General features: G+C 39.3%; 3 protein-coding genes across 3 annotated transcripts; 2 read left to right on the top strand and 1 right to left on the bottom strand.

Moving 5' to 3' along the window:
• The first annotated feature begins 20,971 nt into the window (after window positions 1–20,971).
• On the top strand, window positions 20,972–39,034 carry EDEM2 (ER degradation enhancing alpha-mannosidase like protein 2). The gene is made up of 11 exons (XM_060772371.2): window positions 20,972–21,157; window positions 22,051–22,161; window positions 23,089–23,128; window positions 23,710–23,815; window positions 25,312–25,437; window positions 28,903–29,114; window positions 32,268–32,409; window positions 33,044–33,168; window positions 34,239–34,383; window positions 37,586–37,707; window positions 38,488–39,034. Exons 1-11 carry the CDS (start codon window positions 21,063–21,065, stop codon window positions 38,986–38,988), a joined length of 1,725 nt encoding a protein of 574 aa, XP_060628354.2. The 5' UTR covers window positions 20,972–21,062; the 3' UTR covers window positions 38,989–39,034.
• A 9,133-nt stretch (window positions 39,035–48,167) lies between these two features.
• Window positions 48,168–79,262, top strand: TRPC4AP (transient receptor potential cation channel subfamily C member 4 associated protein). Its single transcript, XM_060772365.2, has 19 exons — window positions 48,168–48,400; window positions 55,673–55,801; window positions 57,951–58,067; window positions 60,658–60,715; window positions 61,494–61,549; window positions 62,954–63,082; window positions 64,218–64,419; window positions 65,362–65,550; window positions 66,258–66,400; window positions 67,307–67,438; window positions 69,097–69,155; window positions 69,880–69,981; window positions 70,863–70,946; window positions 71,531–71,621; window positions 72,480–72,620; window positions 72,715–72,823; window positions 74,274–74,386; window positions 74,572–74,778; window positions 76,626–79,262. Exons 1-19 carry the CDS (start codon window positions 48,224–48,226, stop codon window positions 76,761–76,763), a joined length of 2,376 nt encoding a protein of 791 aa, XP_060628348.2. The 5' UTR covers window positions 48,168–48,223; the 3' UTR covers window positions 76,764–79,262.
• A 942-nt stretch (window positions 79,263–80,204) lies between these two features.
• On the bottom strand, window positions 80,205–135,746 carry MYH7B (myosin heavy chain 7B). Its single transcript, XM_060772364.2, has 43 exons — window positions 135,677–135,746; window positions 133,910–134,077; window positions 131,561–131,664; window positions 127,788–127,931; window positions 126,836–126,992; window positions 125,566–125,593; window positions 122,837–122,933; window positions 122,067–122,090; window positions 117,768–117,860; window positions 116,194–116,257; window positions 115,768–115,866; window positions 111,276–111,379; window positions 110,178–110,316; window positions 109,330–109,448; window positions 107,612–107,761; window positions 107,182–107,352; window positions 106,600–106,779; window positions 106,373–106,505; window positions 105,058–105,131; window positions 103,216–103,303; window positions 102,371–102,488; window positions 101,362–101,485; window positions 99,676–99,812; window positions 98,676–98,931; window positions 97,066–97,308; window positions 96,425–96,601; window positions 95,611–95,756; window positions 94,771–94,861; window positions 93,419–93,808; window positions 91,941–92,067; window positions 90,589–90,707; window positions 89,217–89,413; window positions 88,078–88,427; window positions 87,551–87,675; window positions 86,421–86,536; window positions 86,046–86,238; window positions 85,008–85,211; window positions 83,356–83,481; window positions 82,205–82,375; window positions 81,427–81,531; window positions 81,021–81,116; window positions 80,506–80,643; window positions 80,205–80,329 (listed from the first exon to the last, which is right to left on the bottom strand). Exons 2-43 carry the CDS (start codon window positions 134,013–134,015, stop codon window positions 80,318–80,320), a joined length of 5,835 nt encoding a protein of 1,944 aa, XP_060628347.2. The 5' UTR covers window positions 134,016–134,077; window positions 135,677–135,746; the 3' UTR covers window positions 80,205–80,317.
• Window positions 135,747–144,179: the final 8,433 nt, after the last annotated feature.

Raw genomic sequence — 144,179 nt, 5'->3', positions numbered from 1 at the left:
AAACCAAATTTATTCCCCATTTTTCCTGTGAATCATGAAAAATAGTTATTACTGTATATTAGATTGCAAGTCAGCTGCTATAGGAAACAACCCAAATTCCTGGATCTGAATTTCTACTGCCCATACCCAGAATAAAAAGTTATTTTCATTGCTTTCTACAGGAGCCTCTTCTACATTGCCCTTATATCCCAGGATCTGATCCCAGATTATCTGCTTATCCCAGATTATATGGTAGTGGAGACTTACATAATCTAGTTCAAAGCAGATAACCTGGGATTAAATCATGGGATGCAAGGATGGTGTAGGAGCCAGAGTTACAACCACAGCATACAGAAGTTCAGACTACCTCTCTTGAATTGGATGGATGATAAATAGTGGACAACCCTCCCATCTCGGATTCCTAACCAAATTCCAATGGAATGGTTCAAATGCTGTCTGGGACAAAATCAGGAGGATTTTAAAAGGGGCAAGTTCAAAAAATTCTAGTTAAACTGTGAGCTGATTAAAACTCAACACTTATTATTGTAGTTCATCATTAGTATCTTGGTGCTTAATTACAATGCAGTGTTCTACTCCAGATGATGCAATTTAATTAAGCTCTAAGCTGAGCAAACTAAATAAAATTTAATTAATGTGACTCCTAAAGGTCTCTTGTTATGTCTCCTAAATGTACAACATATTGCAGGTGCAAGTGCCATTTCCCTTGGGAGACCTCATTGAGTTATTTTCCCTTCTTTGGTATTTCACAAGATAAAACACAAATGTGCACACCCGCCCCTATTAGCAGCAGAAGGGTGTTTCAGTATGCACATCATGGAAGAACAACAGCGCTGACTCTGTATGTACAAACTGTGTCAAAGCAGTCAAACTGACAGCTTTGTTTAGTAGCAATCCATTAATTGACAACTGGATTTACGTGGCTTCCGAAACCACCGAGGGCTCATTTGCCTTATCACTAACAAAGCAAATGTCTCCAGTCTGAACAAAATGCTCAGATGAGCCACTTTAAGCTAAACAACCTCAAATGAGCTGTGACATATTTAGGAAGAACTCATTGAACACAATTTTATAATAAGGGAGATTGCTTTCATGCGCTGCTAGATTTGTTATGCAAGCAGCTGAAAAATCAAACACAGAGAAGGCGGCATTTGCCAGAGTGCTCCTTCTGTTGTTCACAGTAGCCTTCTTGCACTACATTTCTGGGAATCCACAGCAATATTGTTCACTTAATAATAAAAAAACCCTCTTCCCTGCTCCCAGTTTTTGCTTGTAGTTATAACTGTGCAGTGGACAAAAGCAGTAGCCTTTGAAACCATTTAGGGAGATGAAGGCCATTATATGGCACTTAGCCACTAGTTTTCAATAATTATCTCTGCTTGTACTTTCTGCATGGCAATTCCCCCTTGGTCACATGGATTCTCCTCTTTGTCACATACATACACATACACACAGATATATACACATATACTCAGGAGACATTTCATGCATCTGATGAAGTAGACTGCTAAAATAAATTTAGTTAGTCTTCAACTATGCGATTAAGTGCGATTTTCCTGCTTCTTGGCAGGGAGTTGGACTGGATGGCCCATGAGTTCTCTTCCAACCCTATGATTCTATGATCAACACATCACAGAGGGCTGTGCAAACACTTTAACTATTTCCCAAATAATTATATGACAAGGCTGTTTCAGACTGATTTGTACCATCTGCAAAGTATTTCAGTTGGCTCAGTTTGTTTCCAGAGCAGAACAGCACATTCTTCAGTACTTCGGGCCAAGTTCAATTCTGGATATCCAAAACACACGGGAAAACTTGGGCATCATATCTCTCTTATATGGACATATAAAAAAGATACCAAGGTGGTATGATACTGCAGAGGAGAGGGGCTGTGTTGTGTTTATTGACATCTCTAATGTGCAATCTGGAGCATGAATCACACTTTCACACTAGCATACGCCAATACTAGTGTTTGCAGAGCCATTTAAATTATGTAGTCCATCTCCTCAAGTGTCCGTTCATTTTGTGTTAGTGGCACATTGTGAAAGAACTGTGCTGAGGGATAGACAGTTGTTAGTCTTGATGAGTCTTTACCTTTAATTTTCTTTTGTCTTTTTGGATAGCCTAACTTAATTCTCTGTAAGTCTTGTTAATTTCCTTTTATTCACTCTCACTCCTCCCCAATTTTCTCAGAGGGTGGTGGTTGTACTTACCTAGGAAGGTAGGAAATCCAAGTCATCACAAAAAGGTAGAGGATTATTTGGGACCATTTCCTGAGCTGAGACTAGATTGTAAGATTGCCATCTGCTTTCAATTTAGCTATAGGCGGCAAATGTTAGCAATAATCAGGTCCAACACATTAACTGACAGCACCACATAGTCTTGTTTAGGACTGAGGCAGAAAAATAATGTCAAAACACTCAAGCAACAAGAGTAAAGCCCATAGGGCAGGTCTCAGGCCTCTTTCACACAACTGTATAAAATCCACATCGAACTTGATTATATGGCAGTGTGAACTCAGATAATCCAGGTCAAAGCAAATATTGTGGATGATCTACCTTGATATTCCAGGTTATATGGCTGTGTGGATGGGTCCTCTGTCTCCCTGCCCCTTGTAAGGCTTGCACGGGCAATTCTGGATTACATGGTATAGTCTGGGGCCATGGGAGAGTAGCTTCCAATACCAGCCAAGATCATCAAATATTTTAAAGAACATCACAGGACCTCTTGAATTGCTGGCAATTCAGCATGACCCCAGTATCTGCAGGGGACATGAACACATACCATGGATACCTAAAACAGTGGGTAATAGTGAGCCCTATATTTTAACTATATTTGACATACCATAGAACCCACACCAGAGGACCTAGAGAGACCCACAAACATTTCTGGGAAGGTAAGACAAGCTCTGATCTCAAATCTATTTTAAAAAGATGGTCTTACTATAATAAGCACGGTTTTATCACCCTCCTACTTCCTTTTGTTATTTCCTTGTATCTCCTCAACTAGTTTCCTGATGGAATAAAGCAAAAAAGTATTCTTTCTTTAAGTATACTATCATCATTACCATTATCACAAATCTTATTTAAACATTAACAGACTTAGCTGGCTAGAGCTCTAGAGAGGCAGTCAGTGCCAGGATAAAGCAGTATGAAAGTAATTGCCAGGACTAAGAAGTGTGCAGCAACTTCTGGGTGTAAAAATAGCTCAACTGGATCCCACAAAGGATCAGTTTAGTCCAGCATTTTGCTTCCAAAAATGGGGACTCCATTTTATCCACAAAAAGGGCATAATGAAAACTTCATGATTCCTCCGTCTCCCCAGGGTAATCCCAATTTCTGCATTGCTGGAGAGTGGAGGGGAAACAAGCCAAGATGCAGCTACCCCTTTTCCTGTAGCAGGATGCATTACAATGATATTTCTCTACTCATCCTTCCTCCCATGCTCTGCGACAACATGTAAATGGCCATGGGGTGATGAGGACTTTACTGCTTAAAAATAGGGATGGATTTTGGTCATTGTTAGGTCAGAAGAGACTTCTGACCTTTGCAATGAAAATAAATTGAACTGCAAATAATTCAGAATTATGAGTCATCGACAGGATGACAGCCCATGGCTCCTTAGCACTAAAGAAAGACCTTTCTATTTGCCCAGACCTCCTAACATGTCACCTAAGCTGGACTTTTTAAAAGTTCACAATTATGTATGTTTTTATTCTTTTGACAAGTTCTATAGTTTTCTGCTGCTTGTCGGATTTATTTGACATTGCGTTCAGTGTTCTTCCTAATGTTTGTATTTTATGATGCTTTTCTTTAAATGTACTTTATTTTATGGATTGTTTATGCTTGTATGTTTTGTGGACATTCTGTCCCATATGTAAGCTGCCCCGAGTCCCTTTGGGGAGATGGTGGTGTGGCATAAGAATAAAGTGATTACTATTATTAAAGAAAATATATAGCTAATAAACAAGTAAACATGTAAATACCTTATAGGCATAAAAAGAGCTCAGCTGGATCCTCACAAAGCATCGGTTTATTTCAGCATTTTGTTTCCAAAAGTGATGACTCTAGGAAACTCACAAGAAGGGCAAGATGGATATTTCCACTTCCGGTAATTCTTGTCTATTGTCTCTGAACTACCATGTGTAAACTTATGCCAATGAAAGTGTCGGACTGAACCACAAAGCCACTATGATTTGGACCCAGGAACACATGCAACTATCTGAAGAAGATCTGAAATGCTTGCTTCTTCTTGGTTAACCACATTTTAGTCATGGAAACAATTAAAGTTTCATAAAACAACATGTGAAGTTGTCACCCATGGGAAAATGGCTAAAAATTAACCACAAATAAATGTGATGCCTGCCAGAAATGACTGCTAGCCATTTTCAGGTCTCATGGAAGATAAAACCTACTAAAACAACTGACTCATAAACATCAAACAATAAACAGAAATGATAGCAGAAAAAAAATGAAGTAACAGCAAGGATTGATTGACTGAGTGATTGCCCATTTAGGAGCTTATCACAGGCAGATCACAATTACAGCAGGACATATCACATGGTAAGGGATGTATCACAAAGCATTGCTCCTCTCCTGCTGCTCTCCTGGTGGGAGATTGACTGGGTGTGATAAATCCTATCCTAGTTATCTTCCCATAATTGTGATCCACCCGCCTTGTGTGATAAGGTCATTAGATTCATCAATAACTAGCGTTCTCCAGGCAATATCCATTCCATTTTTAAAAACATGCTCAAAGCCATAGTTTTTTTGATATAGCCATGAGAATATAATCTGAAAACATACATCTCTCTACTTAAAGCAGATTTAATTGTACATAATCGGAGACTAATAAGGACTATCTTATTCTAGACAAACCTCTTTTTTTCTATTGACATGAGGCATGAAGTATCTCTAAGGTAAAGGTAAAGGTTTTCCCCTGACATTAAGTATTTTCATTTCCCCTTTCCAATATTTTATAATTAATAATCTAGCTGCTGTTAATAGCATGTCTATTACATTTTTCCCTCTTTTCTTTCCCATCCTCTTTTTTAATTAAAAGTGATATTTCTACTGGATTCCTCCTAATTTTTATATCCATCATATTTTCTATTTCCATTATAACCAATTCCCAAAAATCTTTTACATATTTGCATCCCACCACATATGCATGTAGGTTCCAATTTCTTGGCACTCTCACCAACATTTTTCATTATTGTTCTTATTTATAATGTTTAACCTTCTCGGTGTTAAATACCATTTCCAAGTTAATTTATAATAATTTTCTTTTATTCTAATTGACATTTTTTAATTGTATTGCTTTCCATATCTTCCCATTCTTTTTCAGTTATCTTTGTTCCTACTTCCTCCTCCCATAATTCTCTTAATGTTAGTATTTTCTTTTTTCCTGTGTCTTTAATTCGTATTTTATATATTTTATTTGTTCCTTTTAATTGCTCACTATTTTCTCTTTTTAATCCTTTTATTATCAATTCCTCAAATTGTGCAATTTGTTTTCCAGTTTTATTTCAGATCCACCAATTATTATTCCATTTTTCTAATTAAATCCAATGGAGCCAAGAAATGTTTATTCCTCTCAATTCTTCTCTCATTTTTACCTTTTCCATTTTTTGTTCTATTCAATTTCCTACCCTTTTTAGTTCCCTTTTTTCTAATTATTTATCTAAAGTTCCATTTAGTACCTTTGAGAAATCTTTTTTCATTATTATTGGTGTTAGGACCGAATTCTTATTAATTAGTTGTCCTTTATGCTTGTTCCATATTTCCATTATATTTCTTAATGATATATTTCCAATCTATTTTATCTCTTTCTTTGAAATTTCTTAAAGAATATGTTGTCCTTTTTCCACTCAATTGCCTTATTCCCTGCTTCCATCCATTGCAAACTTTCTCCATCCATAATATTTTCTACTACATATCTTAATTGCTTTGCCTCATAATATTTTTGTATATTCGGTAAGCCTAATCCTCCTTCTTTTGGGGACTTGTACCAAAGTTGTTTGTTTAATCTGTTCTTTTTTCCATTGTTACAATATTTGTTTATCATTTGTTGCCATTTATTTATTTCCTTTTCTGAAATCTTTAATGGAATCATTCTGAACAAGAAATTTATTTTAGGTAAGACTTTCATTTTTACTAAGGCTATTCTGCTGAACCATGATAATTGTAAATTATTATATTCCTTTAACTTCCCTTCTATGTCTTTTCTTAATTCTTCTAGGTTTTTTTCTTTCTGTAGCTTTTTAGATCTTTGGTTATGGTTATTCTTAGATATTTTATATTGTCTTTTACACATATTTTCCTATCTTTTATGTCAATTAGCTTCTTTAAAGCTAACAGCGACAACAATATATTGGGGTACCTAATTCTACATTTTAGCTATGCCTTGAACCTGTTTAGAGGTCTCCAGTTCTGAAGTCTAGATTGGTGATCATCACAGACAGAATTTTTTATTCTTTCTGTGAAGACCCCATGGTTGTAAAATACTCTTTCCAATAGCATTTGTTTTCCATCTTCTGTTTTACCTTTAAAGCACTAAATCAAAAATATTTTATTCTCTTGATCCTTTGATCAATATTGACATGGAAATTGTGTTGTTCTTCGCTCCTCATACAACCAGAATTCATATTTATTTATTTTTAAAAATCACTAGGCGAAATAATATCTGGCCTATGTGTTGTGAGAACAATTTCCTTTCTTGGATCAATATATATATTGCAAATTTCCTCTTTTAAATCAATGTGTGTGAGAGAGAGCCTGTAGCTGAACTTACTTTTTGACTGAATAACTGCTGTTTTTGTTCATGTGTCACTAGAAGAAAGTTGGGAGCATTATGATCTGTCTTTGGGAAGGGTCAGACATATCAACACCAGTGCCTGACACTGCACTTAACCAGTCCTTAAGAAAAGAATAAGCAATTGACACAGGATAAATCCCCCCTTATAAACCTTGAAGACACACATCCCTGTATCAGCAGCCCTGGCTGACATATCAGCTCAGACAAGCATTTAAGAAAATTCATTCGTGCTGTTTTTACAGCAATCTTCATGTCACAAAATCAACAATTATTTAGTAGCCCAGTGATTTTCCTACAAGATAACATTTTATTTCTTTGGACAGATTACTATTCCAAGTAAAATATATGAAACAATAGTATAACAGGAAAACATGCTATTTACAACTGTCAGATATACGGGTAGGGTATAACATCAAAACAAACAAGGTACTCTCCTATTGTCTTAATATGGCAGACTTCATATAGTCAATCAGGACAATTTCTGAAGGGAAAAAACACCATGCTGACCCAACAAACTCAAATTCAGACCACACTATATTCAAGTCAATTTTGATTTGCTCACTAGCCCCCAAAACTGTGCAATTTAAATACAGCATTTTTGCATTCTCTTGACAAAATAATCTCATACAATTCATTGATTTAAGTTAACATACACCAACAAAAGCAAAGCTGGCACAAAGAAAAGTTATGTCACAAAACTTCCTTACTTATTTTAACCATCTTTCAGAGATGTTCAAAGGTGTGGTGCGCTTTACCTGGTGTTTCCGAGCCTATCTCAGTGAAGTGGAATCTCGCTATGAAAAGAAAATGCAGCATTCTCGTGAGCTCTTTTTATCTCAGTGTTCAGCTTCATCACAACATCTGAAGATCTGAAACCTTACTTATCTGAGAACCATTACAACTGCAAAATGTAAACTGAAAAACTGAAAATTAAAACTAAAAAATTCATATTTCTATACATTTCTCAGGTCTGTGAATCAGAAATAATACTGAAACAATAATACATCCTTTGTATTAAAACTCTTATGATGCACAAGTTGTTTTACTCATTTTCTGAAATCTGTCTTGATCTTTACCACACACTGAATTCTATATAGCAATTCAGACTTAATTCAGATATGTGCCAGCTATAAGAGGTTAGAAATAGGCATCATCGTTGTTGTTGTTGTTGATGATGATGATGATGATGATGTCAGAAATGCCCTTTACTGCCAGTTGAGTTATGAGGCCCATCACTGTCATATAATCCAGTTTCTGAATCCAGATTATCTGCTTTAGTGTAGACTCATATAATCCAGTTCAATGCAGATAATCTGCATTCAGAAACTGGATTATATGGTAGGGTAGATTGAGCCTTAGATTCCTCTGAGTAAGTGATGTGCCAGCAGAACTACTCTGCCAACTAAAATCTGCCAACAGAAGAGCTCAAATAAATAGACAGAGAAAAGAGCAGGATGGAGGAATGAATCCAAGTTACACTAGATCCAAACTTTTTCATTTCAGGGTGTAGTCACAACACTGGCAAAAAGTTGAGCCAAGGTGAAAATAGCCCTAGGTCAGTGGTGTACAACCTGTGGCCTCCAGATATTTTGGACTTTATCTGGCTACAACTTTTGGGAGTTGGAATCCCAAATACCTGCAGGACCATAAATTGTGCGCCTGTCAATACCTTTAAACTGGACTTAATATTAGTTTAGTTTATCTAGAATTGGTTCATCTGCTCTTTTGTCAACTCGGCCAGTTAAGATTAAACTCTAGGGTTCAGCATGTTTTTGGAGATATATTGCTTACCATTGCAGTAAAGTTACTTATATGTTGATGTCTTGCTGGGGTTTTTTCCAAAAGAAAGAGGCAGCATTTTCATGGATTCATCAACAATGACCATCTAAAGCAGTGGTTCTCAACCTGTGGGTCCCCAGATGTTTTGGCCTTCAACTCACAGAAATCCTAACAGCTGGTAAACTGGCTGGGATTTCTGGGAGTTGTAGGCCAAAACACCTGGGGACCCACAGGTTGAGAACCACTGATCTAAAGATAGCTACCAAAGTGTATTGCAATACAGCTTAAGAGAAATAAAGTGCATCAAGCAAAGTCAGGAAAGTCCAAGCTAAAGTTCTAAATGCACATCAGCAAGGCTAAAATGAAAACCACATTGCTCAGCAAAACTGGCTCTACAGGATACAAACTTCAAAGCACATTGTAGACATCCACACACAGTGTAAAATTTGGAATATGGCAGGGGGATTCCCCCCCCCCCCCCGCAAACTCAGGGGCATAGTTGGGCAGCAGGGGTTACTGACTCTTTGGGATGGACAACTGACACTGCTAAAGGTCACTTTTATTCTTTCTTTCATGTCTCTGGAGCCTCATAAGCATCTCTCCCAGAAATGGAGAAAACCCACATTTTCTGGCAGCTGTCAGGTTGCAGATACTGCAGATTCTGGAACTAGTTTGACGCTACCCTCCATGGTTAATGTAATCAACTTCTTGGCCTCAAACCTGTTCCAGATATTTCAGTTTCATCATCTATGCAGCAAAACAGATTTCTCCCAACTCGGTTCCAAACCAATCTAAGTCGTCAGTGTGAATGTGTCCCATGTGGGGCTTTAATGGTAATAACCAACAATGTTAACATCACATGAAAATGGCATACACATTTTGGCAAAAGAACTACTGCCCATGTACACACCTTTCTCCAATCCTCTTCATACATGTTCCATAAATTATCGTTTTTATTATTTTTTATCATCATCATCACCACCACCATATGTTGTAAGACAAATGATGACTCATACAGCAGTTGAAACATTTTGGTTAACGTTTATGCTTGAAGGTAAAAAGAATAGTTTGAATGACACCCCTTCGCAAAATCTAATTTAAAAATCTACAGTCTCCGCCCCTTTATCATGTTAAGGCTGCATGTGTCTTGAACTCCAGACACTTTCCTCCTCCTCTCTCCTTTTTCGTTGTTCTCAAAACCTTGCCTCAGACCTTTGAGCTGACATAATAAAAACATAACACTGAGGTGTGTACTGCTATTTTTATTACTTCCTTTTATATTTTGCAAGGGTCACACAGTTGCATACATGGATCTATATCCTCAACAACAATCCTTTGAAGTAGGTTAGACGGAACAACTGAATAGTTCAAGAACAAGCACCACGGCTGAACAGAGTATTCAACACAGTTAATTTCCAGATCTTATTTCTTTGCTGAATTCTTGCCATTTGTGTGTGTGTGTGTGTGTGTGTGTGTGTTAAGAGCAGTTTTCTCCAAAAGCTGCCTGATCTTACAGTGCAACATTGGGACACCTTGTCATTTCTGTAGAAAGAGCTGTGTAATGTTCTTTCCCCGCCTTTAATCTATGGTGACATAATTTCAAAACTGCTTTTTTTTTTCAACTGTCTGCCTTGGCATTTGGCTGTATTTCTTTTCCTTTCATTACGTTAGTAAGGTGCTAAGCAAATAAAATCAATTCTGAAGTTATAAAAAGCAATTGAAAAATGTCTAGTCTTTTATAGCAAAAATCGTGGCGGCAGCCCACAATGCTTTGGGGAAAAAATCAATCATCATTCCACCCTTCTACCTGTGCTACTAAAATTAAGGATTTATGTTAGACTAGTAGAAGAAATTATTTTTAGAGAACCACCTTGCTAGATTTTTTTTTTTGCTGTTCATAAAACCCCTGTTTATGGTTTCCTCCTATAACAAGCAATCTCCTCTGTTCCGACATGAATTATAGATATTAATGGATAATAGTGATTTACATAAACTTTCCATCTTAATGGGCCCCAAAATTGCAAGCAGGGCAACAAAACCACTTATGGCAAATCATGTATAGTAAACAAGCCATCATTGACTTTAAAATATCATGAAACAAAAGGCCAGTAACATAATAATTGCATATTATCTTCACCACTATCACTACCATTGCTCAAAGAAATTTGTATTACTGTATCAGCAAGGCCTGAAAAGAAGAATGCCTAAACTGGGTAGGAAAATGGTTCGGAAAGTACCCAAGAGCCAGGTGGCCTAAATATTTTAGAGAAGTCTCTTGGAAAGTGGAAAGCAGCAGCTTCAGCATTTAGTTTCATATATATTACATTAAGACCTATAGTGGTATCTTGTTGGGAGCTAAATCATAAACAACAATGGACACAATTCAACCAAGCTCAATCACTTTTAAGGCTATGAATATGTCCTCAATTACCTTGCTAAACATGCACAGAATCAAACTACACATCCCATTGGTTTCAATAGGAGAGTTAAGCATGTGCACTAAATTTTTCCCAATAAAAAGTTGGATTTCAGTTGTGTATGTCTGTATCTGTAAAGAAAAGGGAGAAGAAGGAGAGAAGAAATAGACAGGATATTAATGTGGACTAGGTAAATATAGTAATGTAAGCTGATCATGTGTCCAAAAATATTTGCTTGATTCTGACATCTGTAGAATACATATTCATGCATGGTTAAAGCAGTAAGATGTTTTGACTACTGAATGATGAATGGTGAATGCTTCTCTTTTCACTCTTGGAACATGAGTTCTGTGGCAACAAGAGCACAGAAATCCAACCATGCACTTTAATTCAAAGGTACATATGCATTTACAAATATCATTTTTTTCTACTGCAAACATAATACATTGCAATACATCTAGCCAAAAAAGGGAATGACCACTGGGTCCTTCTATATTGCATACCACAAGCAAACATTTTCTATGTTACATTGCCAATATTCATCTGGAGTAGTTAGCTTTTATTTTCTAAAGAAAAGATGTAGTAATATCCAATACACTCAAAATATCAAGCAAATGTAATTTTATGTCTATAGAGATTTTATATATTGGGACTGGGGCAATTTTCCATGGATTGATTTGCACATGACAATCTAATTTATTATTCCAATCAATTGGAACTTTATTGACATCCAATTCAATGCTTTCTAACAAAATTTTGTTTGCCTCAGTTTCTCTGAAGATGATGTTAGCGATCAGCACTCTCAGCTGACAGGACATATACTGATACCAAAAAGTGTTACAATTGTAGATATTATCAAAAGGTGCCATAGGGTAAATGGCGTATACAGCCTGTAAGTCTGAAAATGGCAAAACACTTGATCATGTCCTATCAATAAATCTTGCATGTAGTTCCCACAATTGGACTAATATTTTTTTCAACAAAAAATATTGCCTCATATTTTTTCAAACTGTAATTGAGAAGAGACCATACACCAAGCATGTCCACTAACCCTAATACAAAGATTTTTAGAATCCCTGAATTAGACATGCCAATCAGGAGACACTACCCTATTAAGCATTTATTTTTTGAGAAGCTAATATTATATTATTATCAAAATATTACATTATTTTCAAAATGATTATTATGTAGAGGCCAGTATTTCCAAAACCTTTTTTTGCTAATAATGGCACCCACTTCTATTACAGGATAGCAGGCAAATTTGACCATTTTTGCAGGGTGAGGGATAGGTCCCAAAAAGTAGTCTTGACCTTGTGCCTCATTTTGCCTAATGAAAAGGTTGCCTCTTCTCTGAAACTACAGTCCATAGCATCAAATGCATGGAGTGTTGTTTTTGTTCTGTGTGAGCATATCTGTGCATACCTTCAAGACACCTGTCGTCTTACAGTAACCCAAAGGTGGCTCTATCATGGGGTTTTCTGCGTTTGAGAGTATGTGACTCACTCGAGGGAATCCAATGGATTCCCATGACTGAGCAATGACACTATTCTTGTTTTCCAGAATCAGAGTCCAACACTCAAACCACTAAACCACACTTGCTCTTATGTAAGGAATATTTAAAGGTAGTTTCTAGTTCCTTCCTCTGAGACACAGAGACACATTGACAGTCTCTCACGGTTCAGGTCCTGTTTACCTTCGTGACCATATTTCTCTCTATGAACTGATGCAAGTGCTAAGATCTTCCAGGGAGGCCTTCTCTCACTCCCACCTCCATCACAAGCACAGTTGGTGGGGACGAGAGAGAGGGCCTCCCCGGAAGATCTTAGCATTTGCATCGGTTCATTTATTGTTTTATTTAGCTGTTTGTTACATGTTTTTAACAGTATACTTTGTAACCTTGTTTATATTGGGCTTGGTCCCCATGTAAACCGTCCTGAGTCCTTTTGGGGAGATAGAGGCAGGATATAAGAATAAAGCTGTTGTTGTTGTTATGTATGAACCAGGGCTTACCTTGTTTAGCTTTCAAGAACAAGCAGGATCCAGTGTCAGTAAGGTTTTGCTTTGACTTTTGTTTTTGCTAGCAGATTATTATTATTATTATTATAACAGACCTGCTTGAATTGGAGATATAATCAGCAAGGAGAAAAGGAAGTGAAATATAAAAATGGCAAACACTGATTATTACTTTAATTGTGGTAATTAACAAACAGAAGCTGAGTGATAGCACTGACATCCTAGCAGATCCTTTGAAAATTTAGGGGAAGGGGCATGCACAATTTACACCTTTCTGAGTCCTATTACAGTCAACCCCTCTCTCACAACAGTATAGATATAGCTTGTAACCTAAGGCTTTAATATTACTCTGTGGTTTATATCCACAAATAATCATTCTAAAATTTAAAAAAGCAATTAGTCTTAACAGTGCTGCAATATTCCTTTTTTTCTCCCCTTCCCTTCTTTCTTTTTGCAGTGCAAGACACTAACACAGATACTTCATTGAAACCTAAGACATGAAATGGTTGTTCCATTTATTGTTATGATAACTCAAGAAAGATAAAGGAAGCTCAAACAAAATATTTTCTAGTCTAGTTAAAGTAAAATATTTAATTTGATCCCTGATGAAAATCATATTGTATTTTCTTCATTGCAATGCCTGGATTTTGCCCTCAATTTACTCTGCATTTTCCCCTGTGACAATATGCCATCTGTGATGCTCTCATAAATATGTAAGTAGGCAAATAAGTTGGCAAATTTGTAAGAGGCCAAGAACTTAAAATGTTGTTGGTACTGTTACATGCAATGCAGGTTTTACTGGGATCTACTTACTAGCCTAAGGTCGTCTTTATGGTTTGTTCTCACTGTTCAAGGTTTAGTACACACAATACTGGTTCGCTCAGATCAATGCTGATATAAATTATATCAAGGCTGAAACGTAGTGCTAAAAACAATAGAACTGTTGATTTACTTACTCTTCATAATATTAAAATGTTACAAAAGTTTTAAATAAATAAATAAATAAAATGTGCACAATTGGCTTGATTTGCCTGTCAAATATATTTGCATGATATGCAAACTAGACATCTCCATTTGGGAAACTGAACTATGGCAACCCTACCAGTAATTGGTAGCGGTTCTCCAAGATTTCAGACAAGGTTTTCTTCTATATCAGCCAGGCAACTCCAGAGATTGGATTCAGGACCTTCTCTGTTCTCAACCAGAAACTTCAGCACCTTCATTTAGAAAAACTATAGTTTTCTTTTTGTTTTTGCATCTCTTAAAACGTTGGAAGCAGGGAACATTGTTGGTGGGGAGAGATAAGGCCTTCTCAGTGGTGGCCCCTCGCCTCTGGAACTCCTGTCCTTCAGAAAGAAGCTAAAATCCTGGTTTAAATCCAGTTTCTGCAGAATTCTAGGGTTTGTAGTTTAATGAGGCCCAGGACCTGTCTCACTGAGCAGTTTAAAGCCCCCTCCCTAAACTGCAAGCCCAAGAATTCTGCAGGAGGCAGAAACTGAATTTAAAGTGGATCAATGCACTAGTGTTCCACATTTTATATAAAAACAGTGCCAGGGGTCAATTCCCACAGTGATCCCAGTTCTTCAGACTCCTGGAGCTCAAAGGAACAGAATGGTGCCGATCCCCTCCACTTCTCTACCCCACCACATCTCCTAAAGCACCATTTTCACACATCAGGAGAGCGCTCTGAAAGGACCTGCATTGTTGGCAGGCCCCTCAGGTTAGTTTTTGAGGGGAACTGGGGGGGCTGGAGGAGAGGCATGACCACAACCACCCCACCCCACCACCACTCCCCATGAAATCCCAGGGTTGTAGGAGGGTGTGGGGACAAAATCCCAGGAGGAACTGGATTAAAAGAACCCAATTCCTCCTGGGATTTCAGGCAGTGTAGAAGAGCTCTGAGACATGGTAGTTAAAATGATGTCGAACTGTATTAATTCTACAGTGAAGATGCAACCTTAGTTATACCTCCATTATTGCAAAGAGGAATTGGTTTCAAATAACTAGTAGTTTCCCCCAAAATAACTGTTATACTTCAGGATTTTTAGTTGACCTCAGGGACCTTGTATGGATCCTCATCCTGCCTTTGATTCTACAAAAACATTTTATATTTTATATCAAGAGAGCACAAATCTTTTTTCTCATATTAGCATGTATTATCTACCAGCTAGAATGCTATATAGATTTCATATATTTCTTTGCCTCATTAAATCCTTGCCTATATTATTTCCTTTTCAAAAATCTTATTAAATATATCTTCTCTAATGTTCCTGCTCAGTATACCATGCTCATGATACAGCAGCTGGAAAGAACAATTCTTCCCGCTGGAAGATATCTGGTCCTCCTATTTTGCTTTCTGGTCACATACTTGATGTGTTTCAAAAATACTTTAGTCAACTTTTAGAATTCAATAACTGACTTTGATAGAGAAATTACTGTTCCAGCGTATGGCAAATGACAATGGTCTAGAACATTGTTAAATTTAAGTCTTGAAAATGAACTTTAATAAAATGTGCTCCAATAATGTACTGTGACAGCTTTTAGAGAAATCAGCTTCAATACTCTGATTCTCCCAGGAATGCAGTGAGATATACTCAAGCAGCCTTGAGCCATGGAATAAGCAAGCAGACAGCTTTATGATAAATGGTCCTAGAAACCTAAATTACAACTGCACCAAATGAACAATATGTCCAAATTATTTGGTGGCTTTTTTTGTTGCAGAGACAGCTGGCAGGAATATAGCTGGCTGTCATTTTAGTCGACAAACCTACAGTGACATCTAGTGGGCCAACAACCTTCAAGAAACCAGGCCTTGGCTCTGAGGTTGCTGCGGGCTAAATGTCTCTTGTCTAAACAACAGAGTAGATACATCAAGGAACAGCAAAATGTCATCAGGTTGCCTGCCAGAAATGGAACATGTGAGAAAATCAATGCTCAAAAAGTAGTGCCACACATCAGTGGAATGAATGCAGAATGTGGTCCTGCTGTGACTTTCCTTTAAAGATGTGCAAAAAATATTGCACCAACCCAATATTTTTTGCACAAGAAAAAAGTGAATTTGTTTTTTCAATTCATAATGATGATGATCAAACATTGTTGTTATTATTTTTTACTTTCATGCATGGGGAGAAATCTCATGGGGTCAAATCGTTTTTTAGATGGGACATCTCAATGTGGCGTTTCTTGTCGAGATTGAGGAAATTTATACATATTCTGTACTTTTGCTTCTCAGTTCAGATTTTCCAGTAGAATACTGTTGTTATTTTGTAGCCGTTATTATTGTTTCACTATAGAATACCATGGAGCCCCCATATAAGATCCACAGCGAGTTAAACCTCTGAGTTGCTGAACTTGCTGACCAAAAGGTCAGCAGTGCAAATCCAGAGGGCCAGTGAGCTCCCACTGTTAGCCCCAGTTTCTGCCAACTTAGCCGTTCGAAAAGATGCAAATGTGAGTATATCAATCGGTACCACTCCCATGGGAAGGTAATGGCACTCCATGCAGTCATGCTGGCCACATGACCTAGGAGGCATCTAAGGACAAATGCCAGCTCTTCAGATTTGAAATGGAGATGAGAACCACCCCTCAGAGTCAGATACCACTACACTTAATGTCAAGGAGAAACCTTTACCTTTATCTTTTATAGAGTGCCAATGCTACAGGTCCACGTCAAGCAACTGATTGTCAACTAATTGTTAATTAATCCGTTTGTTAATCTTGTATTTACACAACTGGAGAGGGTGTTTTGGGATTTTCTCAGTTTAATGCCAAAATAGCTTGGCTGGCATGGAGACCTATCTACCTGGAATTGAGTAGAGACAGTCCTCAAGTTACGAACAAGATAGGTTTGTTCTTACGTTGAATTTCTTTGTAAGTCAAAACAGATACATTTTAAGCGTAAATTCAGCCAACAATATATATGTTTTAGCTTTGGGTAGCATAAGAAATGGTTAATATCCCTACTGTGCTCGTTTGGTATCTGTACCCCTGTTCAGAAGATTTCCCCTCATTTTTTTTCCCTGTGAGAATTAGATTTTGAAAAAATTGTCTTGTGGTGGAGACAAGAATTGGTGAGAAAACTTCAGTGGAGACACCTTTTCCTGATGATAACTCCTTCAGGAGTGAATTTCCCTTCCAAGGGGCAGATACCTCTCACTTCCTGTTGTTTTGCCCCATTCCTGTTTGTAAGTCAGATGCTTGTAACTTAGAGACTGCCTGTGGCAGGTTTGCTGCTCTGCCTCAAGCAACAAAATGTCTTGGATCCAGACTTGTACATAGTGCTTTATACTAAGGTTGCTTAAACCTTTCCCACTCATAATCTCTTTCCACCTGAGAATTTTTTATGCAGCTCTGGGTATATATACATATATAAAATAGGTATAAAATCAAACATTTACTGATAATAAATCAGCATTTGCAAGGCTTGCTAAGCAGGCTGATTTTCCTTTTTATGAAGTGCAACCAAAGCATCTTCTGCAGAATCCATTGTAAACATTGCACAACAGATCTGTGTAAATGTCTAAAACAGTTATTTTTAGAAAACTTTTACTGTTGCCAAATTTTGGGGGAACTCAACATTGAGCTAAAAGGTATCCTGTTTGGGGACAGGACCCACAGTTTAAGTATTAGTGCATTATACAATTCCATTTGTGAATCCTCCCTCAATTATATAGTATTGAGTCATGGCAGAAAAGGTGGTGTCAAATTGTATTAATTTTACAGTGTAGGCCAGGCATGGTCAAACTTTGGCCCTCCAGGTGTTTTGGATTTCAACTGGCTGTTAGGAATTGTGGGAGTTGAAGTCAAAAACACCTGGAGGGCTGAAGTTTGACCATGCCTGGTGTAGACACACCACTGGTCACAGAAGGATGGTGTAAACAGCACCAGCATTTCATTTCCCTCCAAATGCAACTGACTACAACTCCCACAATGCCTCAGGGTACCTGAGAATGATGGGAATTGTGGTCTGGCCTCTCTCAAAGAAAAGCTGGAGTAGGCAAATGCTTCCTAACCCAACCATTTACAATGGTCACCTTCCGCACCTAGCTTGCGTCTACACAGTGAAATAAATACAGTTTCACCCTACTTTAGTTGCCATGGCTCAGTCCTATGGAATCCTGGGAATTGTAGTTTGGTGAGGAACCGATACTCTTTGGTAGAGAAGGCTAAAGCAGGCCTATCTCAAAGGAAAGCTAGAGCAGGCAAGTGTTTCCTAAACCAACCATTTGCAATGGACACCTTCTGCACCTAGCTTGCATCTCATGAAGTCTGACTTGACCATGGTGGTCCACGCCTTAGTTACCTCGAGACTGGACTATTACAATGACTCTACGTGGGGCTTCCCTTGAAGATGACCCGGAAACTCCAACTGGTCCAACGTATGGCAGGCAGACTACTAACTGGGGCGAATTACAGGGAGCAATCAACCCATCCCCGTTTAAGGAGCTCCATTGGCTGCCGTCTATTTTCCGGTCCAAATTCAAGGTGCAGGTCATCACCTATAAAGCCCTGAACAGTTTGGGACCTGCCTATCTTTGTGACCGCATCTCCTACCATAAACCTACACAATCTCTTCGATCTTCTGGAGAAGCCTTCCTTTTGCCCCTTCCCCTATCACAGGCACGGCTTGTGGGAACGCGGAAGAGAGCCTTCTCCGCTGTGGCCCCCAGCTTTGGAACTTGCTACCAGTTGAGATTCGGCAAGCCTCCACCTTAGCAGCTTTTAAGTAATATCTGAAAACTTGGCTTTTCCTTCGGAGAGTGACCATCTAACCCATTTTGTTAGTTTTTCATCTACAGTTGTCCACATGATGCACTTTCCCCTACCCTTAATGAAGACCAAACCCCACTGCTCCTCCTTCTCGGACTCTTCCCTTAGAAATACACTTTTTCTATTTCCTATCTCACCCAGGGTTTTAACGTTTTTATCATTTTATCTTGCACATTTATCCCCCCCCCTTCATGTTTGATTTTATTATGTTATTTTGTACTGTCTGTTTTATTTTGTTACATTATGTATTTTGTTGTGTTTAATTTTCGCTGTATCTTATTTTGTTGTATTATTTTTGGGCATGGTCTCACGTTAGCCACCCCGAGTTCCCTTTGGGAAGATGGTGGCAGGGTATAAATAAAGTTTATTGTTATTATTATTATTATTTTACTGACACAAAAGCACAGTATGTCACAGCAAACGAGATCTATATGCTGGATTTCGTATCACAAAATCACAAGTTGAACATTTCCCAAGCGTCTAGGACTGTGGGATGTATTTTCAAATGATGCGCGCAGATCCAAGTAAGGTGGCCTTTTGCAGTTGACAGATCATGATTTTGTCGATGTTTATTGTTTCCAAATGCCTGCTGATATCTTTTGGCATGGCACCCAGAGTGCCAATGACCACTGGGACCACCTGCACTGGTTTATGCCAGAGCCTTTGCAGTTCGATTTTGAGGTCCTGATTACAGCTGAATTTTTCCTGATGTTTTTCCTCAATACGACTGTCACCCGGTATGGCAACATCAATAATACAAACTTTTTTTTCTTTTCCATAATTGTGATGTCTGGTATATTGTGTTCCAAAACTTTGTCAGTCTGGATTCGAAAGTCCCACAGTATTTTTACATGTTCATTTTCCACTACTTTTGCGGGTTTATGATCTCACCTTGTGACATAAGTTCCAGTGAATCATCTGGGCCACAGAGTTGTGTCTTTGTTTGTAGTCCGTTTGTGCGACTTTCTTGCAGCAGCTGAGGATATGGTCCATGGTTTCATCAGCTTCCTTGCAAAGTCTACATTTTGGGTCATCAGCTGATTTTTCAATACTGGCCTTAATTGCATTTGTTCTGATGGCGGCAGAAATATACAAGGCCAGAAAACCGCACAATTATTATTATTATTATTATTATTATTATTATTATTATTATACAAAAGTTTGCCCCAGGTGCAGTCAGGCCATTGTATGCTAATCAAGGTGGTCAGTTGAAACATTCACACCTAGCTCAAGCAGAGAAGAGTCCTTTGTCTCACCCTGGTCATGCCACAGATATATAAATCCTTTTGCCTAGTTTCAACAGACCTCACTACCTCTGAGGATGCTTGCCAAAGTGCAGGCGAAACGTCAGGAGAGAATGCCTCTAGCCCATGGCCATACAGCCCGAAAAAAACCTACAACAACCCATTATTATTATTGTCATAATCTACACCAGGGGTCCTCAAACTTTTTTAACAGAGGGCCAGATCACAGTCCCTCAAACTGTTGGAGGGCCAGATTATAAATGCAAAAAACCCACACAAAAAACCAAAAACATGAATGAATTCCTATGCACACTGCACATATCTTATTTGTAGTGCAAAAAACACTTTAAAACAAAACAATAATTCAAATGAAGAACAATTTTAACAAATATAAAGTTATTATTATTTCAATGGGGAGGGCGGGCTTGCTTTTGGCTGATGAAATAGGATTGTTGTTGTTGTGTGCTTTTCCCTGAGCAAGGGCCAGGTAAATTACCCTGGAGGGCCGTATGCGGCCCCAGGGCCTTAGTTTGAGGACTCCTGATCTACACAATGGAATAAATACAGTTTGACCCCACTTTAGTTGCCATGGTTCGGTGCTGTGGAATCCTGGGAGTTGTAGTTTGGTGAGGAACCAATACTCTTTGTAGAGAAGGCTAAAGACCTTATAAAACTGTAGCTGAGCCATGACTGGTGTCAAACTGGACTGGCGTAGTTGCACACCTGGAGTCGCAGCGCCCTCTAGCGGCAGACCCATGCCAAAGCGCCGACTTGCACTGGCCAAGCAATGGAAGCCCTGCCCACAACTTTTGAGGCCCCGCCCATAGCTGTGCGCAATCGCATTGGAGCGGGTCGAGAGCGCCGCACCAATCCGCGCGCTTCGCGTCAGCCCTCGGGTGGGCGGGGGCGGTGCCGGCGGCCCTGATTGGAGCGTGGAGGACGAAGGGGGCGGAACCCGGAAGAGAAGCTCCCGGTGGGTGCATGGCTGGGCGGCCGTGGAAGCTTCCTCCTCGGCGGCGCCTTTTAGATGCGGCGCTCACTCCACCCGCTGGGCTGGGTCTGGCTGTGGGTGCTGCACCTGCCCCTGGCCACGGGGAAGGCCGTCGACGTCGCCCACTACAGGTGAGCTGGGTGTGGGCGTCTACACTGTAAAACGAATGCGGTTTGACAGCCCTTGAACTGCCCTGGCTCAGTGCTGTCGTATCCTGGGAGCTGTAATTTCCCAAGGTCTTGAGACAGCTCCCAGGATTCCATAGCATTGAGCCAAGGCAGCTAAAGTGGTGTCAAACTGCATTAAATCTGCAGTGTAGATGCACCCATGCCCAGGAGAGGAGGGAGATGGCACCAGTAGTCCTTCTCCCAGAAGGAAATGGGAGGCTGCAGACAGAAGATCGGTCAAATGTTTGTTGACAGGAGAATTCATTGACTTGCATATACCAGGCATGGGCAAACTTGGGCCCTCCGGGTGTTTTGGACTTCAACTCCCACAATTCCTAACAGCCGGCTCTCAGTGAGGATGAAATGAAATTATGGTTATTATGCTTTATGCTTCTGGCAGAGATTTTCAATAGACAGATGCCACAGCAGTGGAGAGGTTTTCAATAGACAGAGGTTTTCAATCGACAGATGCCACAGCAGTGGAGCCTTGGGAATTACTCTCCAGAGGATCTTGAGATAGGTCTCATCCCAAGATGACACTCAGCAATTCCGCATCTTAAAAACATACAAAAATGCTGCAGTTGTGCTGCTGTGAGGAATGTCCGTTCAAAATTAAATCTGTTGCATGGGTGCTGCTTGAAAACTAGGTTTAAGTCACCTAATTTAACTATTTTTTGTTTGGTTGCATGCTGCAAGTTGCTTCTGAGCAAACCACAGACCAGCTACTACAATGCGGCCTGAGCCTTGCCACATGCACAATGGAGGACCTTCTCACAGTGACTTCAGAGGACCTCATTTGTTTTACACAAATTGCTTTTCAGCAGTGCTTCTGACATAATCCTCTTTTTCCCCTTTAGAGAACGAGTCAAGTCCATGTTTTATCATGCTTATGATAACTACCTAGAAAATGCCTTCCCGTATGATGAACTGCGTCCATTGACATGTGACGGGCAGGACACTTGGGGAAGGTACTCGCTCTTACTCTCTTTGCTCACAGAATTTTAAGCCATTACCCTTTTCTTATAGAACTGTGTTGTACCAGATTACACTTTTCTTATAGAACTTTGTAATCTGGTACAACACATTGAGCTTGTTGCCAACATAAAATAGTTGAGAGAAAATAAATCAGTCTATACAAACCTGACAACACAGGTTAATTTTCCCTTATCAATAAATCTAAAATATTCCAAAACCCAAAACTACCTGCTCTCTTCCAGACACATTAGCCTTCCTCCCAGTCAGTGAGCAACCTCGTTAACTGCAACTTGTACCCAACCCAGAGTAAATGAATATGAATCATTGGTGGGGGATTTTCTCTTCCTTCCCGCTTTTTTCCTTAAAGAGTGGAAAGTATACTGACAGCCCAGGGAGCATCTGGAATGCCTCCTTTTTGTAGGGCATTGTGTTAGAAACGTCTCCCGCCTGCTTTGCCCTCTTCTTTCCTCCCATTGGGTTTCTGGCCATGGTGAGCTGGGGACTCTTTGGGCATCAGAGAACTCAGCTGGAGCCCCCGATGGCACAATGGGTTAAACCCTTGTGTTGGCAGGACTGCGGACCGAAAGGTCAGCAGTTTGAATACGGGGAGCGAGATGAGCTTCCTTCTGTCAGCTCCAGCTTCTCATGCAGTGACCTGAGAGAAGCCTCCCGATGGTTGGTAAAACATCTGCGCGTCCCTGGGCAACTTCCTTGCAGATGGCCAATTCTCTCAAACCAGAAGCGACTTGCCATTTCTCAAGTTGCTCTGATGCATATAACTCATCAACTTTGTTCCTAATGTCCTAGAAGCAGGAAGCCCTTGGGTTCAGTGTCAGAGTGTGCATTTATCCATGCCACTGTTGTTGATGTAACCTTTCCCTCCACAAGACACTGCTTTATTGTCATTTGTTCTTTTTCAGTTTTTCTCTTACACTGATCGATGCACTGGATACCCTGTTAGTAAGTAAGAACCATACTTTCAGTATCAGCTTCTTTTTTCTTAAGTTTCTTGTGTGTTGCCTATTTGTCAAGTATGCCCTTTGCAGATAAAGAATGAGTTCTGTTTCTCATCCTTGCCATTTCAGTTTCTCCATTTGTTGAGAGATTATGCAAAATTTCTATGTTATGTTTTTGAACATGTTCTGCATTAGAATTAGAAGTATAATCATCTCTTTAACATTTTGGTACTTTTTATTTGCTACTCTCCATTATTTTGTATTATTTTGCCGTGTCTGTACCTATTTAAAGGCATTGAATGTTTACCTTTTTATGTGTAAGTTTCCCCGAGTCCTTCTGGGGAGAGAGGGTGGTCTAGAAATATATTATTATTATTATTATTATTATTATTATTATTATTATTAGTGCATTGTCAGGCAGGGAAAATAGTTTCCAATTCAAGCAAGTATGTAGGTTAGCATCTTTGTCATTTGGGTTTTTTTGAGGGGGGTTGTATTTTAGAATGGATCTTTTGTCTTATTGTAGATATATGCTGTATTATAAACAATCCGTTGTGAATTCAGTTTTTAAAATTTTATGTCTAGATTTTGGGTAACATATCTGAGTTCCAGAGAGTTGTCAGTGTGCTGCAAGAAGGCGTGAACTTCGATATCGATGTAAATGCTTCTGTCTTTGAAACCAATATCAGAGGTGAGCCTAACTCTTTAAAATGGAGGTGGGGAACATTAGCTTAAACCCTTCTATTTGTCATAGCCTAGATCAGTAATTCTCAACCTGTGGGTCCCTAGATGTTTTGGCCTTCAACTCCCTGAAATCCTAACAGCTGGTAAACTAGCTGGATTTTTTTGGAGTTGTAGGCCAAAACACCTGGGGACTCAGTTGAGAACCACTGGCCTGGTTGATAATGAGTGGTAACAGAAATATCTAATATCATCAATACCTAAAAGGCTACATGTTCCTCATACATGTATTTTGGGGGCTACATCTATGACATGAATTTCCTTGCTTTGCAGGATGCAGTTACAACCATGTTTTGCCTTAAACCAAGTATATTTTGCTATCTGAGGCATTTCTGTTCTTCTTGAAATTTAGAGAAACATAAGAGGGAAGCCATAACTTTACAGTGGCCAGAGCCATAAATATGAACAAATCTGTCAGAAAGAACAAGACAAACTGGATTCACTGTACAAAGCGGACCAGTCTGTCCCATCTAGTTCTAACTGGATATTAAACAAAACTACACTCACATTCAAGAAGGAAGGAATTGCTATTGCCATATAAGCCTGTCTTTTAAAGAGATCATCCCTGTATATAACTCATAAGCATACCTCTCCTTGTTCCAATGAGGTCTTGGTGTGCTCCTCTATTTTCCCTGGCAAACACATCTGGGATCAGTTTCTGCTACAGCTAGTGCTGACTGAGAATTAGAGTTATGAAACCAGCATTTCCACCTCCTAATTGTCACTGGTTTGTCTAGTTGGATTTCAGGCAGAGTCTACGTGCTATATGAAGGCAGAAGCCTTGATAGGACTGCAGTGTTAGTGAATGATAGTCATAAATAATAGAATTCCTTAAAGAGGAGAAGAGCTTGTTATTCTATTATGTGAGGGGGATAACATGGAAAATCCTTCTGTTGTAACTACAGAATTAGAGCCTCTGTATAAATAAAGCTAATGGAATTTCCTTGCTGAGCTGTAATATACCTCAATACCATATGCAAGGATGAAACTTCTTGTCTTCATGCCCAGCTTATATGCTCCCTGAATGCTTCTAGCTGGCAGAAACACGGAGCTGGCAGTAGATGAACTATAGGTCAGATCCAACAGAGCTGCCCTTGCGTTCTTGGGATTATGTGATCTGTTTGTTCTTTGGTTTGAGAGTTTTCTGGAATTTATTGTTAAGCCACTGGTTCTTCTTTCTCCATCATAGTGGCTTAGTTTGCATGCCAAGATGGCCAATCATTAGGGATGACCGTACTAGGTTAAGGAAGACTGCTGCTTTAATTAAATCTTTAATAGCTTAAATAATATATTTCTTACAGTGACTAAGGGCAACATTGGAAATTTATTTTGTATCTCTGGAGAAGCTAAATAGAATGACTGGCTCTGAAAAGAAAGTGATCGGTCATGTTTGCACACTTGACAGTCTTACTGTGATTCTAAGTTAGTGTTGTCTGCCTCTTGCAGTGGTTGGTGGTCTCCTGTCTGCTCATTTGTTATCTAAGAAAGCTGGTGTTGAAGTGGAAGCAGGATGGCCATGCTCTGGGCCCCTGTTGAGGATGGCAGAGGACGCAGCCCGAAAACTTTTACCAGGTGACTGTTCTTAAAAAGACTGAGAATTAATCTCCCCCTGCCTTCTGTAGTACTTCAATTTTGACTGGCTTAATTTCTTGATGGTGTATTAATGGAATCATAAACAGAGGAAGTGTATATCATGGCTAGAATTATTCTAAATGAAGAAATTAATGTGGACTTCAGAGTCTACCATTTGTAAAAGTGTATACAAAAGAAACAAAAAATAGTTAAAAGAATGGCAGTGTATTGAGTAAGATTATGGCTTTCGTGTGCATCTAGAGATGAACTGATATCAACGAATGGCGTGTATAAGAGAACCACCATAGTGTACTACTTTGAGCATTGGACTGCGAGTCTGGAGACCAAAGTTCAAATTCTGCTATGAAAATGTACTGGCTGACATTAGGCAAGTCATAAACTCCCAGCCTTAGAAGAAAGTAACAGTCCTCTAAACAAATCTATTCTCTGTCCCAAAAAAAGTGATATGTTTGCTTCAGGGTCACCTTAAGTCAGAAACAGCTTGAAAACACCCAACAACAAATGCAGTATATAATTTAACCAAGAACAAAAAAGACACTACTCTTGATGTGTGAGATAGATAGATATATGCAAAATGTCCTTAACTTCACTTGTTTCCAAGTATGAAAGTTGTGTCAGTTGGTTGCATGATTTAATGGGAAACTGGAAGCAAAAGGTGAAATATATCTAAAAATAAAGAACTGGCAGGAAAAGGTAGCCCTACTGGGCCATTAAAGACATTATCACACATGGCTGGTAGCATAGGTTTGAAGCTCCCCAGCCATGAACGGAATCTCTTATGATTCCACAACATTATTCTATATTCCCACCTCATACCACTCTTTCAACCCATGCTGAAGGAGTGCTTTTCAAAAAAACAGGGATCTCTGTGTTGTCGAAGGCAAAAAACAGGTTTCTGTTTTTAGGCAGCTGAAAGTGCTTAAAAACCATTTTCGAAGTTTATTCAGTTGATGTGATAATCCAAAAATGTTTTAGCAGTGAGTTTAGGGACTGTGATAAATCATTTGGGCTTGCTGGGAGAGTCACTTTGAACAGTTTCATTTCCCCCTGACCACAATGCAAATCATTTTACTTGCAGAAAGAGGAGCTCAGGCTGCAGAACCACAATTGTCCCCTTTTGCCCCATTTGCTTCCTTTAAAAACACACACACAATAATTTTACAATAGAGGCAGTGCCCGAGTTACAAACATCTGACTTACAAATGACTCATAGTTAAGAACGGAGGTGACATAACAGGAAGGGAGAGAAATCTACCCCTAAAAAAGGAAATTTGCTCCTGGAAGAGTCATCATGGGGGGAAAGGGGTCTCCACTGAAGCTTTCTCACCAGTCCTTGTTTTCACAACAAGCCAAATTTTTCAAAATGTTGTCTGTGCGCATTTAGAAGAAGATCTACAAGCCACTTTAAACACCTTCGCAGAAGCATATGAGAAGCTCGGCCTGTCACTGAACATTGAGAAAACCAAGGTGCTGTTCCAGCAGTCGCCAGCCAATCCCTCTCCAATGCCAGTAATACAGCTTAATGGTGTCACATTAGAAAATGTGGACCATTTCCGCTACCTTGGCAGCCACCTCTCCACCAAAGTCAACATCGACGCCGAAATACAACACCGCCTGAGCTCTGCAAGTGCAGCATTTTCCAGAATGAAGCAGAGAGTGTTTGAGGACCGGGACCTCCGTAGGGATACCAAGGTGCTTGTTTATAAAGCTATTGTCCTCCCAACCCTGCTATATGCCTGTGAGACGTGGACTGTCTACAGACGTCACATGCAGCTCCTGGAACGTTTCCATCAGCGCTGCCTCCGGAAAATCCTGCAAATCTCCTGGGAAGACAAGCGGACAAACGTCAGTGTGCTGGAAGAAGCAAAGACCACCAGCATTGAAGCGATGGTCCTCCAACATCAACTCCGCTGGGCCGGCCACGTTGTCCGGATGCCTGACCACCGTCTCCCAAAGCAGTTGTTCTACTCCGAACTTAAGAACGGAAAACGGAACGTTGGTGGACAGGAAAAGAGATTTAAAGATGGGCTCAAAGCCAACCTTAAAAACTCTGGCATAGACACTGAGAACTGGGAAGCCCTGGCCCTTGAGTGCTCCAGCTGGAGGACAGCTGTGACCAGCAGTGCTGCAGAATTTGAGGAGGCACGAGTGGAGGGTGAAAGAGAGAAACGTGCCAGGAGGAAGGCGCGTCAAGCCAACCCCGACCGGGACCGCCTTCCACCTGGAAACCAATGCCCTCACTGCAGAAGAAGATGCAGAGCAAGAATAGGGCTCCACAGCCACATACGGACCCACAAGGAAATCCATAATGGAAGACCATCTTACTCGTCCAACGAGGGATCGCCTAAGTAAGTAAGAAGTGTCTGAACAGGGGCAAAACAAATACCACAGGGGCGTTAACCCTTCCCTATAATTTCCAAAACTAAAAAAATACATATTTTGGCTAAAGTTAAACTTTTTTAAAAAATTACCTGTTCTGACTTACAGACAAATTCAACTTAAGAACAAACCTACAGAACCTATCTTGTTAATAACCTGCGGACTGCCTATTTGCTGTTTTGGACTATAATTTCCAGCATCTTCCAACCATATGCAGCTGGCTAACAAGGCTGGAAATTCTGAAAACTATAATCCAATGTTTTTTTTCCATTCATGCCACTGAGAGCACTAAATATTTATGTGCCCAGTTAGTAGTGACATATTGAACATTTAGAACCTATGCTGCATCCTTTCTAATAAAGAGGCAATGGACCTGGAATTCTTAAATAAGGAACTGGCACTAAAAGAATATATAGAAATAATTTATTGACTATTATAGGTTGTGTCACTGTTGTTCTGGGAAAAAGCAAAGTACCCATTATCCAAAAAATGCAGAAATTATTGTGACATTGTTTATTAGGTGCATCTATATATTATTAATAAAGAGTCAACATGTTTTGAAAGCATTAAAATACATCAAGTTAAAATGCATATCTATAATATACAGCTCTGATAAATTCACAAAGCAGTGGTTTTGAGCCTTTATTGGTCTGTTCTGCAATTTCAAGAACTTCTGTGCAACCAGGAAGGAAAGAAACATCCTCATTTTAATTAGTTTGAAGGTTGAGGTTCTCAAGATGTCTTTTTTGTGCCAGAAAACAATTTGCTGTGTTATGTGCCAAACCTGTGAATGTATGGAATACACGCTGTTTTAATAGTAGTTCATATGTATAGAACCAGAGTTTATGTTTTAATTTTAAACCACTTAATAGCAGAACTGTTATCACCCAATAATTCCCCCATAGGATGTGAAGATGGCCTTAGTGATACCTATTGAAAAAAACAAACTGATACACTAAAAAATAGAATAATTTGAGGGACACAAAACCAGCCTCAGGGGCTGCATGCAGCCCAAGGATCATCATTTTCATTTGCCCACCCCTATTATATATCTTTCTTTTGAAGCCTTCCAGACACCAACCGGAATGCCCTATGGGACAGTGAATTTACTACATGGAGTAAACCCTGGAGAGACACCAATTACTTGTACTGCTGGTATCGGTACATTTATACTGGAATTTGCTACACTCAGTCATCTCACAGGTGACCCAGTATTTGAAGATGTTGCCAGAAAGGCTCTTAAGACCCTTTGGAAAAATCGGTCAGACATCGGCCTGGTGAGTGGAAAAGCTCCCGTCACACTTTGTTGTTATTAATTGTCATCAAGTTGACTTTGACTTATGGTGACCCCATGAATGAAAGACCTCCAGACCACCCTTTCAGCAACATCTCTGCTGAGATCTGGCAGATTCAAGCCATGGCTTCCTTGAGCTTATCCATCTGTAATACAGTCTTGCACTTTACCTGCTGCCTTCTATCTTACCACACATTATTGTACCTTCTAGTGTCTTCTCATGGTACGTTCAAACTACAACAGTCTTGGATTAGGTTTTTTGGCTTGATTTGCTCTAGGAACTATTAACTTGGCTTTTCGCAGTCTACGATATCCATAGAAGTCTTTGCCAGGAACACATTTCTTTACTTCCTCTCAGTTTTCTTCATTGTGCAGCTTTCTCAACCATTACATAGAAATTGGAAATATAAAGGCATGGAAAATCCTAACTTTAGTATTCAATTATATATCTTTAGGCTTCAGGATTCTTTAGTTCCTTCATAGATGCCCTTCCACCTTTTAGTCCTCTGATTTCTTCACTGACTGAGCCAAAGTATGGACAATCTTGAAATATTTCAGTGCCTTCACTGTCTGCTTTCAAGTAATGTAAATAGTCATTATTTTTGTTTTCTTAATGTTCAGTTCTAAATTTGTCTTTGCACTTTCTTGCTTTGCTTCTTTTAGTAATGTTTATGTCTTTGTGATTTTCTGCTAATAGTATAGTATCATCTGCATATCTTAAATTATTGTTTCTTCTTCCAGTTTTCCTGCCTTCTTCCTCTAAGTCTAATTCTGCTTTACATCTGGTATTATGTTGAATGTATAACTTAAATAGATAGAGTGATAAAATGCAGTCTTGCCTTACTCCTTGCCAGTTGGAAAACATTCAATTTCTCCACATTTTGTCCTGGCAGTAACCTCTTGTCCTGAGTACAGGTTATGCACCAGGACAATCAAATCTTGTAGCACACCCATTTCTTTCATCCATACTTTTGCTCTACTCCATAAAGTATTTTTCCCCCTGAAATCCTTTGGTGTGCTCCATTAGGCATTGTATGCTCACAATATGAACCCTACTGCCTCTTCTTTTCCTGAACCCAGCTTGGACATCTGGCATTTCGTATTCCATATATGATAAACATTTTTGCTATATTATTTTGAGCATCACTTTTTTCCATGGGAAAATAATGCAGTGGTCCTGTGGGTGCTGCAGTCCTTAGTGTCCACTTTCTTGGACACTATATTGAGAGTGGGCTATTTTTTTCTGTATTTATTGATAAGTTTTATATAGAACTAGAGTAGTCTGTGGCTTTGCAGCTTCAAGCAACTCTTTTCATATGCCGTCTGTTCTTGATGATTTAGTTCTTCACTTTCTAAAATTGTGGGTGCTCTTTGGGTGGCACATCATTGAATGAATCTGTCATTCTTCTGTCTCATTTATATAGTTCTTCGGTGTATTGTTTTCATTTTAAAAAAATTCTACTCAGTTATGTAATATAACCCTTTGCTGATTGCAGTGCATCCCCACTCTTGATTTAAATTTCCCTTTGTTTTCTCAGATCTTGTAGAAGAGGTCTCTTGTCCTTCCTTTCTGTTGGCATGTTCTATTTCTCTGAATTGATTATTATAGTAGTTCTCCTTCTCCCTGTGTACAAGCAGCTGAACAGTTGCATTCAGGGTTCTGGTTTTGTTTCTGCCACCTTTTACTTTTGCTTCTAATCTATTCTTTATTGCTTGAATAGTTTCCTACATGATCCATGGAGACTTCTCTTTTGTTTTCTCTCCAGTGTCCTTTTGTCTTCCTCCCTGAAAATGTCCCTGGGTTCCTATATACAGTAGCCTTTCTAGTTACTTGAAGAGTGTATTTGCAGTGAACAAACTGTTGGCCTCATAGAATTCCTTCTGTCAGTCTCCTGCTTCATATCTTGATCCTAGGCCAAATTTTCATATGATCTTTGTTTTTTGCCGTATCTCCTCCCTTTTGCATTCCAGTGGCCTATTAGCAATAAATTCTGTTTTGCTGTGTGATCAATTTCCTCCTGTATTACATCACTTAACTTTTGGTTTCTTCTTCTTCTGCCTCTGTAGCTGGAGCATAAACTTGATTACGGTTATATCGATGGAGTTTCCCTGAGGACCTAGTGATATTATTCAGTCTAATTTTGTATTATATCTTTTGAGTGCTTTGGCTACATCTCTCATCATTATTAATGCTGCCCTATTTTCTTCAAAGCCTTTAACTTCCAGAATAAAACACTGTAATTTTCTGACTCAAAATGTCCCATTCTTATTCATTATAGCTTGCTCCCCCAATATACTGCAATGTTTATATTCTCTATTTCTTATTTACTATGTCTAGCTTCCCCAGTTCATGTTTCTCACACTCCACGTTCCTGTAATACATGTTGTGCAACTTGTGACTTTAATTGCAAAAAAACATCAACAGCTTAAACATCTTTTCAACTTGAGTCTAGTTGCATCATTAACCGCAGCACTATCATAGTTGTCCTCTGTCTTCTATACCCTGGTAGCTTGTTGAGCTCACATGTTTAGTTATCATTTTATAGTTCAGTCTCTATTGAAAATTGTACCTGTGGGACAGAATACGGGTAAAATGCACTCACTGAGATTTATTTCATTTTTTAAAAAATGTAATTCTTTTTTATTTTACAAGATTTCTGGACAGTGTGCCACTATAAAACACAATATGAAGGACAAAATACATTCCTTCATGTAATATAACTGCAAGGTAGCAAAATCATAAAACTTCAAGCAGGAGTAGTAAACCAACATAAAATGTCTGGATAGGCAGATATTAGATGTCTTTGTGTTTGCGTTTAGGAACCATTAATTTTCTGCCTTAGGGATAACTGGCCCCATGCTTACAAAAATCTTTCCTTTTTTTAGTGAAGATACAAACCTTAATGGTGTGTACGGCACAAAATTTATACCCGAAGTGTAAGACGGTTACACAAGATGTTCAGCTATTGATGTTAAAGGTTTTTTGTGGCCATAACGTAATGTTGTACTTATTTACATCCCCCAATTGTACACATCTCTTATAAATAAGCTAATTGGAATCTGTTTGATATGGTTATAGAAATGTACATTTATACTAGTTACAAATGAGTCTTAAAGGCATGATTTTTTTTTCCAGGTGGGAAATCATGTTGATGTAGTAACTGCCAAATGGGTAGCCCAAGATGCTGGGATTGGAGCAGGAGTAGATTCTTATTTTGAATATCTTGTTAAAGGAGCCATCTTATTACAAGATGAAGAACTCATGTCCATGTTTTTAGGTGAGACGCACATAAATCCTTATCTAAGAAACTTACTAAGTATGATGTGAATGGATGTAGGAACCTACTTATAGGGCTGCATTTAAAACAACATCTTTGGATCAGCATGAGAGCTCACTCTTCATTCTCCTATGATTTCTTGGATTGAGTGCCTGAGAACTAGAAATGTTCCTTGCAGTCCATAACTTTTATTGTTGTTTGCTTCTCAGTCGTCTTTCTCTTTAAATTTACAACCATATAGGCATTTTGAGTAGTTGATGCCAACACACATATATAGGGGGTAAGAAGTCTTATGTGTCCCAGCCTTTTGCAAGAAATCATGGATCTGGTTTTGCTAAGAAACATTTCTGAGAGGCAAGTAGTCACTGACAGCCCATTCTTGCTTGCCTATCCATCAGCTTTAATGAGACTTTTGCATTTTTCCCTGTGTTGCAGACAAATTTCATGCCTTTAAAATTGTTATCTTCATGTTGCCCTCATGATTTGTTCAAGCATAATAGAGATTTGGTTGATACGTTTTCCAAAAGGATGACCCCTTGAAGTATTTGCAGGTGGAAGGCATTATACTTTGCTCTAAATTGTTATGTTTCTCATCCGATCTGTTTTACTGGCTTTGGCTTGCTTTTTTCTATAGACTATAACAAAGCTTTAAAGAATTATACAAAATTTGATGATTGGTACCTCTGGGTTCAAATGTACAAAGGGACTGTCTCAATGCCAGTTTTTCAGTCCCTGGAAGCCTACTGGCCTGGATTACAGGTAAGGACTACTCTTGGATCATAGTGTTTCAATTGGGGATCAGTACTGTAGAAAATCAAAATAGGCACTGGACAAAGTAGAACGTCCAGTGAGAACAATGTGGATCCAATATTCAGCCTCTATTGGATAATGCTGTATTGTGAGCTGGAGCAGGTTGACCCACCAAACCTATTCATCTGACACAGTCTGGTTGCACCTCTCCTGGACTGTCCACAGGGAGGCTTTGAGAATATTTTTCTTACCTCTAGCCAAGAAGCAAGTTTATTCTGTGCTTCTCTTATCTTCTTAGGCACAGCAAGGCATTTCCCTCACTTCAAGGTGTGGGGCTTCCATAAGCCAGATGTTTCCTTCACCCTCCTCATAAATAAAAAGCTTAAAGAAGATATTGGTATAGAGGAGGAGGACTAGTACAACTTTCTATATCTACACCTGGATATTTGACACCTACCTCCACCTGTTGGATGCTGGAAACCATTTTAGCTTTAATGCCTTTAAGTCTAATGTGTTATGTTTAAGTTTTTCAGTTTTATATTGAGATTACCTTATCACTGTTTTGATTTGTCACTTGTTTGTCTTCAGCAGTGAATGTTTGCCACTTGGTTATTTTTGTTGGAAACCACCCTGAGTCCCCTTGGGGAGATAGGGCAGGTTATAAGTATATTTTTTATTATTATTATTATTATTATTATTATTATTATTATTATTATTGGAGGAAAGTTAGTGTTGTCAAAGGCAGTTTGTCAAGAATGGTTGTACAAATACAAAATCTAGGAAGCAAATCTTGCTGGCCAATCTGTAAGCTGCTCAGAGTCCCCCTTGGGGACTCAGGGAAATAAATAAATATTGACTGTGTGAGCTGCTACTCCCATTGAACATCTGGGAAAGTTATTGTTGTATTGAAATGAAAGGATTGATTTCTTTAAAAGAAATAGTTATTGAAATGAAAATCTAAAGCCATCCTATCCTGTTATAATTCTTTGTTCTCCTGTCACTTAGAAGAGAAAATTTGATGTGAAGTTTGGTGTGGTTAATTCCTTATTACCTCATTGGTTCTCTTCCCCATCCCACAGAGCCTTATTGGAGACATAGATAGTGCGATGCGGACATTGCTCAATTATTACACCGTTTGGAAGCAGTTTGGTGGGCTGCCTGAGTTCTACAATATCCCTCAGGGTTATACAGTAGAAAAGCGTGAAGGATACCCACTGAGACCTGGTAAGTCTGTAAACAACCATCTTTGTAATAGGTTTCTAACCTTCTGTCTAATAGTTTGACATGGTTTTAGACACAGTCCTTTAGACAGGCTCCAGAGATTCAAGGACCATTATTACAGGTCCAGCAGTCTCTGGCAGCCACACTAGCCTTTCCATATAAAATCAGTAGTGATAAAGAAGTCATTTTCAATTTGCAAATTAAAAAGATATTAGGAGCGCGGATTTTCTGCTCAAACAAGAGCCCCTTTCACACTCCTCGATTCTAGCATTGTGATTCTATTTTAACTACCATGGTTGCATCCTGTGAATTTCTGGGCCATGGTAGTTTATGGAGGCATTAAAATTCCTCCATAAGAATGCTAAATTCCCTTCCCTAAACTGTAGATCCCAGGATGGAATTATGGTGGTTAAAGTAGAATTGTAGTAGCAACATAGTACTGTGGAATTGTAGAATAATGATACTAGGGTTGGATAGGTTCACTCGGAAATGACTGAAATTGGGGGGGGGGGGGGGGGGACATACGAATTTGGACATCCGGAGCAGTTTTGAACCATGCAGGAAAGGGGTGGGGGGTGGATTTGAACCACTTACCTTTTTTTAAATATTGTATAATGTTCAGATATCTTTCAAGATTATTTTAATTTTCACAACCATTAAGCAACTTTGGTAAAGGCAAGGGAATTTTTAAAATCTCATTCTTTCCGCCAGTGCTGCAAGAATGGCATGGCTAATCACAGCCATCGTAACTGTAGTTTGTGAAGGCCAGGCCCCCAATGGTAGGGATTACAAAAGGTCCTTCTGTTAAACTACATTTCCCACAATGCACACCTGCTTATTAGCCAAAATTGCTGAAGGACCCAAAAATAGCTGTAGCAGTCTTTGTCTAATTATAAAATAAAGTGATTGAATCTACAAAGTAGTCTAAAGAAGGCAGCAAAGCAATAAGCAACTTATGCAAAGCCAAGAGAACATAAACTGCTTAAAAAACCAATCCTTTTACTTTGGCCTGATTGCCATGAACAAGGCACTAGGGTAGCCAGCCTGGGTCTGTACTATGATTTCTGTTCTCCACCTATTTAACATAGTTTGTGCCACACAAACAAAGTTTCTGGAGTAGAACAGCTACTTTCAAAGTAAAGACCACCAAATGAAACAGGAAATAACTTTCAAACCAGGAACAGGTTTTCTTTATTATTAAAATGTTTTTTTATAAAAACTTTGAGAATTTGCCAAAAAAATCCATGGATAAGTCAAAGGTTATGAAATTTGGTGAGCTAACAGTGGTTGTCTCTCTCCTGAGGAATCTGTACAAGGACCAAGTAGCAACAGTCAGAACTGACCACGGAACAACAGACTGGTTCAAGATTGGGAAAGGTGTACGGCAAGGCTGCATACTCTTACCCAACCTTTTTAACTTGTATGCAGAACACATCGTGCAATGTGTGGGGCTTGATGAATGCAAAGCTGGGGTAAAAATTGCTGGAAGAAACATTAACAACCTCAGATATGCAGATGACACCACTCTGATGGCCGAAAGCGAGGAGGAGCTGAGGAGCCTTCTAATCAAGGTGAAAGAAGAAAGCGCAAAAGCTGGGTTGCAGCTAAACATAAAAAAAACCCAAGATTATGGCAACAAGAATGATTGATAACTGGGAAATAGAGGGAGAAAATGTGGAGGCCGTGACAGACTTTGTATTTCTAGGTGCAAAGATTACTGCAGATGCAGACTGTGGCCAGGAAATCAGAAGACGCTTACTTCTTGGGAGGAGAGCAATATCCAGTCTCGATAAAATAGTGAAGAGTAGAGACATCACACTGGCAACAAAGATCCGCCTAGTCAAAGCCATGGTATTCCCTGTAGTAACCTACGGATGTGAGAGCTGGACCTTAGGGAAGGCTGAGCGAAGGAAGATCGATGCTTTTGAGCTGTGGTGCTGGAGGAAAGTGCTGAGAGTGCCTTGGACTGCGAGAAGATCCAACCAGTCCATCCTCCAGGAAATAAAGCCCGACTGCTCATTGGAGGGAAGGATACTAGAGACAAAATTGAAGTACTTTGGCCACATCATGAGGAGACAGCAAAGCCTAGAGAAGACAATTATGCTGGGGAAAGTGGAAGGCAAAAGGAAGAGGGGCCGACCAAGGACAAGATGGATGGATGGCATCCTTGAAGTGACTGGACTGACCTTGAAGGAGCTGGGGGTGGTGACGGCCGACAGGGAGCTCTGGCGTGGGATGGTCCATGAGGTCATGAAGAGTCGGAGACGACTGAACGAATGAACAACAACAACAGTGGTCCATATGTTCTACCACTGTAGCAAGCTTCATCAGGATTGGTCTAAAAATTAGGGAGGGAGAATCCTCTGAAGTTTCCCCAGTGCCAGTGCTATTTTTCTCTACTGCGCATGCATGTCCGTATTAACAAATCAATTTGGAAGTTTTGGAAAGTTTCAAATTCGGAAGTGACTTTAGAACTGAACCACCAGTGCCCCCTACATCCAAAACAAGTTTTGAATCTTTTTTTGGGGGGGGGGGTCAACCAAGCCTAAGTAATACTATAAAAATATAGTCTGAAAGGGCTCAGGATGTTGAATGCTCCTTGTGGTTTTGTTGGGGGTGTTTTTGTTTGGGGGGATGTCCTTATAGTCGCAAAAACAGCTGGGAGGTGCATGATTCTTCTCTATGGTGTTAGACCAATCTACTTCTGGGTTGTTGTAGGTTTTTCCAGGCTATATGGCCATGTGCTAGAGGCATTTTGCCTCTATAACATGGCCATATAACCCGGAAAAACCTACAACAACCCAGTGATTCCGGCCATGAAAGCCTTCAACAATACAATCTACTTCTGTTTCATATTTCTTGAAACTCCCTTGCTAATTGCAGGGTGAGGAAATCTCACATAGCTAAATGGTTGAGTAGATCTTGAATAGTATTTTTCTTTAGTGTTAACTCAGATTAGATTTTACACAAACTGTAATTAATTCAACACTTAAGATTGATATACTAGAAGATGATGGCATTGACAGTATAAGACAGAAACCGGTACCTTTGTATTTTATGTCAGGCAGCAGGAGACCTCTCTTCTAGAATCTCTTGTATCCCGAGTTTTGAAAGACTAATCAGGTACATTCTATGTGTTGCATACCTAACTATGCAAAAGAAAAAAGACAGCTAAGTATATTTTCCTTTGTTTTGGATTTTACAGAACTAATAGAGAGTGCCATGTATCTCTATCGTGCTACGGGAGATCCCACCCTTTTGGAGCTGGGCAGAGATGTTGTAGAGGCAATAGAAAAAATCTGCAAGGTTGAATGTGGCTTTGCAACAGTTAAGTGTTTCTCTTGAACTTTCTAGTAGTGAGTTGGCTTTCTCAAGCTTTGTCACCAGCAGAAAAAGAAAAAAGCCAAAGACATTTTGCCACCTGGGGCAAAAAACATAATGACACCTCCTTCATCTGTTCCTATGATCGAATCAGGTTTTGTGACACTCCATTTTCTCACAGATAAGAGTGGCAAGGAGACTTACTATTCACTGTTTTATATGATTGCTTCTTTCTACTTAATTCTAAGACCAGTCCTGCTCAGCAGATTATATAGGTTTGATTATACCAGAGCATTTCCTGTTGATGACACATTTTTTAAACATGCATCATTTTGTGACAGTAATTCGGGTTTTTTGGCAAACCAGAGGTTAAACCAACCCATTATAGGAGATATGAACACATACATAAATTGTAATAATGAAATGTATGAGGAGATAGTATATCTTATGAAAATTTTCCATTTATATTTTTTTAAAATATATTATATGCTTATTTCGCAAAAACTCAGAGGTTTCTCATTACATTTGTGTAACATACCTATGCACTGCAGACAACACACTAAGGTGTTGTGACACACAGTTTGGAAAGCTCTGGCCTAGGGCCTCCAAAAACCTTTATGCAGCCTTCCAATTGACCAAGTCGGCAGAATTGCACCAGAACCAGTCCCCTGGTTCTTGCTTTGATGTGATCCTCCAATACAGCTGACAGGTTATTTCTGAAATTGTTAACAGTCTAGCTTTGGCATGCAGTGTAACCACTCCTTCCTTTCCTTTCTTTTTTAAAAGATCAAAGACCTGCGAGATCACAGACTAGATAACCGCATGGAGTCCTTCTTCTTGGCAGAAACAGTAAAATACCTGTATCTCCTGTTTGACCCTGAGAACTTCATTCATAACAATGGGTCATCTTTTGACGTCATGCTGACTCCCTATGGGGAGTGTATTCTTGGCGCCGGTGGATACATTTTCAACACTGAAGCCCACCCAATAGATCCTGCCGCCCTGCACTGTTGCAGGAAACAAAAGGAGGAGCAATGGGAGGTGGAAGATTTAATGCAGGAGTTCTATTCTTTCAAAAGAAGCAAGAAGTTCAGTTTTCCAAGAACTTCAGATCAATGGGAAGAGGGGAGGCAAAAAGATTCTACTGATACTTCCTCAGAAAACTGCAAGGAACAAATATCCTCCAAACGAAAAGAAAAAAGGAGAACTCCACTGCTGAGCTGCCCCACTCAACCCTTCAGCTCAAAACTGGCTGTTCTAGGCCAAGTCTTCTTTGACAATACATGATTCAGAGTTGTTGAATTTAATAAACATCTATTTTGTTTGCACCTTTCTAATGCTGTTTCCTTGATAAATACTTAGGGGGCACTGTCATTCAAAGAAAGCAAGGTAGTTCTTGTTTTGATGAACATTCACAGTGGAAGGAAGAAATATTTGGCAAAAGAAAGATCAGCTACTATCCTTTGTTGCTGTCAGCGTCCACCAGTCCCCTCTGCACATCAGTTTCTTTCACTTCCCTCCCCCCACAACATTTTTAAACAAAGGATTCCCTCAGGCAGTAAGAAGCCGGACCTTGAAACTGCTAGGCCATTAAATGCTAATCCAGGTAGCCAATTGAAACATTCACATCTACCTCAAACAGATAAGAGTTCTTTCTCCCACCCTGGACTTTCCACAGATATATAAACCCCACTTACCTATTTTCCAACAGACCTCACAACCTCTGAGGATGCCTGCCATAGATGCAGGCAAAACATCAGGAAATAATGCTTCTGGAACATGGCCATACAGCCCAGAAAACTCACAATAACCCAGTGATTCTGGCCATGAAAGCCTTCAACAATACATTTTTGGAGATTTCCTGTGATGTTGAACTAAGTTGAACAAAAGAAAAAAAGAAATGTTTATTGGATATTAATAACCATGTTGGCCTCGTGGAATTAAAAATTTAGAGCCTTTTATTATTAAACTGCTATTAATATTGCAGGAAAACTATTCTTTGGACAGAGATGTTCTGAACAAAGATGAGGGGAAAATGTTACATATCCAGGCTGTGAATACCTGGATTCTCTGAAAGCTCATGTGGGAGCTATAGATTATTTTATTTTATTTATAAATCACTAAGTTCTATAATTAACAAGGATGTTGGCAGGAGAGATCTTTCAGAGAAGCCTAACATATATGAGTTGCTGGAGATGAAAGATTAGATTTGACTGTGTCCTACCTATTTAGAGAAAGTATTTGGCTCCATGCAGATATGACCGGTATTGATTTTTCCTTTCCTTTTGCTCTTGAAGGGACATCCAGCCCTTCAGGAATGCTTTTCTGAAGGATGCATGAGCAAGATGATCATAACACTTGCATCCCTACCTCTTTCTTCAAGTGGTGCTCTTCTAAGTGTTTGTCAGGATTAAATGTTGAGTGCCCAGTATCTCGAAGACAACTGAGAAATAGCTGGTTGACGTTTCAGCCCAGGCAGGAGGCTGCTCATGTTGAATACTACTATAATGAATTTACCTTACCTTTCTGTTAATTTAGAGTCGTGGCTTTTCTTGATATTATTAAACTTGACCAGGACTTTGAGAAAAGACTGAGCCTGGGCATTTATTTTGGGTTTCTTAGGTCTCTTCTGAGTAGGCTGAACTCAATAAAGCAGAATTTGCTATAATATTTCTAACTAGAAGGTAACACCAAATGCTCTGTGCTCTCAGAGTTTGCTTCCTATCTACAAAATGAAGATAATATCTTCCATCACTATTGTTAGTAGCCAAACTAGGCTAGACGTTAAAATACAGCTACCAAGAAACAACAGAGGGAGGAAAGAGAGCTTTAACCTTTTCCTTAATTTGTTGTGGCCCCAGTCTGGAGGACCATTTTTACCACCAGAAAGTGATCTACCTGCCAGATAAAGCCATTATGATTATCCCATCCCACCACCTCATTAGGGCATGCCATTGTCATTCTTAAAGCAATTTTAAAATATTAATGAGCTGACTCATCAGCTATCTAACATAGCATGAAACCACAAGCGATACATTAACATTCTTAAGGAAGCCTATATGACCCTATCTGATATGGGACATCAGCAGTTTGTTTATGTCCATTGCCAGGGATTAGTAACTGATTATTTGTATTGTGGACTGGCACTGCCCTATTTAATAACTGCCAGTAGATGGTCCTCTGCTTGTCTGTTTCCTCTCTTTGAAGAATTATCTCTTCTGTTTATATTTTAATGAGCAAGACCCTTAAGAAGGGCATTCATTATGATAAGTAATAGGTTTGCCTTAGGGTCATCATAGATTGGAAATAACTTGATGGCACAACGTTTAATGAGTCAAACTAGTGACCCATCAAGCTTAATATTGTCTATGTTGACTTTGTCTACTTTGACTCTCGGTGGCTATTTAGGCATACTTCTTTACTAGCCGTAACTAGAGATCCTTAGTATTGCCTGCCAGTTCCACAAAGAATTAATTGGGTTAGAATGAAGTCAAAAGAGGAAGCATTTGAAGTGGAAAATGCCAGGTGGAGCTTCTGATACATGTATACTTGATCCTGAAAAAAAACATGCTTACCTATAATTTCACAGTTGGCAATATCTAGGATTTTTGATGTCACCAAGGACAGCTTCCTAGACCAGCAAGAGCCAGTTCTGGGCAAAGTAGAAACCACAACTTTCATGTTATTGAAGTGAAGATAGGAGTGAAATGCGGTTTTTCTGTGAAAACTTTTTCATAAGGGTTAACTGACTTAGAACAGACAATGTAATTGAATGTATTATTAGTGATATGTAGCTGGTCTAAAACATTCCTAATAACCAATCCAGTAGAAGACAGAGAACAACTATCACATTTTGGAGTTCTATTTATCCCAGTTGATGTTGTTAAAATTAGTTGTTTCTTTGCCCAAAATATTTCTGATGCTGAAATAGAGAGAAATGCTGCCTCTTAAACAAGTAGGAAATTATGTTCATCAAGAAATGTGTTCAAACCCCTTTTCTATCTCTGCTGATATTCTAATTGATTCACTTTTTAAAATTCGTTCTTGCTTCCAAATTAAAAGTTCTATATACTTTTTAACCTTTTCCTATCCCTTTCTCTGTTGTCCCAAAACTGGCAGGATTCCTCCCCCCGCCCCCCCCCCCCATCTCCCTCGGTTTTCCTTTTTTTGTCTCAAGTTCTTAAATTGTGGCCCTATTGGCAAGGACTTGTCTTTCTATTTTGGTATCATGCCTACTGCATATTAGGCACTTTTTATAAATAATAAATGATGAAAAATGGGCTAACAGGAGGGCTAAATCCTGAAACAATTTCAGAGAGACTTTGTGAAACAGAAGATCCATGTTGGCAATTCTGTCCCTGCCTTTTCATTCCAATGAGACAGTTTGTCTGGAAGGAGCAGAGCAGTTCCTATTTTCTGACACTAATTGTAGAGAAGGGATTTGTGTTTAGTTTATTTTTCTTTCCACTACCCTATCCTTCTCACATCAACACAGAGAAACAGTGAAGTCTGCATCTACAGTGTGCTCTACAGAATTGCCAACATGGATCTTCTGTTTCACAAAGTCTCTCTGAAATTGTTTCAGGATGTCACCAAGAACTCCATGCAAAAAGGCTGAATTTTTACAGCATTTGAAAATGAAGCAGTCTGCAGAATTGGAAAGAGGAGTAGGATTCATCTGTTTTTGAAGCAGTGATGTTGACTGGATTCAAAGACCTCCCTTCGCACTCCCTTTCCCCCATTTCTCTCTGCAGTTTAGCCAAAGAAGATCTGATTCATTATGGCATAAACTATGAAATGTACTAAACCTCCCAAGCTGCAGTATATAGGTTGATGCCAGCTTTCTAGGTTTGTGAATGCTCTCCTTAAGCCGATCTAGAACTCTTTCTAGATCCATAGAGATGCGGAAGTCACACAAAGCTGCAAATTGATCTGTATCATTCCTTTCTAGAATTGGATAGCAGTTCTTATAATGATATGCTTCTGAATAAATAAAGCTAGGATTAAAGTATAATTAGTTGCATCTTAGTGGAGCATAAATATGACTCCTTTTGTAGACCCTGATCTGAACCTCTGGCCCTAGAGATGATACAGTGGATACATCCAACACGCTGAAACATACACAAGTCACATTATGTTTCATTTATACATTTTACCTCCATAAGAACACCAAATAAGAATCCATCTTGCCTGTTTTCTATCAATTGTTTTATTACCAAAAGGTTGGGAGGGGAGGAAATCCAATATATTCTATCATATAGCTTTTCACAAGCTTGAACTTCCTTTGGCCATTTTGTTCTAGGACCCTAACAAGGCACTGAGCAAGTGGCTAAGTTTCTTGAATGAGGCTATTTTCACCAGATATATTATTTCATAAATGTTAAATCCGCTCTAGATATATTGATATATTTAATGCGATGTTTTATTGATATGTTGACTGCAGCTAACACTGAGGAGAAATATACATGCATCACTAGTATGCACATTCCAAAATGTTCGGTGTGGCCAAGTGTGCATTTTGATTAAATTCCACAGTCTAATTCCCAGAGACAACTTTTTGACCAAATTCACAAATAATCAAACCCACAAATGTGAAATGCCAACTGTATACTGTAAGCTGGCTTAGTTCCTGTGTTGGGAGAAAGGTGGGATATAAATGAAATAATAAACAGAAGTCTATCTCAGTAATACTAGTACCAGAGAAGCTGCAAATCCAGTCATAATATAATGGCTAAAGCTTCAGTTCACTTCCCACCCTCAGGGCCTCCTGGCACGGCTTGATGCTTCATCTTATTGACGCTTGACTGTTTTCTTGGTTTCCAAGTATGTGAGCAATGAATAGGAACAGAGCCTTTTTTCAAGAGGATACTGAACAAATTGGGCCCAGAAGGAACCGAAAAGCAAACTGTGACAATGACAAGAGAGACAAATTATTGAGACAATTTCATCTTTTAAAACAAGATCCTGCATTGAATCCTATATATACTTTCCAAGGAATTGAGTAGGGGTGGACAAGATATAACCTTTAAGAGCCTGAGTTGTGAAGCAAAAAGGTCCTGCTCCAATTTTCATCTCATGAACTGATCATATTGCAATTTGCTTGGCCAGATAGTTCCAGCTTTCATCTGTTAATGATTGAAGGGTGTGAAATATCATTCCTCTTACTAACACTACAAAACTATGGCAGGGTCTCAAAAAGACATGAACAAAATACAGAGGAGAAAATTGTTCATTTTATCATCTGTGTTGTGTGCCTTGAAATCATTTTTGACTTATGGCAGCCCTAAGGCTATCACAGAGTTTTCTTAGCAAGATTGGTTGAAGGGGCGGGGGGGGGGGGGGGGGTTGCTATAGCCTTCCTCTAAAGCAGAGAGAATGTAACTTTTCCAAAGTCACCCATTGGGTTTCAATGGCTAGGCAAGGATTTAAAGTCATGGGCTGCATCTATACTGTGGATTTAGTACAGTTTGCGACCAGCTTCACTGGCATGGCTCAATGCAAGGAAGTATGGGAGCAGCAGTTTGATGAGGCACCAGCACTTTGGCAGAGAAGGCTTGTAAGACTATAGAGACCATAGCATTGAGTCATGGCAGTAAAACTGCATTAATTCTACAATGTATATGCACCCTTGGTCTCCAGCAGCTAATCCAACACCCAAACTACTGTATTATACCACATTGGCAGCCTTTCATTTGCCAGTTTGAGGTGAAGATTTCATACATATATTTCAGGACTTAGATTCTATGCAAATGAATATTTTATTGGACTTTGTTTTTCAAGCTGCCACGCACTAAAATTGCCATTCCTCTGTAAATTACCTAATTGTGTACATATTTAGGTTTGTTGGTATTTAATGGGATTTACTCTCAGATAGAAAAGTGCATACGATTGCCATTTAAGTACCTACTCTGCCTGCACTTCAGAGGTGACACAAGAGAGTAATAATACAGTTTAACTTTATTTACAAGGTCTTTATGAGAGGTTATTGAGATAATGGATGTGAAGTGCATCAAATATTCTAGAGTGCTATATGAATAATAAAAATGCTGTACTACGATATTTTTTTGTTAGGATTATTGCATTATATTAGATATCACATACACTCCTGCTGCTTAAGTTTCTGTTTTTGTGTTCCTCTATTGTTCTTGTTAGCAGCAGCAATATAGCCAATGTGGGAGTCGTGGAGCAGCACTGGACTGTGCATTTGCGCACTCCTCACAGCTCAAGGAAGGGTGCAACATGGTTAAAACATAGAGATAAAATATACTATCATTGAAATGCAAATATGGAAATAGATATAATAACATAGGGGTTAAAATTCAAAGTTTAAAACTGACTGGGTAGGTCTGCCAGAAGAGATAGGTCTTCAATTATGTTTGGGATTCTGTCAGCTTATTTAGCTGTTGGAGCTCTTCTGGCAGGTTGTTCCACAATCTTGGGATGGTCGATGAAAAGTTGCTGTGGTTATTGCCACTCAGGTTCTGGCTGGTTGGAGTGTCCCACAGAGAACCTAAGTGTCCTAAAGGGCGGATGGTACAGGAGAAGGCAATCCTGCAGGAAACTTGAACCCAAGCCATCTAGGGATTTAAAGGTCAAAACCATCACTTTGTACTTTGCCCAGAAACTAATAGGCAACCAGCGAAGTGACTTGAATATGGATGTTTTGAACCCAATGTAAAGCACATTGCAGAAGTTTAGCCTTGAGGATACCAGCGCATGCACTACCATATTTAGGCCTTTGATTCTAGGAAGGGGTGCAACTGATATATTAGCCAAAACTGATAATAATCGCACCTACCTAAGCTGATATTTAGAAATGGATCCAGGAGCAAGCACAAGCTGACTTTCAGGGGGAGAGTAACCTCACCCAGAACTGGTGGGTACACCTCCACCCCCAGGTTAGGACACTTAATAGTAAGCAAATACTTCTGTCTTATCTCAACTGAGTTTCAGTTTGTTTTCTTCATCCAGCCATTATGTCTTCCAGGCATTATACATGTCACACATTCTCTGCCCCAAAAGGAGGCAAAAATTCCTCTGAACAAATCTTGCCAAGAAAACCCCATGACAGGGTCACTATACATTGGAAACGACGTGAAGCCACACAACAGCAGTGACAGTACAAGTTGAGTATCCCTTATCTAAAATTATGAAATCGAAAACATTGGCAGTCTCTGAGCTACGAACATCCAACTTACAAACGACTCATAGTTAAGAGCAGTTGTGGGACAACAGGAAGTGAGAGGAATCTATCCCTAGAAAGGGAAATATACTCCTGAAGGAGTTATTGTGAGGAAAAGGTGTCTCCGCTGAAGCTTTCTTGCCAGTCCTTGTTTAAGCAGCTGAGGGGGAAAAGGAAGGGGCCTGAGGCTGTTAGAAATTGTGAGAGTTGAAGTGTAAAACACCTGAAGGGCCCAAGTTTGCCCAGAACTAGTCTAGACAGGAAGTGTCCTTTGTTTGATCTCAGTTTTGTGTGTTTTAGTATGTATTTTATAGAGATACATTTTAGTGTGTAACTTTTATGGGGGTACATTTTAGTGTGTGTGTTTGTAGTGTTTTTGCTGTGTTTATGTATTTTAATTGTTTTGTAACCCACCTTGAGACTTGAGGAGAGGTAAGAAATAAAATTATTGTTGTTATTATTATTATTATTATCATTATTATTATTATTACATATTGTTCTTTTAAAAACACAACAGTAGAAGGCGGCAGCACAAAATGATAACATTTGAAACCTATGTGGTAAGCCACCCTGAGTCCGTTTTGGGAGAGGAGGAAAGATATTATTATTATTATTATTATTATTATTATTATTATTATTTGAAACACAACAAGATGAGTCCACAGCAGACACTCTGCTGGCTGTTGAATTGGATCACACGTTGGGCACTTCCCAAGTGTCTAGGACTGTGTGATGTATTGGTGAATAATGTGTGCCGATCCCAGTAAGGTGGCCTTCTGCAGCTGGCAGATGGTAATTTTGTCAGCACCTATTGTGCACCCCGGTGGTGCAGGGGTTAAAGCACTGAGCTGCTGAGCTTGTTGATCGAAAGGTCACAGGTTCGATTCCGGGGAGCAACGTGAGCTTCCGCTGTCAGCCCTAGCTTCTGCCAACCTAGCAGTTCGAAAACATGCAAATATGAGTAGATCAATAGGTACCGCTCCAGCGGGAAGGTAACGGCGCTCCATGCAGTCATGCCGGCCACATGACCTTGGAGGTGTCTACGGACAACGCTGGCTCTTTGGCTTAGAAATGGAGATGAGCACCACACCCCAGAGTCAGACATGACTGGACATAATGTCAGGGGACTACCTTTACCTTTTATTGTGTTTAAGTGCAGGCCAAGTGCAGGCACTGCACCCAGTGTGCCGATCACCACTGGAACCACCTTGACAGGCATGTGCGAGAGACTTTGCAGTTCAATCTTTAAATCCTCATATCGTGTCAGCTTTTCCAGTTGTTTCTCTGCAATCTTGCTGTCACCGGGGATTGCGACACTGACTATTGTGAGGTCAGGAGTATTATGCTCCAAAACTCTGTCTGTCTGAATCCGGAAGTCCCAGAGGAGTTTAGCGGGTTCATTCTCTATAACTTTTTCCAGCTTGTGATCCCACCAGTTCTTTGTCACAAGCAGATGTTATTTGTGGCACAAGTTCCAATGAATCATCTGGGCAATGGTGTTATGCCTCTGCTTGTGGTCTGTCTGCACGATTTTCTTGCAGCAGCTGAGGATGTGATCTATTGTTTCATCTGATTCCTTGTAGAGTCTACACTTGGGATCTGTTGTCAACTTTTCAATTCTGGCTTTGATGGCATTGGTTCGAATGGCTTGTTCTTGGGCTGCCAGAATCAGGCTCTCCTCCTCCTCCTCCTTCTTATTATTATTGTTATTTGAAACACAACAAGATGAGTCCACAACAGACAAGATCACTCCGCTGGCTGTTGTATTGGATCACACGTTGGACACTTCTCGGCGAACAATGCATGCAGATCCCAGTAAGGTGGCCTTCTGCAGCTGGCAGATGGTAATTTTGTCAGTGCTGATTGTGTTTAAGTGCAAGCCAAGGTCTTTAGGCACTGCACTCAGTGTGCCGATCACCACTGGGACCACCTTGACTGGCTTGTGCCAGAGTCTTCGCAGTTTGATGTTTAAATCCTCATATTGGGATGCATCTAAACCAGGCTGGGCAAACTTGGGCCCTCCAGGTGTTTCGGACTTCAACTCAACAGCCTCAGGTCCTTTCCTTTGCCTGGTCTACACTGTAGAATTAATGCAATTTGAGGCCACTTTGACTGCCATGGTTCAATGCTATGGAATCTTGGGAGCTCTGCTTTACAAAGCCTTTCTCCCTCTCTGCCCAAGAGTGCCGCCAAGTGCGCATGCGTCCCCTTCCCAACCACTGAGCTGGCGTTGGGAGCATCGCGGCCGGTAGGGGGCGCTGTGGCGGGACCGAGAGGGAGGCGTTGCTACAAAGCGGAGGGGCGCTTCCTGTTTGCGTCTGGCCAGAGGCAGGAGCGGCAATGGCGGCGGTTGGAGGAGGAGGAGGAGCAGGAAAGGGGGCCCTCACAGCCATGGCGGCGGCTGGGCCTGCTCCTCCTGAACCGGGCCGGTGCGGGGCTCGGAGAGCGACGGCGAATATCCTGACTCAGCTCCGGCGGGCGCAGCTGAGCGGCCGGGGCCTGACGCGCGGGACGCAGGTATACCGGGCTGAAGGGAGGCTGGGCCTTGGCTTCTCTTGGGGACGTTAGGCCGCTGGGGAGGCGAAGGCAGCCGCCGTTGAGCCACGTGTCCCTTTCCAGCCCCCGTAGCCTCCCCTCTTCCCACTCCAGACGTGGCAGCCTCGGCGGGGTGGTTTCTCCCCCCATTCTTTTCTTGTGACAATAGGAACCTTCTCACGGCTTGCAATGAGCACCCTCCTCCCCGCCCCTTCTTTTCCTTTTTTTCTTCCCCTTTTTTAAAAACGAATGCAGTTTGACACCACTATAAATGCCAAGGTTCAATACTATGGAATCCTGGAGTTGTAGTTTTACCAGGGCTTTCGTTTTCTCTGCTAAAGAGGAATGGTGATTCTCTAAACTACAGATTCCAGCATTCTGTGGCATTGAGCCATGGTAATTAAAGTGGTGTCAGATTGTATTAATTCTGCATTTCAGAAACGCCCTCACCGCTCAGCAATTAATAATAATGAAGAAAACTGCATTTTTATCCCACCCCCTCAGGGCACCTTACAACAAAAATACAATATACATAGTAATAATCAGCAATCAAAGCAACACAAATCAACAAATCGTAGTACAAAAGCAACCATAAACATATTAAATTATAATTTCAAAACATCACAATAAGTACAGCTACTGGCCAGTGCTAACTGAGGGAGTTTGGGAGTTGGAGTCCAAAACACTTGAAGGGGCAAAGTTTGCCCATGCCTGATTTACACTATAGACTTAATGCAGTTTGATACCACTTGAACTGCCAAGGCTCAATGCGATGGAATCTTTAAGAGTTGAAGCTTGGTTGTGTACCAGCAGTCTTTGGCAGCTAAGGCTGAAAGTTTCAATTATTCAATAGCATTGAGCTGTGGCAGTTAAAGTAGTGAAAATGCACCCCCCCCCCCAATTCCTAAACTCTAGGTTGAACTATTTCATGGTCAGATTGGAACAAAAAAGTTCACTCCCACTATTATATAAACAATGCTGTTGCAACTGGAGAGAGCCTCTTAATAGAGATTGGGGCCATTTCTCTTTACACACCCAGTATGGCTGCTTTTTCAGCTTCTAGGAAAGTTTGGGTTGTCTGCTGGGGCCTTTTTTCTGCTTGTAATTTGACAACTCTCTGGAACAGGACAGTGTCTCAATAGTTCCTGAAGCTTGACTCCTCCTTCTCTAGTAGTTAGGTATCATGTACTTAGTAAAGGTGGCTTCTCTCAGTCTCATCACACAGACACAAATATCCATGCCAGGTTATATGTGACTAATTGTATGAATGTGATTGAAAGCTGCCGTGGAATCCTATTTTATATTCATGTGTTAACAGATCATAAGTCTGCAGCCGTGATAAATGCTTGGTGATTACTTTGACAGTTGCTTGTAGAGTACTGCTGCTATATTCAGTTTTTTACTATATATGGTCTGACCCTTAAATTTGTGGGGTTGTGATTAAAGTATATACAGTAGAGTCTCACTTATACAACCGTCACTCATCCAACATTCTATATTATCCAACGCAGTCTGCTTCCTGCCTGGATCCACAGCTGTTTTAATACATTGTGATGTTTTGGTGTTAAATTTGTAAATGCAGTAATTACTACATAATTGAACTGTTTTTTCTGTTGATTTGTTGCAAAACATGGTGTTTTGGTGCTTAATTTGTAAAATCATAATGTAATTTGATGCTTAATGGGCTTTTCCTTAATCCCTCCTTATTATCCAACATTTTTGCTTATCCAACATTCTGCAAGTCCATTATGTTGGCTAAGCGAGACTCTAATATAACAGTATTCATTATCAGTAGTTTCTTATCATTCCCATGTTCCTGATCTAGTGTCTGCCCAGTGCCCAAATCATCTCTTTAAATACTGAGGCGATGCAATGCTAATATTAAAGTAGAGCAGGTTTCTTATGATTAAAAAATATGTACAGCTTTTTATGAGCTTTTTATGAGACAGATTTAAATTGTGGAAGTTTGAGGTTCTGTTCCAAGTTGAAAATCTGGCTTTATTACCAGAGTAGTTTAACTCCAATTGATTTTTTTTCCAAAACTGTTCGGAAATAAAGTATATTATTATATGCTGGTTTTGTAATTTCTTATCAATACTAGAGAAGTGCTACTGTAACTGGTAGACCATTGATCAATGCTGGTTCATGGTACATTTTCAAGAAGAAAAGAGTTGCAGCCAATGGGCACAAATATGATACTGACACATTAGTGGGGAGATTGCTGGTATCCCACATTAGTCAAAGAGGATCTTTGGTTTTATATCTTATCTTCTAGTTCTTAATGTGACTACACTAGAAAAAAAAACAGTGTTGTCCTTTAGCAGTACTGAAGTTGTTTGAAACTGAAGAAGGAGAAAGGTGGGATATAACTCCAATAAATGAATAAATACTAAAACAGTAACTGTAGTCAACTTGAATGGTTTTTGAAGCTTCAAAATGGACTCCTTCCACTATATACATTTTCTCAGTTTTCTTGTATTCTTCTTGGCACAATGACCGGTGGCAAATGTGCTTGGGAACCTGTATTCGTAGTCTTTGCCAGTGCACATGCAAGCATTTATTTCTCTTAGTGGGGCTACAATCTTTTTAAAATGTGAACACAGATTTTCAGGATATTAAATCCCTGCAAAAAAAAAGATTCAAGAAAAGATTCAAGGTGACTTAATGTTACCTAGGCATATTTTAACACTCTATTGTACAGAAAACTACTTGTGGTAACTTATTGCATGGAATTAGAATGTGAGTGCAATTGCTTTGTTGCATGACATTGCTATAAAATCATTCAAACTCAGTATAGAAATAGCCCATAATTCCTATAATCGTTGACTGCTGGCTGTGTCATTTGCAGATGTGGTTTTTAAAGTCTTTTTTATAATTGCATTTTGTTGTTACAGTTTTTGAATAGGAAAGGCAAGTGGAAAAATTAGGGACTGAATTCTGAGTGCCTTTAATACTAGTTATTGTGCTAGTCAAGTGAAGAAAACAGTTGAAGATGAGGACTAGAGAATATTTTCAATTCCTCATAGACGCGCCCTGATTCAAGAGTCTCTAGAACATTCAGTTATGTAAAAGATTTTTCTTCAGTTGTTCAAAATCATAGAAGTTATTTTTGAACAGTTATTTTCAAATTGGAGTGTTAAAATCTACCAGAGCATTATGAATTTTAGCATTAAAACAAAATGGGAAGGGAACGGGGATCTAGCAACATCTTTGAACATGATATTTCAGCATTAGTTTTTCTGGACCTTTGTGCATTTCTTCAATCTATGAAAATCTTATGTTGAAATGTATCTCTTAGTCTTTCCTCTTTATGCTGTCTCCATAATAAGTTTGAGTTATGCAAGAGTTCTGGGGCAGTGTGAAGTACATACTTAAATTCAAAGATTACATATATTATGTTGTGTGAAGTTAGCTGGAGCCTCGCCCACTTTCCCCATTGCCTATCTGATTGTCTGGAAGGACAAAAATACTGTTCTATTTGTGCTGTTATCTCTACTAGGGCAGCAGTCTGCTGGGCATCAGTGTGGATTGGAAGAAGTCTTTGTCTCTCCAGCCCTCAATGGTCCTGCCTTTGAGACTGCTGTTTCTTTGCCATTGTTAGTGATAGCAAAACAGTACTCAGTGGTGATCTTTGTGGAGTGAGAAAGGCTTTCATCTCCATCTTCTCCCAGCAATATTTAGATCTTTAAAACCTTACCATTTCAAGATACATAGACAGAAGAGTGTTGTGTGCCCTTGTCATCATTTTATGTAGCTTTTGAAGCCAGAATGGTTGTCTAACATATTCTAAGCCTAGAATCTAAGGCATACTTGATGAGTTGGAGACACAATAAGACCTAGATTTGTGTTTTTAAAGATGAACTGGAGATATAAGTGTTCTCTTTTTAGAAGTTGGAAAAATTGTGTCATGTAATTATAGGCGTACGATCTGGCTACTGCCACTTATGGCATTTTAGGATAGTAAATACGTGCTAGAGTAGAGGCTTGGCATGATAATTCTACAAGGCTTTAAAATCTGCTTTGGCATGAATAAGGACATTTGGCACTCACAATTGTAATGACATATAAATAATAAGAGAAGCATTCTAGCGCTAAAAGTAAGCATCCATTAAGGTATGCAGACAAAAGTTATAATTTTCAGAAGAGTATGAACATGTTTTATTTTCTTGTTAAGAGCTTGAATAAATATCAGTGTCCCTCTTCTGAAAGCCATTACAATCTGCTTGGCACTGAAGAGCTGTTGTAATTAAGGTCACACGGTGTAGTCTGTCTCAGTATACAGAATCTTCTTTGTATTCAGATTTTGACATGAATGATAACTAAATTTTCAAATCTTGCTTTGTGTGAGAAACATTCTGTTCTTGTGAATGCATTGTTAGCCTCCTGTCAAGTATGTTTGCTGTGTATTTGCATCATCAAGGTGAAAAAAAAAACCTTATAATGTCAAAAATATTTCGAATGTTTATAATCCTTGTTAATAAGACAAGCTTTTTATACCTGAGTATTGCATATATCATGTTGGCTTGCTCTTCTCGTAAAAATGTTTTTGTGTTTATATATTTGTGCTCATTATGTTGCTATAGGAGTGGGAGTGTTTCACTTATAAGTATTTGTGGATTTGACTGTTTATGTATGAGAGTGGACTGTAGATAAGACACAGCTAAATTCTAAGCTAAAATGTTACATAGTAGTAAATTTTCTGTTAGTGTGAACTGTGCTCCCAAAAGTTTTTTATGTGGTGGTGGTGAAGAAAATATAACTCATTGGAAAACTGGAAATGCAGACAAGATTCAGAAATCTGTAGTTCCTTCACGTTTTTCTGAATTTTGTCTTTGTGAATCTTTTTCACTAAGTTTAGGGCTCATTGGAGAATCACCAGAAGCAGGAAGTGCCCATTAGCTCACCGGACTTACTGATGACAAAATGGTGGGGCTGCCAAAGCCAGTCTTCTTCCTCTCCCAGAGATAAGGCTGTTGGGGAGGCAGAGGAAATTCCAAAAAAATATTCTAAACGTTTGACCAAAATCATTTTTTCCCAAAACTGAAGCTCCCAAAAGGGTGTGTTTGTGTGTGTGTTGAAATAAAAAAAATCCATTTTTCTAAATTTGAAGCTCCAAAAAAGGGGTGCATGTTGGCATTGAGGTTGTTCTAGATTTAGTGCATTATAGTAGTTAAATGCATTTCAGTTAATTCATATGTCAAGTACAGTTGAAATAATTTTAAAATCCAGGTGTCTAGTAAAAAAAATCTAGCAGTATATTTCAGGAGATTTCAAGACAGTCCTGCATCTTATTGATAGTTCCAGCCAGACTACACTGATGTAATCAATGGAATTCCCATATATACCTCTTGATTAAGTGGATCTGTTCTAGCTTGGGTTAACCAGTAGGGTCAGACCAAAGTTCACAGTTGACTGAAATGACATTTAAAAAATCTTATCTTCTTACTGATGACCTTCAAATAACAGCCTTTTGAATTATATACGGATTTGTTTCTTATAGTGAAATGTGATTTCTCATTCAATTTTCAGTACTTTATTTTAACAATGGTTCTAAAAACTGCTGATACTGTATTAGAGTCTGGCATTCGAAGATATCAAGCAGGTGCTGCAGTTCCACAGAGACATAGGCTTGATCTAAACTGCTATAGAATGCTGTTTAACTGCTTTATGCTGGTCTGTACTGACCATAGCTCCAAACGTCTATGACAGTGTAGATTTAACATGTTGGCCCAAGAATAACTCAGTGGTAGTTTTGTCAGTTCCTTCCTCTGAAATATACTCTATAGCACCTGGCATTCATTGACAATCTCTTATTCAAGGGCTAACCAGAGTTTTGACCCTAATTAGCCTCCAAGTCCAGACAGGATCTGGTTAGAGTATTTTGCTACAGTATCCAAAATTCTACTATTTGAAAATTTTGTTGAAACCTATCTCTCATACTTAACTGTCCAAATTGAGATAAATAAAAGCTTTTTGATCTTTCTTGGGGAATACCAGGTATTTTTGATACTGATATTGACATTTTGCATGTGTTGGTCATCATACTATCATAGTTGAAAAGAAACATATCAGTCTATTGCTGTGATATCAGATGCTTGATTGATGGTGTCTCTGATCCAACTTTTGATCCAATTGTGTGTTTCTACTAGTAACAGGATGTGACATTTGCCGATTTCCCTCCCCTCCCCTCCCCAGAAAAGTCTGCATTGCCTTTCACTCTGTTACTGAGGGTCATCCCAACCTCCAGATCATTTCAAGACAGGCAATAAGGGGAAATAATTCTATCCCTTATCTTGTTCTACCAGTAGAAAAATCCTTTGAATGAGCCTCTGTTTCAGGATAGTCTTACATAGGTGCTTCCCAAGCTATCTGATATGAGGAAATGGCAGGGTTTTTTTCCCCTAATGTACCAGGGGTAGGTACCACATTTGTTACCCATTAGCTGAACCTATTTTTCTTTTCTGGAAATACAGTGCAACTCAACAGTTAATGGTTCAGGAACTGGAAGTGGTCTGTGGACCACCACTTTGTTTAGCACTGCTCTAAGTCAGTCTTATACTGTATATAGAACAGAAACAACAATCTGCCTTCAGTTTTAAAACATGTATTTTTATTTTAAAAATCAGGTGTTTCCTTGATTCTAAAATCAGTTGTAAGGCACACACTAACTTCAGTACCACTACCGACAAAAAAATGTGAGATTCATCCATGCTTCCTAAATGCACCCCCTTTTTAGCAATGTTTGAATTGAGAAAATACAGTAATTATTTTTGCCTATTCTCATTTTCATGAACGTTATAAGAATTATTATAAAGAAGAAATCTACAACTTTGCATGTCCAGGGAAAGCTGGTAGATCCATTCCTGTAGAGAGTGCAAATACCTTCGCAGTTGTATACTTGTGTCTCTTGCAGTTGTTCCAGATGCTGGACCATATTTCTCACATAAGATTTGCACTGAGAGGTTTCCTGTACAAATCAAAGCAACTGTGAGAAAAATGACCATAAAACCATTAGTAGAATGCGCATATGGCAACAGATCTGCCAGTTGCACCTGAGTATGCTGTATTTCATGCCTAGTATTTATTGACAGTGATTTTGGTTAAAAATTGAACAATATGTTCGCCAACATTTAGCATAATAGTGTATACATACAACCAGATAAAATAGCTTTCAGTTGAGAACATATTGACTATCATCAAGCATGGACAAGGTGTAACATCCTCTAAAAATGTATTTGCCCTCTTATCTTGTAGATTACAGAAGCATTATTAAAGGAAAGAGATAAACAAGCAAAATGGAATGGCATTCCTTTGCTTCTACAAAAGCTGTATGAAAATAGCCACCCCAATAGTGACTTTTCCCAGTGCCAAAGCATCTTAAAGGTAAGATTTCTGAATCATAAATAGACTGTTGTATGAAGGCTGATATATTGTTTTAAATTCATTTTCTTGAGATGTATTAAACCAGTGTCCTTATAAATTGCACATAATTCACTGATTCTGAAATGAATGAGATATCCAGTTCATTATTTTCACCTCATGGTTTCCATAATTCTGTTAGAATTAATCTGAGAAAGAAAAATGTCAGACATCCAAGCTAGGTTGAGGAACAAAAGAACTAGGCTTCATATTGCAAACATATGTCAGATAATGGGATCCGTGGAAGAATTTTAGAAGAGAATCAATTTGTTTATTACAAATTACAGCAAAGCCTTCCATGTGTAAATTATGAGAAACTATAGTATGCTCTAAAAAAATGGGAATTCCATAATATTTGATTGTCCTGGTACATAAACTACTTTGGACAAGAGGCCACTGTCAGGACACTAGATGGAATAACAGAATGGTTTCCCATTAGCAACAAGGTCAGACAAGATTGCATTTTATCACTCTATTTGTTTAATTGTTATACAGAACATGTGGAGAAACCAAAATTAGAAGGAGAGGAAGCAGGCATTAAAATTGTGAAACTGATCACTCATAATTTAAAGCATGTAGATGATGCCATATAACTGGCTGAAAATAGAAATAGAAAATATTTGGAATGACTATTGATGAAGACCGTGGAAAACCAGGGTTACAACTGAATATTAAAAAGAAGAAATAATGACCGCAGGTGCTTTGCGTAATTTAAAATGCGTAACAAAGAGATTGAAATAGTCAAAGAATTCCCGTACCTTAGGAAATCAAAGTGAAGACTTCAGTCAAGAAATCAGAAAACAGCTAAAAGTTGGGAAGGTGACCATGAAATAACTTGATGAGGTCCTCAAGTGTAAAAACCACAATTAATACCAAAGCCAGAACCATCCAGTTTGTAGTATTTTCAGTTGCTAAGTGTTGGCATGAAAGCTGGGTACTGAAGAAATCTGATGGGAAGAAAATCAACTCATTTGAAATCTGCTAGAGCAGAATTCAGTAGATATTATAGAATGCTAAAATGATCAATAAATGGGTTTTAGAACAAATCAAGGCAGAATTTTCACTAAAAAGAAAGATGAGATAGTAAAACCCATTAGAAAAAAAACAATAATGTTCATTTAAGTGTAGGAAATAGGGGGGAAGGAGAGAGGACCCCCCCCCAAATTAAAATGGATTGAATCAGTCAAAGAATCCATGATCCTGAATTTGCAAGACCTGAGCAAGGCATTTCATGACTGGGTCTCTTGGAGGTCCTACATTCATCAGGTTACCATAAGTCAAAGTTAGCTTGACAGCAAATAACAGTTTCAGTGGTTTTCTGGATCCCAAAACATTCTCTTTATGGAAGTCCCCTTGATCATTTTTGTTTCCATTTTAGTAATATAGACATGGATGTTTAAACAAGCATTCGGTTAATCCGTTGTAACGAATTGTGATGACTAAAGGATTGGTTATACACGGACGATGAATTTTGGATTACGATTCCAGTTATGAGATGCATAGGATTGTTATTGGTGGCCCAATAATTTGTACTGTATATGTGTTTTATGCTTTTAACTGAATATTGTTTTTTAAATGTTGTAAACCGCAATGAGTCGCCGATTTAGGCTGAGATATTAGCGGTATACAAGTGCATAAATAAATAAATAAATAAATAATATAAGTTGCTGTAGGGTCAGAATTGGATATTGGCACAGAGGTTACTCATTTGACATTTCCCCATAAGCTTGTATTATTTGGAAGTTTCACACGTCTAGCTTGACTGACAGCATATTTTGTTGGAACAAGACTCGGCCATTCTTAAATTAGCAGGCTGAAACCAACGGGAAATGTACATTTGTCATTACAAACTAGCTTATTGATATCAATATGGGTATACTCCTAAAATGACTAAGTTGTGATCCATTATTTGTACTTTTTATTTATGTTATCTTAAACTGATGCATTTACTCAATCTGCCTTTGTTGATGAAATAGACCATCTGGTGCTGCAAATTGGTGTTCTGAAAACGCTATAAGTATCATCCACTCAGTAACATTTGCCTGTAACTTGACTAATTATTTTGATATGAAATGTGGTTCAGCGTTGGAACTCTATTTTTATTTCCTACCAGGAGATTTCTCCCCTCCTTTCTATGGAAGCCATGGCATTTGTTACAGAAGAAAGAAAATCTGCTCAAGAATCCACTTTTCCAAATACATACACATTTGACTTATTTGGAGGAGTTGATGTAAGTGATTTGTGGGTTCTGCTTTGCCAACATCTTCCTCAGAAATAATCAGTGTGTGGGTTTTGCTCAAGATTGAAGTAAGCTCTTTCTTGGCTATTAGGAACGTAGTTCCCTCTAGATCAGTGGTTCTCAACCTGTGGGTCCCCAGATGTTTTGGCTTTCAACTCCCAGAAATACTAACAGCTGGTAAACTGGCTGGGATTTCTGGGAGTTGTAGGCCAAAACACCTGGGGACTCACAGATTGAGTGCTACTGCTCTAGATGAAGAGTGTTTATCTTTGGGAAAGAAAAATGTTGTCTCTCTTAGACATAGACTACTGGTAGCCCATGGTCTAAATGTGACCAGAAAAGCAGAAGAGAATGAAGGCCATCCTTACCAATGCAAGAGCATGTCTTTAAACTGAGCTAAAAATGCCGCTGCATTTTAAGCAGTATTCTTCATCAAGGTGTTATGCATTATATTATTTATAGCAAAGTACTTGGGGGGGGGATCTATAAAATACAGAAACGGCACACTTCTAATACACAATAAAGCAGAGGTGAGGGATCTGCGATCTGAAATAGTGTCCTAATTTGGTAAACTACCCAGATTTTGTTCTTAGTTGCTTTTATACTGAGTGGCAATTTCAGTTTATAAAGTAGCAACTTTTTTTTACTGTAACAGGAAAAAGGACAGCCCTATGTGGTAACTGAAGGGTATATTCAATTCTGTGCTTCACTGGATAGCTGTTGAACAAGATTACATACCAAACCATTACCAGTGGCCAATGTTGCTTTATATTTTGGTTTTGTGTCAGAAAGCATTGCATTTAACTATGCCAGCTGCTACAGTAAGGAGGAAATGATAACTCTGACAAACTGTCTTTGCCTCAACTGCTTTCTGAATAATGCTGTTTTCTACAAGAATTCTACATTTTTCAGTCCAGCTCCTCTTTAGTCTGGTATCAAATTTAAAGAATTAAAAGGTTGCATTTGCAATTTAAGGGAAGGTTAATTGAAAAAAGAACCAGCATGGAATAGCGGTTTGGATGTTAGACTAGAACTGTATGAATCACAGTATGAATCCCCACTTGGCCATAAAAACCATACTCTCTGAACGTAAGACAAAGGCAATGGCAAACTTACTTTGACTAAATCTTACGAAGAAACCCTTAGGATCGCCATAAGTTAGCAATAACTTGAAGGGATACAATAGCAACAACACAACACATCCAGAAAATGCACATCCAGATCTTTGTTTTCCTAAAAGGGATTGCTAGGTTATAGTTCTCTGCATTTTTTTTCAGGTGTGTTTGATGGGAAGAAGGCCTATTTGATGGTTGCTCTCAGACTTTGTAGCTCTTTTCTTTTAGAGGCTAGCTTAGTTCCTTTTTGCTGTCTTCTAACAGCAGTTGAAACTTTTTATATTCCAACACTATTTACTAAATGACCGCAGTGAGCTTTTTAATGTGTGTGTTTTTTATTTGTATCTTTTAATTTAGTGGATTTTAAACGTTTTTAATGTTATAGATTTTTTTCAATTTTGTGTATGTGTATCTGGTGTTTTTCTATCCATTTTATTGTATTTGCTCAAGAATTTTCTAAATTAAGGTCACATACGCTTAAGCTGCTGTATGTGAACATAGTCACTTCGTTCCTTCCTTTGTGCAAGTGATGAACCAAGCCAGGAAACTGATTGACCATAGCTTCCTGTGATCTCTTAAACTGGAACTTTGATGATAGAGAAACCATTATTATAGCGGAGGTGGACATAGTATGATACCCTTGATTTCTTGCCTTTATTTTCCATAATTACTATACTGGCTAGGGCTGATGGGCTTGGAAGACAGAAAACAGCCATAAGACCACTGTTGCCTTACATCTTGGCTTGCTTAGAAGACATTGCCCATAGTTCCCAACTTAGATATAATAAATGTTTATGTTGTGAATCAGTATGGGGTTGTCGTTTGAGTCCTGGACTAAGTCCCTTTGTAACCAGGTTTCAAATCCCACTTAACCATTGGATGGCTGTAGGCAGGTCACAATCTGTCAGCCTTGGAGAAAGGCAATAGGAAATCAACTCTGAACAAATCTTCCCAAGGAAACCATAGGATAGGATCACTAGTATTTGATATCAACTTGAAGACATATCAAGACATCAACTATATCCTTGCCAAAATAGCAAGTAGTAGTATACATTGTTAGACTGGTGTAGCCTTCATGGAATCGGATAAAATTAGTCCCTGACTTTACACAGTTGTTCACCTCACCCTGTGAACACTGACCACATACATAACAAGAAAACAAACATTTTGGCCTCCTTGTGCATACCTTATGAGTTCACAAGTTTAAGACTTGTGTACAGATTGCAGTTATGAGTAGGTTATGTTTGGACATATCCATTTTATGCACCTGCTCTTGAAATATGACTACTGTTATGAGGAGAAACAGCAGAGAGACACTGGCTGTTTTGTGTGGTATGGAAAAAAGGCACATTGTGTACTTAGTAGTTCGATTAATGCTGAAAGAAACCACTCAAAGTTACTATTTAAATAATAGTTACACCATTTTCTATTAAAATATCTAAAGTAATTTCATGTTTCATTCACAGCTACTAGTAGAAATACTTATGAGGCCAACTCTTATTACACAGAAGAAAAAACAGAAAAGTAAGTAAATGCATATCGTCCATAAAGCGATATTTTGATTCTTTTATTTCCCCTTGTATCTTGAAAGATGTATTCACTTATGTAGGATCATATGTTCTTAACTATGTGTAAATATTTCAGTGTTAGGTCAGAATTTCTATGATGCCTTGGGAGTGATAAATTTTAGATACAAGCCATGTTTTACTGAAGGTTTGAAGAATAAATCCAGTGACTGCATTTTATGTCAGGTGTGGACAGATTTGTACAAATGACTTATATGCAAAACCCTTTAGTGTAGTGGTTCTCACCCTGTGGGTCCCCAGATGTTTTGGCCTTCAACTCCCAGAAATCCTAACAGCTGGTAAACTGGCTGGGATTTCTGGAAGTTGTAGGCCAAAACACCTGGGGACCCACAGGTTGAGAACCACTTCTTTAGCGGAATACCTCATGCTTAGCTCTATAATTTTAATTTGAACAAAATTGGCTACCTTCTATAATAATGATTGACATATCTTTAGATGTTAGCCAGTAATGCTGAAAGGTAATGCAATCCTGCCTTACCACCTGTGTACTGCATATGGCTACCCACCCAGTATTCATTCTTTAACTGTGATAATATTAGGTTTTGCCAGCTGATCTACTTGTTGTTTTATGATTCTTGTATGTATTGACTGCTGTGTGCATGCTTGCATGCACAGACATCAATTAGAAAATATATATTTTTTAAAAAGTGTACAGATATAGATGCCAGTTTCAGGGAGTTTTAGGAAGCCCTAACTTGTGTTTCTATCTCTTTCAGTAAGTGATGACCTCATCAAGGATTGCTTAAGTATATTGTACAACACTTGCATATGTGTAAGTCATACACTATGAATCAAAAAGCACTTTCGCTTCATGTTACATGTAGATTTAGACTAGCAGTTCTCAATGTCTGCTCCGTGGAGCATACTGAGAGGCTCCTCAGTTTTCTCCTCTTTCTCTCTCCTCCTCCTTTCCCTCCCCTTTCCTGCTCTTCCCCCTGCCTCCCTTGCCTCCAAAAGCCTTTTTCCTTCACCTTCCTTGCTTCCAAAACCCTTTTTCCTTCCCACCGCTCAGAGGGTGCTGCTTGGGCTTTTCCTGAGTGGCAGAGGAGGATTGGACTGGATGGTCCCTGGGGTCTTCCACTGAAAAACTATACAATTTATGTTGGTTAAAATTGTTCTTCATTTTAAATATTGTATTATTTCATTCAATTTCCTTTTTTGTACTTTATAAACGAGATATGTGCAGTGTGCATTGGAATGTGTTCATGTTTTTTTCAATTACTTCATCCATCTGCCACGGGCCTGGCCTGTCTTGTCAAATTTCAAAAGGTTTGCCCATGCCAGATATATCTACATTGTATGTAATAGAAGATATAAACATTTCTTGGGACTCCATGAGAAACTTTTGCTTCAAAAATGACTCCGCGACTGAAAAAGTTTGAGAACCCCTTGCTTAGCTATTGAACCAATTGAGTAATGTGATACACATCAGTAATCCTGATATGAACCCTTCAGTAGCATTTCATTTAATTCAATTTATCTGTAAAATTATTACTAATTATTTTTATCCAAAGTTTTGGAGATATTTTAATAATGATTTTGTTGTTAATTGCTGAAATCCATGCTCAGTAATATGGTGCTGGTCTATGGCAATTTGATAGCTTATACCAGGGAGATCAAACATATATTAAACTATATATTTATAAAATACGTCTTTCATACATCCAGTGCTTTGTATGTTTATCATTTTAGTATTTTAGTTTGTCCTTTTAGTATTTAGTATTGCTGTGTGTTCTAATCCCATTAAAGATTCTCATTCAGACTTTTTATTGGCCTAAATTTAGCACTGACATTTTGATCCACTTTTAGTTCTGATCTGTAAATACAGTAACACCCCCATATGTGAGGATTTACAACCAGACTATGGTTACCTGAAACCATGGATATGAGTATACACTTATTAAATTACCCGACTTCTAGTCTGGGCATACAATAGATCAGCTGTCAAGAACCTAGGAATTTGTGAGGTTTTCTAGGGCAGCTGTATGGTAACATTTTGGAGAAGCATACCATATAACTGCCAGGAGGACCTAGTAAATATGTAGAGATATTTTTCCCAAAGTGTAGGAAAGTGAAATTAGAGGTATGGGTTCTGTGGTACAGGGGTCCTACTGTATTACGTAACAGCAAAAGTTGGTATATTTATATGTCATGTCTTCCTTTCTCATTTGTGCAGACGGAAGGAGTCACTAAACGATTGGCAGAAAGGAATGACTTTGTATTGTTTTTGTTTACATTAATGACAAACAAAAAGACTTTTCTGCAAACAGCTACTCTTATTGAAGACATTCTGGGAGTGAAAAAGGTTTGTTAATAAGCGTATATGACTGTAATTAATCTTGATAATGTGACTGTTTGAAAGGACGTGTAAAGAATTGTAGACATTTACCAGGCACATCAGATATTTTTATCAAGATTTGCTTGATAATTCTCCACATTCACGGTTGATAAATTTAACTCCCAGACTGAGATCTTCTGGTGTGAAAGAGTCAAAATTTTATTAAAGACCTCAAAATAAGATTATCAAACAAGCATAAACTTTCTCGTGGCTTGCCATGTGTTTTCTTAGGGAAGAATTAAGTTTGTCATACTGTCAGCAGTGTATTACAGCTACTGTTCGAAGCTGAATGGAATGGATGATGTTTTGGATTATGTTTATTTTGTCAAGTAGTGCTGACCTTAATAAATGAGGATTGGAGGTAAAGCACAGCATTTTAAAATGGGAGAAGAGGGCAACATGAATTTGTGGGGAGGAGAAAAACATCATGATTGGGTCAAGTCCATATAGACAGAAATATATTTTGCTGGTATAACTTCCTCAGATATGTACAAAATATGATCATTGAGTTGTAGATTTTTCAGGCTATATGACCATGTTCTAGAAGCATTCTTTCCTGACGTTTCGCCTGCATTTATTGTGAGGTTGTGAGGTCTGTTGGAAACTAGGAAAAACTGGTTTTATATATCTGTGGAGTGTCCAGGGTGGGAGGAGGGACTCTTGTCTGTTGGAGTTAGGTGTGAATGTTTCAGTTGGCCACCTTGATTAGCATTTGGTGGCCTTCGACAATACAAAATATGATCAATGTATTGTCAAAGGCTTTCCTAGTCGGAATCACTGGGTTGTTGTAGGTTTTTTTCGGGGTGACCTCACTACCTCTGAGGATGCTTGCCGTAGATGCAGGCGAAACATCAGGAGAGAATGCCTCTAGAACACGGCCATAAAGCTTGAAAAAACCTACAACAACCCACAATAGGATAAGTTTTTAAGAGAATCTGTGATGGCTTGAAAGTGCATAACAAAGAAAACTGAAATGAAAGTGTTTATTTTAAATTTTGTTACCCTCCTCTGAAGATCTTCTAAAGTATAATCAATTTAAATCTAGAGCAGTTTTAATAAATAAGATGAATTAACCATCAGCATGTAAAATATCTCATTTTAGGAAATGATACAACTGGAGGATATTCCTAGTCTCTCCAGTCTAGTCTCTAGCTTTGATCAACAGCAACTTGCAAACTTCTGCAGAATCCTTGCAGTTACAATATCAGAGCTTGACACAGGCAGTGATGATAAGCATACGCTACTAGCAAAAAATGCTCAACAGAAGAAGAACTTAGGTCCTTCTCGGGCTGAAATTAATCAAGGTAAATATCTGACATTAGATTTTTGATTTTATTGTGTTGTATCATGTTATTGTTAGCCACCTTAAGTCTCTATTGGGAGAAAGGCGAGATAGAAATAAATATGATGATGATAATTTGAGAACTTTTCTTCTCTCTTGGGCTTAATTTGTTTCCAGTATTGTCCCATTTCTCCTTGTCCTCCCTAGAAACTAAGTGTAGAAGCTGCACATGAAATCCAGTCTCCAGTTCTCAGTATTCAAAGCAATGATACACTGAAAAGTCCTGAGTGTTAGGGAAAACTACCCTAAAATATAGCCGAGCATCCAAAACAAACAGCATACAAAGTTGAGAATCACCTCATTAGTGAGCAAAGCGTGAAGTGCCATGTGATGTGGCTGTAAAGCATTTAGAGCTTAAGTAGGCAAGAGACAGAGTTCTATCTTTAAAATCACAAAAGGTTTATTTGCAATAATAAAGAACTAATTACATTTCTTCATGGTAAAGAACTGAGTCTGAGCTACTCTAACACCCATTTCTTCAAAGGTTTCAAAGAGAGGGAAGAAACACCAGTCACTACATCCCTCTGACACATACGCAGAGAGAGATCTCAAAGCACATAGCACATATTCTCCATACAAAAGTGTAAGAAGGCAGAAGGCAGATTCAAAAAAACTTGCAGTAGAAAAGTATCCATTCTACACAAACAATCAGAATGAGGGCAGAAACAAAGAGGTGAGAGCAAATGGATTCATTCCCAACTGTCATTCAGGAGACTTGGTGGAAGGGCAACTCACAGACTATTTTAAATTGTTCCTCATTGAGGACTTGAGACTTGAATTCCAACACTGAGAGTATAAATTAATATCTACTTGAGAAAAAAACTAAACTTGATATTGTTAGTCATATATAGAGTTCCTAACAGTTTAGTATGTTAAAAGCAATGTTCTTTATTTCCTGTCATAGCTACACTTCTGAATATACCAGGCTTCATTGAACGATTGTGTAAACTAGCAACCAGGAAAGTATCAGAAACAGCAGGAGCTTCCAGTTTCCTCCAGGAATTGGAAGAATGGTACACCTGGCTAGATAATGCACTCGTCATTGATGCATTAATGCGTGTGGCAGATGAAGAGACAGAGCAAAGCAGCACAGGTATCTACTTTGAAATTAATGGGCTAGAACAGCTTTGAATATAGAAGAGCAAAATCATTTAGTTTTATTACTTTCCATCTCATATATGCATCAAGTTTTGAAAAGAGGATCTATGATGCATTAAAAAAATTAAATCAAGTATTCATAAATCATATTGAAACAAAAAATAAAGGAGTTGAGTGACATTTTGCCATTCAGTAATTATTCTCCATTATAATGTATGTTTTGAACAACTGCTTTAATTTTCTCATTATGTTTACATTTTTTTTTCTCTGTGTAACCACACTTTTTATATGTCTAGTTTTCCCTGTGATGAGAGCCAGATTTGTATCTCAATGATCAGGTTCTCATTTAATTATGTCTATTAGTTTAGATGTTTAAATAATTAATGTGGGCCTAAGACACTATGATTTTTTTTAAAAGTGCATTTGATATACAGTTGTATGCCCAAATAATTTGCCTCTGTAGGCAGAGAAAATTAGATACATCTGACGTGGGATTTTATTATATCACCGCTTTGGTATTTTAATACTTACATGGGAGCATATACCTATTTATTTATTTATTTATTTATGATATTTATAGCTGTTGTCCACAAAAAATTTCTGGGTAGTATGAGCCTTTTGTATTTCATCCAATAAAGAAATGTTTTGAAGCTATCAACTTCTTGTAAAAGCTGCCAACCTGAATGTTTTCGTGTCTTTTAGAATCTTCAGATGAGAGTGGATTTCCCAGCACCCCGACAAGGAATCAGCTTCCACACTCAATGAAGATTATGCATGAGATCATGTATAAACTGGAGGTTTTATATGTTCTCTGCGTGCTTTTAATGGGCAGACAAAGGAATCAGGTGAGAATCAATTCTCAAACGTTCAAATACATGAAGTAAAGTGTAACAGCAGCATTTTTGGAAAGTCAAATGGTGGTCTGTTTAAAATGTACATACATATTGAGATGCTTGAGAAACATCAAATACAGATTTCTAAATGTCTGCATAGTTTTGAACTATTAAGAATGTACTGTATTAATAATTCATTCTTAGGCATAAAGAATGCACTCTAAAGTCAATAACTATTGATGTATTGCATACCTTCTTACACAACAGCTTGAATGCTGTTGTTTTGTTACTTGTGAATGATAGTTTCAGGCCATTCATTTGCCACTGGAAAGGGGTATAAAATAGACATATGGCAATACAAGTATCAAGTTACTGTTTTATCCAGTGAGCACAATATTATAGTTTATGCTTACATATGTTGGTGATAGGAGTCATTTTGGAATTAATAAATCCACATTAGAAAACATCAGATTAAAATACTGAATGTGATTGATTAGTGTAAAGAAGTGAGTAGAAAATGTTCTCTTAGGAAACCTGTACATGTTTCCCATCTATCTGAGTGAAACGTGCAGAACAGGAGTGTGTATGTTTTATCATCCCAAACTGAAAAAAGATATTTTAAGGAGATAACTGTATTATATATTTGTTATTTATGTTTGTATGTCCCAGGTGGGTCTTTTTCTAGAAAGATGAAGGGGAAAGATTTAATGAATACATTGCCAAAACGTTGGGAGCAAGTTCAAAGAGTTTATCTGCTAGCGAATCTTGATAATCTTCCTTGTAAATGGGACACCTGCAAATGTATTGAAAAGCTTAATTGGTTTGAAGAAAACTGTCACCTGTACATGTGCAGGGTTGTTTACTCTAGTGACAGATGATGCAGATGTGGGACATTAACGGAACATTCCTTCTGCCTAGGTTCACAAAATGATTGCAGAATTCAGATTAATCCCTGGCCTTAACAATTTGTTTGATAAATTGATCTGGCGGAAGCATTCGGCATCAGCTCTTGTTCTACATGGGCATAATCAAAACTGTGACTGTAGCCCGGTGAGTATTGGTTATATGGATGGTATTGGGAAAAGATCCACAACCTTTCTAGGTTTGTGGCTGCACTTCGAAATTTCAAAAGCATGGACACTACTTCAAAAATTCTGGAGGCCAAGAATTCTTAGCTTTAGAAATTAGGGTTAAATGTGGTGCAACCTTAAGAAGAAATTGTGCTCTGCTTGTTCAGTATTGTCTCATGATTAGATAAATTCATTTTAAACTTATTTATTGTAATTTATAGGCCTTTATATCTGTAAATGTTTCTCGTCAGGACTGTTCAAAACTTCTTACGGCTCTCTTTCACTCTTTCAATTCTGTGCTTGTGTATTTATTGTCAAGAACACATTCCAGGCTCTTATCTACATAGGTGTAGATTCATGAACCAAAGCTCCTGGTTTTAGCCCACTTTCTGCTAGTTCACTGTATTCCCAAACATAAAAAATGAATATACTCTTGTGTATACTCTTTATGGGCTTCCAGTAGGAACGTCTTAGTTTTGTACCATGAAAAGTCTTAGTTTAATCCAGTTAAGCTCTTCCTATCTTCTTAGAAAAGGATGCAAAAATAGCACCCAAGCAATAGCACTTGCCCCTACAATGTTTTGCAACGAAATAATCATTGTGCGCTTCTGGCTCTTGGAGCCACCACAGTGGTGCATTGTTGCCTTCAGGAGAAGCAATGTACATTCAGGATTGAGAGGGTACATGTTTCTACCTCCCACGTCCCCTTCTTATTCAGCAGGTGCATGGGAGCCACTTGGCTCTCATCTTCAGGCAGCCATTGGAGAATCAATGGCTGCCGATCCAGTTCCGAGCACAATTCAAAGTGCTGGTTTTGACCTACAAAACCCTATACGGTTCCGGCCCAGTGTATCTGTCCAAATGGATCTCCCTCTACGTCCCACCCCGGAGTCTAAAACCTTCTGGGGAGGCCCTGCTCTCGACCCCGCCTCTATCACAAGTGAGGTTGGCGGGGACGAGGAGCAGGGCCTTCTCGGTGGTAGCCCCCCACCTATGGAATTCCCTCCCCGGGGAAATTAGATCAGCGACATCCCTCCTTTCCTTTAGGAAAAAACTGAAAACATGGATTTGGGACCAGGCATTCGGACAATCGGGCAGATAAAGAAAGGAATTTGACAATGGTTAGGAAATGACTAATGGAATGGAACTATGGAACTCTGAAAGACGAAACGCTGAGCATGAGAATAGTTTTATATGATGTGTTATATACTGATTGTTTTAATTGTTTTAACTATGTTTTGTACATTATGTGTAATTTGTATAGGCATCAAATTGTGCCTTTTTGTAAGCCACCCTGAGCCCCCCCTCGGGGGTTGAGAAGGGCGGGGTAAAAGTACCCAAAATAAATAAATAAATAATCATCAGATTACACTACTCAGATAGCAAGAGCCCTTCAAGGAATACCAAATATAAAGTATGCCTCTCAAAATACACATTAACAGAACAACTGTCCAGTGCTATATTGTAAGGATATCCATAAAATATTTCTTCTCCAGTGGCTAGTGTCAAACACATCAGGCCCTGAATTCCATACATATTTTTAAAATAGTGCTTTATAACAATTTGAGTTTTCCACCAAACCCCTAGTAATGATATCCTATAAAAGGTCTTTTAATTGTCGTTCCTTTTCTTCTTTAGGATATTACCTTGAAGATCCAGTTTTTGAGATTGCTTCAAAGTTTTAGTGATCATCACGAGTGAGTATAAAGGGTGTTCACTGTAAATATTTTTATATACTTTCACTGAGTAAACATCAGACTTTATTTGAATATGTAGAAGTCCCTATCCCAAAATACATATAGCTAAATGTTTGCGCTAGGCTTGCAAGGAACAAAGACATTTTTAAAAGATCTGGATTTATGGAACATGTTTTTGAAGATGATCTCTTGAGACAAAAGGACATGTGGAAGCTACTGCCTCATAGGTGTAGCTCAAATATAAATAGAGACCAGCAACTATATAGAAATATGCAAGAAAGAACACATTGGAGTCTTTGTGAGCACTGAATGCTTATAGGGAATATTGTCAAAAATGATCTAATGTTAGGCATATTTTTTTCTGTGACTGTTTATTTTCCCACACCCCACTGCCACATCTCCTACTTCTAGTAAAATGACCAAAGACTCAGAGTGTTCAGAAGTAACTGAAATGGTATGTGGCAAGCAGGTTTGAGGTACCGTTGGTACTGCTGGGAATTTAAAAGTCTGTACATTTGCTGAGCTCCCTCGTTGAGCCAATGTGAAGTAAGAGCTCTAAATTCCTAGGAACTCCTATCAGCCATGGTGACATTGACTCCAATGTGTTCTTCCTGTAAAATGAGTTTTTATACCATGGGAATTTGACAAGGTTAAAGGGTTTTTTAAAGGACTTTGTGAAGAGACTTAGATGTGCTCCATCTTCCTGTTCTGATTTTCATAATAGGAACAAGTACCTGCTTTTGAACAGCCAAGAGCTTAATGAACTGAGTGCAATTTCCCTCAAAGCTAACATTCCTGAAGTAGAGGCCGTTGTGAACACAGACAGGTAAGGAGATGGGCATGCATGCCCATGTACATTATTATTTGTTTCTGAAAAGGCCATTGCCTGTATTCCATTTTGTCATACCTGCCTTCTCAGAGTCCTGTGATCACTTACTAAATTTAGATAGTATGTTGAAATCTTAATGCCCCAGATAAGAGTAAGTAGCTGCATCTGTCAGAGGTGCATATCAAGTAACTAGATAGTCCCTTAGATTGTTTATAGCCACCTATATTTTGTCCCCTGTTCCCATTACTGAAGTATAACAAAGATAAAATCCCCAATAACTTTAAACTCCCAGCACTTTAAAATTAATTAGGCTGATTATTCCTCTGTTGTCTTCTTTGCATGTCTTTCATTTTTGCAACAAGGGAGTTTGGAGCAATAGTTTTATGTGACTTTAAAACAAAAACCAACAGTAGGTAAAACAAATTTCTTACAGGACCAACTTTGAGAGGTTGCATATTAGGTGCAAACGAAAAGCAACAAGCCCAAATATATGCTTGCACAGCTAGCCCTCTATTCATTTGGAGTCCTTGTTAGATAAGTGTGAATAGGACAGCAGACTAGACCTGTCTGAAAAGAAACATGTATATGAGGGTCTTAAATTCAAATGCTCTTAAGATTTGGGCCTGCTGAAATTGTTTTAGAGATTCATTTAGAATAAAATAACCAGCAGAGGGGGCTAGACTGCTGTGTTGTAAGGATTACAGTACATTGAAATATAAGAGCTGTATTTTGTCCTGGCTTTGCAAGAGCTGATAGTGTGTTTGATTTCTGTGTAAAACTGGGCAATGTGTTAAGATTAGAGTGAAAGCACTAGACCTTTGAGTTTCCCAATATAATCAGTTGTGATTTATTCTCTGAAAATTCTTTCCATATTTTAGAAATTTAGTTTGTGATGGAAAAAGAGGCTTGCTAACAAGATTACTGCAGGTAATGAAGAAGGAGCCAGCAGAATCCTCATTTAGGTGAGTTTCCATCCTCGAGCCTTAAGGAATGTGTTGCATTGAACCTGATCTTCAAGGCCAGAGAGAGAATGACTCATTACTTGCTATTGGAAGATTTCAGACACTCTGTATTTTGGTCACTGAAGCAAAGAAAATGGATGCAAACAGTACCTAGGAGCAGGAACTCTCTGTTCCTGTTCCATAGCACTCAAGATCCATGGTCTCCAACGATAGTTCTCAGTTGTCAAACCTTTGCATCCAAAACATTGATAAGATCCAAGTGTGTGGACAGAACCCCCGCCCCCCGGAAACTGATAAGGCATTTAAATTGAATAGCTCTTATGTATTGGAACTGCTAAGATAATTAATGAAGTCCTGCATACAAACCTTCCTGTGGATGCTCAGTATCTCCAGTATATGCTCATTATTTCTGTGAATGAAGATTGAAGAAAGAAAACTTCTTTTTGAAATAATCTTCCAGAGATACCAAATTTATTTTATTCAGTTCTGAGGAAATATAGATAGAAAGGATATTTTGTTACTTTAACCTGTAACTAGCCAAATGACCTGTTCCTAACAGTATTTAATTTTTTTCTGCTTTCCAGGTTTTGGCAAGCAAGGGCAGTTGAGAGCTTCTTAAGAGGTGCTACATCCTATGCCGATCAGATGTTCCTGCTAAAAAGAGGGCTTCTAGAGGTAAGATAATCCAACCTTGGACTTTTTATACAGTGTGTACTTTATAATTTCCTGTGGGGTGGGAAAATGTTGACCTTCCAGATCTTGGGCATTGTAGACCTTGGTTTGTTGGTTGAGGTAAATTGGATTCATTATATTTTTGGAGGGTTACACGTTTCCTGCTCCTAATTTGACTTAATTTTTGAAGTTCATCACTTTTTGTTTGTTTATTTATTTACCGCATTTATATTCCACTCTTCTCACCCCAAAGGGGACTCAGGGCAGATTACAGTGTACACATACACGGCAAACATTCAATGCTATTTTTTACATATAAGACATAGAGACAGATAGAGGTCATTCAGCAGTTTTTCCACTTCCACTTTGGATCCTGGAGGTTGCCCAGGGGAAGCTATCACTTTATCCACTATGACACTGAGCCTTTTGATTGTAGTATTTCCTTCTTGTTCTCCTGCATTCTTATGGTGTCATAAATTATCCTCCCTGCTTTAAGTGGTCCCTAATTTCTCTACTCTTAGCACAATTGTTTTCAAACTGCTTAGGTGAACAGTAAGCTGGGCTATTTAGCAATTGGGAGCTCAACGCTAACCCAGGTTTCAAACTTGCCACCTTTTGGTTGGCAGTGATTTATTGCTGCTAGCGATTAACCAGCTGTGCTACCAGCCCGGCTTAACTGTGTTTTCTCATTTCTGAAACTATAGTTATAAATGGTCACACTTTACATCTGTGAAAACATAGTACCTTCAAGTAACAAACTTTGGTAGGGAAGGCTGCTTGATTATCAGTAAAATGTGAAAGTTAGATATCCAAACAATGAATTCATCTTTATTCTATGTGTCGCATTTCACTTTTTACCAGCATATTCTCTACTGCATTGTTGACAGCGAGTGCAAGTCACGAGATGTGCTTCAAAGTTACTTTGACCTGTTGGGGGAACTGATGAAATTTAATATAGATGCCTTCAAGAGGTTCAATAAATACATTAATACAGATGAAAAGGTAAAATGAAAATCCCCCAAATCCCACTTGTGAAACTTCAGTTCTGTATTAACTTTGTATTCTGGACAGAATCTAATGAATGCTCTTCCTTCAGTTTCAGATATTTTTGAATCAGATCAACAGTTCACTGGTTGATTCCAACATGCTAGTTCGATGTATCACATTATCCTTAGATCGATTTGAGAGCCAGTCAGATATTAAAGGTAATACCACAATCATTTTTGAGGTGAAGAAAGAATTTCAAAAATAAGAGCAAGTATGTTTTTAAAGCTTTCTTTGCAAGGAATGTTTAGGCCAGCCCTCAAGGCTAGATGCCCCAGGTATGCCTTGCAGTATGTTTTGCCTGCCTTTAACCCAGACCTGTACATCATTCAGGCTGGGGGCCAGATGTGGCCCTCACAAAGCTTTGGTGCCATCCGCAGAGACTCTGCGCCTAAGTCTTTGAGCGGCGGGTTGCATGCAGCACTACAGCAGAGTAGCAATTGGAACCTGTCATTCCCTTCTCCAGGTATATTACCTCAACATGTTTCCTTTCTCTATGCATCGAAGTCACCAAACTAACCTGTGGCAAAGGAGACGCCACCAGTCAGAATGCTTGAAGTGCGGGTTTTAGTTGGAAACGTGTCCTCGAAAGGTTATTGGACTAAGGGTAGCGTAGCGGGGAACAGGAATGAAATTTTCAGGGCTATCGGATTTTTTTAAAGAATTTTGAGATCCAAGTTACATTAAAATTTAACATTAGATTGGCCATTTTAGAGGGGGGGGGGTAGTTATGAAGAAGTTCCTCGGCTCTCACCTCCGACATTCTTCCTTTTTCTGTACCTCTGGTTGCCCCTTTCTCCTCATAAAATCATAGAGTTGGAAGAGACCTTGTGGGTCATCCAGTTCAACCCCCTGCTAAGAAGTAGGAAAATAGCATTGAAAGCACCCCTGACAGATGGCCAAATTTGCTTCTCATCCAGCAGCAAAACCTCCAACTCCACATCATTCATTTCATGAGGGAGAAACATAGCTTCACCATGAAGTTGTTGCAGCACCTTCAGGGTGAAGCTAAGTTTTCTCTCACATGCAAGGGAAATAAATGGTGCAGAGTTGGCAGTTTTTCCCTCCGGAGGAGAAGGAGATGACCGAGGCAACCAGAGGCAAAGAGAAAGGGAGGGCAGAGGAGGCAAGAACTGAGGCAGTTCTTCTTTCCCTCAGAAAAGGATTATAACCTGCCAACATGCTGAGAGGAGGCAAGGAAATTGAGACTATTCTGCTTTGCTGCTTGCTCTGATGGAAAAGGCGTCCTCTCACAAACCGGAGTGAGGCACTAAAAACCTATCTGCAGCCCCAGGAGGTTTAGCTTGTTTAATTTCAGCCCCTTACTACTGCCAGGTTGTGCAGTCCTGTTTTAACCTTTCCTGATACAGAGAATATCAAACTGTAGGAAGATTATCAGCCATTTCCATGTGGCCAAGAGATGTGTAGAGATAAGTTATTTATATGGTTAGTATTTTTTAGAAAATGTTGCAATGTCAAGGGTATTCTTCAAACCTCAAAAGCACAAGGTCTGCCTAACATTTAATGCTAATATGGGGAAGTGTTCAAACAGGACAATCCAATTTTCTTCATTTGGCTGTTCAAAACCTAATAATTCTTTGTTTTGTTCAGTTGCAGAGGTCTTGTCTGAGTGCCGCCTGTTATCCTACATGTCACAGATGTCCATGAGGATGTCCTTCCTTTTCCGGCTCATTAATATTATTCATGTACAGACACTTACACAGGTAAAGACCTGGCACTGAGGTCCCATGGATCACATATGAATAATTCATAGCTTGATATTACACAAGTCAATATCCTTTGGAGTCTCGAGTCCAAGACAGGCCCTGGAAATTCCTTTTAATACAGCATTGTATCTTTACTTACAAAAGTTTAATTTTATTCTTATTTTATTTTGTTTTTCATATAGGAAAATGTAAGCTGTCTGAACACCAGTCTAGTAATTTTAATGCTGGCCCGAAGGAAAGAGAAGTTGCCATTCTATCTGCGTACACTTCAAGAGATGGAATACACAAAGAAATACCCCGGCTTCATCCTCAATAATTTCCATAGTCTTCTTCGTTTCTGGCAACAGCATTACCTCAATAAGGACAAGGATAGCACCTGCTTAGAAAATGTATGTCTGCAATCTTTGCCTCAATCCATTTTTGTTTTCTGATTGTGACCGGGTATGCTTTTGGGGCCATTGCAAATATGTTGGCAGATTAGTTTGTCAAGCTGTATTTTGCAATATGATAAGCAACCTTATCACATTGCAAAGAAGCTCCTTCTTTGGAGGCTTTTAAACAGAGGCTGGATAGCCATCTGTCAGGGGTACTTTGTGCTTTTCTTGTGTGGCAGGAGGTTGGACTTCATGGCCCATTTGGTCTCTTCCAACTTTGTGATTCTAACCATTTTAGATGGATGTGTTTTAGCTCTCAGTAACATAGAAAGACATGTGGGGCATTTCATTTTTTCCCTGTGGTAGCCAGAATCATTCTAGTGCTTATCCTGAGAATTGTTAATAGTGACTAGACCATTTTCATTCCCAGACTTATGTGTTGTCCAGGTGGAAAGCTTGTGTTAAATATAGGTCTGAAATTTGTTTAGCAGTGCAAGTATTAAAAAGAAATTCTTGAACATAAGAGCTGTTCAGCAGTGGAAAACTCTGCCTCGGAGTGTGGTGGAAGTTCCTTCCTTGGAAGCTTTTAAACAGAAGCTGGATGGCCATCTGTCAGTGGTGTTTTGATTGTGCTTTCCCTGCATGGCAGGAAGTTGAACTTGATGGTCCATGTGGTTTCTTCTAATTCTATGATTCTCCTATTTTATGAAGTAGTAACTACTTTGTCATGCAGCAGCCTGATTAGCCTGGAAGGTGCCTTATGCCACATGGCACAACATTTTCCATGGAAATGTATTTTAAGGCCATTTAAGTTGCCTTTCAGAGCACATAATCAATATAAGGCAGCTTTCAAGACCATAAAATAAAATTTACAGGTATCTTCTCTTGGTAATGGTATTTTTCCTTTGGTGGAAAAGATACAGAAGGCATTATTATTATGGGGTTCATAATGGCATGTGATTGGTCATTATAGGAATTGGATACTTTCTAAGTGGATATTCCAGTACAATGCTGCAGGTGTCTTCTATGTGATCTTATCAACAATAAATACAGACTGATGCTGTTTGCAGAATTTCTGCATCCCAAGAAGCTTTGCTTTCATTTCAAAATACAAAGTCAAATAGTAGCACCGAATAGAAAGGAAAACAAAAACATTAAATGTAATGATATGCTGAAGTGTAGCAAGAAGAGTCTAGAAACATGTCTTTAAAAGATTATTAACTGAGCTGACTTGAAAAATGTTGGATCTGATTTTGAGATGGAAGTAGAAGTCATATGTGATTTCTAAGGTTGCACCGGGAATTAGTGCAGCTGGATATAACTTTATTTGCCAAAGCTCAATACACTGGAATCATGGGACTTGTTGTTTTACAAGTTCTTGAGCCTTCTCTGCCTAAATTTCCTGGTGCCTGAATTCCAGAGCATTGATCCATAGCAGTTAAGGTGGTGTTCTGAGTTCCACAGAATTCTTCAGGGTCCTGTGTTAAGTATTGCTGTTCTTGTCTTTCCTACCACCAGTATCTCTGCTACTCATTTCTATTATAACCAGTTCTCTGACAGTTCTTGTAAATGCTTGTGTACAGCATTTTGAAAGCAGAATGGGTTTAAAGTGTGCTTGCAATTGCCCCTGGTCTCTCTTTGTCTCTGAATCACACAACTGGGGTTTAAATGATATAATATGCAGAATTTTCTGTATCTCTAGGCAAAAGTTTTGGCAATAACCCCACTCACCCTCTGAATGAGTTTGATCTCAACTTGATAAAAGATGGGCATAGGATTTGGTATCCATTTGGACTTCTTGGTCTTTTCTGTGGTTCATTTATGCTTTGTTATAGCCTAAATTTTGTGTTTTCCTTCAACAGAGTTCATGTATTAGTTTTTCCTACTGGAAAGAGACTGTTTCTATACTGCTCAGTCCAGACCGGACATCACCTTGTGCCATAGTTAGCTACATTGACGAGGCATATATGGACATTGACAGAGAATTCACTGAGGAGTGATTCTTCAGCTTCTGGCTTCCAGTGGACTGTGCTTCAGAAGGAATCTTGCAGACAGACTGATTTTTCAGGGATATGCTACATGCACAAGCTTTGGGGCTATGGAATGTCACCATGTTGAGTTTGTTTTCCACCCCTCCCCGGCTCCGTTTGGAAGAGCAAGACGTCACAAACTTCCCCAGCAACATATTCAGGGACACTCACGTGCTGCAAGAAACTTTGCAAAAAAAAGCCCAGCCTTTCCCTGCTCATTGAGGCTAGAACTCCACGAGTCTGAGAGATGGGATCCTTGAAGTGTGCAGTGGTTAGCTGTGGCTTTTCCTTCCAATTGCCAGAATAAGATGTTACAAGCAACTTTCTGGGCAATTCAGACAAGTCGGTTTTATGGTATGGTACATACCAAATGCACACCAGCCACATCTCGGCCGTCCTTGAAAGGTTTTTTCTCATGGGTTTCTTTTTCCCTTCGGATGGGATTTTGAGCTGCTTGTTTGTAGGTTTTGGTTTAAAATTCATGATGAAAGTGGCTGTCTGAGCCTCAGCATACTACTTCCAGACTGTTTGCTTCCTACAAAACTGTGTTTGAACACCTTTTTCTGTGCTGTGGTACTGCGAACAGAAGTACCTATTTGTGTCTGATGGAACCACCCCCCCCCCACCCCCCCGGTTAATTTTACAGTGTTGTCTAAAGCAGGCATACATTGTGGTGATGGATTTAATCTGAAAGCCTAGTTTTAACTAGGTACTAATAAATTAAAACTTACTCAACATTTTTAAAATGCTGCAGCCTGACCATTTTTGTCAGTAAAGAACCAATAGAGCTTGAAACCCTCCTTCCAAAATCTTACTTTAACGGAAGAGTCATGCTTAACCTCAGTCTGGGAACCTGATGCCATAGCCTCCAATGACTAAATTATTCTGATGTATGTCTTTTATGTTCCTGAGGTATAATAGCTACTGGAAGGTTCCATTCTTTTTCTATCGACACCTGTATGAGATGCTGCATGTTGTATTTTATAAGAGATGAGGTACTCGGCAAAACTGGAGCTTGCTCTTGTAGCCGCCAGCATTTAAACAAGGCACTGATTTTTGAAATCAGAAACTTTCTGGAATGAACATTTCATTGCAATACTGTGCTAAAGCACTTTATAGGGTTTATGAAGCATTATCAATCCTATCTTCTCATTTTGAATTACTCTGATCGTCCCTTAATTGTGTACATATATAGTTCTGAAGCAATTTACATACCACAAAATATGGCCCTGCAAAGCCTTGTGTTTGAACGTTAAGTCTTTGTGGTATTTTTATTCTGACACAAAGCTTTTCCCTAAAGAAAAAATTCAATGGCAGGATCCGCTTAGTTACGTCAGCAATTTTCAGTCATCCACATGAAACTGGCAATGGCTGGAACTGAGTGCTATTTTGCCTCATCTTTGTTCTTCCAATGTTTTATTTATGGTATAGCTATTGGAAAGAAGTGCTATTGTTCTTACCCAAATACTGTCTTCATTACCACAGTATTTACCGAGAGGAAAAACTAAATATTCTCACCTCCAAGATAAATTATATATTACTATTCTATCACACAGGCCTAGTTGCTCTTTGGTTTAAAGAGTCCAACTGGTTGTTGATTCATTGATACAACAAGGCAGCACTTTATTAAAGACTAAAATCCACGTCTTATCCATTTTTGGATTTTTTGAACAGTACATTGGAATCCTGGGGGCTAATCATGTATCTGCAACTGATGCTTGGACAAAATCTCAATGATAAATTTATGTTTTTACTATACAGCTTAACCACGTGCATCAGAAAAGGAATTAATCTGGACATCTTTGAATTAATAGTAATTATTACAACTAAACAGCACTGCCATAAGTTTGCAAACTAAAAACCTCATTTTCATTGGTATATATTTCTTTGCCATTCAATGGTCAGGCTGCTTTTGTTCTCAATACATTTGGCTTGTGTGAGACTGACCTCACTAGTGAAAATTCCTCACCTGCTCCTAGGACATCTTTGGAGTTTTAGCCATCATGGTCTTTATTTCCAAATTACTGACATAAGCAATTCCAAAGGATGGAACTGATTTTTTTTTTACTCAGTTTGCATTCCTTGCTTTCTAATTCTTATGCGGGAACCTGTGCCCCTGAGATTTCTTGCCACGGCTTCTCCTGTGGAACCTTCTCTGCAGATGTTTAGAGACTACAGCGATGGGCTTGGATACAATGCTAACTGGTCCAAGGTTTGTAGCAATGGTTGATACTTATCTGTTACTAAACAAAAAAGAAAGAGGTCACTAATGGCTGTGTGTTGGTGTTACCTTGGATTTGAAATCATTAAAGTAACATAATTGATGTGTGACAAAAAGGTGGACTCCACCAGTCCAGAAAATATTCCTGGAATTTTTAATGTTTATGCTGCCCAGATTAATGCTGATTTACTAACAGCACATAAATGTATTAAATGGAACCTATTAAAAGAACTTTATTTTAAAAAATATACCCTGAAACATGTTTTTTTTACTTTTGTCAGCAGTGTACATGGTGAGCTTTGTACAGAGGATGTCGGCTGGTTAAGTGGTGGTGTGTTTCTGATGTAAGGCAACCATATCACATCATTTTCTTGGCAATATTTGTTCAGAGGGGGTTTGCCTTTGCTTTTCTCGGACATTAAGAGTGTGACTTGCCCAAGATTACATACTGAGTTTCCAAACCCTGTTTTCAAAGTGCCCTAGTTCAATGCTCAATCCAGTATACTATGCTTGCTCTTGGGCTTAGGTATTAGAGGTTCAAAATAATCAGGTAAACTTTTCAGGCCCCTTGGTGATATGTGTTGATGTAAGCACTAGTTACACGAGTATAGGGAATTTTAAGTTTGGAGCAGTGCAGAATGAACTATCAAATAACTATTTCAACAGTGCCCTCCTCTAACAACTTGTAAAATGAAGACTCAGCTTCACTGACCTCAGCCATGGATCAGCAATGGAAGTACCCCCAGAGGCCTTCCAGCTGTCCTTGAGCACTCGGGGACTAAGCAGCCCCTACAAACAGAGGCTGCTCTTTCTTCAAGTGTGCAGTGGCAACTGGACCATGTCTGGGCACACCCCTGCAGCCAATTATTGGCCAAGGAGTTAAAGTTGCACTGTGGAGGGAGTTCATCTGAGGAAAAAGCCTGAGGTGTCTCCTAGATAATGGCCACACCAACTATGCTGGTGGAGAACTATATTCTGCCATGTGGATCTTTGCTATGAAATACAGCTCACCTTTCCCCCACTGCTCTAATATTTAAGAAAGCTACCTGTGTATATGTGAATGGGAGCATGTACCTGTCCTCTTAGAAAAAACCAAGGCCTTTAAAATAGCAGAGGTATTTTTTAAAAAAAAAATCATTGTGAGAAAAGTATTTCAATTGCCTCTAGTACTTAAAATGAATCCAAGCCAGTAGACTTTCATGAATGCTAGATTTATTTACTACTAGAATTGCAATGGCTGTTGCAGCCATTTACATCTATACAGTGGCAGACATGACGGTCGTAGAGGTTGTGCTGTAGCTTCTTACTCTTCATGCTATAAATGGGGGGAAATCAAAATTGATTAGTAAATACACGGACTTCCTAAAATCCCTTTTTCCCTGTGGAAATACTTGCACAATGTGTTGTCACAGATGCAGCCCCCCAAGAATTGCCCAAGGGGATGCAACCCTTAATGAAATTCTCCACCAATTAAAGAAGTACAGCCCTTACCTTCAGAGTCACAACATCTCTCGTGCGAACCCGTAGCTTGTTGACTTGTGTCTCTGCAATATCGGCTCTCTCTTCTGCATCATCCAGCTCATGTTGTACCTTACGGTATTTCACCAGGTTGGAGTTGGCTTGTTGCTCCTAAGTATAGAAAGATGGAATTTCATGTAAATGGAGAGAGAGTTCGTAGTACTCCCTGTTGAGTGTCATGGTTGGAGAAACCAATCGTAGCATGTGAAAAGAAGATGGTGAAAATAGTGATGCCCCAGACTAGAAATGGGTTGTAGAGCAACCAGGAAGGTTTACTTAACCAAATGAGTCTACTGAATACTGCAGAAGTAGCTCACTATTCTGTTTATATTGCCAAATAGTTATTTTGGGACTATGGATCCTGGCTGGAATAATTATGATAGCAGACATAAAGATTATTAATGGTTTCCCTAGGGTCTGGGGGGGGGGGGGGACAATGAATAAAGAAGGGCCGTTTCTGCGGCCCTTGCAGGAATGCCTTTACTTACAGCCTCCTCAAACTGGCGCTTGTAGCTCTTGACTTTGCTCTGCAATTTGTCAATCAGCTCCTGCATCCGTGCCAGGTTCTTCCTGTCCTCTTCAGTCTGGAAAAAATGGTTTCTATATGAGCTGGCTCAACAACTGCCGGTGTATACTTTGCATACTGTAGTTTAAACCTTTCTGATCTGACATATTCTCTTACATGTCAGCTTTCATATAGTATATTGGGAGGATATCTATTAGATAATGTTATAGGCTGTAAAATGCTAGTTCTGAATATAAATTTTTCATCAAAAACTGCTTTCAAAGTTTTCTTTTTTGCACAACACCCTCTCTTGGGACTCCTTTTTGGTAAAGTTGGCTTTTCATAGTTATGGGGATAAATAAATGGACTGAAGATCCTGAGGTTTGTACCTGGTAAGTCAGCTCTTTGATCCTGCGCTCATATTTCCGAATTCCCTTCTGAGTGTCCGCATTTTTCTTCTGTTCTACATCCAACTCACCCTCCAGTTCTCTCACCTAGAAAGAGTAAATTGTAATTAAGGTTTCATGCCATCTGCCTGCTTGGCTCAGAACTGTGACACGGGACAGGATAGTGAGGACTTCAGGGCATGTTGGTGTAACCCACCACATCACACATTGTGTAATTGCCTTCTAGAGCCTTGCAGTAGATATTCCGTGTATCCTAAAACCTGGGTGACATAGTTCCCTTTCCCCCCAGAAAAGTGGCTTCCACAGCTACTGCCCAGAGTCAGACTTATTTGTGCCATAACCTAAGCTGATCTTTAGTCAACTCCTGTTGAATAAGGCCAGGCTCTCAGGCAATGAGATGGCTTAGTTTAAAATTTTGTTAGTTTTTTACATCAATATGAGAGTCAGAACCCTCACATTCTAGGGATATTAAACTCAATGCCAGATGGTAGGCCTAGATGCAGAATCCACAAAAACCAAGCTGTGATGATACGTCCTTGGCAAACAAAATATCAAACATCAGAACTCAAGATTGGATGACTACTAGAGATTTAAGAGAAGTCTGCTGAAGGTTTGGCTCAAAGGAACATTTGTGTAATGGTTAATATAGCTCCAAAGACACCAGGAAGAGAATGCTATAAGGCAAATGATGTAGTCAGTAGTTTTAAGATCAGTTTTTCTATTGATCTCTCCTACATGTAGGCTTGATTACAGCACTTACCCTAGCCTCTAGCTTCTGGATCTGCTTCTTGCCTCCTTTGAGGGCAATCTGTTCAGCCTCATCCAGTCGCATCTGTAGATCCTTGATGGTTTGTTCCATATTCTTCTTCATCCGTTCCAGGTGAGCGCTCGTGTCCTGCTCCTTTTTCAGTTCCTCTGCCATCATGGCTGCCTGATGGGATAAAGGGAAATGGACTATGCATCATTGTTTAACCATGCAAAGAGTTGTGTGCCAGTGTGATTTACACTTACCTAACCACATGAGAAATGAGTCCACTCAATTTGCTGCAGAGCTGTGCTTTAGATTCAACTATGTATCTAACCAATTCAACTATCCATTTATCCAACAAAGCCTTGTCAACCACCACAATGATACTGAGCCCCTACTTTCCTATCTGTTTTGGTTCTGTGTCTCACTGGGTTCTTCACACACAAGGTAGTTTTAGCAATCATCTATTCCTATAGATATTAGTGCTTCATAAGCTATTATTGCAGATCTCTTGCCTGTCTTATCTTGCTGCCTCAGGGGTCTAGGAGTAAATATTTTGGTAAGCCAAGAATTGGATCATGTCACTCCAGATATTATTCATTTGCATTCCCCACCAACTCTAACCTGGATAACCAACGGTAGGGAACACTGAACAATATCTGGAAGGCCATGTAATTTCTCCCTTACCAATGCCTGTTTTTCTCCTTATGGTATTTACATGACTTGCTAATTGCTAAGCCTGAAATCTTTTCTATCCATTTGGGCAGCAAAATACGATGTCCTGGCAGCAAGAGTAACAGAGGAGCAGTGCCAACCCTGCCCAGTCATTACAAAAAGGGAAGTGGGGTAATCCAGTGAACATGTGAAAGTGAAACCTCATGCTCTCTCATAATAAAGCTGATCTATTTCAAGAATTTCTCATTAATCCCAAAGTTAGAACAGGAGTGCAGAACTTTTTAGTGCAGAGGAAACCGCCTCCCCCATCTCCATCTGGGAAATTGTGCTTGCAAAAGTTACTGGGGAGACCTAAAACTTCCAAAATTCCCCAGGCAGCATGGCTATTATCAGTGGTCATGTTGGCTCGAAGACTTTTCAGTCATTTCCCCTCCCTGCAGGAATGCCATTTTTAAATTTTTCACACAAATACACTCCAGGCGCCTTACATCAGTAATGGCCTTCTTGGCTTTTTCTTCTGCATTCCGACACTCCTGAACCGCCTCCTCCACCTCTGTGCTCAGCTGAGAAATGTCTGCTTCCATCTTCTTCTTCTGGTTAATCAGGCCTGTGTTCTGGAAAAGAAAAGAAACCAGAGAGATATAACTCACAAGGGCACAAGAAGCTGATTTGACCATCTAACCAAGTATTTTCTTTGTATACGGATGGTAAAGAAGTCTTTTACTATCTCAGACAGAGATAGATGTTTTCCAACATTCTTAACCTGAGATATTCTATATACAGTGAAGTGCCTTATTACTGAGCTAGTGTTCAAAGACGTGCATTCATCTATTTTAGCACAAACAAAGAAACAAAGGAATCCAGCAGCACTTGAGACTAACTGGAAATAATAAATTTCTAGCATAGGTTTTTCTGGATAAAATCTACTTCAAAAGATGCATGGACCGTATTCATAAAACTATTTCTTCCCAGTAAATCTCAGAGATACTACTGGATTCTTTTATTTATGTGTTTTGATTGCTCAGCTGTTATCCTTCCAGAGTGATGGAACAGAGGTGGGAAGAGTCTAGGGGACGTGGTGCTGCAATCACAGAAAGCAAAAAAGAGATGCAAAAACGGTGTGCCCACACATACACAAACCAATCACAAGTGCTCTTCTGTGCAATCTATAGAGTTGCTTACTGATTTCAGTGCAACAAAACACAACAGGCTACTCCATGTTGCCTGGTATTTACCATTCATCTCTGCTGGTTTATCCTCATTGAGATCCAGGATGGCTTTAGAAATAATACTGTGATTTGGAGAGACCAAATAATATTGATAATAGCAACATAACAAAATCATATGTTTTGATTCCAACTCAGTTATTCCAGAAATACTATTTCTTGAGGTTTTGCAGATACAACTACATTACAATATACAGAGGTGCACGCACATAAAAAGAGCCTTGAATGGCAGTGCCTAGAATCCCCAAGGTACAATGGCTATGGAGAGTTACAGTCCAAAAAGTAATTTTCAAAGCTTGATTTATGAAGTTTGAATTAAAAGGCCAGGACATGGTTTCTTTACATACTTGTGAATTAAAGTCCATTTGAAATGGCAGTTGTACTAGTTTTGACGTAGCTGTTTGTCCTTACATAAAGGAGAGACAAATCAATACTGTACTTTCTGTGTTTATCAGGGATCAACGTAAACACTCCATTTCAGTGTATGATTCAATCTTCATCGGACTAATTTATTTATTTATTTTATTTTATTTTATTTTATTTATTTTATTTATTTTATTTATTTTATTTATTTATTTAGAGTTTTTATACCACAGTCTTCTCACCTCCAAGGAGGGACTCAGGCCGGCTAACAACATAAGATACAATGCAATAAGAAAAACATTATAGATCATCAATATAAAAATACATTAAAATACAATAAAAACAATTCATACAATTCATACAAATTACAGCAAAAATCAGTTCGTCCAAAAGAATCACAAATTCACAAATTCATCGCCATTCGCCAGAAAGGTCAGCAGTTATTGATTCAGTCATTATTCTGCAAATGCAGTATCCCAAAGCCATGTTTTTACCAGCTTTCTAAAGCTAAGATGCTATCCCTCATGTAAAATCACCATCTTCCCTCTCACCTGGGAGTGCAACAAATTGACTCTCTCCGTGGCCTCCAGGAGCTCCTGCTCAGCCAGCTTCCTTCCGCGCTCAGCCTGTTCCAGCGCTGCACGCAGTTCCTCCACCTCAGCCATCAACAAGTTGTTGCGCCTTTCCAGAGCAGCTGCCTGTTCCTTCAGGTCATCATTATAGCGCAAGGTATCATCCAATTCTATCTGCAAGTCCTGTCACCCACAAGACAAGAAGAGCATGAAACAGAAGTAAGATGCCTACTGTCTTATGACAGGCCATAAAGAAATTTGGGCAAGATCTTGGGAAAGTCACTTCTTTGGAAAAATAGCTCCCAGCCCCCTAAAGCAACGTTTTCAGTCTCTGCCTTCAAGGATCCTCAGACAACAGACTTAAGCAAGGGCAGTGCCCCATGTCCTTTACAGATGGTCAAGCGCAACCTTTTCTTAAAACCAAATACTGTACATTTGGCACTTTGTATTTGCAGATTTGCCTTGTGCAGCTCTGGTTATTCTTGTATCTGACTAATGTGGTCCCTAGGTCCTACAGTGCGACTCCATGGTTAACCTCTGCCAGACATTGAACAGGCAGTTGTGCTTGAAGACCTAGAGGTTCCTAGAGAGAACATCTCTAGGAATTACTAGATGCTCCAGCATAACTATTACAGTCTATTATTATTATTATTATTATTATTATTATTATTATTATTATTATTACTCTGCTTTATCTCCCCCGAAGGGGACTCAAACTACCAGCTATAGAATTGCACTGAAGAACCTATTATTATTATTATTATTATTACCTCACTTTTTCTCCCCACAAGGAGACTTAAAGCAACCTAGAGATGCCTAGAGAAATGTTCTTACAATATGTTTTTTAAACTGGCTGTTTTTCCACTTTTGCTGAGGTCCTGTGCCCCTAATCCCAGTGAATACGGAAGTCTGACTGTAGTAAAGGAGATAGTCGCCATGAAGAATGTCAGTAAGACAATAGAGCACCATCAGATCCAGCAAGAGCATTTGCCCATCTCAATAGAAGGCTAAACTGACCTTCATTTGGGCCTGGAGCTGCCGCACCAGTTTCTGAGACTCAGCAGCCTGGCGATTTGCATGGCTCAACTGGATCTCCATCTCATTCAGGTCTCCCTCCATCTTCTTCCGCAACCTAATGGCCTCGTTTCTGGCCTTGGCTTCTGCATCCAGAGAGGCCTGCATGGAGTCCATGGCTCTCTGGTGGTTACGCCTGTAAACATAAAAGCGGCAATTTACTCAAAAATGTGGCAATGGCAGGCAATAATCTTGATACTATATTTTCAATTGTGTTTCCAAAAGGGAGAATTCACTCTATGTCTGATCCAAAAGCCTCAGAAGACCCAACACATTTAACATGGCTGGCTTTGTATAGTAACCTGACCATATTCATACCTCAAGTTCTCAAACTCTTCATCTTTTTCAGCCAGTTTCCTATCAACGTCTGCTTTAATTTGGGACAATTCCAACTGGATGCGCAGAGTCTTGCTCTCCTCGTGCTCCAGGGCTCCCTAAAGGCAACAGACAGGTGATTGCTAGAAGCTTCATTTTTGTCAATTGGGTTTGTTTGGAACATGATTTGAAGGTTACTCTATGTGCCCTCAAGTTGCCTGGTGACCTACAGCAACCTCATGAATGTCTTAGGGTTTTCTTAGACAAAGAATACGTAGATATGGTTTTGCCAGTTTCTTCCTCTGAGATATAGCCTACAGCACCTGGCATTCCTTGGCAGTCTCACATACAAGTACTAACCAGGACTGGCTTAACTTCCAAGATCATACAGGATCCGGGGCCTTTAATGCACTGACTAATCAAAAATGCATTTGTGATGTCTTGTGTTTAGGAGGTAGTATTTCAAGCGCAGTCCTGAAATCCACTTTTCTGATCACTAGATGTCACCGTAAGTCCAGTTAGATGATCTGCTTTCACTCTCATTGTTTTCATCTATTAGTTGACAATCAGAGGAATCAACAAAAATAAACTATGAATGTAGATCGGCAGATGTAAGGAAAAATTTAAAAAAGCATAACTGAAGATTCATGCTTACAAAAACATTGATGCTGAACACTGTAGCTCTTCCATCCACTGCTCTTCACATCTTTCACATACATGATGTCACACAGTACATTTTCTCATGTATGTACACATATACATTAATCTCTCAACAGGACTGGCTCAACCATTAGGCAAGAATGAGACTGACCACTTCCAACCACTGATTTCATTGCATGATATTTCATCTCTTCTCTTCTAAGTGTAGCAAATAGCTGCCTAATTTGCTTTAACCACATTTTTACTGTGGGAAAAAGCTTCATATGGGACTTTTTATCTGTATGTCAAGATTTGTATGTCAAGATTGGCCCAACTCTAATTGAGCGGTAGAGTCATAAGCCACAATTCACTCTTATCCTTCAAATTTTGCTCCTGTTCACCCTCAGTGGCCTCCTCTTTGACTGGGATGCCATTTGGATCCCCTTTCACATTGTTCCCTGCCTACACCTTAGTGATCTCCTTCCTCTCCTCACCTCAGCCTCCTCCAGGGCAGCCTGGATGTCATTCTTCTCACTCTCCAGGCCTTTCTTCAGCTTCTCCAGCTCATGAATGGTTTTACCACTCATGCCAATCTGATCAGTCAGGTCAGTAATTTCCTCTAGTTAGGAAGAGACAAAGACAAAATGACAAACTTATTTTGAACGTGCATACACATTTTAGTTGTACTGTTTAACTGGTTCTGCTTTGTCTAGTGATGAGGAAGGCAAAAGGTGGAATCCAAAGTTATCCTCTCACCCTTGAATGCCATATTTTTATCAATTTATCTCTTCCATCTTGCACCCTTCAGTTCTAAAAACTTCCTAGTAGAAGGAAGGTAGAAAGAAGGAAAAAGAGAAGGAGCACCCGTACCCTGTAACCCAATTCCCACATTTATATGATGCAGTCACAGGACACACAGAGCCTGGAAAAGGTACTTTGGGGACTAGAAATCCCAGAATCAAGTTGGCAGGTGTTTCTGGGAATTTATCTAGCTAGCTACTGATAGTTCTGATTATGTTACCTTGCAAGTTCTTGTTTTCCCGTTTGAGAGTCTCTAGATTCTCCAGTGACTCCTCATAGGCATTCTTGAGCTTGAATAGTTCTGTGCTTAGGCTTCGGGACTCCTTTTGAGAAGACTCCAGCTCTGACTGTGTCTCCTCATATTTCTGCTTCCACTCAGAAATGATCCTGTCAAAATTGCGCTGTTTTTTGTCCAAGGCAGCAGCGGCTGAATTAGCTCTCTCCAAGTCAATTGAGAGGTCCTCAATCTCCGTTTGCAAACGGTGCTTGGTCTTCTCCAAAGAGGAGCACTTGGCATGTGCTGATTCCACAGCTTCCTCTGCCTCTTGCAGACGGATGGCCAGCTTCTTCCTACAAATGATGTTAGTTAGCAAGGGAAGTAGCAACATACATAACAAAAGACCCCAGAAACACAGCTAAGACTACACATCTCTTCAAATACTTCTCACTATTATGATGGAAAAGCAATTTTTAAAAAAACCAAAAGTGACCAAATGAAAGTGAAATTAGAGGAAACAACCACAAGATATGATATACTCCTCTTTTCCCACAATGCTTTTTTACAACATATCCTTTACACAACATTTCCCATTTTCTGTGATATTCCATTACCAAGAAGCCTTCAAATATCAGCATAAGAAAGGATTTCACATGGCTGTCCATTGTAGGGGCTAAGATTGTCAGGGGAGACCTTGCTCTTGGTACCACACCCCTCGCAAGTGCGACTGGTGAGGGTGAGAGACAGGGCCTTCTCAGTGGTGGCCCCTTGTCTACAGAACCCCCTCCCCAGTGAAATTAGATCAGCCCCCTCCCGTCTGGCCTTCAAAACTAAAACTAAAACTTGACTTTGTGATCAGGCCTTTGGTCAGAAATTGGAGCAGTGCAATAAGAGATAAATTAACATTGATGACTCAGACTGGCCTTGAATTATGACCTAGATTATGTGATTTTAAATTGCTGTTTTAATATACTGTTTTTAACTAGTTGTTTTTAATGTTTTAATGTTTTGTTTATTTACCAATAATATGTGTATATTCAGCATCTAGTTGTTGGCTTTGTAAGGCCGCCATGAATCCCCTTCGGGGTCAAGAAGGGTGGGATATAAGTGCAATAAAGAAACAAACAAACAAACAAACTTACTTGGCTTCCTCTAGCTCTTCCGTCCTCTGGATGGCATCTGTCTCATACTTGGTCCTCCACTGGGCCACTTCAGCATTGGCTTTGGATAAAGACCGCTGGAGTTCCCCTTTCGCTTCTACCTCTTCTTCGTACTGCTCCCGCAGAAGGTCACAGTCATGACGAGATGCTTGCAAAGCATGAGCCAATGCATTTTTGGACTGGACGGTTGAAAAATATATGGATTAGAATGATAATAATCATTTACTTGTGTTCATTCATTAAGAATGAAAGCTTATTCCACTCACTGCCAAATAAGGCAGGTATCATCTACATCATCACAGATAGATTCTAAAAATGGTTTTTCACAGGAACAGGGACAGTAATTTCTGCCGGTAAAAGTGTCTGTCCACCTTTGTGGCTGCAGATCAAAGCCAAGGAAAAATAATTGAGAAACTTGTTACCAAAAGAACTTGCTGAAGCTCTAGTCTGCAAAGTAGACTATCCTTATGGACACTTGAAAAGAAAGTTGGTTAGATGCATCTGTCCAAGAAGCATTCTGTGACTTCAAAACAGATTTGTCAATGACTGAAAGAGTTACTCATTTCTTCAAGTTTGGACAAGTTACTTTTCTGTAGTACCAATCCTAGAATCCCTGCATCAGCAGATCCATGAAAAAGCTTCCCCCTAGCTATGATAGAGATTCTGGGAGTGGTAGTCCAGAATAGTAGTTTGCCCAAGATCTCCAGTTTCCAGACATGGATCACCCAGTTTAAAACAACCATATTGCTTTAAACTCTATTAGTTTACATTGTCGTATAAGTCATTCGTGCAGTCATGTTGGCCACATGACCTTGGAGGTGGCTACAGACAACAGCAGCTCTTTGGTTTAGAAATGGAGATGAGCACCAACCCCCAGAGTCGGACACAACTAGACAGTGTCAGGAGAAAACCTTTACATTTACCTATAAGTCATCCAGGCCTTTACCAAATACATTCAGCCCCTTCCTTGATCAACTCCTTTTAAATGTATTCTGAAGCTTGGCTTGGCCACTCAATCAATATGGAAACAATGTGTGGTTAAATATAATACGTAGTTTAGTCTATTAGTAAAATACAAACTACAACAACTGCAAGCCGTGTCATTTTCTCAGGAAGCCCTTCTAAAGGTGTATACAAAAAAATCTATCGTCATTTCACTGTTAGGGTGAAAGTGGTCTGAATATTCTTGGAACACCTCTCTATAGTATACTGCATATATTAAAGAATTTGGCTTGGTTACTAAACAATAGTATCAGGCTGAGCCCAAATGAGCCTTTGGAGAGAACAAATCCATTTCCTTCTACAAGCACTTTTTTTTACTGAAGATTGTAACCCCAACCATATAAATACTCACTTTGGTCTCTTCTTCTAGCTGTCTCTTGAGTTCTTCAATTGTCTGTGTGAAGGAAGTCTTGCCTCGACTCAGCTGGTTTATAAGCGACTCCTTCTCTTCAAGCAGCCGGCTCAGCTCTCCTAATTGTGTTTAAACAAACCAAAGGTCTCAAAGAAATCGTTCACTGGGAAACTCATGTTTTTATACTACTTTGGCATCTAAATAATCATATGCCAGCTTTCAAAATATATCTTCATGACACTACAACTCCAGATCATTTCAGCACAGAAAGTATCTCACGTCACCATCGAGCTGATACAGTGCAGATACTGGCCTCATCTACACTGCCATATAAAATCCAGATAATCTGCTTTGAACTGGATTATATGGCAGTGTGGATACAACCTCTGGCACCTGCTGGTGGTATATCCAGAGCTGAGGTGACCAACTTCATTGTACCGTACTTAAGAGCTATGAAGTACAGCCCAATACATTTTACTTTTATTAATGCCTTTGTTTTGCTTTTAATTTGTAGGGTTGAAAATATGTTGTTAGCTTCTTGGATCATATTTTTGGGTCAAAGTCTGGATATAAATGAATTAATTAAATAAATAAATGCAATTCATAGTCTTAGTTTCCCTTTTTCTGTTACTTTAATAGGGATGGGTAGCTTATGTTTACTTTGCACTATGAAAGAGTAGAGGAGACAAAATAGTTCATTTTTTATGAATGCTGATTATTTATTCTTCTTTTATATAGAGGAGGCCGTCTCCTCTTCCTAAGTTGGCAAGTTACACTTTCACTATACTTCAGGACCTTCTAGCTCTGTTCGGAAAGAATAATGCATTTAAAAGTTTGTAATTTTGTTGTGATCAAACTGCGCCTTTTCAATGTCAAACATGATATGCCTAGGCTGAGCTGAGTACATAATAATGTAACTGTAAAGGGTGGGAATATTGTGCGGGGCTTTCTTAATTTTCTGAAAATGTCTCTTTTTTAATGAAAATAATGTAAAACACAGATTTTTAATCTATAAGCTTCACATTTTCACATCTCCGCACCTGCTCACTCCATCTAGACATTTTGCAGGTGTTAACCTGATATACTACAGTTAAAGCTTGCCACAAATCATTGGTTACTATTTGAACAGAATATTGGCCTGGTTATTCACAGGCAACTGTGGCCGTATTTCTGGACACAATAGCTTATCAAACATAAGATATATAATGCACAATCATTATGCCACAAACCTGTTTTACTGTACTAATCCCTCCTTGTAGAGTTCCAATGTGCAATCAATTAAAGCAAAGTGGATTGAGCTTAGTCTTCTATCAGCTACTTTTAGGCTCAGCAAAACAATTGGAGCAACGTACCACTTTCAGTCTGCAGCCTCCCACGCTGGGTGCTGACTTCAGCCAGCTGGCGTTGGAGCTCATCCACCTTTGATTTGGCTTCACTCAGCTGATCCTCATATGTTCGGCAGAGTTTTTCAGCATTTGCCTACAAGAGCAATGAAACTTTGTCAATGCAACAACCCATTTCATGACTAGGGCTAAGTTAAGTCCTCCAACCATCTGCTGTGCTGCTTCATATTTAGATCTAAGAAATACATTCAGACTGAGGTGCACAACTAGGAATGTTTTAACTGCCTTCCTCACTCACCCAGTGAAAAAAATGATTCTACAACAAATGCACATCAGTGGTGGCCCTCGTCAAGGAAGTTAGGCAACATCTAGCACAGTGGTTCTCAACCCGTGAGTTCCCAGATGTTTTGGCCTTCAACCCCCAGAAATCCTAACAGCTAGTAAACTGGCTGAGATTTTTAGAAGTTGTAGGCCAAAACACCTGGGGACCCACCAGTTAAGAACCACTGATCTAGAGAATTTGCACTGGAAATTATGAAACTGTTCTTTTGATCACCTATCTTAGAAGCATGTGATGAAATTCCAAGTTATTATATTACTTTGTTTATGTAAAAGGTGTCAAATTACGCCAGACCTGGATCCTGCACATTGTGTAATGCATACCAGTGAAAAATAAAATAATAAAAAGTTGTGCATATTGATATAGCTTTACAGCACTGATTCTCATTGTACCAGTCAGGATAGGAGGGAAAAGTTAGGCAGATCGGAATCCTTATTAGAAATCCTATTATATTTTTCACAAATTATCTGTGCTTTTACCCTCTGCATATACTTGTAACCAATGAAGGCACAATTGTTGTTCTGTGCCTTCAAAGTAATTTCTGAACTATGCAGATCTGTCACGGGGTTTCTTGTCATAGTGAGAGTGAAAGAGTGATTTGCTAAGTGAAACAACTGTGGCGCAAAAATACTACATCAGCTGGTAACATCCATGAGGCACTTTGTCTTTCTCTGTCATTCTGGTTTAGAGTGATAGCACTTTAACTGGATCCAGGAAAAAAACTAGATGTGTTTGTGCATGAAGTATACCACTCTGCATATGTAAAGTTCCTAATTGTGTCTGGGGGCTCCCATATCAGTGGGGCCCCTTTCCACATAGTTGAATAAAATCTCACATTATCTGCTTGGAACTGGAATATTTGGCAGTGTGGACTCAAATAACCCAGTTCAAAGCAGATATTGTGGGATTTTCTGCCTTGATATTCCAGGTTATATGACTGTGTGGAAGGAACCTAGGATAGTGAATCTTGTACAGATTGTGTTACAGGTATAAAAGGAATTATACCAATTGCTGAGCTATATGTTTTCGTAATTGGATCTGCATTTTAAATAGCTCCTTAAAGGCTAGCTAAAGCCAGGAATGGAGTCACCACCATCTTCCTCTCCTTTCAACATCCTGGTACAAATTGCAAAACTCAACCATTCACCTTATTCTTGGTGAGGTAGTCAATGTTGGAAGACAGATCATCCACTTCCATCTTCAGCTCACTCTTCTCCTTCTCCAGCTTCTGTTTGACACGCTGCAGGTTGTCAATCTGTTCCCCCAGTTCAGCCACAGAGTCCGCATGCTTTTTGCGCAGGGCGGCAGCAGTTGATTCGTGCTGCAGCGTGGCCTCTTCCAGATCCCGCCGCAGCTTTAAGAACTCTGCTTCCCGCTTCTTATTCAGTTCTATCTGACAAGCTGTGGCACCACCCGCCTCCTCCAGCCGTTCGCTCAGTTCCTCCAACTCATGGGCCACCTCTGCCCGCTGCTTCTCCACCTTGGCTCTTGCAGCTCGTTCTGCTTCAAGCTCCTCTTCCAGTTCTTCAATACGGGCCTGCAAAGGATGACAGGAATTATTAGTTAACCCTGATCTGAATAAAAATGGGCAACCTCTTGATTCTGTCTGGGGCATAGGAATAGAAACAGGACATCTTCAGCTATTCCAATATGGGTCTCAGTCTTCCTCAAACTGTTTCTATCTGAACTTCCACTTAGTATGTGGACTGTCTCTATATCACATCGCCAAAAAATCTATATCACAGTTGCCCTGCACTTTGAACCATTCTGTTTCAAAATACAAAAGGTATACTTAGAGCAAGGCAAATGTTTCCTAGTTGAACTAGTTGAACATTGATTGCATAACTGGCCTCATTGTATTGCATTATTTGACCTTTCTTTAAGGCAGCTCCAGGAGGGAAAGCACTTTGCTTGACCCTTCAACAAACAAAGTGACTTTCAAACCTGCTGAAGATCTTTGCTAAGCATTTCTATTGTGTCTCAGCATGAAAAGGATGCAGACGATTGCAAAGATCACAAAAGTCATGTTCATACAATACACAGCTAGAGGCAGTGTTATAGGTACCAAAAATGAGGACATTGCCTCCCATAAGAATTCTGCTCTGTCAAATCACTTTTTCTTCAGTCCAAAAATTTCTGTTATTTTAGAGCATTTGAAACTGAAAATAGCTCCCACCTTGAAGTCATGTTTGATGTGTTTACCTTCCCTTGAGTACTCTTCTGCCCATTTTCTTTGGACAACTAAAAGCTATTTCTAAATACCCAACTTGAAGTTTTAAGTTGCTGCAATGATAGAAATTTGGGGATTGAAGGAAAATTTCATTCAGGGGTGCTCCCCTAGTACCTAAACCTCTGGCCAGAAGTATATGAGATCCTAAGACAATGCCATTCTCCAGAATGTACTTCCTTCTGAGAGTTTCCATGTACTGAAGGAATTCATCATTTTCGAGCCAGAATTCCAAACAATGGTTTCTCATGGAATAGTCCATAAAGCTTTACCTGCAGTTCTTTAATTTTCTTCTGCAGCTGAGTTGCAAGGATTTGCTCATCTTCAATCCTTGAATTTAACTGATTCATTTCAAAGTCTTTCCTATGAAAGAAAATACAAAGCACTTGTGTTCAGAATGATCAAGACTGAAATTCACAGGATTCTCTATATTTTTACACTGTGAGGAAATAAGGAATTCACCCTGGTACAGGTTATTTTCTTGGTGAACATATAGTATAGTCTTGTTGCTTAGTAAATTGAGTAACATAATAGTCACTGAATTGAAAGGTCTCATGAGAAGGCAAATTCACCACTTACTATTATTTTCCTTTCTGGAGAACAAAGTTCTGACTGAGTCCCATGTTGCTTTCCAATGTGACTCCTTCTCTTACCCTTTTTTCATGTCTCCCATCTGCCTCTGTAACTGAAAGTTCTATTTGGACATGGGAAAATCTTAAGGTAAGAGGGGTATATCCTAAGGCAGCCATTACCAACCCAAATAAATCTACTTCAAGCATGCAACTCCTTCTATCCCAAACCATTGATTCTACTGGCCGAGGTTGATGGAAGTTGTGAACTAAAAGAGAACTCCATCTTAGCCTTTCAAAAGCAGGGGAAGGAGAACCTTTGGTTTTCAGCAGGTCTTTGAGGGCTGCTGAACACTTCTATTTGTTTCTATTTTTCTATGGGGGGTGGCATTTCTGGCAAACCAAAGGCAGGAATCCCCCCCCCCCCCCATGTCTCACCTTTGGTTTCAACAAACAATATCCAATTGTGCCTCCTATATGTCATCTCTGCTATTAGGATTTTATTAACTTGATTTGATGTTTATCACAAACTGCAATATTTACTTTTTGAGTTTCTCCTCTAGTTGTTGCTTGTCATTCTCCAGATCCATCACAGACTCTTGAGTCAGCTTCAAGTCACCTTCTAGCTTGCGCTTTGCCCTTTCCAAATCCATTCGTATCTTCTTCTCTTGCTCTAAGGCACTTTCAAGCTGAATAATGGACAGAGAAAGATTTTTTTTAATCCACATGACATGTTTTGCTCATCCCATTCCACTTGCTTCTCCCTTCCATTCATATTGTATTCTGCTCCAGAAGTCAACCTTCTTAAATGGATGCCCTCTTTTTTTATCCTCCACAAATGCACAAATGTTTTGTTTGTGCAAATATCAGCATTCATCACTATAGGTCCCGCTGGCTAAGATCTGCAGTTCAACTACACCTGCAAGTTGCATGTTTCCCATTCCTGGCTTACCAAAACACCTACCCCTGACATGTTTTTTAATGACAAAAACATTTCTAAACAAAGCATTTCAAAGAACCCATCAAATAACTATTGTTTAAGCCACCAATGTTGATAATTGTACTAATACAGCATTGCTAATTCCACTCTTGCATCCACCTGCTCTCTAGCAAGGGTCTATCAAAAACGTTTTCACTGGTAGTCCTCCTACCAGATGTTTTGTACTTAATTTCCCATAATCCTAGACAATTTGACATTCTGACTACAGCAAGAGTATAGCAAAAAATGTCTAGGGTACATCTTTTCCTACTTTTAGTTGTAGATCACTATATACCGGTATAAAGTGGATTAAGCAAATTATTCTGTCAGCACAGGACTCTACACTGCCATTACAGAATTTTAAATACATCCACTCACATCATCCACTTGCTGCTCCAGCTTGACTTTAGCTTTGGTCAGAGTATTGACTTTGTCCTCTTCTGCCTGAAGGTCATCCAGAGCTTGCTGGTGGGCTTCCTGCAGTGCCTTCTTTTCCTTGGTCAGCTTAGCAATGACCTCATCCAAAGCAGCCATTTCTTCAATCAGGTTTTTAACCTAGGATAATATGGCAAGCTTGTTTAAATTGTTATATAGATGATATGATGTAGTGGACACAAGTGAGCCTTTTGCATATCATAGTGATAATAATGCCAGTCACAAAAGATAGAAACATTCAATATTAAAATCTCAATAAATGAGAAAGGAAAAAACAGAAAACAATACTGTCTTGCTGATCCATATTTCCCAAATGTTCTATTCATGTTAAAGAGAACTGAAGATGCTGGTTTCTCTCTTTGTAATGGGATTTAATTCTTCTGGGGTTTTTTTTTAATGAAGTAGCCATTATTTCTTAGAAAACACTCTATTTGCTGCTGTTTCTTACAAGTGAATGTAACAAGCAACTTTAATTGGTGCAGACTGGTGGAAATGGGATGCATATACATGGAGTGGAATTTATCTTTCCAATCAGCAGAATGATCTCACTAAAACAGCTTCTCCACTTGCAAGTGTAGTTTTACCTTGTTTTCTGTGGCATGCTTTTCCTTTTCCACCTTGGCCAAAGTGATTTCCAAGTCATCAATGTCCTTCTTTAGCTCAGCACATTCATCCTCCAGCTTTCGCTTCTTAGAGGTCAGGTCTGAGTTCATCTCTTCCTCGTCCTCGAGACGCTCCATTAGTTCTTTCACCTTAGCTTCCAGCTGGATCTTGGTTTTGATCAGGAGATCACAGCGCTCTTCAGCATCTGCTAAGTTGTCTTGTTCCTGCAAAGCATGTCCAACACCAGGATTTGACCATGAAATTCAATCATCTGATACATTTCTAAAATGTATACATATAATTAAGGTAAAGGTAGTCCCCTGACATTAAGTCGAGTCATGTCTGACTCTGGGGTGTGGTGCTCATCTCCATTTCTAAGCCGAAGAGCCAGCGTTGTCCGTAGAAACCTCCAAGGTCATATGGCCGGCATGACTGCATGGAGCGCCGTTACCTTCCCGCCGGAGCGGTACCTATTGATCTACTCACATTTGCTTGTTTTCGAACTGCTAGGTTGACAGAAGCTAGGGCTGACAGCGGAAGCTCACGCCGCTCCCCGGAATCAAACCTACGACCTTTCGATCAACAAGCTCAGCAGCTCAGCAGCTCAGTGCTTTAACCCACTGCGCCACCGGGGGCTCCCATAGATATAATTAGATATGTAAATAATAGATTTTGTTCTCACAAGCATTTTTTTTCCTTGCTGTAAGAAAGCTATTAATAACCATGCAGTTCCCAAAGAGTAGCCATTGTTTGCAACTTGTACAAACAATGTATATGCTTCTCTGCACAGACAGTATTATCTGCACAGAAATAGAATTTACAGGATAGAAAATACTGTTTCCAGATAGGAAACTTGTTTTCTGTGCAGAAATGTTTTCTGTGCAGAAATATTGCTTTCTACTCAGAAGCCAACATTTTCCCTACAGGAAACTTGTTTTATGCAGATAAAGGTTCTTCTCTATACAGAAAATATTGCTTTCTACTCATAAAATGTCATTTTGAGTAAATAAACCCATGTGCATTTTTCACATAGTGCTAAAAAGTGAAGATTTTTGTTTCTCTAGTAGTCGTGTCATCACGTTTTATTGAATGACAGAAACTCATTTTTCAACAATTTCACAATGTTTTTGTATATTTTTCCATCCCTAAATGTATATGGTGATTAAGGTAGTAAAATAACTCTTATTTATACCTTTGAAAATGAAAATGTTAAGTCTCACTGCACTTGACCACTTCCAACAGTGGTTTTGTGAATCCCATCATCTGAAATATAACCTGTAGCACCTTGCATTTGTTGGTGGTCTCCCCTACAATTCAAAGCAGTGGTTGGAAATATAAGACACTCCACAATCTGACTTCTCTTTGGATTGTATGTGGCTTTCAAGATGTTGTGCTACACATCCTAGTATGCTTCACCACTTGCTAAGGCTGATAGGTATTACAACCAACAACATATGGAAGACCAATTATTCCTATCTCTAATTTAATGGATTTCAGTGGAAAATATCAAGGGCAGATATATATCCAACCTTCTCATGCAGCACCACATGCCCATACCATATCTGGAGGGATAATTATGAAGATTACTCACTGCTTGAAGTTGCAGTGATAGGTCATTCTTCTCCTGAATAATGCTGACTTGCTTCTCTTCCAGCTCTTTCCTTTTTGCCTCTGACTTCTCCAGGGCCTCCTTTAGCTTCTGCATCTCCTCTTTGAGGATTGCCATTTCTTTTTCTGTCTGAGCTGACTTTAGGAGAGGTTTGATCTTGAAGAAAAGTTTCATCCAGGACCAGTTCTTCACAGCATTGAATGCACGAAGATTCCACTGGATGGTGTAGAGGGCATCCCTGTGGGAAACAAACAAAGCACATTGCGAGGGATGTTCTGCTCTACCCTTACCAAGCCGCTTAGATTCATGCTCCAACTGAAACTGTGGCTAGTTAGCTGAAGACTTCCAAAAGAAGGGATAGACAGAACAGCTCAATATATTAGGCTGTAGCTTTTGTATAAATCATTTCTGAAAAAGTGATCTTTAATTCTGGATTTTTTTCCAACTTCAAATGTAAAATGCCAGACATTGTTTCTAAATCAGGGTGGGCAACATATTTCCCATTGGTAATTCACAGATCCCCCGAAGTTGTTTTAGTGGCACTTGAGCCCACCCAGAAAACTATGCTGCCTAAATGGCCAATTAGGCCTCTGAAATTTAGTAGCAAACTGGTAAAATATATTTAAAACATGCAAGCCATCAGCTGAAGGTTGCTTAAAGAGATTTGCTGTCTGTTGGCAAATTTTGATAGCCAAGTGTAAAACGTTGTGCTTATTGGTTTGCTTGTTCTGCTGGAACAATGTTGGCAATGTGACAGCAGCAAGAATGTGACCCGCAGCTCGTTCCATGAAGGTAAAACTGCCTACCCCTCCCCCCAAAACCACTGCACTTGCATGCCTCTGCTGCAAATTAATGACAAAGATCAGAAATGGGACAACACTCAACAAGTGTGGCAAACCAATCAACGGGGGTAGTGCCTTTGTTCTAACTGGGTGAAAGAAAAGTGGAGACAGCCTATGGCAAAGTGTACATATTGCTATACCTTCTGCCAATAATCCAACCATATTCGATTCTCATAATGCGCCCTCGCATCCTAGCCTGCAGCAAGGTAATAATCTTGGCCAGACGTTCATCCCGCATCTCCTCCAAATTACCCAGTAAGCCTGCTTTGAAAAACACCTGGAAAGGAGGAAGATTTGTGACAGTGAATAAAGATGGTATTGGGTATTACATTTTCTGTTTCAAACATTCTGAAGATTTTCCTCTTGATCCCATTTTTAACCTATTTTATGATACAGTACTCCGAAATTAAAGAGCACGAGAAAAGCTATTTTATCCTTACAGGACTATCATATGAGTATATCTCACTGTTTTCAACAGGGCTTATACTCAAGTAAGCATATATAAACTGTAGCCTTAATACAAGATATCAGTTATCTTTTTAATATAACTTTGTTGAAATGTCTAAAATGTGTTTGCACTCTATCAGTATGTGTTTTTATTTTATATGAGCATTGGCTTGGACAGGGCTGTACTTAATAGTTGGGTTTAGAGGGGGGGGGAGAGAGAGAGCTGGAGAAGAACTGAAATTGCCTATTTCACTTTGAATATGATAATGGCATTTTCTCTTGTGCATTTCATACAATCACAGAGCTGGAAGACCATACAGTCCAATCCTCTCCTGACAGATGGACTATTCAGCCTCTATTTTAAAACCTCCCAAGAAGGAGACTCACCACACTCGGAGGCAGTGTATTTCACTGTTGAATGGCTCTAACCATCAGGAAGTTCTTCCTAATGTACTCCTGGTTAGTCAGAAGGCAGACCAGGGAATAGGGATTCAGCCTGTGCTACATGAGGGTCACACACTCCCCGAAGACACAGGTTTGCAGCTTGGGGATCCTCCTGGACTTGGCATTGAACCTGGAGGTCCAGGTATTGGCAGTGGCCAGGAGGGCCTTTGCACAATTAAAACTTGTGCACCAACTGCGCCCATTCTTTGAGAAGCCAGATCTGGCCATGGTGATGTATGTCTTAGTTACATTCTGTCTGGATTACTGTAATGCGCACTATGTGGGGCTGCCTCTGAAGAGTACTCGGAAACTTCAGCTGGTCCAAAGAGCTACAGCCAGGTTGCTCACTGGGGCTGTCTACAGGGAGCACACAACTCCCCTGTTGCAGCAGCTCCACTGGCTGCGAGTTTGTTTCCAGGCACAATTCAAAGTGCTGGCTATGACGTTTAAAGCCTAGAGGGTTCAGGTCTAGATTATTTGGCTGACTGCATATCCCTATACAAACCTTCCCAGGTTCTGAGGTCTTCAAGAGAGGCCTTTCTCTCAGTTCCACCTCCATCTCAAGCTCAGTTGGTGGGAATGAGAGAGCAGGCTTTTCGATGGCTCTAGAACTCCCTGCCCAGGGAAGCCAGAATGGCCTCCTCCCTGCTGTCCTTCCGGCGGCAGGCTAAAACCTTTCTATTCAAACATGGCTTTAAAGATGAAGGTTTGAAAGATCAATTAAAATAAGTAGAATCTCTTGATTCCATGAAAGAGGAAAGCAGATAAATGACCATTTTGTAGGTATTTAATAAGAAATGTGAAACAAGATAACACTTGAGAGTAAAGACAAAGGGGAGAATTTATATGCACATGTATTCTTCCCAGTCATAGCCCTCATTTCACATCCCATCAAGATAAGTCAACTCACAAAATTATATTTGCACACCACATACCTTAGTGTGTCCAAATTTATACTGAGAAGGGTCAAGGTCTAAGGAAGTCAGCAGTTTCTCTGTGGCCTTCCTGCTATCCATAAACTTGTCATCAGGAATGGCAGCAGGGTTCAAGATACGGTAGCTGCAAAAATACAGAACACGAATAGACCCAGGAATAGATAATGAGAATGAAAAATCCTTCCTTCTTTGAAACTTGTCTTCTGTGACCATTTTGGGAAAGTATATTCAGCACAGGCTTGATAAACAAAAACCTCAGGCAGCTGAGTGCCTTGGAAGTGTAATACACCGTTATGTAATTTCTTATGATTGTATCTTTAGTATCTGGTGGGAGGAAAGGTGCTTATGGTACCTTCAGCCCCAGGCCTCATCTACACTGCCATATAAAATCCAGATTATCTACTTTGAACTGGGTGGATTATATAGCATCGTAGATTCATATAATCCAGTTCAAAGCAGATCATCTGGATCATTTGATTTAATAATCTGGATTATATGGCAGTTTTGATCCAGCCTCAGGTGCAAGAATAATATGGTTGGCTTTAGCCACTATACATCTTGACCTGGGGTATGGGCATTCACTGCTCTGTCTCTGGCACAAACTATTTTAGCAAACCCTGCCTGCATGACTAACATGGCAATGGTACCAAACCAAGCTATGTTAGAAGATAAATGGTATCTGACACCGGAAAGGATTGCTAAATCCCCTTCTACACTACCAAATAATCCACATTATCTGCTTTGAACTGAATTATATGAATCTACGCTGCCATATAATCCAGCCCGAAAAAACCTACTACAACCCAGATATCTAAATTACTTTCCATCCTGAATATAAAAAATATTTTCAAAGACAAGTCAAAATCAAAAGGCAATTAAACTGGTTTGAAATAAGTGAACATTTGGAGTACAGATCTACCTTAGTGGAGTTATATTCTGTGGCAGAAATTAGGTTCCACAATAGGTCCCTTACCAATGCTCAATTCAAGCGAGAGGAAATATGACTTACCGTTGCCTGAAGTCAGCATAGAGAATCCTGTTTGGAAACCCTTTCCGACAGATTCGGATGCCTTCCAACACACCATTACATCGCAACTGATGAAGAACTAAAAAGGGGTCCATGGCACCTGCATAGGATAAAAAAAAATGTCCTGATACTTCTCACCAACTTTCAGTGCTTGTATTTTGAAAATAATACTATAATGTAATAACAATTTCAGGAACATTTTAAGTGAGAAAATAATATACTTATTGAATACAGAATAACATTGATTAGTTGTATTGATGGAATGCAAAATAGATGGAAAATATAACAAATGAGCCTTACTCTATATGGATTTTTAATTTAGAAGTAAGCTATGATTTTTGTTGCTATTCCCAACTAGAATTGACCCTCATATCAATCACAGGTTTGTGAGCTGATTCAATGGATCTACTGAGGGTGGAACTACCAATAAGTTTCAAGCCTAAGTCTCACTGTACTTAGGTGTCCATTAAAGTTGCCAGTTTTAATATTTAATGAGATTCCTGTAATATTAATCCTTAGCAGATCTCAGAGGGTTGAGGCATAGTAAAACTCCATCAAGCTATAGATGCCTCTCATTTTCAAACCCCAACTTCCAAAGACATTCATTCCCACTAAACAGCTGTGGCCTCAACTGGTGGAAGCAGGGAGATATAGAGGAGACCTCAGCTCTGCTCTTGTCACCAAAGGCTCTGCCAGCAAGGCAATAGTCATGTTGGGAGATGATATCTATAACTGAAACTAGATACTGTTAGGAGGGGATGCCTACAACTGAGATTTAGATGGTAGAAAGGACCATACTGATCTTCATATTCTTCATAAAATTATACCTGGAGTCTTTGTTTCATTGGGGATGATACAGCGGACAAAATGGGGCTGGGTGGCACGTAAATTGGTCATCAGTTTGTTCAGGTTTTCCTGTAAGGCAGACATCAAGTGTTAAACAGCTCTCCCTGGCTATATTTCCAAACCTACATTGAATAATGATTTTATTTTTTTAAAACTCTATACAGCTTTGGTATCCAAACAACCTGCTTCTCTATCTTACAAACTTGCCTCGTGATAGCAATCTTCATCTATGGTCATCCTCAAGATATTACTGCAGTCAAAAATCAGGCTACTAGGTGACTAGAGGGAAAGCTTCCCCTTCCTTAGAAAATTCTCACTTGCACGGAAAGAGGGAAACTAAAGAAGAATAGAACAAATTCAAGAGAACTAGAAGCTACTCAAGCTCCAAATAAAGCCAACCTTTTAAAAAAGCATGACTGGAAGCCTCCTTGAGATCTGGTTTTAATTGCTTTACTTAGTTTGGTGAGGCAGAGAAGGCTAAAGACTTTTATGCCCCTTTCATGTAACTTGTTAGCTATAGGATCCATAAGTGTGTGTACCTTCAAATCCCTACCCTGGACAAAGGGGAAAAATACAGGGCTATTTGAAGCTCCCATGCTCTGACCTAGGTCACTAGTTAGCTGACTCCTCCAGTCAATAATGGATGCTCAATCTGGAATATTTTACATTTATTGTTTGTGCCCTACAAGCAAAGGAAGCTCCCCATAGATTGATGGCTCCTTCCCCTTGTGGACATGGCTCTTTTGCTCTAAAATCTGGATCTTCCCCCCACCTGGTAGAGAAGCAGAGATTAAGAGGAAGAGAGAGAGAAAGTAATAGGTGTAGAAATATTTTGGGCTAACATATCACTGATTGTATGTACATTGGTCAATCAAATCTACAAATCCCCACTTTCCCTTTAGTGCTTTTGGATAATATTATTTTATGCTCTCTGCATATCCCAAATGTACTTGTTTTTGCATAGCAGAATGTATGTGGCTCTACTGCTCATTGTTTTCTGATTGTGAAAACTTGGTTCTCTATCCAAGGAACATAAGAATGAGATGGGTTTTACTAACTGGAACAATATGTGACAAGTTATATCCAGCTAATTCTCTCCTAAGAACTGAAAGGCAGAGGCCCAGTTACATTCAGCCATGTGAAATCCACATTTTTTTCTTCTTACCAAGGGTTGTCCTTCCCGCAGTCAAGATAAGGAAAGAAGTAGCACAGACTTAAAGTGATGTTCATGTAATAAATTCTCTAAACATCACTGCAAGTCTTAACTGCCTCTCCCTCGGTAACAGAGAAGAAGCAGGAATCATGTAGCCCAGTCATCATCGGGGTTGTTATAACATTTCCATAGCACAGAGAGAACCAGATTCATTCCCATGTTGTTTTTCTTTCATATTCTTGAACATTAAGCATTAAGGCAAATCTGTCCATTTTGGAGTCTCCCATTTGTAAGTTTTGTAATCTTTGGTAAATTTTGATAGAAAATGAAACAAAACATTCACCCACATCTGGAGGATGAACAAATGTGTCAGATTGACTTTCTCCCTCATTTGATTGTTTCGGAGTTTGGTAAATTCTGAATAAAACAAATTAAAATGAAATCCTGCACAAAAGGGGCAATCACGGACATAAATTCTTGAATAATCTCTCACTTAATAAAGAAGAAGATTCTGGATCAACTGAGGAGAAAAGCCAAGTCCTTGGTATCTGTCTGGAATTCAAAACTTTATAGCCAAATTAAGGTCAGATTATTGTCATGTCTATACATAGAAATGGAATTCTATAGGAATTAGCTTGTGATTATGTTTAGAGGTGAACAAGACACTCACCTTATGCAGCTGGGACACTGTTTGGAATGAAGCTGCCTTCTTACGTTTCTCTTTCCCTGTCTTAACTCCTTCATCTGCCAAATTAAATGTCAGTTTATTACCATGATTGCATCCATTTATTTCAGGCACTCATGTTCAGAAAATAGGAGACCAACTCTATTGCTTGAATTATTAGGCAATTCATAGTTCAGTTCCCTCACAATACTCATATATCTGTTGAACCATCTCAACAAGACACTTAGAGTAGTTCTATCCATAGATAACAAGCATCTGACCATACTCTTTGTTGCCATTAATTGAAATGGTGGTGCTGTACTGCCTTGATTCTAGTTCCAATAATGATATTGGGGGTGGAATATGACAATGGAATATTCTGCCTTGAAGTGCAGTGGGATCTCCTTCTTTGAGTGGCCATCTGTTGGAAGGGCTATGATCGTGTATGATCTTTGTGGTCTCTTCCAACTCTAACATTCCTGTGTTTAATCTAAAGTAGTTTCCTACCTATTATGTACCCACTTGTCAGATACACACATTTAGTTTTCTTAATTATTTCAGTCACCAAAGTCCCACAGCACATAGGATCACAGAGTTGGAAGAGACCATATCCAAACCCCTGCCACCCAGTCCAAACCCCTGCCATGCAGGAAAAGCGCAGTCAAAGTACCCCCAACAGATGGCCAAACAACCTCCAGAAAAGGAGCCTCCATCACACTTTGAAGCAGTGAATTCCACTGTTGAACAGCTCTTACAGTCAGGAAGTTCTTCCTAATGTTCAAGTGGAATATCCTTCCTGTAATTTGAACCCATTGCTCTGAGTACTAGTGTCCAGGGCAACAGAAAACAAGCTTGCTCCCTCTTCCTTATGACATCCTTTCAGATATTTAAACATGCTGATCATTGCATGTTAATTTTACTATCTGGTCCATCACTTTTGCTATCTAAGGGAAAACAATCTACTCTAGAACGGATATGTTTGAAGTATACTGGAACTAGTGTTTTTAACTAACATACAAAGCTTTAATAGTACCATTGCATAATACCAAAGAACTGTGAAGGAGAGATAGGTTTTCCTGGATGGATCCAACCAGTCAGATTTAGAAACAAGATGGAATCTAAACCCTTGGTCTTATGCAGCATTTCTATTCTCATGTTCTAATAGAAAGGCTAGGGCCACTCAGGTGTACTGAAAATAGAGATAACGCAACTTGCATGAACCATGTGGAATAATAGGAATCATATTCCAAAGCATCTGGAGAAGGCTATTCTTCTATATTCAAAAACACATTGAATGTGTACAGCTGAGAATGTGCCTCACCTGATGAAGAGCTCACATAGTTTTCATATAAAGTAGCCAATAGTTTGTTTTGTGATTTTTGGAAAATGGCTACCACAGTCTCATTCAAAGGGTCTTTATTCTTATCTAGCCAGCCAACAATGTTATAGGGAACCTGTTAGGGAGCAAAAAAAAATTAGGTAACAGAGGCAAAGCACAGTAAAAATGATACTCGAAAAGAATATGGAAATCCGGGAACCAAGACATACCACTCCTGCATAGTGCACCAACTCAAAGTGGGCTTCATACTTGCGCTTCTTATCTGGTCGGGGCTTTTGGAAATTGGGTGATTTCCCAATGTGGTTATCATACAATTTGGCCTTGAATGATGTATCAGAGGCTTTGGGAAACATACACTCTTCCTCCAAAATTGAGAGGATTCCCATTGGCTGCAAAGAAAATATCAAAACACAAGAATCAATCTTAGTGCTACTTTTGTCTGATATAGCCATGACTAAATAATCTGGTTCAGCTCTTTTGGACAGCAGTTCCCACTGGGCCAAGGCCACATGACCAACGATGTTTGGGAATCCAAACAGGCAGTGGGCAGCAGCTTGAAAGACTCATAACTTTAATTTGAGTTACCAGTCTTTGACTACTTCATACATATATAGAGTTCATATATGAGAACCCTGCAATGTGGAACTGCCCACACACCCCCTTGCAACATTTGGAGGACAAAAGAAAATTTAAAATACTTTTCAAGCAAGAGCTCCTAGAGAGCCAATATAGACCCCAAAGAGCTCCCTAACCTATGTATGTATTGTCCCATTTTATCCCCAGTTGTTTACCTTTTCAATCAGATCAATACAAGCCTGCAGGTCCAACCCAAAATCAATGAAGACCCATTCAATCCCTTCTTTCTTATATTCTTCTTGTTCCAGAACAAACATGTGATGGTTGAAAAACTGTTGCAGCTTTTCATTTGTGAAGTTGATGCATAATTGCTCAAAACTGTTATACTGGAGACAAAAGATAAAATGAAAACTTAAGTGCTAATTCATTGTTTAATGCATCTATTTTTTAATGTACATCTATTTAAAAAAAAGATTGCCACTTGACTTTAAATAAGGGTATCTTGAAAAACTATTGAGACATCTCAGCAACTTCATCTATTAGGCATTGGCATAGACAGAATATTCAATAATATTTGAAAAATCACTGAAAAAAAGCTTCTTTTTTCATAACAAGATGTTCTTATGGGCCTGGCTATAAACTCACCTCAAAGATCTCAAAGCCAGCAATATCTAGAACTCCAATGAAGAACTGCCTGGCTAGTTTAGTGTCCAGGGTTTTGTTGATACGAATTACTAACCACTTGAACATGCGATCGTAGGTGGCTTTGGCTAAGGCTCCCACTGCATAGACTACCTGCAAATGGCAATAAAAAAAACAATTTGTCAGAATAAATGCTTGTTCTTTTCTTGTTGGATTATGTATTAGTATGTCAGCTCCACTGGCTGCCGATCCAGTTCCGAGCACAATTCAAAGTGCTGGTTTTGACCTTTAAAACCCTATACAGCACCGGCCCAGTGTACCTGTCCGAATGTATCTCCTTCTATGTCCCACCACGGAGTTTAAGATCTTCTGGGGAGGCCCTGCTCTCGTCCCCACCTTTATCACAAGTGAGGCTGGTAGGAACGAGGGACAGGGCCTTCTCAGTAGTGGCCCCTCGCCTGTGGAATTCACTCCCCAGGGAAATCAGGTCGTCAACATCCCTCCTCTCCTTCAGAAGAAAGCTGAAGACATAGATATGGGACCAGGCATTTGGGTAATCTGGCAGATTAACAAGGTAATGATGACTAGAGTTGGAAAGGACTATGGCAATGCTAAATGGATTGACGGATTTTAGAACTTGATGAACGCGAGCTATAGAGTGGTTTTTAGTTGATTGTATTGTATTATATTGCACTGTATTAATTGTTTGTTTTAACTATTGTGTTATTGCTATTGCATTTTATTGTAACTGTTGGCATCAAATTGTGCCGAATTGTAAGCCGCCCTGAGTCCCCCCTAGGGGGTGAGAAGAGCGGGATAGAAATGACCAAAATAAATAAATAAGTATGGGAAGATAGGCAGTTACTTCTAAAATTGAATTAATATGGGTTTCAAAATTCCAATTGAAATTATATTTTTGGTTTACATCTGGAGTCGAGAGCTAAGGCAAAGGCCCAAATCAAGTTTCATCCTTGTAGAGAGCCAGGCTGAATAGAAAAAATGTCTCCCCAAATAGATGGAAACAGCAAACAGGTGTGATCTCTGTATCTTCCTGTTGTCATTTCCAAGTTCAATATAGGGATTTTTTCTCTTTAGTATATGAAGAACACTTGGGGTGAGCATGGCAAACATCTTTCTTTTTTTTCTTTTTTTGCTGTATTTGAAGAGCAGTGCTAGAATCCAGAAGCAAAAAGTAGCTGAATTTTTTACAGGAGTGGATTTGGGGGCTCTGGGGTTGGAGAAAGTCTGGGGTTAAAAAAAACCAAACCACCGATTGAGACTGTGTGGAGTTCATGGGCCACAGGAATCCCTCCCTTGGTTTACTTGATGTACTTGGGGCCAGAATACTGGGCACACCTATATGATCACGCGTAAGATCTGGGGAACTCAGTTGAGCTTTCATTTGAGCAACGTAAAGATTGGACTAGGAGTAGAGTGGCTATTGTAAGTCAAATCAGTGGAGCAGTAATGATGCACAATGTAAGGGAAAATAGACTGTGGTTTTCAGACCAAGCAGTAAACTACAATAGCTAGACTAAAACTTTCTTGTTGTGTTCAAATCATTGCTGGCGTATTACGACCCTAAGGTGAACCTACCATGGGGTTAGTAAGATGTCTTAGTAAGATGTGCAGCTTTCCATGGAGAAAAAAAATATTACATTGTTCTTCACTGTGGAATTACTGGAGGTCAATGACCAAGCCATAGAGCCTCAAATGCTCACCTGATCAACAGTCTGGTTTTTGGTCACATATTCATTTCCAACTTTCACCCTTGGATGGAGCAGCCCCTTGATTAGATCACCTGAGCTGATTCCCATAAGGTAAGAGGCTTTATCAGCACCTGCAATATAATAAAGAATAATAAATTTATTAGAATTATGTACTGATAATTTGCTTGATTTAAGTTTTCCCCTCATAATTGGGATTTCAGCCAACTTACAATTGAATAAAAACAATATGGATTAAAATAAACAAAATATTATATTTAGATTATCATTCTCATTGAAATGTAATTTAAATTATCAAATACATTAAATTAATCTAAAACATATGTGTCTAACTGGAAAACTCTGTAGGTGATTGACCAACAATGAGAAAGGGCAACCCTTGAAAGTCTCCTGAGGAAGTAATATGACCTTCTAATCTTCCACAGTTGTCCACCCTGATGTAGAATTCAAGTTGATTTGGCAAAGAACTTCCAATAATCACATGGTGCTGGCTGACCCACATCAAGTCCTTAAGGAGAAAGCCACATGAGAAACCCCAGTCCAATTGTACTTTGGACTGGTGAAATTAGTTCCTCTTGAACTGGGAATTTAAAGGTGGGCACATCTCAGAACATTAGCTCAGTTCAGGAGCATTGTTGGAAAAGTTGGGTGAGCATTTTAAAATGGGTGAAGGGGGAGAAGTGAGCATTAATAGTGGACTCTGAAACAGCCCTGGCTGCTTCCAATGATGTCTACTGGTTCTACTATGTCACAAGGTGCTGCAATTTTTATTATACCAAATGAACATAAGTGTCTCATTTAAATCTGATCCAAGTAGATGCCACTGTTAACAGTTCCCTTACTTTCAGTGCCTTCAGTTTCTGCTTGTTCCTCACGCTGTTTCTGCTTGAACTTCATGTTGCCAAAGTGCATGATGGCGCCTACTATTTTATAGCAGCCATATTTCTCCTCGGGGCTGAAGCCTAAGATGTCCATGGCATGCTACAGTAGAAACCAAGCAGAACGAATATCATATGACATAACAATAGCATCACTTCACAAGCAAAAATGTAAGTAAGAACCCAGGATATGCTTGCTTAGATCTAGAAGGAATGTTGCACAATCCCAATGACAAATACACCAGGGTGAATGACAAACCAATACCATGGATTTTAAATGCATTAAATTTAGATTTAAATTTAAATTTAGATTTGTACTGATATATTTTGCCTTTGATCATCATAATGAATCCTCCTAAAGAAGTTTCTAATTTGCAGATAGTCTCCAAAAAGGGCAAATTCAGTGGCCCATAAGCTCTTAGCTTGTTAACCAAATTTTATGTTTTCAGTCCAATAAGTGAATCTAAGGTACCCTTAAAATCAATAATCAAGAAGCAGAAGACCTCTTAAAATGATGGGGATCTGAGATATATTGCTAAATAATAAATGAATAAAAATAACTGTGGTATGTCGCCCCCGGGATGAGAATTGCGGTATATAAGTGTAGTAAATAAATAGTATGTAAGAATGCACATTTTCCAATGTAATATGTTGTTTTCCAGCCTTCTGTAAACAGGGTAGTATTCAATCAGTGGAACTGTTCAAGAGAGATATAATCCCTATCCCTACTGTAGTCCCAAAACCTGCTTTACAAGGCAGGGAAATCCACCCAAGTTCATTTGGGATGGTGTGGGGTATTCTAGAGCAGTGGTTTTTTATCTTTGGCCCTCCAGGTGTTTTGGACTTCAACTCCCGGAAATCCCAGCCAGTTTAATAACTGTTAGGAATTGTGGAAGCTGAAGTCCACTGTTGTAGAGGTTAGAACCAATAATGCCCAGTCATTAATTTCAATGGGAAAACGCAAACAATTTTCTAATTTAAATGAAAGGGAGTTAAAACTATTGATATGGCTAAATTGCGTCTTTTTGCCCTTGTTGGACTTCACAGTGCATAACTACATACATCTGTAGCTAAGAGTTCTTCTCCATCATCCAAGTTGTCCACAGTTGTTACTCCTTGTGAGCAGAAGTGATAGTCATATGGATTGGAAGAGAGCAGAAGCATATCTGAAAAAAATACAGATTGGAATTACAGATGTGTGTTTACATGTATATCCTGCACTTCCAATAAACTCGACCAAAGTACATGGCTCCTATGTTACCCACTTGATTCTAACAACACTGTAATATAGGTCAGGATGACAACTAGTGATTGCCACAAAGTTTCATGATCCACTGTGGACTAGAAAATGAATCTCCAAAGCCCCAGTACAATGTTATGCCTTTCTCACTCTATGTTTTGGCATATTGAAGGCACAAATCAGATTTAAACTATGAGAATGAAGGAAAAGGAGGTGAAGTGTGCAATGTGTTTAACTTTTGCAGAAAATTAACATTTTCTGTGAAAGTAAAATCTTCCAATTATCAAACAAAGGTCTAGTGAAACTAATTCTAGTTCACTAAAACTAATAAATTAGGTAGCCATTAAGATACTACTAGATAATTTATCTTGTTATTCTAGACTGCTCTAAAACTGTTAAGGAATTTTTAATCAAATTACAAATATTGTCGCTTTACTGGGCTTTTTTTAAAAAAAAACAGAGCTTCTGATAAGAAGTGTAAAGTTTCACATTTCCATAGAGAGAGAAAAGGAAATAACGGGATGCTGCCAAGAACAAGAGTAAACAATATCTATCACACTTTACATGTCTCAACATACAATACTGTCTGCAAAATACAGAGGAATCACAATTAGTTTCAGACTGATTCATGTGTATGATATATACATAAATTATATTATTTGTATGCCACACATTTGTTTTTGAGCAAAACTATAATTATACAAATAATGTCAAATTTCCCCATGTATCTCCTTGGATATGCCTTGTGAACAAAACTTTTGGGGTGTATAAAAATATTTTTTTATCCCAGTTGGGGCAGGGGGGGTTGTGTTGACCTTTTTTTTCAGGTATTGGACTTTTAAAACATCCCAGTTTCTCTCTCCTCCAATCACTTTCTCCCTTTGTTCTTGGCTTACTTCCGTTGCTGCAAAATGAGTTCACAATCTGATGAAATTAACCTGCAATTAACTAAGCTGAAGGGAGAAAAGAGAGTAGGGGGCAGAATCTTGTGCTTCTCAGTAGACTCCGGAAAAAGCAACTTGGTTCAGCTTCTCCTAGCTGGTGTGTTCATCCTCATTAGTAACTTACACCATCTTAAATTACACTCCGATGTTGCTTGGGCATACAAATGTTGGAGGCTTTATGCTATTTTGATTTTCATGTCCTAACAGAAATCGTCATATACATTGCCACTCTTCACATTTGCACATTGAAAATGGATAGACTCAATCAAGGAAGCCACAGCCCTGAGTCTGCAAGACTCAAGCAGGGCTGTTGATGACAGGAGACTTAGAGGTTTGCCATTCATAGGGGTGACCATAACTTAAAGTCAACTTGAAAACACTTAACAACAACAACAATGTTAGGCAACAGGTAGTTTTAGTTTGTGTGCATATGCACCTTCAAATCACTTGTCAACTTATGAAATGCAAACAACATTGTGAGGAAATGAAAAGTGTTTTCATCCTTTGTGGCAGATTTTCTGCCCAAGAAATTAGACAGAAACAGACCAAAGCACACCTCCCAAAAAAACTCCCAACTGTTTGCCTTGAAAGCAGGATTATTGCTTTGAGGCTACAGTCCAGAAGGCTATGGAGTCTGGATTGTGTGGCTACTGGAAAGGCATGTACAATACATTGTATAGTTCCATCTCCTGTTAGCTATCTTAGAAACACCCTAGGGCTGTTGACCGATTTAGAAGTGGTCAGCCTTGGCCTTGTGACCACCAGATAAGATTACTATTCTCCCCGCAAACCTCTCCAGACCTACCTAATAAGGCATTGTTTGTTACTCAAGTAAAGCAATAGCAGCATGGAATAGCCAAGATTCTTTCCTGCCACAAGACATTATGCTAAACAACATATCTCTCTCTCTGGTCAGAAAAGAGTTTGCTTCCCTAGTATACTTCCTGTTGCATACCATGTGGTCCCATGCAACAAAGATCCTCGAGGGTATAACATTGCATGGATGTGTTGAATCATTCTTAGAGAAGTTAGCCTTCCTCTTTCTAAGAGGTCCTGTGGGTATAAGCTCATAAAGTACCTCTCTGGTCTCATGTGTTATATAATATTACTTTCATTGGTGTGAGGTTTGTAGAAGCATATAATAAGAAAAAGTGTGGAGGCAGAGACATGCACGCTGTGATCTGACCATAATCAAGCATAGTTCCACCAAACTGTGGATGGAACTTGGATGTCCATCTAGTAAAAAATAAAACAGTAATACTAAATGACATCTATCATCAGGTGCAAATGTGCACCAGAATGATCCCTTCTAGTGCCTGTGGGCACATATGAGGACAGAGCAGTTCTCCTATTCAACAGGTTCATTAACAAAAGCTTATCTACTGCATGCAGTCTTGACATTTAGATTGTGTTGAAAGTAATTTCTTTCATATAACAAAAGGTGAAAGACAATAAAAACTGCAATGTTCTAGAAATATTTACTATCATGGAATCAGAGTTAGAAGGCACCCTAAGGGCCATCAGGTCCAACTTATTGCTCAATGCAGATTCTCCAGTTTCAGTTTCTTACCTCTTCTAGAAAGTATCTACCCACTCTTATTTCAGAGCTGAAGTAATATGGATGGTGTCATGATCATCAAAAATCTACAATTTCTATGTACCAACAATTGATATTTGGAGCTACTGGTGCAAATTTTGCCCAAATGGAATAATTTTGCAGCCACCCTCAAAAATGCAGATGGTTGAGATGTGTTTGAGATCTTCCAAAGTGCTTTGCAAAAACATTTGTTCCTGTCCTGAGGATTAGAGCCACATCCTTTGCATATAGACAGCCATGTTTCCCCAACTCCCATATTAGATTACAGCAGTGTTCTCTATACTGAATGGCACTCAAAGATTGTGAGAGGCAAGGAGTGGCTGAAAGAAGAGTTTCACAACAGGAGAAATTTGCCCTGGGGCAGTGATGGTTCTAATGTCCCTCACTGCCTTTAATGAACCGCAGTTTTAGATGGTTGTTATCATAATGTGCTACTGAAAATGGACTATGCATCTGTAGTCAATGTCAAGTGGAAGACATTGTGTATTATACGTTAAATTGCCATTTGTATAGTGACCCAAGAGAACGATATTTGAAACCTTTGCTGATAAATGAAAATTGGAACTCTCATATAGACATGGTTCAGTTTTTGCTGAGTGACTCAAATGAATATGTACCATATAAAGTTATTCTTTTTACTTTGGCTGCAAAAAAAAAGGTCAGAAAGAGAGAGCTAGATAAAATTGCCATCAACTGCCACTGAGACTCAGGGCCCTTCCACAAAGTCATATAACCCAGAATATTGAGGCCGAAAATCCTACAATATCAACTTTGAACTGGGATATCTGAGTCCATGCTGCCATATATTCCAGTTCAAAGCAGAAAATGTGGGTTTATTGACCCTCCCCACAAAATGTATCTGTGATTATCAATAATTGACATGGTTTTTGCTCTTTGTGTGAGCATGATGATGGCCTTTGCTTGGTATCTTTTGTTTCCTCTGAGGATACTATTCTGTGCATTTTTGTTATGGCCTATGGTTTGTACCATAAAACTATTTGATGGTTCAGCAGTGGAACTCTCTGCTCCAGGGTGTGCTGGAGGCTCCTTCTTTGGAAGCTTTTAAACAGAGGCTGGATGACCATCTGTCAGGAGTGATTTGAATGCAATATTCCTGCTTCTTGGCAGGGGTTGGACTGGATGGCCCATGAGGTCTCTTCCAACTATTTGATTCTATGATTATATGATTCTATGGTTCTGATGTTAGTGGGGCAGTGAATGTACTCCAGGTTCAACTTTTCACTGCCCTGTCGGAGATGTTCTTCTTCTAATATCTGCATGAACATTCACAGTCATCAATATCAGACTATGGATAAAACTAGATGCTACATTAAAGGCATAGTATCTGGGTGTCAAATCAATCTTTCTTTTGCATTAGTAAGCCTATAAGTAGTTTAGACTAGATGAGAGCCACTGTAGGTAGAGAATTTTTTTAAAAAGATCAACGAATAGAAGATGTCTGGGTGTATGGAGCAAGGAATTCAGTGTTTAGCACTTGCTAGGGGATTTTTGACATAATCCCGTCTCACATGGTGAACCAGTCCAGATGTATGTGCCTGCTTATGTATGAGTGAGAAATAGAGAAGCTTACAGATGTGTGCCATGCTTTTAACAAGGTGCCTAATTTGTTCCTGTGGTGCACGGCTCTTTTGTGATTTTGTGGATTTCATGTTGGCAACTACTATAATAACAATTATATTTATATCCCACTTTTAATTCTTAATTGAGATACAGAGCAACAAATTCCTCTGCAAATTTTATGATTGCATTTACCTTGGAGCTCTGGCTTCTTTCCAGAAAGGATTTGATAGTAGATGTGGTAGCTTCTCTCTCCTGGCTGCTGGAAAATCACTCTTGATTTTTCCAACAAGTCTGGAAACAAAAGACAAGTTACTGTGTCTCAAATGACAGGAAATCTGGGGTTTTACATGGTAACATCTGCCATTTAAGGATATAAGAAGAGCTGCACATGATCCGAACAAAGTCCTATCTTCTCCGACATCCTATTTACCACTGTGCGAACCAGATACCTATGGGAAGCCACAAGCAGCTGATGAATTCTCTAGCATGCCCCTGTTCCCATTTATGTTTCTGAACAACTAGTAACAAGATATTGAAGGTGATATCATGACTAAAAGTCACTAAGAGCCTTATCCTCCATTAATATAATCTACATGCTCATAGCCATTTTTTACTCACAGATGTCAATGTCCGCAGAAGCCAGCTTTCCTGATGGACCAAAATGAATGCGGATGAACTTGCCCTGAGATAGGATAAAAAAGGAAAGTGGTTCATATGATGAACAAATGAATAAAGACACTTACTGTCTTCAATTGGCTCTTGCAAATAAATGGCTTATAATACAAATTGGTGGAAAGGTAACTCACCTTGTAATTTATAGGCTTTCTGTGCCTCCCTTTCTTGGACCATAGATTGCCATGGTCCCATAGCAGAAAAGTTATTATAGTATTTATTTAATATTTATGTATTTCTTCCCATATAACCCAATACTTTTGCCTGTTCTCACTAGTAACAGCTCTCCACATTATCAGCTCAGAACTCTCATATCTTCTAGAGATCATACAGAGATTGATCCTGGAACCGTCAGGGTACAAAACAATGTGCTGCACCAATGAGCTATGACCAATCCCTTCAAACCTCTCAAGGATTTTTCTTTGCATTTTATTTTGTTCTTATATGGATATATTACCCCTGCACTATACATGCTACCTCTTAAGCTTTTCTCAGTGTAGAGATGTATTTAAGCAACCACCCTATGTGACCAGAAAACTTGTTCTGTGTTCCAGAGACCACAATACCATTACAGTTTCTTGTTGCTATGTACTTTCATGTTGACTCCAACCTATGGCAACTCTATTTTCATGGCAAAATTTATTCAGAGTAAGTTTGCCACTTCTTCTTAGGGGTCAGGGTACAGCACAGCTGGTAAATCACCAGCTGCAGCAATAAGATCTACCAACTGAAAGGTTGCCAGTTTGAAGCTTGGGTTGGAGTGAGCACCAAACTGTCAGTCCACCTCACTGTTTACCTAAGCAGTTTGAAAACAGCTAAAAAGCAGGGGAGGTATTTTACGATAACAAAAGAAAAAGACCAGAAAATGCGGAGACCAAAAGGAAGGAGGAAGTCCTGATAGCTCTTTGTCATAGAGGATGGAGCGACAGCACCCCTTGTGGCTGGATTAAGCGCAACCTCCAAGGCTGGATGTTGACACAACATACCTTCTTTCTGTCTGTTCTGTCCTTGTCTGCCCTAACAGCATTGAATGTTTGCCGTACTGTGATCCGCCCTGAGTCCCCTTGGGGTGGACTCAGGGCAAAATATAAATAGGGTGGAATAAATAGGGTGGAATATAAATAAAGTGTTGTTGTTGTTGTTGTTGTTGTTGTTGTTGTTGTTGAGAGAATGTGACTACTGCAAAATCACTCAGTGGTTTATGTGAATGATTGAGGATTTTAACTGTGCTCTTCTGGAGTCTTGGCCAATGCTCAACCCATTCCACTAATGTAGTCGATGTGGAAAAACAGTCAGCTCTCCACTTCCATCAAAGCATGGCCATAGAGTCACACTGGTGAACTTAGAGATTCCTAGACACTTTAATCAAATAAATAAATAATCAAACCCACAAATATAGAAAGCCAACTGTAGTTCCTGCATATGTAAATCATTTATAACATAAACATTCCTATATGCTTACCAATAGATGCATGTGTGTACTGTCTGCATAAATTCTACAGAATTTAAAATATACTTACAAACCGTGAGGAGTTGTCATTTCTCAGAGTTTTGGCATTCCCAAAAGCTTCCATAGCTGGGTTAGCCTCAATGATTTGATCTTCAAGGGTACCCTAAGAGACATGCAACCATAGAACAATTCAGATCTCATGCCTTACAGAAACACAGATTTACTCTAAAGTTTGCTATTTCAAAAAGAGGAACATAGTGCTGGGAATCCTGTATCAGCACACCCTTTCCCTGGGGTCAGTGTCAGCTACTGTCAAAACATAAAATTTCAACTTGACAAAGAGTCCAATACAGAACTTGGAAACATTACTTGGCCATGCTGGATGGAGTATTTTGTGACATATAGTGCCAAAAAAGTAATATTTCCAAGTTTTGTTTTAAAAACCGTCGATCTACATAAACAAGGAGTGCATCTACACTGTTGAATCAAAGCAGTTTGGCACCACTTTAAATGCCATGACCCAATGCTATGGAATCATGGAAGTTGCACTTTTACAAGATCTTTAACCTTCTCTGCTGGTGCGTCACCAAACGATAACTCCCAGGATTCCATAACAATGAGCCATGGCAGTTAAAGTGATATCAAACTGCATCAATCCTACAGTATAGAGAGGCTGAATGCAGAAAATTCTTGACTGCGCTACTTCCAGACTGCAGGAAAGGGAGGCTAACAGTTTTGAATGCTCACTTACACAGTAAATGTAACGTTGTCTTCCAATTTCCTTATGATGAGCATAATGTCCCTGCTAAGCATCTCATATACTTATACTAAGTCTAAACTCCGTATAAAGGTGTGTGCAGGCAGAATGAAGCAACCAAGAGCCAAAGAAGACATGGGGTTTGTTGCATAGCTTGAAGTATCACCATATTTAAACAGCAAGTGCCAGGTTAGGATTGTGGCATGACGCAAATGTGTGCGTCTTAACCTTTCGGTCCCTATAAAAGTCTCAGTCAGAATCCATGACCAATACCCTAGTATGCCTTATGTATGAAAAACCCATATTTGTAGCTTGAAGTCTCTGTAGAGTATGTGATTTACTTGCCCATGTCTACCCACATAATTAAGGTACAATTTGAGTCAGATAGATTTTGGATCTCACAGCACTGTTGCAGCACAAGGCTCCATCTCAGGCCCCATCTACACTAACCATTTAATGCAGTTCAAAGTTAGCTTCTAACTGAGATGGCTAGAAAACAAACTCCCCCCAAAAGCATGTGAAAGAAAGCTCTTAACGCTTTCGTTTGTGCCCTGTGGTTTCTGGGATCACCACCTGGGCTCAAGGCAGTTCCAGGATTTCCTATGTAATCATCAGCACAGTGAAATCACTTTCTTCAATACCAGATTGAAACTGCATTAAACAGTCACTGTGGATGGGACGTAAATTATGATCGGGCCACACAAAACAGTTGGATAGGTGTTGTTTCTGGCTAAAGAAAGGAGAGAGAGCATGCTGAAAGCTATGTTGGCAGATGACAGAATGTCAGAAAAGAAACATTGGATAGTTCTGGATAGTAATTCACATTGTTAACACAACAACAGCAACAGAAGATTTCTATGGCCCCGTCTACACTACTATATAAAATCCAGATTATCTGCTTTGAACTGGATTATATGGCAGTGTAGACTCATATAATCCAGTTCAAAGCAGATAATGTGGATTATCTGATTTGATAATCTGGATTATATGAAGTTGAAGAAGCCTTAGTTTTCTAATTGTCTCTGCTATATCATGTTTTCAGCTTTATAAGAAAAAAATCTTCTCTGTTCTACATTTCATATTTTCACAGTTAAGAAAGCATTCGCCTGCTTTCCAGATGTTGTTGGACTACAATGGCCCATAGTCTCTGGCCACTGGACATGGATGATAGAATCATAGAATCATAGAATCAAAGAGTTGACCTCATGGGCCATCCAGTCCAACCCCCTTCCAAGAAGCAGGAATGTTGCATTCAAATCACCCCTGACAGATGGCCATCCAGCCTCTGTTTAAAAGCTTCCAAAGAAGGAGCCTCCACCACACTCCGGGGCAGAGAGTTCCCCTGCTGAACGGCTCTCACAGTCAGGAAGTTCTTCCTCATATTCAGATGGAATCTCCTCTCTTGTAGTTTGAAGCCATTGTTCCGCGTCCTAGTCTCCAAGGAAGCAGAAAACAAGCTTGCTCCCTCCTCCCTGTGGCTTCCTCTCACATATTTATACATGGCTATCATATCTCCTCTCAGCCTTCTCTTCTTCAGGCTAAACATGCCCAGCTCCTTAAGCCGCTCCTCATAGGGCTTGTTCTCCAGACCCTTGATCATTTTAGCCGCCCTCCTCTGGACACATTCCAGTTTGTCAATATGATGAGAGATGTTGCCCAGCAATATCTGGAAGGGTGGCTCCAACACCACCTCAACAGAAAAAAACAACAACACTTCTTTTTGATACTTTTAAAATTGAAAAACATGGGGGATTTTAAAAGCATTAAAAGAAGGTTATGGGCACAAGAATAGAATTAGAACCATCTAAATATCTAAACATTGCATAAAATTCACCAGAGCTTTTCAAATGCAATTTATTTCTGATACCTGCTATAGGGGATGACTGCCAATTTGTGCCTACTGATAGTTATACTCTTCAGAAAGAAACATTGTATAGCTTATTATTTTTGTATTATCTTTTTGGGGGAGAAAAGACCCAAGGAACTGAAATAAAATTGGAAATGAAATAAAATTGGAACAATCTTACAAAATATCTCTAATGATGGTTTAAACCAGCGATTCCCAACCTGTGGTCTGTGGACAACCAGTGGTCCGAAAGAACTAAAATATCGTCCGCAGCCTCACCATTACTACACCATTGCAACGAGAGTGACTGGTCTTGCGAAACCCTCTTGCAGTGCCAAGGCTTACTAAATATGGTTTTCTGTGGGTGAGCAGATGGCAACTACTGGATGACATATGTTCTGTATCAGAAGCTAGAGCTGATGTGGTCTATCCAATGCAATTTTCTGAATCAGCACCCTAAATAAGTAAACCAAATCTAAAGTTGACCAAAAACTGATTTGTAACCCTTTTGGTGCTAATGTTGGAGAGTGGTCCCTGGCAGGCATGTAGCTGGGGGGGGGGGGGGGCTTGAGGGGCTTCAGCCCCCCCACCCGAAATCCTCATGGTGGTTCGCGACAAGGCCTTACTGGTGCATTATTTAAACTGTTATGTTTATTCATATCATGATCTGATCACCATACTCAATATATCCCATATGCATGGGGGTATTGGGGTAATGATACAAAAGGTTTGCTAGGGTAGACCCTCTTTCACTCAGACTCAGCCCCCCCCCCCCCGAAACTCAGCCCCCCCGAAACCCCCCTGAAAAAAACTCAGCCCCCCCCCCCCTGAATCAAAATCCTGGCTACGGGCCTGGTCCCTGGTCAAAGTGGTCCCTAGTCAAAACCAGGTTGGGAACCACTGGTTTAAACATAACTTTTGAATATAATGAGCAGTCCCTTTTTCAAAAAAAAAAAAAAAACAAAACAAAAAAAGGTTTCTCTTTGCAGAAACAAATTAACATTGTTCCCACTCATTGCATTACTTTGGAACAGTAACTTTATTAAACCTTTGTTACTGAAAGCAGATAACTTGTTACAGGAAACTTATGTTACTTGTAACTTGTTATTTCCAGGCTCCAAAGTATATGAACACTTCAAGATTTAACAAATTAAGAGAAAACAAAAATCTGTATGTTAATAGTGTTTTTGAGCAGATTTTTGTAAACGTTCTACGATTTTCCGATATTTGGACATTTTACGTTATATATTAATTAATATATACGTTTATATTTCTGGATACGTCAATGAAATTACAAAGGCTGATCCATCCAACCCTTTTGCTTGTGGAAGCTGGATGAAATTCCTGTGTGTATCAGCAACCCAACTTTTGCCAACTGATTCTATGTAACTAAATTTCTGCTTGCTGCTCAGGACTCTTCTACACAGCCCTATATCCCAGAATATCAAGGCAGAAAATCCCACAATATCTGTTTTGAACTGGGTTTTCTGAGTCCACACTGCCATATATTCCAGTTCAAAGCAGAAAATGTGTGATTTTATTCAGCTGTGTGGAAGGGGCCTCACTGGTCCATAAGGGAAGTCTGTTTTTGGCCTGCAAAACACTGAATCAGTCGCTGAAAATATATGGTCAGCTGCCCAAAGGTAAGATGTTGACAAACACTGTTTGAGTATTTAACCACATTACCTGTTCATTTAGCAAAATGTTCTTGGACCAACAACTATGTCTTTAAAATTGAAATTCCCTCTTTCTTTCTAAATACTTACCCCAGTTTTAGTGGCAGGAGCTTGCTAGAAAAGGGTGAGAAAATAGATTTATAATTCCAGAAATATAAAATCAGTCTGAAAGAAAGTGCCAAGCTGAGGACATTCCAGTTGTGTCCATAAATATATTCAAAATCATCAACAACTTCAATTTAAAAAAAACATTTAAAAATACAACAAAAATAGGTTAAATAGATTAGATCAAGAAAATGAGCAGCACCAAGAAGCAAGAATGTTAAAATCCAAAACCAGGAAGGAAACTAAATGCTGGGTAAATTTCTTTTTTTGTAACTAAAGTTCAAAAATTACCCACAAGAAATTGAGCATCTGCAAGGATATGTCAAAAAAGGAAAAGGAAAGAAAAAGGAAAAAAGGAATGCAAGATGAAGAAGAAAGAGAGTAAGAAAAGGCACAAGACCAAAAAGAATCAAAAGGGACAATAAAGATAATGGGGATGGGGAGACCACAAAAAGCAAGGCTTAAAAGAAAGAGTTACAAGATTGGAGAACTTCCCCCCTTTTTGGAAAAGAAAATGTATGGAGGTGAAGAAAATAAGCCAATGTCTTAAAAAATTAAAAGCAGTCACCACTTGGGTTTCAGCACCCATTTTATGAAACTCTTTTCCCAAAAGCAATTTTGTCAAGCCTTGCTTGTGTCAAAGAAAAGCCCATATCCAAGCACTCTGCCAAACACAAAAAGAGTCCAAAATAAAACAAAACAAAACAAAAATGAACAAAAGAAAACAGCAAAAAATGTTCAAACAAGGGCCTTACTCCTTTCTTCCCTGGAGAGTCACCCAGGGCTGCGACAATGGCAAAGTACTGAATGACCCGCTTGGTGTTTACAGTCTTACCAGCACCAGATTCTCCGCTTAGAGTAATAAAAATACATAGGTCAAGAACATGAAGCAGCTCCTATCAAAAATTATACAGGCACAAAGAGTCAGCCAGCCACTCAGAAATACGTAATAGAGTTGGGAGCAGGGGGGGAGGGGGTGATGAAACAATGTTCTTGTCTACACTCTACATAGCCCTTGGCTCTGTGTTTATTTGGGTTTGATAAGTTGTAGCGGCTTACCATTTTCATGCAGAAAGAACCCAAATTCATTACCAGGCAGTTCCAAACTGAGCAAGGAAAACATCCTGCCCTTTAACCTGGAGAATTGTTAGCCATTACTGTAGTGTCAGCCACAACAGTGTGCTAAATGTACCACAGGGAGTTCCCTGTGATCCCATCAAATAACCCAGGAAATATGTCCCTTAGAAGATAAAAAAGGTGTGGGGAATTATGCCCATGCTGGTTCAGTTGCCAAGAATTATTCAGGGCGAAAGCTGTGGACCAGATGAGTACAGTGAAAACAGTTTTGCTAAAAGATGGAATTTGACCTCTGGGGTGGGGAACCATTTAGATGCAGCCAAATTGGACAGCTAAAGTTTCTGGAAAGGCTGCAATATTGGGGCTCTTATCAGGTGAGCTTTGCATTAGAGATCGAAGTGGGAACAAGGCTGATGTCCCTGTTCACCTTTTTCCAATGCCTCTGTTTGCCATGGATAAGTCTGAATAGCCTCACAGGTGATTAACCATCTTCTAGGAAGGAAGAGAAGCCTTCCAGAAAGATCAAGGATATGCAAAGAACTTCATCATCACCTTCTATTCATATCCCCACTATCTTGAAGACTATTCCACCATCTTGAAGAGTAATGCCATTACATTATTCAGTTTGTCTAAAGTGAGCCTTTAGAGAAGTCATGTTAATTGGGAAGGGGCAGAATCTGAGAGTTGTAGTCCAAAAAGGTAACTTTTCCAATCTCTGGTAAAGAAGTTTTAGGATTCCCCATCCTACCCTGGCATATGCTAACACAAATAGATACATATTTTTAAAAAAGCATTTGTTTAAATCAAACAGAATCAACTACACTTCAAATTATTGCAGAAGCAACTGGAAGGGGGTAGGTCTTCATCTCTTTATAACAGAAGTTCCCCTCCACCCAAAAAATAGTTGAAGTGCATTCCTTCAACAGAAGCAGATCCTCAAAAGAGAGAAATTCTGGCTGAGGTCCAGCAGGATAGCTCCAGGGTCTAGACTTCTTTATCATTCAAGCTAGTATCACTCTACCATCCTTCCTTGCTTCCACAAAGCCCTCTGGCACTGGCTTGGCATTGATTTCATGCCTATAGTTAGCTGTTCTTCCATTGTAATCCCATCACACAAAGAGCCATGTTCATGGGGGGAGAGGGGGGAGAGGCTTCTGCAGGACAAGAGCCAAGCATCTCATGCCCTCAGCCTCCGCTTTACCTAATTAGGCCATGGCCAAGGCCAGAAACGTCAGGAGTTTCTGGCATCAGATTAGGCTTTATATAGCCTCCTCATTATGGCTGTTCCAGTTAGCATGTCTTCATGCTCATTCCCCACAGTTGGGCTTCAACTGACTCCATCCCAGAGACCCTTTGTTTGCCCATCTCTGTCCATTTCTCTTGTCCTGCCAGACTCACACTCTTTCTGCATCCATATTCCGCTTTTGCCAGATCTTTATCTTCTTTCTTCAAGTTGTTATTACCCATCATTGGGGGAAGGTTTTGGATTTTTTGGGCTACAACTCCTAGGCTGGTCAATGGATATAATGGCCAAGGAATTTTCAAACACTTCTCATGCTATTTCTTAATAGCACATACTATTTCCATGATCTCCAACCACTACATAGACACTGCTGTCCTGTCTCCTTGGAAATGACACATAGTTCCATGTGTCACTCTCACACTGTCATGTTTTCTCTTCAAGTTCTTGATCAGGTGACCTGCATAATGTGCTACTAATGAAGCCAAATGCAGCCACCAACAATGTCTGCTAGCTTGCCTCTACTAGGGAACTGATAAAGTTTGGCTCTCTTGTGTGCTCATGACTGCTGAATGAGAGGAGCTGTTGTCAATGCATAGTATCTGATTGTTGGAACTAGGTTAACAATTCACAACGAAGATGTGTATGATTATTCTGATTCTCTTCCAACTCTATGATTCCATATCCTGGCAAATTCGTGGATACTTCAGGAACCCAACTTTGGAAATTTAATTGGGGGGAAGGGGGTTATAGATTTTTACCACAGCTGATACAGATAGGAAGTAGAAATATACAAAAGTATGAGCAATTTAACCACACGCTGATTTTCTGTCCCACATTTTTGTTGGCAGTGGAATCCTGGGATGGCTTTAGCAGCTGTTAGTTGATATATAAGAGCCAGATAATATGTCCTCTGTGTGTGTGTGTGTACATGCACACTTCAGGAATAAAATTGAAAAGTGGGAGAGGGCATAAACAGACACCACTGACCAATAAATATTCTGCAGTATGATCAAGTAATTTCTTTCCTTTCTCAAAAGAATGATATGATAAATTCTTTCTGCTTAATATTGTTGTTGCGTGTAATCAAGACTGCCTTGAGCACAAGAATTTAACTCAAATACAGAGGCAAAAGACATGAAATAATGGCATAAATTAAGTACTTACGTGATGAGCATAGACTGATTCTCCCGATCTGAAAAATAAGGACCAACCATGAGCCTGAAATCCTTAGCATATACATTCGGATTATACTCAAACTAGCAACCTAGTTTTTGTCTCAGAGATTCCTACTGAGAAATGAAATTAACATTGCAATTTGCTCACTTAATTGACTGCAGTTCGTTTATTTTTGGCCACATTCTGGTAGCCTCATAAGCTAATGAAACTAATTGTAGAAAGCACACTTCCTGAAGCTAAGCAGGTCTAGCTGTGATGAGTGCCTAGATGAGAGACTTTGGAATAGTTTGTTATAATTACACCATAGAAGAAAGAAACAAAAAAGTAATCAAATCTCTGCTCCTGATTCTAATTCACTCATTCCAAGATCTTAGGCTATGTGTTACGTGAATGCTGGCCATGCTTAGCTGAGATTTACACACACACACACACACACACAAACAGGGTCTCTGACTATGAAGGTCAGGATCCCAATTCACACAAACACAAGTTCACTGAACAAACACATACACACTCTAAAGAAATATAGGTCTATCAAATGTAGAGATCCACCTTGAACCATTTGATATAATCATATTTTATGTATTTTTCATGGAGAAACCCATTAAAATATGCACAACACATCTATTTCTGCATTTTAGGGCAGGGTGCAATCCTGCTTCTTCTGAATATTTGGCTAGGGAGTTAGCAAACAATTGAACACATACATAGCCTAGTCTTTTGAGCAGTGTGACATTAGATGTAGCAATGACTGAAAATTGTAGCTAATTCTATGGCTAGCAGGGCACATTTTTCTCATCAGAAAATCACTGTTAAGACGTTTCTACATGTACATGCTTCATATCATTTAAACAAAGTGTGTGTGAGAGAAATTAATATGAATGCTATATCTGCTTTGCTTTTGGGCAGAGCTTGGATAACTAATTTGAATTAATATAATTTCATGCTGGAGCCGACCATAACCGAGCAGTGGCAGGATGAAAGTATGTGACTATGGTAATTCTTGTTTAAAGCCATTTTTCAAATTGTACCTCTGGGAAGAACTCTTTTTTTCCATGAAGAAGGTTGGCAAGAGAAGATCTCATTTTGGTATAGATACAGAGCATCTGAATATGGAATTCATGTGTTGGTATGAGTTCAAAGTAAATAATTTTAGTAACATTTTTAGTTGTTTTGATTCCTGATTTAGTGTGTAAGGGAGATGTGAGCTTTCATTGCATCTTTATAATTATTTCATGAGTATAGATATGATACTTACTGCGCAACATGTCATTGTAGGCATTATCGGCAATGGAGTAGATGTGAGGTGGGACCTCAGATCTCCGCTTGCCCTTATAGGCAGCGACAACAGGAGGAGTATAAACTGGAAGCCATTTATATGGGTTTATGGTGACACAGAACAAGCCCGAATAGGTCTGAGGGGAAACAAAAGGCATAATTATAATGCTGGTAATCAGGGAAGGCACTGGAGGTAGGCATGTTTGGGTACCTGCTAAGGCCCCTACTCTGTTAGGAACCCACGGTCATTCCTTGGATCTCTGATCCAGCTTATCATCCTTCCTTGCTTTCAAATCTTACTTTCACCTGTGTCCTCTAAGAAAGGGAGCAGTGACAAAAGTGAAGAGATGCAACACATCCTCCACGTGACTTTCTGTCTCCCATTGCTTGGGTGGTGTCCAAAGATATATCACTGACTCCAGTGAGGAGAAGGTGGGACTACAAGGAGGGGATCCAATGAGGGCACCTGGGCCTAGAGTTCCCAAAAAGCTGGAGCCCATGCTGACGGTCATAGAAACACCACCATTTCCTGCCATTAGTGATAATACACCATTCAGTAAAGTCAAAATATCCACCTTTACGGCTCATGTACAATTATTATTCAGGAATATAATACATATGCCTACCTATCCTGAATTTAAAGGTGTAGTTGCAATCAAGGGTAATTAAAATGGATTTTGCATGTGTAGATGACTTGTCCCACTTTCTAAGTAGAAGTCTAATCAAAGTTCTCAAGCAGCCAATCGCATTCACAAAAATGCCAACTGTACCATGGAAGTTAAAGATGAAGATTTTAACATGTCAAACTTGCTATTTGGGCTAATGTAAAATATATAAGAAGTAATGCTGCGCATGAAAATAAATTTCATGTGGCTGGTGCAGTCAAATTCAGATATACACCATAGTCAATTCAAGAGCATTATTTTACTTACATAGATCATCCATTTGGCATAACGCCGTTTCAGGTTATGCAGCACTGAAGCCTCATTGAGGTGAGTTAACATGGCCATGTCCTCAATCATATCAAATTTGGGAGGATTCATTTGTTGAACGTCATCCTCTTTAACAACAAGGCTCTGCAGGGGATAAAAAGAAGAAAAGCTTTTCCTGAAAAGATTCTTCGAAATACTGCAAGGCATAGATGAACTTGAATTTTCACTTTGTGGGGGTCCTGGAAGAAACCCAATTATTTATTTATACAGGGTACTGTATTTGGTAGGAGCCCTTGGTGGTGCAGTGGGTTAAATCCTTGTGCCGGCAAAACAATGTCTGAATTTTGACATAGGACAGGCTTCGGACTGAATCGTCGATCACTAAATCAGATCTGGATTTGATGATACAACGAATAATAATAATGTTTTAATGTATTTTAATTCAATGTTTTATCACTTGCATAATGTTGTTATATTGTATTTTATATGTTGTCAGCATCAAATTGCTGCCATTGTAAGCCACCCTAAGTCCCCCTTAGGGGGTTGAGAAGGCGGGGTAGAAATGTTGGAAATAAATAAACAAACAAACAAATAAATAAATAAAGACTGACAGGTCTTAGGTTCAAATCCGGGGAGAGCACGTATGAGCTCCCTCTGCCAGCTCCAGCTTCCCATGTGGGGACATGAGAGAAGCCTCCCACAAGGATGGCAAAACATCAAATATCTAGGTGTCCCCTGGGCAGCATCCTTGAAGACGGCCAATTCTCTCACACAAGAAGTGACTTGCAGTTTCTCAAGTCGTTCCTGACACAGAAAAAAAACTGTATTTGGTAACAAATGTGAGAAGCATACTCTCACAAGGACAAGTAAAACTGGTGTGCAATGTGAAGAATGTCTGACCACCCAGAAAGAAACACATTCATCCTCCATAGCAGTTGAAAGTAAATAGTCTCTACAATGGACAGTGATTCGTCTGAGCAACTCTGACTACCATAGCTGCTAATTGGTGTGAATATAGATGTGTGTGTTTGTGGGTATACTCATACACAGGCCAGACCAACTGAGAATGACTACTTCATGTATCTGATGATGTGGGATGTGGCTACCAAAATGTATGCCAAAATAAATCTGCTAATGCTTAAAATACAGCAAAAAATCTACCTATCAAGTCGTCCCCCCCTTTCCCGGGCCCCATATAAATTTTGGCATTTTATTGCACTGCTTTTATTATCCCCATACCTACAACCTCAAAAAGATTCAGGTTAATATCTTTTAGCAAACTTAGCAATTGAAAGTTGAAAGTGGAAAAACACAAATAAAAAACAGCTCTTCTTTTTTACCTGAGAAAACAGCTCTCTAGGAATCCGTAGGTCCTCCAGGGTGACACTATGGTCAATTTCTGCCAGAAGTTGGCCAGAATTATACTGGAGGACCTACAGATTCCTAGAGAGAACTGTTAATCAAATCCACAAAAGTTAAACCTGCAAATGAGGAGGGCTAACTATACATAAAATAAATGGCAAATATAGCACTTTAGTAACATAGGTACTCTATCTAATAAAGTTTGCCAAAATAGGCAAAACTATGAAAATAGTTTGATCATGCCATATTCCTTGAAAGGTGCACAAATGTCTTCCTGACATTTTACAAAAAAAGGGACTGGTGATCACTGATCCACAATATGTTTTATACAAAGAATTCTAATGGGAATCCTTCCAAGTCTCTAATCCCAGAATTTCAGTTCCACCATTCCCTAAAATGTATTCCCTTTATGGCATTAGCCATGTTCAAACTGAAGGCTAGACTGGAAATATATTAAGCCAGACTGTGGAACTCGGTGCTTTATTGGGTGATAAGTAGCAGCCCACTCCCAGATAAGTTTATGTGGAAGTAAATCCCATTGACTTTCAGGAGTGGAGCCTTAGGGATTTAAGGCCTTAGCAAAGCCTTTTCGTGACTCCTGTAATTAAACTGCAATTGCTCCTATGGTGTAATGTGGCTGCTGCCGTCATGGGTTTGTGCAGATAAATATAACCTAAACAAAACAATATGCCACAGGGTTTTAATCAGAAAGGTTTTAGGTTATTTAGACAAGCAGCTGAAGTGTACAATTCATTACTTATAATAACTGGATTTAGATTGATCCCATAAACCCAACCCAAGAATGGAATAACTATCATATTACACATCTGTGCCCTATTTGAATGAACTGTATTTAACAAATGCTCTCATATTAAAAAAAACAGGCTTGCCTATAAAATCTGGAACCTCAAAGAAACTGGGTTATAGCCCATCATAGGATTGAAGGGATATTAGATATATAGATTGATTGACAGAAGTGTGCTGAGAGTGTTACAGGTTCCAAAGATCGAATACAGTATTATTTGTGTATGCCTTATCTATTTATTAGCTTTAAAATATATGCATTTTAATCTATACACCGCTTTTATGGCCTGGATGGTTAACGGTGATATTAGAAACCATAACACACTAGAGACAAGGGCTATAACCCAATAGTAAAGTATATGCTTTGCATACCAAAGGTTTTTTGTTTAATCCCAGGCATCTCCCTGTAGGACTAGGAAAGATCCTTGTCTGCAATCCTAGATAAATGCTGCCAGTCAGCAATCAGTTCAGAATGCAAGAGATCTATGGTTTATCCCAGTATATGGCAGATTCCCAAGACAAAAATATATATTCCTGGTTATAAAATAACTAAAATTCCTAGAAAACATGCATCCAAGTTGAGGGTGGGAATCATGAAGGTCTCTAAAAGTTGGTGGACTGAAACTCTCCAGTCTCTTTCTGCACCATTGTCTATATAGGCTAAGGCTAATCCCTGGTCTAAGGTATAATCCAATTCATACTACTAACTAGAGCAGTGGTTCCCAACCTGTAGTCCATGGACCACCAGTGGTATGCAAGAACTAAAATATGGTTCGTGGCATCCTCGTTACTACACCGTTACAAAGAGAGCAACTGGTCTCCTGAAACCTAGAAAACATGTATATAGTGCCAAGGCTTATTAAATATGGTTTTCTGTGGGTGAGCAGTTGGCGACTACTGGATGGCATATATTCTGTATCAGAAACTAGAGATGATATGGTCTATCCAATGCAATTTTCTGAGTCAGCATGCCCAAATAACCAGACCAAATCTAAAGTTGACCAAAAACTGATTCGTAACCCTTTTGGTACTAATTTTGGAGAGTGGTCCCTGGTCAAGTGGTCCCTGGTCAAAAAAAGGTTGGGAACCGCTGGATTAAACCGTTCTTGCAGAAGTACTGCTGACCAAAAGGTTATTGGTTTGAATCTGGGGAGCAGGGTGAGCTCCCATCTGTCAGCTCCAGCTTCTCATGCGGGGACATGAGAGAAGCCTTCCACAGAATGGTAAAACATCCAGGCGTCCCCTGAGAAATGTCCTTGCAAACGGTCAATTCTCTCACAACAGAAGTGACTTGCAGCAATCGATTACATGAGTCTGGTATCATTGGGAGTTTACTGTTGTTATGTACCCTTGTTTCCAACTTACTACTACTCATCATGATGTTTTCTTGGCACGATTTGGCCAGAAGGGATTTGCTTTTGCCTTCCTCCAAAGCTGTTGCTTTTGCTATTGTTGTATATATAGCAGAGTTTCTGTGTTCATATTTCATGATAAATGCCATGATTCAATGCATTCTTTTCAACTTGCTTCTTCTTCTATGTGATTACATGCAAACGGGTCATTTCTACTTCCTTCCAGTCATGTTTATTATTTGAAAAATCATTTACCTTTTTATCTTTGGTTTCCACAGTGACTTTGCCACCAGAGGATTCTTTGATTTCAATTTCAATATAGGCTTCCTTTTCATCTGGGATCCAGGCCCTCTTCTTTCCTGTATGATTCCCAAAAGATATAACAGAACACTTAGGAGGAAAGTGAAATATAGTTGGGAGGTTTTAATCATTCTCAGTAATTTTTCATATATTACAAGATTTAACAGTATTTGACAAAACATGCTGTATATTGCATGCGTCCTTATTTGTTTCAGGATTTCGGTGGACTTTTTGTAATGATGGTACAGACTTTTATTAATTTTTAAAATACATTTTAGACTGTTATAAACAAGTGATGTCTCAAGAGCTACAGCTAATTGAGTTGGGCAAAACATAAGCAACTTTAAGTGAACTTTCTGAATTCAAATCTACAAAACTTTGAATAATTTTTTCTGCTTCATATTTTTATAACTGAAATTCATAAATAAAAAAACATTTTGGATAAAGGAAAAGCAAGTTTTAAAGTAATGTTTTGTCTTAAAATGTATCCAGAACTCAAGATTTCATTTTGTAGCAATAGTCTTAACAATCAGATTTAAGTAATAATATTTCAAATTAAACTTCATACCCATTTTTGATAGTTTGATCATATTTTTATTTTTTCCATCTCTAAAGCACATTTGCAATTGTTTGAATCCACATCAATAGCCCAATATCCAGAAAATAGTAGAATTCACATTGACTGTTCTTATGAATTTATCAAGTCTGATAAAATTCCATTGACTTTAGTGGGATTTAAGTAGATTTTAAATATTTCTAGGACTGAAGAAGATGACTAGGGATTTCTTGACTGTCCATTGCATTGTTCCTTGAATGAAACCAGAATTGTTACATTTATAGACGAAGCTTCCAGAGATGTCAAGATAGAGCATGCTTTCCTAGAATCTGCTCATCAACATGTTTCTGCATTGTGTCCTCAAGAGTCAGCGTCAGGTGGAAAATGTATTTTAGGAGAAACAAAAGCATTATCTTCTCGCATTCCTTGTGCATTAGCCTAGAGGTATTTGTTCTGAAACGGAGCGGATCACTCTTGTAAGCTGTGGTAATGGCAGTGGCATGACCCACGTGTAACACGATAATGGCAAGGGTGGAAAGGTACTTGTAAAGAATGTAGGATCAATTCCCATAGTAAACCTTGATTATCCCTAGTATGGCAGAAGGATGAGAGGCAGCTTCCTGAACCAGCATTCTCCATGTGTTTTTAGAAAGCATCAGGTATTTCTATTTCATATCACTACTTCCAGTAACTTTTTTTTACCTGCCCAGTTTACACATTGCTGTGATAGTATAGCTGTGCCATGGTATGACCACAATTCATATCGACATCTGTCTCTGCAAACCTATCAGACAAAAGGCAATTCTAACCCTGCCTGGAAGGTCCCACAGATGAAGTTACTCCTACCCCTCCTAAGTATAGTTATAACTGTCCTGGTTATAAGATACAGGTAAGCAAGCCTACCATGGGACCTTGATATAATATGAAATCAAGCCAACAATCTCACCAACTGGACTTAAAAGGGAAGAGTGTGTCCAGAGGAGGCCGACTAAAAGAATCAAGGGTCTGGAGAACAAGCCCTATGAGGAGCAACTTAAAGAGTTGGCCATGTTTAGCCTGCAGAAGAGAAGGCTGAGAGGAGGCATGATGGCTATGTGTAAAATATATGAGGAGAAGTCATAGGGAGGAAGGAGCACGCTTGTTTTCTGCTGCCCTGGAGACTAGGATGTGGAACAATGGTTTCAAACTACAGGAAAGAAGATTCCACCTAAACATTAGGAAGAACTTCTTAACTGTGAGAGCTGTTCAGCAGTGGAACTCTCTGCCCTGGACTGTGATGGAGGCTTTTAAGCAGAGGCTGGATGGCCATCTGTCAGGAGTGCTTTGAATGCAATTTTCCTGCTTCTTAGCAAGGGGTTGGACTGGATGGCCCACGAGGTCTCTTCCAACTCTAGGATTCTATGATTCTATGACTGAGGCAGGCAACAATAACTTTCTTGTCTTTACCATTAATGATGGGAGGGAATTATAATTTAACTAGGCTAAGTTTTCAGTAGACAAAGCAGCTTCATGTCATAGAGTTTCTATGCAAAAAGACAGGAACTTCAATCCTTGTTAGTCTCAATTAATTACAATTAATTAAAATGGATTTGCTCCCCTAAAACACAGGGATTACATAGAATTATACGTTTTTGTATGTTCTCACAAAACATAGGAAAACATTATCAGGCTATGTATTCCCTAGACAGACCCAAACTACTAAGAAAGCATGTTTAGAACTTTTTTCCTAACAGCAAACATTGCCTCACCGTCAAAGGGCATAGTGTGATATTTCATCAGCTCCTCATAACTTTTGCGGAGGTACTCAGCAGCCTCCCCAAACTCCGCCATGTCCATCATATGACCAGCAGACATCTTGCCTATGGGATGGAGAAATCCCGGGTGACAGCAAAGAGTTAAGATGAACACTCTAGACCCTTGAGAAGAAGGAAAGAGAACATAATAAAAACATTGCTCCGCCACTTTGCCATCAGAATCAACCTGAAGGCACATGACAACAGAAATTATACGACATAAATTCAGACGTCACAAGGAAATGCTCTTCATTCTCTTTCTGTCCTGTAAAAGTTTCCCTGTCACCCTGACAGATAAGCAACATATTTTATAGAGCATAAAAGACAATTAAGCAACATAGAGAGTAAAATACAATTATGTGATGTAAACCTATGCATGCCCCAGATACGTTGAGAAACACCTATATTCAAAATCATCATAATAAACCTAACATTTTTTCCAATTTAATCCTGCAATATAGAGAGAAAGTGGTTTACCCTGCAAAGTCCTCTTTTTAAATAATAAATTAATAAATAACTTTATTTTTGTATCCTGCCATGATCTCCTCAAAGAAACTCAGGGCAGCTTACATGGGGACAAGCCCAGTCAAACATAGTTGAAATATAACACAGTACATTTTATAAAACAACATCATAAAACAATCATAATTTCCTTTTAATTATTTTAAAATGGAATTCATCTGTGCATTTGAGAGAGAGAATATTTATAAAGTGGGAGAATATATGTTTTCTTCATGCTTTCTGCAGGAATTGTTTAAGAATTATAAGGAGCAGCTTGCTGATTAGACCAAATTTCAAGAATAACACTTTGCAAGAATCCCAGACAAGGTGGCTATGTTAATCTGTTCAATATAAAAAGTGAAGGGAAAAGTTTTACTAACATCTAGCCACTTCATTTCAGTATTGTCTGCAGAAATAACTAAACACTACACCAGGCATAGGGAAACTTTGGCTCTCCAGGTGTTTTGGACTTCAACTCCCACAATTCCTGGCCTCAGGCCCCTTCCTTTCCCCCCTCAGCCGCTTATGCGGCTGAGGGGGGAATGGAAAGGGCCTGAGGCCAGGAATTGTGAGAGTTGAAGTCCAAAACACCTGGAGGGCCAAAGTTTGCCCATGCCTGCACAAGATGGTCAATTTGAAACTGACTAGTGGTCTACGAATGAGCTAGGATCTTTATCTTCTGCCCATTCTGCTTCAGGAGACCTTTTGCCCATCTCAGAAAGTCCTAGTGCTTCAGTTCTAAATTAGCAGCTGTAGACTTTTCCTGTATTAACAACCAAATGCTCTTTGTGTGGTTTCAAACATAAGTGCATCCATTAATTTTGCACCCCCTCCCCAAACACAAACTCCAAGAGCCTAAGATCACAAGTTTCCAGAATTAAACTTACTCAAAAAAGAGATTAGTACAGATTTTAAAAACAAAACTCTTGAAACACAACTCTTTATTTACTGCTGCAGCTGAAGTTCTGAGAAACATATAGCATCACAGACCAACTGCATTCAGAATCCATACACATCAACACAACATCAATAACAGATGCAGTTGCTGGTGGCTTTCCTCAATCCACCATCCATTAACATGTCCCTAGGGGTTAGTATTCCAGCTCAGACTTCCCATCCCATTTCCTTTGTTTCTTTTTTTTTTTAAGTATATGCTAAGAGAATTAGGGTAATAGCGGAGGACAAACGTGCAAAACAAAAGGCATGCTCTTTGCTACCAACCTTAGCTACGGGGCTGAGTGACTGTGTGTGTGTGTGTACCGTGAAGCCCCCTTTTATTGTATCTGTCAAGGTCAGAGTAGGGAGAGATATGTCAGAAATTCCCATGTGTCATATCCACACAGCTCCATTGGTTCTGCTGTCCTACTGCCCATTAGAGACACAAAAGGCAAAGTTTTATCTCTCTGCAGATGCAAGCTGGTTATTTTTACTCTTGTATTGTCAGGCAATTACAAAACCAGAGAGAGGGACTCCAGATCGGAGATACTGTACAAACCCTCTTAAGAGTCATCCTGTTTCAGAAGAAGAGCACAACAAAGTGTAGTCAAACAATCTGTTTATTCAATTCTTCCTTTTGTCATTGTTTCAAATTTTTGTCATCAACATTTTCAGTTAGCTGCTGTTTATCAACCTTAGTCAATTCTGTGTCCAGTGCCACCGAGTATCTCAAAACTAGCTCCTAACAATATTAGTGATTGTAGAACTCGTGGCAATTTCTACAAGTGTGTTTGGAATCAAAGTTTCTTAATTTAAGAGAATCTGATTTTTTAAAATCTAAGAAATCAGATGTTGGATGAAGTGAAAGTGATAGAAAGAAGATCCAGTGCCACTTCTATGTTATGACTAGGATATTAAGATCGTCTGGGGAGGCCCTGCTCTCGGTCCTGCTTGCGTCACAGGCGCGTCTGGCGGGGACGAGAGACAGGGCCTTCTCAGTGGTGGCCCCTCGGCTATGGAATGCCTTACCAGTAGACATCAGACAGGCACCTTCGTTGCTGGCGTTTCGGAGAAAGGTCAAGACTTGGCTTTATGAACAAGCGTTTGGCTAAACAGTGCAACCGAACATAGGAAGACGGTAAAATGGAACATAGGAATGGCACAAGGATTATGAGAACGGATCTGATTTCACTGAGGCGCTATGTTTTGACTTGTTAATTGTTGTTGATTTTGTTGTTGTATATGTTGCGTTTTTAATTGCACTGACATTGTTGTGATAACCTGTACCATGTAAACCGCATTGAGTCACCTGTTTGGGCTGAAAAATGCGGTATAGAAATAAAGCAAATAAATAAATAATAATGACTGCCATCTTCCAGGTATTTTTTTTATAATTAGTGTTCCAAAAATATAACTAATCATAATGTTTATTTAAAATTTGACAAAGAAAGAGAATATAACATAAGAGAGAAAAGGCAAAAGAAATAAGTGTAGGACATTTTTCACTTCCAGTAGATCCGGTTGTCAATTCAATAAACTATGGATTTAAATCACTCCCATAAAGTAATAGCCAGGACAAATCAGACTTGGATGTAACATTATTGATGCATTGTTCAGAAACTTCCCATGCAAGTGAGGCACTATTTCTACACTGTTCTGTAGGGGGGGGGGGGGACTTTGCCCCTTCTACATTATCTAGACAACTTGTATATAAAAGAGCTCAGGCTCCTTAAGAAGGCACAACATAGTAGGCAAAGAATGGGCAGATTTTGAGAAGACAAAATAGTGACGCTGGCTCAGTACAAAGTACGAACAGAGACTGAAGTTCACTGAAGGCTGGATTTGCACTGTGGTTTTGGATTTGTTCAAAACTTGCTGATGACAGCTGCCAAGGAAGTTTTGTGTCAAGGGAAAATTGATATGCCAGTGGCATGGGTCCGGTGCTCATTGGGATCTAACCAATCACATTAGTTCAGTCTCCTACTTTGCAACCATAATATTACGCCCTAAACCAGGATTGGAAGTGTCAGAGCAGGCATGGTCTCCATTTTTTATTTTACCTTCTCCAGCTATTTCTGGTGATCTTATGTATAAAGAAACATTATTGGGATTATTAAAGTGCTTGCAAACTCTTTCCCCCTGAATTAAACCTAGGTATCTTCTAGAAAGATTCTAACACTAAATTTGATGAATCCATTGCCATGGGGTTGGATACCCATGCTTGGTTATATGTCCATCCCTCCAGAGTTCAGAATTTGTCCTAGTGCCAAATTTCTGTCAGCAGGCCCGTAGCCAGGATTTCGTTTCGGGGGGGGGGGGGGGGGGGTAATTTTTTTCGGGGGGGGCTGAGTTTCGGGGGGGCTGAGTCTGAGTGAAAGAGGGTCTAGCCTAGCAAACCTTTTGTATCATTACCCCAATACCCCCATGCATATGGGATATATTGAGTATGGTGATCAGATCATGATATGAATAAACATAACAGTTTAAATAATGCACCAGTAAGGCCTTTTCACGAACCACCATGAGAATTTCGGGGGGGGGGGCTGAAGCCCCTCAAGCCCCCCCCCCCCCCCCCCCTGGCTACATGCCTGTCTGTCAGGAACAGAACCAGCACCTGGATTACTCCAGCACAACCTAGACCAGCTTCAGGAGGAGTGACCATAAAACCAAGAATTCTCACTTCTGCAATAATGGATTTAATGGTTGCCCCTGATTTCCAACCGGATGTTACTTTTGTTGTCTACAGCAGGATTGGCAGGTGGTGGCCCCTTGATCAGGACTTTAAGCAAGCCAGTTTTCTCACTGAGATGAGAAGGGGATTGGAATGAACAATATGGGTTGCCAGTCTTCAGGAAGAAAAAGAAGAATCCCACATGAAAGTGTTTTTAATGGAACAGTAGCTTCTTCCTACCTATGAAGACCAAAACAATGGCTTTAAAATGAACCAGAAAATTCTTATATCAGAGATGCTGTATCAGTCATAATGTTCTTGTTTCATGCAATCTTGCTGACTTCTATCCATAATGATACTGTGAACAAGAGCCATCCACTCCCGAGAAAAAGATATTGTAATTAACAGCCCTGCTTGGATCTTACATATTCAGGTTTGTGCCTTCCTTTATGAATTCACATCTTAACACTTGTGATTTTTATCTAATTTTACATCAGTTGTCTTTCCATCCCTTAATATTTTTCTGATCTCTTGACTGCAGTTTCCATTTGGACTGATAAATCAGCCAATGTATAGAAAATACTTTAACAATATGAATGTCTTCATCAACAATTTCAGAATTATATAAATTTTGGCAGCCATTATTTTAATCTTTTTAATATTCTGCTTTTGCTCTTCCTTCCCTGACTTTCATCAGTAGTCATTCAAAGTCTTTGCTATTTTCTGTCAGTAATACATTGTTATCTGCATATCCTAAATTATTTATGTTTCATTCTCCAGTTTTCACACCTCCTTCATCCAAGACTAATCCCACTTTCCATATGATATTGTTCTGCATTTAAACTAAACAGGATAATAAAATCTTTTAACTGGAAACCTTTTCCGTACCTCATCCCAACAGTGACCTCTTATTGAGATTAGAGGTTACATATCAAGGCAATCAAAGGTTGATGCATATCCATTTATTTTCATCATCTTTGCAGTCAATAGCTTTTTAAAGTGTTTGAAAAGCTTAAGCCAGTGGTTCTCAACCTGTGGGTCCTCAGGTGTTTTGGCCTACAACTCCCAGAAATCCCAGCCAGTTCATCAGATGTTAGGATTTATGGGAGCTGAAGGCCAAAATATCTGGGGACTCACAGGTTGAGAACCACTGGCTTAAGCTATAAAGCTCAAGCCCTGATATTCCTCAGTGCTCTCCATTAGCCAATCATTGTGACTCATTTATAGGACTTAATTAGTTGCCAAAAGTCCCAAACTCTGGCATCCAGACTCTCAATAAAAGGAATCTCAGACATTGCTCTAAATCTTTTGTTGAGCCCTTCATGTGTTTTGGGTCAAAAGCTCTATAGTTCCTTATCAGTGACTACAGTGGCTATAGTAGGTGAGCTTTAGACAAAAAGCATTAGAGCAGTGGTTCCTAACCTTTGGTCCTCCAGGTTCTTTGGACTTCAACTACTAAAAATCCCAGCCAGTTTAGAAGCTGTTGGGAATTGTTGAGCTGAAGTCCAAAACCACTGGAGGACAACTCCAGTTGGGGACAACTGATTTAGAGGCTGTAGTTGCCCATTCATTGTTTAAACCAGTTATACATTAAGGGTTTCTGGGTTGCTGTGAGTTTTCCAGGATGTATGGCCATGTTCCAGAAGCATTCTCTCCTGATATTTCACCCACATCTATGGCAGGCATCATCATAGCAACACGGTGATTCCAGCCATGAAAGCCTTCAACAACACATATAAAGGGTTTGATTGTGCCCAGCTCTTTCTTACTTACAATTTGTATTCTCAGCACTTTTCTCCCTAGCAGAGTTTAAACCCAACCTGCTCTCTTCGGATGTGACCATTAAAATTAAATGAGGCAATCATATACCCTCTAACTATCCCAGTTTTGGCAATGACAGTCCAGTTAATCTTTTCCACTTTTTGGCTGCTTTTAAAAAGTTCTACTTTCTGTTTTCTCCCATTTCCCCTCTTTGTCTCCAGTAGCTTACTTCCATTGCTGCAAACTGCGTTCAAAGTGCAAAAGTAATTTGCACTTAATTAATTCAGCAGGAAGAGAGGAAGCATAGGAAAAGAAGTTTGCCCTTCCCAGTAGTCAAGCAAAAACAAACTACTCCAGCATTTCCTCGCTTGTGTGTGCTTTCTCTTTCATGTTTATCTACGACACTCTGATATTGCTTGGCCACGTGAGTCCTAGTTTTCAACCATGAAAGGTCAAAGCATATGTGGATGGGAAATTGTTGGGAGTTCCACATTAAAAGAAAATATGCATATATGGCAATTGCTTTCTAGTCAAACTTTGTGAAGTACATAACGCAAGGTGTTGTGTAGCTTTTCATGACAGCAGAATTCAATCTCATGTTACAAAAACTCCCAATGAAGGGGATAGCTATTGTGGTACTGCTAATTACCAGAGTCCCCTCTAGAGAAATATTTCTCTGTTAAGAAGCTTTGATTAGAGACAGGAAGGGAGATGACTACAAGCTGTTGAGCCATTTGCTGAAAGGTTCTTCACTCAACACCATCACTTCTTTCAGTTGGTGGGAGAAGTGAATGGAATATAGAGGGCTAGGTCACAGATTAGATAGAGACAATCTGCAGAGTAGCTATTTCAGGCATATTTCCATTCTGCAAGTTGAGCCACTTATAGGGAAGTGTTTGGGGTTGTTATATCCGGGTGCTGATTCTACCACTTTGGGCTCTGCTAATGGCAACAATGATAACAATGGCAGCAACATCCTTATAGCTTTTTGTGAGTGCTCAAAGCCAGAATATATATATATATATGTTCTATCAGTCATGATGACATATCTGAGCTGAATACCTCTGATTTTTCTGACTGAACACAGCTTCTATTTTTAATGCTAGATTGGAGACTGCAATACAGCCAATCACCCAAGATTTCCAGAAAAAAAGTATGTCTAAGGAGAAGACAGAGGAGTATTATTTGATTATTATCATTTCAGCAAGAGAGACTCTCAAGGAATGCAGCACATGGGCCTGGGAAAGTCACGATCTTACTACTGGCTTTTTCATTTTGAAAGATAACACTAAAAGGACAAGGTGGTTCCACAGTTTGGTAGTAACCATTGAGGGTTGGGGATCGTCATGACAATGCATTTTCCCTCAGGTTCTTGACTATTTCACTCTGCTACAGGATAGAGAAGTATGTGCCTCATGACCTGTCTTCCATCCCTTAAGATAGCCTGCTGCCCTCAAGCATGGTGAAGGACACTGTCCTTTTGAAGATTTGGTGATCACTCCTTGGTGTTGCATAATTAATTAATGGGTCTTGGTTTTCATCTATGAAAAGCTGGAGATCACATATTAGTGATCAAGGAAGACTCAAGCACAGATCCAATCATTTGCACATAGATTAAAGAGTGGGGATCTTCTTGTCCTTTGCATCAGAGAACAAACATTTTGGGCAAGCTTTGCATATTTCTTACAATACCTTCTGCTTTGAGTCCCCCCAGGGGTGAGAAAGGCAGCATACAAATACTGTAAATAAATACCTAAACATTGTTGTTGTTTTAGATGTGGTGATTGCCTCCCACTGCCTAATGAAAGATGTGGTCCCAATCCTTGGATTTGAAATTGCTGGGACATAGCATGCAATGCTCTAGAAGCACCAAGAATAACCAGAAAGGTTAGGAGATCTTTTTACTATGAAAGAGGACACGGAAGTGCCTTGTAGGGTGGTGCTGTAACTGAGGTCTTCTGCACCTCGTTCAAACCAGATAACTGAGATGAGCCTTTCTGTATCCCTCCCCAATGTTTCAATAGGCGATGGAATATTTTCCTCCCTTGTTTATCTCAAATGGATGCCTGGCATTTATTTGCATTGTGCGTCCTAACAGCTGCTGCTTTGAACTGAAGAGGTGACTGCATTTTATGTATGAGTGAAATAATCCCTTGCATTGTGCACATATCATTTTGGCAGTCTTGGAAAGCATTGTGGTGAAATACTGCTTCGTAAATTAGATTGTGAACTATTGCTGACTGTAACCTTGCTTTTTTTTCTAGGATGGCTCCCTCCTCACACAAAAAAAATCCACCTCCAAACCTCAGGAATATGTTTGATTTGTAAACATTTCATAATACAAAATTGGGTGTGAAATTGAAAGATTCCCCTTTTTTCAGCATTTAAATTTTAAAATACAGCAGATAACAAAAGTAATGTCTAATATAAAGACTCTCACATTTCTAAAATTATCCTAGACAATAAACTAGCATAGCCCAGGAGAGTTTAGCACATTTAAGTCCCATTGGCTTAAATGGAATAGAAATGTGCCTAACACTCTCTAGTTGAAATCAATGGCATCTAAATGAGCTAAATGGCCAAACTAGAAAGGAAACTGAAATCATTTCAACTTTGTCCAGACTTTAGCCTGGGCTGATCTATGCTTTTCTTAATGAGGTTGGCAGGGATGAAGCATTAATCCCATTTCCACACAGCAATTGTTCTGATCTGATGCCTTCATTCATAACTTCTATGATAAAATTTAAAGGCATGAGAGATGCTGTCTTGGATCTCCATTGACAATTATGCTTTGGCCCTTACTTTAGCCACAACAGGCCCATTTTTTTTAATAATAAAGAAATGTTTGTGCTTATTCAACATTATACATCCATTGCCCAGGCAAAGAGTTTCAGGTGGTGTCGATTTCATCAGCCTTAGCCAGCACAGCCGATGGTGAGAAATACTGGGGTTGCTGGAGAGCCATTTGATTCCAGCCCTGCTCTACAACATGCTCTGATAGGCTGGCCAGCTTTCTATATTACACAACCGGAAAAAGTGGTATAATTGTGCAAGTGGACTGCTATCAAAGGAATGCGCTATCAGAGAAAAACTCAGTTTGTGGAAAAAGCTGATTTAAAAGAAAAAGCAGCTTCAGCAGTATGCTATTTTTATGCATATGGAAATTTTAACTCATGTTTTTCATCTCTTGACAAACTGACTGTGCCAACCCCGTGATGAGTTATGCAGTCAGACAAATTTATGCAGAAGCTAGTTCCCACTGACGCATCCTCAAATTATCTTAGTGGCTTTTTAGTCAGCTTCTTAGCTGGGCATGTCACTGCTGATTCCCCCAGTCTCCAAAAGCAAAACAGCCATTTTGGGGGATGGGCTTGTGTGGGCTTTGGATTACTATAATTCCAACCCATGCAATGACCCAAAAAGTTAGTTCTAATGGCATATGTTGGACTTCTATACATTTATGTACTTTCAAGTCACCAACTGACTTATGACAATCCCATGGAGTTTTCTTGGATAAGGAATACTTAGTGGTTTTGCCAATTTCTTCCCCTGAAATATAGCCTACAACACTTGATGTTCGTTGATGGTCTTTTATCCAAGTACTAACCAATGCTGAACCTGGTTAGCTTCTAAGATCAGATGGAATCTAGTGCCTGATTCATTAAAATCTGGAAGAACAAACAGGCTAGCTATTGGTTTGTATACTGAATCGGTATTCCAAAGATGGAAGCATCATATTCACAGAAAATGTCTTCACCTGATTTTCAGGAAACTTCTCCATTGCACTACATCTCACCCCATCCGGAGACACCCCCTTATTCACTATATAGCATTTTCAATGACTTGGAGCAGCTGCCATTGAAAAAAAGAGAGGCATGTGACTAAAATTGAACATAATTTCAAAATGAAAGTAGTGTTTGACATCCAACTATTTTGTCTCTGAGTACTTCCTAAAACTGGATGTCTCACACAAGGTAGAGACGTGTAACAAAGGTAATTTTATGCAGTTGTTAAGACTGGAGTAGGTACATAAACAAAAGAAAATATTTGAAATAAAAATACCTTAATTTAAGTTAGAAACTTTACTTTGGGGTAAACCCATGATGAGCAATATTTGTGGGTCCAGGTGACATTTTTGGGGGGATACAAACAGACAAAAATGTGCGAAAAGAAACCAGAAATAGTCAGAAGCAAGACAAAACAAAACAAAATACCTGGCTTTATTTTTGCTAATCAGAGCACTGGGTATGATTCACATAAATATTTGAAAACTTAATTCTTGCTCCTGGAGGTTTCTGGGAAAGAGAATTCTCTCTTTTGCTCTGGGAAGTAGGGCTCGTGTAAAAATAAATTTAC

The sequence above is a fragment of the Anolis sagrei genome, chromosome 4 (genome assembly GCF_037176765.1).
Source record: "Anolis sagrei isolate rAnoSag1 chromosome 4, rAnoSag1.mat, whole genome shotgun sequence".
Taxonomy (NCBI): domain Eukaryota; kingdom Metazoa; phylum Chordata; class Lepidosauria; order Squamata; family Dactyloidae; genus Anolis; species Anolis sagrei.
The sequence above is the reverse complement of the archived record's forward strand: the minus strand, read 5'-3'. Positions and strand labels throughout refer to the sequence as shown.

What these genes read in the sequence shown, in the direction of transcription:
- MYH7B (XM_060772364.2), bottom strand. Translation starts at nt 134,015, where the DNA reads ATGTCTGCTGGTCATATGATGGACATGGCGGAGTTTGGGGAGGCTGCT. An exon ending in TGGAAACCAAAGATAAAAAG is followed by an intron (nt 127,932 to 131,560) that starts GTAAATGATTTT and finishes TATCCCCTGCAG; the next exon opens with AGCCTTGTTGTTAAAGAGGA. An exon ending in AGAAACTGAAGGCACTGAAA is followed by an intron (nt 109,449 to 110,177) that starts GTAAGGGAACTG and finishes ATTATATTGCAG; the next exon opens with GTGCTGATAAAGCCTCTTAC.
- TRPC4AP (XM_060772365.2), top strand. Translation starts at nt 48,224, where the DNA reads ATGGCGGCGGTTGGAGGAGGAGGAGGAGCAGGAAAGGGGGCCCTCACA. An exon ending in GCCTGACGCGCGGGACGCAG is followed by an intron (nt 48,401 to 55,672) that starts GTATACCGGGCT and finishes CTTATCTTGTAG; the next exon opens with ATTACAGAAGCATTATTAAA. An exon ending in TGGGCAGACAAAGGAATCAG is followed by an intron (nt 66,401 to 67,306) that starts GTGAGAATCAAT and finishes CCTTCTGCCTAG; the next exon opens with GTTCACAAAATGATTGCAGA.
- EDEM2 (XM_060772371.2), top strand. Translation starts at nt 21,063, where the DNA reads ATGCGGCGCTCACTCCACCCGCTGGGCTGGGTCTGGCTGTGGGTGCTG. An exon ending in AGCCCGAAAACTTTTACCAG is followed by an intron (nt 25,438 to 28,902) that starts GTGACTGTTCTT and finishes TTTCTTTTGAAG; the next exon opens with CCTTCCAGACACCAACCGGA. An exon ending in AGGATACCCACTGAGACCTG is followed by an intron (nt 34,384 to 37,585) that starts GTAAGTCTGTAA and finishes TGGATTTTACAG; the next exon opens with AACTAATAGAGAGTGCCATG.